This window comes from Euleptes europaea, chromosome 3, assembly GCF_029931775.1.
Source record: "Euleptes europaea isolate rEulEur1 chromosome 3, rEulEur1.hap1, whole genome shotgun sequence".
NCBI lineage: Eukaryota > Metazoa > Chordata > Lepidosauria > Squamata > Sphaerodactylidae > Euleptes > Euleptes europaea.
In genome coordinates this window covers 96,944,105-97,082,878 of record NC_079314.1, presented here as the reverse complement: position 1 = coordinate 97,082,878, position 138,774 = coordinate 96,944,105, and the positions used below count along the sequence as shown (strand labels likewise).

Genomic DNA, 138,774 nt, shown 5'->3' with positions numbered 1-138,774 from the left:
ACACACACAGCCGGCTCCCTGCGACCGGGCTTCAGCCTTCCCACCTCTCCTCCCCCCACCCCCAAGTCCACAAAAGTCCTCCACCTGATCGGCTCCCACGCGGATGCTCCGGCCCCGGGAGGGAGCGATTGGCTTTTTCCTCTTCTTCCCCCCTCCCTCCCTCCCTCCGCGGCGGCCGAGAGAGGTTTCAACCCCTGTGCCGCGCGGCGTGCAGGGACGCTTCGCCTTCCTGGCTTGGGGGAAGCGTCTTCCTCCCTCCCGCCTCCCGCCTCCCGCCTCCTCTTGCCGATGGCGAGAGGGGGTTTAAAGGGGCCGCAGCGTTCCTGCACGCTGCGGCTTCAGAGAGGGCCGTGCTGCGCTGCGTTTCTCTGGCAGCTGCAGCGGAGCCCAGTCTGGGCCAGGAGCCTTCTTACTCCTCCTCCCAGAGGCTCCAGGGGCTGCTTGGGCGCAAGTCCCGCCGGCCGCCACCGCAGCACGCCCCCCCCCCCGCACGGGCCGCTCCCGCTCCCCGGCTCCGCTTCACAGGGCGCTCGGCTGGGCTGCGCGCTGGGCAGAACCGGGGCGGCGGCGGCGGCTCCTCTTGGCCGAGTGGGGGAGGCGCCGCAGGTGGCGGCCCGGCCTTCAGGGGCCTTTTGCAGCCGGCGGGCGGGCAGGCGGGCCCTGAGGGCGACCGCTCCCGGTTCGCCCGCTGTCCCTGCCCCCGTTCTGAAGCGCCTCCCAGTCCGACCTCAGGCGTGAGGAGCCAATCCGGAGTCGCTGCAGACCGCCCGTGGCGCGGGGCCAGGCAAAGCCGCGCCTCGACCCCTCGCCTCCAGCCCGGGAAGGGAAGGGGAAGGAAGGCTGCTTCCCCGGGGGCTGAGTGGAGGCGGCCGGGCGCGTGCCGGCAGAGAGGGCTACGCGTGCCAGAGTCGGCACGCGTGCCATAGGTTCGCCAACACGGCTTTAGACCATAAACGAAGCCTCACAAATTCTTGGTGATGATTTAAGATGCATGCCTACACAGGGCAACGACAATGGGACACATACAGCTCATAAAATATACCTTACCTCCTACTGGTCAAAGCATTCTGTGCTTCTAATCTTCTAGTCTTCTAATCTTAAAGGGGGAAAACATTTACAAAAGAATTTGATGGATGTTTACGTTAACATACAATTTTCTCTGCCCTTTTGTTCAGCAAGGGTGCCAGTGCTGGATACCCCATCCCTTTGCCCAGGGGTGCAACCCTGTGACCCCTGTGAAGAACAGACAGCAGCTCCTCCATCAGTGATTTCCAAAGGCTGATGTGATGCAGCTATTCTTAAGTAAGGGAAAGGATGATACTGCATCCGGAGCATCAATTATACTGCGCATGAACAGCCTACAATTCCCCACACCAACCATCCAGACCCATGAAGAGTTTGCTTTGGTGCCATGCACCTTGTGCTATATGAGATCCTTGAACGGTGACCTCCCACCCCCCAGAAAGGTGGGCATGTTCACAGAGCACATCATACAAATGCCATCTCTTACTCAAAGTTCCAGGGAAACCCAGCAAGGGTGTGTGTTTATTTTTAAAACAAATGGAAAAAGAACAAAAGGAGCCCCATTTGTAATTGTTATAAATAAAAACAAATGAGGAAGAACAAAACAAATGATAAATCAATGCAAGATCTTATTCATTTCATTGTCCATCCATTTTTCCATTCCTTTGCATTACAGTGCAAAGCAATGGCATGGAGGCGTTTTGCACTAGCTACACTGGCTGGAAGAGCATGCAGCGTTCACAGAAAAAGGAACAGGGGGTAATTGGCTTGAAGACTCTCCAACTTGCCGCAAGGAAACCTCTGAGCAATGGAGAACCTGTGAGATGTACACCTCCTTTATTTGCCTCTAAAATTGGCAGCCCTTTTCTCGTGTCCCCCTGAAATCTGGCAAGCCTGATGCTTTGAAGAAGTAGTAGAATCCCTGAAAACAAACATTTGGCCTCTTGGCCCAGAAGAGCTGGGTGTAACTTGAAACCTTTGAAGCTGTTCTGCCTCTACTGCACTTGACCAGGACTCCCCAGCATGTCCTCAGCAATTTCCCTTTAGCTTTCAAAACTTTTTTAAAAATTGTAACATTTTAGGCATCATTTGATTGGTCCTATAATTAAAAAAAAAAGATTATGTGGATTGTATTCGAAGTTTTGTTTTTGGATTTTACTTGTGGGCCAGAATGGCTGCTAACAACTTCTTTCTATGAAAATATTGAACATTTTGTGCGCAGAATGCTGATTTATTTATTTATTTTTAGGATACAAAATTAAAAAGGGAGCGGGGAGGGGTAAAGTTAAGTTTCCATGCCCAAGTCTAGTCAGTAAATTCATTACATGTCTCAGAACAATTTGTCATACTATACTATGCACCTGATCAATATTCTAGTGTTAAAATGCAGCATTAAAACATGTAACAATTTTTCTGATAGTCATTACCTATAGCAGTAGGAATGTTAACTCTCGCAATGTCGGATATGAAATTTTCTTACATTAAAACTATTCTTTAATATTTCTAATACTTAGTTTATGATCTATTGATACAATTAACTGTGGACAATCAATGTGCACATTTATCATAAAAAGGTTGCCATTTGCGCCAAAAGTCATCTAATGGCTGTTTTTTTATCAAACAGGTTAGTTTTGACATCAAAATGAAATCAAATAGTTCAGAATGCTAATGTTAAACGGCCTGGGTCTCCCACTGAAATAAGCGGGAAACAAAAACAAATAGCAATAACAAAAGGAAGGACTAAGTCACTAATGGTAAGTGAAGCAAATGCAATTAAAAAATGAATGAAAACTGAAATTAATAAGGTCTTCAAAATACATGCAAACAGAGAAATGAAATAATTATTTTCTCCTTTGCACACCCTTAATCCCTCAGTGTTGTTGCTTGTTGAAGCAGAAAGCATGTGAACTCCGGAAATCCACCATGTTACAAGAGGGAAAGATCAAATCAGATAAGCTGATGAAGGAGTGGTATATGGAGACAGAGGTTGATTTTACAAGACAGAGACAGCTGACTCAGCAGAAACAAGTGGTCCAATTTTTTCCTGGGAGGAAAATTTAGCCTGTACATAGAAGGTGTTACACATTTGAATGCTTCCTCTTGCAGATTTCCTCAAAGTTTTTCTTTTCTTTTCTAAATAGCATATCATGGGAAATTTTTGGCTGAACCTTTTTCTCTGACATAGTTGTTTTGTTTAGGCATCAACTATGACAAGACCCAGGAGCACTCAAGCAAGCAACTCCCCACCACGGCCTGATGTGGTACAATCCATGAAAAACTATTACAACTTATAACCCTTCATTATTTGGAAAGCAGTTCGGAGGCAAGATCTGACACATTATCAGTAGACTTGCACATTGGAATTTGTTTAGCTTCTTTTGTTTTTGACACTAATTCCAAGAGGGACCATTTCATTATAGGGTTTTTTTTGTAGGGTTTTGTTTCATTATTGTTTCTTTTATTATTGTTGTTTCATTTACGTCATTCTATTTCATTATTATTTCACATTGGTTGCAATGGAAGACCCCTTCCTTTCTTTTGCCTGTACCCTCAGGGTTTTCCATCCCAACCGAACAAAACTCAAGGTGATTGTAGTATTCCCTGAAGACTCCCACAATGCCACATTTCGGGCAGATAGAATAAAGGGACCTCTTTTTTGAGCCAATGAAGTGCACCCATGTTTATCATTAAAGTCTATGGGAGAATTGATAGGAATGATTCCTAACAGTAACATGGACAGCACTACAACCCCTCAGCTTGACAAAGGAAGGAAGAAGCAAAATGACAAGACAAGGGCATTTGGTGGCACAAGAAGGGTAAGGCATCTGCGCAGGCAGGCAGCAGGAGGAAGACCTTATAGTAGATATGCTTGGACAGGGGGACAAGGTTTGTAGAGAAGCAGGGAAGTACAGACTGCAAGGGAAAATTTGGGAAATCAGGGAAGGCAATGGAAGGACAGGGGAAGGCAAAATCTCACCCCATATCCTTGAAGATTAGAATACCTCATACATTTATATAATCATGTTGATCACAGTTTGAAGTCAATCAAAAAAGCCAAGAGCCCCAAAGAACACTGCACGCTCTCTCCATGCCTGTATTAGGAAAATGCTAGCTGCCTTGTAAAAATGAAACCAATAGAGGCAGAGGCTGCAATAACAAAGCAATCCAGAACAAAACCATGGTGGGGTTTTTTCCATTATAGGATGTTTAGATGGCAAATTTGTTTTGTTCTCCTATTAATTACAATAATTGTGAAATATTCTATTTTTGAAATTATTACAATTAATAATGAACGAAACACACAAGTCTAATGATCAAAGAAAAGGATAGATTCAGCTTTCCAACTTGACAGTTTTCTTAAGAATACCCCCTTTACCCTTCCCCAAGCAAAATGGCTGCAAAAAAAGTGTTACATTTGATGACATTATACCGGGGGCAAAGCTTACCCACTACCTGTCTACTGGGGCAGCTTAGCTACAGTGGGTGCACAGGGCCCAAAGGGCTTCCATGAGGGTCTGGAATATGCAAGCCCTCCTGCCATACATACCTAAATGTTAGGCATTTCAGAGACTAAACACGAGAATTAGCCCATCGTGAAGTTCTTTTTGTGCGTCAACAGAAAAGGTACTTGGGACTGTATATAGAGCTAAATTTGCTTATATGTTGCATTTGATATGTTTTTTCCTAATTATGAAGTAAAGAGTATTCTTACGATAATGCTATCTCTCTTCTTTAAAAGAAAAAAAGTTATAATAACATAACTTAAGGAAGTCTTTGAAGATTTGGCATGAATAGACCAAGAACAAGAATCAGGAATGTATCACCTCAGGATTACCAGAAATATGAAGAGTGTTTAGTAACCAATCTTGCAGGACTATAAATAATTCTACACCAGCTTGCCTATATTATTTAACGTTGAATGATTTCATACATGAAATGAAACCACTGGGAAAATCATGCTGAGCTTGTCTGTTAAAACAAACCCTTGCATAATTTTATAGCACACTGCTGGTAAAATGCATAGGAGCCACTCAAAGATACAGTTTTTAAAAGTACCTTTAGGTGCAGTCTTGGTCTTACTGGAAGCCTTGGTAGCAGTATCAGCTGGTAGACCAACATACACACCCCCATAATTCCTTAAGGGAAATCATAAACATGAAACATGGAATAAGGGCTTGCCTCTTGATCATATACAAAGTACATATGTTCGGGCAGTGCCTTCAGATGGCATGGTCTCAAGGGATTGACTACCAAAGACAATGAGGGCCTCCAGTTTAGATTGCTTGATAAAAGCACTATACAGATTCACATATGATAGTTCTAAATGTATGGAGGACAATTAATATGGGTTTTTTTCCACAAAAGTTTAACATAATTTTAGAAGAACAATTAGAAGAATAAAAGCAAAACCCACATCAAGATCTAAACAAACATCATGAAGCAAAACAACAGAGAAAGCACCATATGAGTTTCTCAGGGGAGGTATCATTCCATAGAGTTTCCGTCACTTCCTAGAGCTACCTATGTCACTTCCTTTTTTAAAAAATCAGGAAGTAATGTGATGCCACAGATGGCATCGTGGCCCCCCACATCTCCCCACACACAGCCCTCGTGCCAGACTGATAACCCTAGCGTATTTCTGCATTCACCAAAGCGGTAGTGACAAAGAATGCAAAAAACAGAATTCTTGCCATGTGGATTCAGCTATACCTAAAAACCTGGGATGCTCCACCATAGTAAACAATCCAATGCACAGCTATTGATATGGGCTAATAACCCAATCTATTCCTGTTTTTCTTTCCCTATGAAAGGTTGATCCGTTTTGGGGATGAATAACTTCAGTCCAATCCACTACAGCGTACCTCCGTTTTTCGTCTTCTGACACTGATTCTTCTGTTCTGCAAAGAGAGAAAAAAGCTTGCAAGCAACAAGACTTTGACAAGTTTTCGTATTCTTTTTGTTTACATTAGATCTACTTAGCTTTAGCACAGGCCTCCAACCATATCCTCAACACTCATGTAATATATGTTTGCCAATATAACTCATGACTCGTTCTTCTACTTCACAGATTCTGAAGGAAGTAGAGAGAGGAAGAAGTAGTAGCTTAAAATGATAGTCTGCCATTGATTTCAGAGCTGGTAGAACATAGCGGTTGCAAGTGGTAACATAAGAACTGATCAGATCCCCACAGTGATTTTTAAAACTACATTGCCAAAATGCATGAGGAAGCCACATCCCCCATGCTGCTATTGGCTTTGGAATAGATAAAAGATAGGCACCATTTTTTAAAAAAAATAAAGAATTCGAATAAATAAGTGAATAAATATATAATCTGGACAGTAGATGGTGCTAAATTCTAGAGCATTCTAGAACAGGTACAGGGTAAAGCTTTGGGACCACGTCTGATCTCCATGTAATTTTGAGGGCTCTGAGTCAGACAGTGGCCCCTTCCTGTTTCCAACAGCAAACTGTCGATGTGGACACAGTGGGAACCATTTTCCAACTTGGAGTCCTCAAAAGCAGGCACACACCCTCTCTCCCACTCTTAATGACATTCAGCCCTCAAGCTTGATTAACTGTTTTGGGGAGCATTAGCCCACTAAACAATGCTGCAGTGTCGTCGATCAATGTTCCTATCTGCTGTTTAGCTGCTAAAAAAGCTCCCAGGGGCTATAACTGCTCACCACTGCTCTGGAACCTCTAGGCAAGATAGGTGTTTTTACAGCCAAGCTTAAATCTCTTTCAGTGAAATAAGTGGGACTTAACTTCAGCTGGCCTATGCTGTCTCGGTCAAATACAACATATAAATGCTTGCTTCGCCTTAGATACTCACATGTGCCAGGTTACGTCTGTCCTGTTTTTAAAAGTGCTCCTGATAAAAAGATCTTCCCCATCACCTCCTTCTGTTATTGCCTGACTTATGGCAATCTTGCTGTTGGAGTTTTACGTTTTTTAAACAGTTTTACTATATTGCCTTTTCTGCTGATGGGTAAGCTGTTTTAGAGCTTGTGTTGGAAGAAAATAAAAATGCAAATTAGCCTTGGGAGTGGACATATACCTTCTCTTCCTTGCAGGATAGCTATATTAAGAGTCTGATTCAAGATGCACTTTTCAGTTCCTTACAAACCACAGTGTTAGATAGATAAGCAGTGCTCCTGTGGTTAAAGATTATGTAAACACACCTCATGTGGTGTGACCACAAAGTGCATGCTGTGATTACAAATCGGGTTCAAGGATGTCCCTACGTGCCCTCAGTACAATCTCTGATTTTTTTCTATCTTGGGATGCCCTGATGTGATGTTTCTCATTTCTCAAACTGAGCAATTAGAATTGTATGAAATTATCTGCAGGCTAATTCTATGCATGATTAGTCAGGAGATAAATCCTACTGCTTGTCATATGACTTGCTCTCAAACACGTTTTAGGACCACAGTCTATACAATTGCTAGTCCTAATGATTTAGCAAATTGTAAGTGTATTTTTAATTTGGCTGTCTTTTTCCAGTCACCCCAGTGCTCACGGGTAGGGGAAATTACTCTAGATTTTCACAGAGCAGTTGGCTAACATGCCCATTACCTGATCAGAACTTTGTCACATTTTTCATGTATTTGGTGAATACGTGCAAAACAAAAGTTGGATCCCATGCTGGACTGAATCTGAGAAACTTTCTGAAAGTAGCAAAAGCTTGGGTTTACTTTATTGAAGAGGGAATACTTTAACCTTTTGAGAACAGTTAAGGGCACAATCCTCCTTGAGTCTCAGTGAGAAAGGCTGACGCTCAAATTAAGAAATTTTTAACTGCAGTGGGAGAGTTAGGATAGAACAAAGAAGCAGGGATTCCAGGGCAGGGGGATGACTGGTGAAGAATGGGGGACTAGCAAGAACAGGTGCTTACCCCCCCACACACACACACCAAAGTATCTCTGCAGATCTCCCCACTCCCTCCCCTCTAGCTATTTCCCCCCCAGACATGCTTGCTTCTGGTTTGGAGTCCAGCTGAGGGGAAATTATTAAAAGCAGTTGCATGGGAAAATCATCCAGCAGAAGAAAACCTTAAATATTCCCTTCTACCAGCTATTCTCTATTGCAGTGCCCCCTCCCACATTGGTGTTATATGGTAAGAGCATAATTGAAAACATGTACTTGAGCTTTTAAACATGTGTTTTGTTCTTTTCTGTGGAATTAATGGTACGTGCTGCCCGACAGTATGTCTACTCATAAATAAGCACTGTGGTGCTCATCCGGGCCAAGAAAGCATGCATGTACTTCAGCAGACATCTTTTAGGAGAAATTTGCCCTGTTGACCCTTGCTTGGTGTAGTTGTTAAGATGTCGGACTAGGACTTGAGAAAACCAGGTTCAAATCCCCCACGTGCGTCATGGAAACTTACTGGGTGACTTTGGCCCACTCACACACTTTTAGCCCTGACCCTGGCTAGTATTTGGATGGGAGGCCTCCGAGGAATACCAGGGGCATGATACAGAGGCAGGCAATGGCAAACTACAGTTCTTCAGTGGTTCCGGTCCTACCTAGAGGGTAGGTTTCAGAAGGTGGTGCTGGGGGATTGCTGTTCAGCCCATAGAATCAAAGAATCATAGAGTTAGAAGGGACCAACTTTGGCCTTTGGAATCCTGAAGTGTTCCATATTGTCCCCTGTGCTCTTTAACTTCTACATGAAACTTCTGGGTGAGGTCATCTCGCGATCTGGGCTGAGCTTTCACCAATATGCAGATGACACTCGGCATTATCTTGCACTTCCAGCTGATCCTAGGGATGCCATAGATGCACTGAACCAGTGCCTGGAGGTAGTTTTGTAGCAGATGTGGGCTAATAAACCGAAGCTTAATCCCAAGACAGAAATGCTACTAGTAGGTGGAAGGTCTGACCTGGAAATTAAGGTATCGCCCATTAGGGATGGGGTTGCACTCCCCTTGAAAGAACAGGTCTGTAGCCTGGAGGTGCTCTTGGACCCAAGACTACTGCTGGATAAGTGGGTGGCAGCTGTGGCCAGGAGTACCTTTGACCAGCTTTGACTGGTTAGCCAGCGGTGGCCTATCCTGGGCAGAAAAGAGCTGGCCACTGTGGTGAATGCCCTGGTTACATCTACATTATATTACTACGTGGGCTGCTCTTGAGAAGTGTTCAGAAACTTCAACTGGTACAGGACGCTGCAGCCAGGACGCTGACTGGAGCGGGCCATAGGGACCATATCACTCCAGTTTTGGCCCATCTACATGGGCTCCCAATTTGTTTCCAGGCACAATTCAAGATGCTGGTCTTGACCTTCAAAACCCTATACAGTTTGGGGCCAACATACCTGAACGATCACTTAACGCGTTATGAACCTGCCCAACTACTGCAATCATCTTCGAAGGTCCTGTTTTGGGTGCCCCCACCTTCTGAGATTAGGTGGGTGGCAACCCGGGAGATGGCCATCTTGGTCACGGCTAGAGATGGGAAGGCCTGGAAAAAACGGAAAAATTGGGGGGGAAACAGGGTTTTTTTCCAAAGCCGTTTCCCCCCGAAAAAAACCGCCTTTGGAAAAAAACCTGTTTTTTCCCGGTTTTCCCCCAGGCCTTCCCATCTCTAGCCATGGCACCAAAGCTCTGGAACTCTCTCCCCCAGGAGATTTGTCTGTCCCTTTTTGTTGCCATCTTCTGTCAGTAATCGAATACTTTTTTTCCCCCATTGGGAATTCCCTCAATAAACTCTCCTTCCTAATCAATGCTTTTATGTTTTGTATTTTAACACTGTTTTTAAAATTGTTTTAATTATATGTGTCTGGGTGGGGAGTTTGTGAGGCAGATCTTAAGTGATGGGCCAAGCAGTAGGGGGGGACGGGGGACCTTCAACTTTAAAAGGTAAGAAACCAGCACTCTGAACTGTACCCTAAAATAAAGAGGCAGCCAGTGCAGATCTTTCAACACTGGGGTGATATGAGCCCCTGTATCTCGCCTCTGACAATTGCCTGACTGCTGCATTTTGGATGAGATGAAGTTTCTGGATCATTTTCAAAGGCAGCCCTATGTCAAGCATATTACAGTAATCTAACCTGGGTGTAACCAGAGCATGGATCACTGTGGCCAGATCACGCTTTTCAAGGAATGACCATAGCTGATAAAAGGCACTATGTGCCACAAAGATGATCTGGGCCTCCAACTGTATACCAGGATCCGGCAGTACCTTCAGTGTCTGATGCTTTTCCTTCAGGGGAAGGGCTACCCCCTCCAGGACAGGCTGACAGCTCAGTCCTTGAGCAGCTTTGTCATTGACCAGCTCCACCTCAGTCTTGTCTGGATTGGACTCATCTATTCCAATAGATGAGCCAGCGTGGTGCAGTGGTTAAGAGTGGCGGTTTGGAGCGGCGGACTCAATTCTGGAGAACCGGGTTTGATTCCCAGCTCCTCCACATGAGCGGCAGAGGCTAATCTGGTGAACTGGATTTGTTTCCCCAGGTCTAAAATAAAGCCAGCTGGGTGTCCTTGGGCTAGTCACTGCTCTCTTAGAGCTCTCTCAGCCTCACCTACCTCACAGGGTGTCTGTTGTGGGGAAGGGAAGGTGATTGTAAGCCGGTTTGATTCTTCCTTAAGTGGTAGAGAAAGTTGGCATACAAAAACCAGGACTTCAATACCCTCTCCAGGATCCAGGACTTCCACAGACCCACCTGGCTCACCTGCTATGGAGAAGTAGAGCTGGGTGTCATCTGCATATTGATGGCACCTGACTCCAAATCCCCTGATGATCTTTCCCACGTTTACATGTAAATGTTAAACACCAAGGAGGACAAGGTGGAACCCTACTAGACCCCTTGGAGCCAAGAATGCCATGGGGCCAAGAAGCAGTCTCCCAGCACCACCTTCTGGATCTTACGTTGGAATAAAAATGTGTTGGTCTTTAATGTACCACAAGACTCCTGTTCATTTGGGCTATGACAGACTATCATGGCAACCTTTTTGTAAAAATGGATCTGCTTGTTCTAGCATTGCCATACTGACTTTCTACCTTTACCTCATTCCTCCACTCGGGACCTGTGCTTTCATTTCACTTTGTGAACAGTGCCCAAGGAGGTGTGGCTCAGTAGCAGAGCATCTGCTTTGCGTGCAGAAGGTCCCAGGTTCAATTACCAGCATCCTCACCTGAAAGTATCAGATAGGAGATAATGTGGAATACCTCTACCTGAAACCCTAGAGAGAGGCTGCCGGTCAGACAAGACAATGACAACATTGATAGACCAATTGTTTGACTCAGTACCAGGATGCTTCGTGTGTGTTCATGTGCCTAGTTAGTGCAGAGATACGCCTGAAATAGTTAGTAATTGCGGTTAATTATTGCCTATTGCTAGATGACTGGGAAGTGTTTCTCATTAGCTGCTGCCCAGTTGCCCAGCGGGCTGATGCAGCGAGAACTATATTTGGTTTTGCGTTCCACAAAGCACCATTTTATTCTTACTATATCCCTGTGAGGCAGGTTGGGCTGAGAGAAAGTCACTGGCCCAAGGCCATCCAGAGAGCTTCATGGCTATGCAAGGATCTGAATCTAGGTCTTTCCAGTCGGACTCTAAAACCACTGCTACACATTTGTCAGAATTTTCCCCCAATCTTCTTTTTTTCTTCAGTTAGAAGCCCTTGTTATCCCTAAATAGAAGTTACTGCTACGAAGGATTAGACTGCTATGTGAAAAGAGTGCTTTGGAAGGGGAGAACAACCTAAAGACAAGCAGTTTAGGCTTCTTCCCTCTCCTCCCAGATCCTGTTACCCAGTTCTGTCATCTTCTCCCCACCCCCATGTGCTGTTTATTTCCTACTGGGGTTTCTTGATTCAAGGGGAGGAAGGTGAGAGAAGTCCCAGGTGTCTCATCCTAATTCAGCAGTTCATATGTATATGTAAATACTTACCCATCTTTGGCGGTCCCTGCAGTCCCTAGAATGAAAAGAAAATGTGAAGATCGATTGCTAGATTGATAAGCAGAACAAGCAACACCAGCATACCATTTTGCTCTCCTCCGTCTAAGACCCAGGCAGTGCGGGGATGAACAGGGTTGCCCTATCCCCACTACCACCACCAGCTTCCCCCACGACCAGAGTTCCATGCCAGGATTAGCTTACCTGTTCAATTTGCGCCTGTCATGCAGCAGTTAAAGGTTACAGAGCCAAGGGGGGAGAGAGATGACAGCCCTGTCTACGGTCAACCTAATTTCTCATTCTGATGAAAGCTGCTGTACCTGCAGTTGTGGCAAGACCCAAACAATTTAGAATTATGTTCTGGCATTTGGATATCTGCACAACAGCTCTCCCCCTTTCAACACCATAATTTTTTCATTGTTTTGAGTCACGAGGGAAAGGGCTGGGAACAACAGTGTGTGTGTGGGAGGGGGGAAGGAGCACCTTCTCTACCTGAATTTAAGTTCCTTTCTGAGCCAGTGTGGCAATGGATCTGCTTGCTTTTAACCTTGCAAAGACGCTGTTTTTATTGAGGTTTCCCCCCCAGTCCATTATAACCTTGGCCCTGTGCTTTTAATTATGGTACCATTTTTAATGCCATATATTTAGAAAATAACTATCATGAACAAGTTCTTCATAGGAAAGACATATAAGTCAGTGAGAATCCTTCAGTTTTGCTAAACAAAAAACAAAATAAATCATGTTACTCTGTCATACTTGCAGCTATCTTTTCATGACTCACTCAGACACTAAGTGGAAGGAAGTGGAATCGATTAAAGCTGACCTGTTTCGTTCACCCACGTCCAAAAAAACCTCCCAACAAATTGCTTTCACTGAATCAGCCCAGAAGTTACTTAGGCATTACCAACTTCTTTGGTTGAGGGGCAAAACAACAACAACAACAACTTTAATAGTTTATTCAATCATAACTGAAGTTTGGTACGAAGCTGAACAATTTTCATTCTGAGCTAAAAATTCCATACATCGGCCATGTGACCATGTGTAGCGGCTCTGTAATTCACATTGAAATGAATGGGCCTTGCTTGCAGTTTCATGCTGGTAGGTTTGTGGTGGTGGTGGAAAGGGCTGTCAAATCACACCCAACTTATGGCAACCCTGGTAGGGTTTTCAAGGCAATAGGCTTTCAAAGGTGGCTTGTCATTGCCTGCCTCTGTGTAGTTACCCTGGACTTCTTTGGTGGTCCCCCATCCAACTAGCTTAGCTTCCGAGATCTGATGGGATCAGGCTAGCCTGGACCATCCAGGTCAGGGCAATGGTTTGTAGATATCAAAAAGAAATAAGCATTTCAATACAGTTCCCCTCTAATGAGGAGAAGAATCAGAGTCTCTGGAATTTAGCAAACGTACAAAAGAGATTTCTCCTTTGCTGGTGGTTAACACACTGATTTACTGAATCCATTTTTAGTTGAAATGACCCCAACAGCTAATTGGCATCACTTTTGAAAGGTTATGTCACCAAGGAATGGAGAAGATTGCAGAGCAAATAAAATCCAAGCAGCAGGCACGGGAATACTCTAAATGGCCAGCCTTCATTAATTAGAACTTGATTTTTAATCTTCAACCAACAGTGCCATCCTAAGCAGGGTTAGATCCTTCTAAGTCAATTCATGTCAGTGGGCTTTAAAGGGAATAATTCTATTTAGGATGGCTCTGTGAGCCCCTAGTTGCTTTAATCACTACGATCAAGCAAACCAGATTCTTGAGGCAATTTTGCTGCAACAGACTTAATAGGACTAACCCAAGTTTATTTATTTAAAATTTCTCTATCATGCTCATTTGTTGTGTTTGACATATCATGGAGTTTGTTCCCCTAAGTAACAAGTATACTCATTTAAGAAATTATTTCAAGTTATTTTCAGTATACAAATTGCATATCAGTGCTTATTCTTGTGTATATTCGATGCTTCTTTATTTAAAATAATTCTAGACCAGAATAACCCAAATTTGATGGTCACAATAAATTAAGTATCCCATTAAGCATTTAGTATATTTAAAATAGTTATACCCTGCCTTTTCATCCTGGGGCCTGGCAAGATAGTTCCAACAGCAATATTAAAAATACATTTCAAAATAGGAAGAAAAAACACAACAAACTTGCATAGGGACAAGCAATTATGTACTACCCCAAATGCCTTGTAAAACAGAAGATTCTTAATCTTACAGGTGAATCTACATTGGGATGCAATGAACCACAGTTCAGGTGCTACCACTGAAAAGGCCTTATGTTGCATTGCAACACACTGTACTTCAAATGGGGTAGGTTGGTATAGATCAGGACTTCAGAAGACTATTTAAGGGAGAATGTAGGTTCAGAGTCTTTTCAGTTGTAACACTTTAAGCTGAATTCATGGCAAGGTATAAAGAATTGTCAAATGTGATGAGGCATCCTCTTCTGACCAATCCATAGCTCCTATTGCCGTCTCAGATTTCAAAAGCTGTGGTCCTTGTGTGTACAAACTGATCTCCACAAGCCCTGAAGACCTTTCTGAGAACCTGGAAAGCCAAACTGCCAGTCAGAGTAGGTAGTACTGAGCTAGGTATGAGTCAGCTTCATGTATGTACCTCCCATGAGTAAAGTTCATGTTTGTACAAAGCCAGGAGCTGCTTGACCATTCCTCTTCCTGTGAGAACTGCTTGTCCATCATCATGTGGGAAAGCAACATAAAACACTTGAGTCCTCATCACTCTACAGTATGATTCACCAATTGATGGGTGGCTCCCATGCTAAATATGTCCCCTTGAAAGGCACTACCTCACTCCTCATTCAACTAAGTTCTCATTTAAATCTGCAAAATGTTCCCAAACAACCACTTCATGCAACATGAGAGAACAAATGAAAAGGAGAAGACAAGAAGATGAGGCCGCTTTCATGGTCTAGGATCTTCAGGCTGCCTGGGTATGTGCCTGACACAGAAACCAGAGAGAGAAACATGCAGACAGGGCCTCTCAGTTTAGACCGGCCGTCTTTAATCAAAACTGCAGAGAAAAACAATGGATAACATTCCCATACTCCTGCCACCAGTTTGCATCCTGGTTTGGGCGACAGGTTATACGAGTTTGCAGGAAACAACCAACCCGGATAACAGTTATTAGAAAATAATCTTGATTGATTAGAGTGTTCTCGAATACAAAAAGCACATGTTGCATTAACCAAATTATCTTTGAACGAACAATAAAGAGTACAAAACTTTAAAAGCCTGTTTCTCCACAGGCTTAACCCTACCAGTAAGAATTCTAGGTTTAGTAGACTTTCCAGAAATTTCACAACCAACAATTCCATCATCTATTTGTCTATCTAGCCAGCCTTAGGTGCCATAACTTAGTAGCAGAGTATATGAGTGCTAGTTAATGGTTCCTCATCCACTTGGAGAGAAGTGACTAGTGGAGTTTCTCAGGGATCTGTGCTGGGCCCTGTGTTGTTCAACATCTTTATAAATGATTTGGATGAAGGAATAGAGGGGATGCTTATTAAATTTGCAGATGATACTAAATTGGGAGGGGTAGGAAATACGGTAGAAGACAGAGCTAAGATGCAGGATGATCTTGACAGGCTGGAGAAGTGGGCTAGAACTAATAAAATGCACTTCAACAAAGACAAGTGTAAAGTTCTGCATTTAGGTAGGAAAAAATCAAATGCATAATTATAGGATGGGGGAGACTTGTCTGAGCAGTAGTGTGTGTGAAAAGGATCTTGGGGTCTTAGTAGACCAAACACTGAACATGAGTCAGCAGTGTGATGCGGTAGCTAAAAAGGCAAATGCAGTCTTGGGCTGCATCAACAGAAGTATAGTGTCCAGATCACGCAAAGTGATGGTATCGCTTTACTCTGCTCTGGTTAGACCTCAACTAGAGTACTTTGTTCAGTTTGGGGCACCACAATTTAAAAAAGATGTAGACAAGCTGGAACGTGTCCAGAGGAGGGCAACAAAGATGGTGAGGGGTCTGGAGACCAAATCCTATAAGGTTGAAGGAGCTGGGTATATTTAGCCTGAAGAGGAGAAGACTGAGAGGGGATATGATAACCATGTTCAAGTACTTGAGGGGCTGTCATATTGAGGATGGTGCCGAGTTATTTTCTGTTGCCCAAGAAGGTTGGACGAGAACCAACGGGTTGAAATTAAATTAAAAGAGTTTCTGTCTAGACATTAGGAAGAATTTTCTAACAGTTAGAGCGGTTCCTCAGTGGAACAGGCTTCCTCAGGAGGTGGAAAGCTCTCCTTCCCTGGAGGTTTTTAAGAAGAGGTTAGATGGCCATCTGTCAGCAATGCTGATACTGTGACCTTAGGCAGATGATGAGAGGGAGGGCATCTTGGCCATCTTCTGGTCACTAGGTGTGGGGGGTGGTAGTTGTGAATTTCCTGCATTGTGCAGGGGATTGGACTTGATGACCCTGGTGGTCTCTTCCAACACTATGATTCTATGATTTGCCTGCAGTATGTCCTAGGTTCATTACTTGGTGCCTCTAGTTGTAAGCATTCTCTAGTGGGTGGGAGTGAACTTAACCTGTCCTGCTTCAGTTCATCCTTCAGTCCTGCTCTGTAGCCAGAACACAGGAGACTCTAGCAGCTTCAACAACAGACCTCTTTATTGCTTCCAGCTGGGAAATACCGTACATATAGATACACACACACAAACTGCAACCAAGAGTAAGACCTAAGTGAGGCTCCTCTCAAACAGATCTTCAGGAGAGAACAGAAACTAGTGTTTGAGGGCTCGCTTAAAGGCATACCCACATGCATAACATACATGACTGTTTAAAGGATCTCAAACAGCAAGTGCTGGAAAAACATGTTGGCTGCTTGAGACCCTAGAGAGCGGCTGCTATTCAGATTATACAGTGCTGGAGGGACCAATGGTCTGATTCCATATGTTCAGTAAGGGCAATGGTGTTCAGTAAGGGCAGTGGTGTTCCTGAGAAGCCCGTGGATAATCCCTTTTTAGCAAACCATCTTGAGTTAAAGAGACCACTAGTCATTGCCTACTGACAGAAAGTTCCAGTGTACTGTAAGACTTTCCTGAAATGACTGTGATAGCTTTTAGGTTTTGGTCAGGCTAGCCAGATCAAAGGTTTAAATATCACCGGAACAGCTAGAAAATTGATACTGATCCAGAGCCAGGCTCTAGAAAGCCCTGCTCATCTGTGTTTCTAGCTCCTTCTTTTTCATGCTCACAACCTCCCTCTTTCTCCTACCCTCCTTACTGCCCTGAAGCAGCTGCATCCATGCAACAGAGAAGAGAGGAATGACAAATTCTCAGAGCTTGCCTAAGGCAATTACTGTGCAAGGCTTACAGGCCCTTTTCTCCGGACCTCTTACTATAATCATTAAGAAGGAGGAGGAGAAAACTTGAAGTGGGAACAGGATAGTAGTGACTCCAGGGAATGGGAGGTAGAGACTTACTAGCAGGTTGCTTGGGGGGGGGAGCCTCTAGCCCCAATGCCTGCTCCAAGAGGCCCTCCAGAAAAAACTAGAGCTCTGAAATTTCTGCTCCCCCACCAGTTGCCATTTTCACAACTGCCAATTTGCCCCCCAAAGCCATCAGTAACCAATGCTTAGAGCCATCGAAGAAGCTTTACAGCTTATGTTGCCTATGAGTAAAGAGCATTCACGGAACTTGGCTCCATTACGAGTAGGAGAAACAATACCTCTCTGTGTGAAGTCTACATATTTAAACAACCATGATCCTGCATGGGAGCCATGGCTGCATGCTAGTCCAAAATAAAACAACTCTTATATAGTCTTTGCATAGATGTGGAAGAATAAACAGGGGTTTTACCCCTGGAAATAAAAGGGAGCATTCAGACAAATCTACTACACAGGAATAGCTATGAATACAATGTTTTCTCCAGAATCTACTTGTTTACTGCAATAATAAACTGACATTTGTTAGCCCTGCTGACAGTTGCCAATGCACTCAGAACAGAAAACAGTGTTTAAAATCCTCCAGAGCTGTGATGCTTATTTATCTGAGCTAAAGAAATACACAATAATGATACCAGAGAAAAATGTGAAAAGTACAAAAGGCAACAGTACAATTCTAAGCAGTGGTATACATCTTTCTAAGCCCACTGAAGTCAATAGGCTTCAAAAGGTGTAACTCTGTTTAGGATTGCATGGAATATGTCTAAAATAAATACATTAATATTAAAACACATACATCATCATTATTTTTACTAAGACTGTATGTAGTACTGAGGCTATCATGCTTTGGTTGCATTATGAGAAGCCAAGAGTCACTGGAAAAGACAATAACGCTAGGAAAAGTTGAAGACAGCAGGAAAAGAGGAAGATCCAACATGAGATGGATTGACTCTATAAAGGAAGCCATGACCTGAGCAAGGCTGTTAATGATAGGGTGTTTTGGAGGACATTGATTCATAGGGTTGTCATGAGTGAGAAGCGACTTGATGGCACTTAACGCACACCCACACCCACATATGTAATACTCACATGGATGAACTCTACACCAATTACAAACCAGGTCCCTGGGTGGCAGCTGTCTCTACGTGGGGCTCCCCAGGTGTTCACAAAATATGCCTTTCTTTTTTGGGAGGAAGGGCTTCTTTTTCTGTTAGTTAATTTACAATCTGTGGAAAACTAAATAAACTCCAGGTGACAAGTAACATTAAAAGCAACTGAGAATCAATTACAGGCGGAAAAAAGATGAATAAAATTAGGTTTTTCTTTTAAAGATTTTTCCAATAAAATGGCCAAGGTGGTTAACAGTAATAAAATTACACTACAATAAAACAATACTTTAAGTAAGCCACCTTGAACCACAAGGAAAGGTGGGGTATGAAAGTTTTAATTAATTCATTAATAAGTACTATCGATCTCTACCCCCATAAATATTAAAATGAAGTTTTCTCAATTGAATCCAAGCTAAACAAGCACCAACTCTGCCAAGTGCTGGAGAGACAGAAGAAATTGCCCCAGGAGGACCTCTTAAGGAAAACTATTCCATCATTGTGCACCACCATTGAGAAGCTGCCAGGGTGCCCATCCACCTCCATTCAGTTGGCAGGGGCACTGAGCCAGCCTTCAATGAACATCCTGAGAGGTTATAGAATCCTACAGGAGAAGATGGGAGGAATTCCAAACTGTTCCTTCCTCCCTCAATTATTTTGTGATGCCTGGATATATGAAGGCCTGTGCAAAACCAGGAGAAATTTTTCCCACAGGATGCTTCTCATTTTCCAGTGAAAAAAAATGGGAAAGTCTGGAGAGCACTGAAAAAAATACCTATTTTTAAAAAATAAAAACAGTAATAAACCTTTCCCCCAGATCAAATAAATATGTTAATCATACATTAATCATGCTGGCGTGATTCTGAAATTGTTGATAATCCCTTAAAAGTAATCTTGGACTTTTTGAATTCCTGATAAATAAATTTAAGACATAGGTACCCAAGAGGCAGGTCATACCAGCCATATTTTCAACAGGCTGGATCCAAATGCATCCGTGCCCTCAGGGGACGAGTCTTCCACTCTGGAAGTGTTCCCTCTGTATACACATGCACCTTTTGATACAATCCAGTTTGTTTTCTGACATAAAAGCAAGACTTCAATGACATAGTATTTTGCAAACCAAAGTAGTGGGAATAGAAGGAAGATGGACTTCTAATAACTGATGCCTTGATCCCTGAAGGCCAATAACCTTTTGCAATTGTTACCAGAATTCCTAAGAGAGCTATTATTACGGTATACTTGCTAAGCAGATGCTTTAAAGTACAGCTGCTCATTCCTAAGCAAAATTCCTAATGACCTTGGTGTAGGGTTGCCAAAATGGTCTGCCTTGACTTTGTGTCCATAACAGCGCTTGATCTGCAGAAATCAGCAAATGAAAGGGCTTTCTTTCCTCCAGTGCACGAAGATATAAAACAGGGTGGTGTAGTGGTTAAGAGTGACATATTCTAATCTAGATAACCACGTTTGGTTCCCCACTCCTCCACAGGAGTGGCAGACTCTAATCTGGTGAACCAGGTTGGTTTCCTCACCCCTACCCATGAAGCCATCTGGGTACCTTGGGCTAGACACAGTTCTCTTCGAGCTCTCTTCCTCACAAGGTGTCTGTTGTGGGGAGAGGAAGGGACGGAGATTGTAAACTGGTTTGATTCTCCTTACAAGGTAAAGAAAGTCAGCATATAAAAACTAACTCTTCTTCTTAATTTACCAATGCCTGCTGTTGAAAGCATAGGAGCAAGGGCCAGTAAAGCCACCGTGAGAAGTCTGCTTAGAAATGGAATTCATGTGGAAGTCCAAATGTGTCCTTTTGAGAAATTCACCACTGATATCAGACAGAACCTGTATTAAAAAGGTAAAGGTCCCCTGTGCAAGCACAGGGTCATTCCTGACCTATGGGGTGACGTCACATCCCAACGTTTCCAAGGCAGACATTGTTTGCGGGGTGATTTGCCAGCGCCTTCCCCAGTCATCTTCCCTTTACCCCCAGCAAGCTGGGTACTCATTTGACCGACCTCGGAAGGATGGAAGGCTGAGTCAACCTTGAGCCGTCTACCTGAAACTGACTTCAGTCGTGATCAAATTCAGGTGATGAGCAGAGCTTTTGACTGCAGTACTGAAGCTTAACACTCTGTGCCACGGGGCTCCTCGTGTTAGAAAATATTATTTGCATGGTATTTCATGCTAGTTGATTTAGGGAACAAACCTACTGAGAAGTAAGTCTCATGTTATTCAATGGGACTTACTTCCAGGAAAGTGTCCTTAGGACTGCAGCCTTACAGTGCAATCACACCTCTCCCAACTATAGCTTAGTCATTAACTGTTCTTTTAAAATTAAGTGGACTGGTATGTCAGGAAATGTAGCACTGCTGGTAAATAATGCTGGAAAAAGAACAGAAATACCCCATTTTCCCTACCAAGTCATTCTGGGGAAAACGGAGAATGGAAAAGATATAGCTTTTCTGATGCCTTGCAATGAAGCAGCTCAGCCATCCTCTCCGTCTCGACTCTTCAATCCACAAAAGAAAAAACGGAGAAGAAGCAGGGAGGTTTCAAACTCTCTAGCATAATTTTTTGCTCTGGTTCTCATTCATTCCATTCACAACATGGCATGTGACAGGTGCTCCCTAAGTGGGCAGGTCTTCTAGCGTACAAATGACAGATGAAAAACTGTAGGAGACTGCCACAGAGGAGCTCAACCATCACGTACCTCTTCCATTAAGCCTTCATAATGCTGATACTTAACCTTCAAACTGAGTTACATTAGGGGTTATTAATATATGTTCCTTTCTATAAAGGACACATTTTTAACTTTAGCATAGCCTTTAAATCAGGGCTGGGCAGCATCTGTATCCAGGGGCCAATCTATCTGTTTGAGCAGCAGTGTAGCTAGGTCACCATGCTAACTGCCCCCTCCGGTATTACAAATGGTCAGGGTCTGTAACAAAACTGGTGGCATCCAGAAGCAAGAGTTTCACTAATATGGACCACAAAATCTTTAAAAAATAAAAAGATATAGCAGTGAAACAAGGGATCTCCCTACTTTCAGCTGCTTGGAAGTGTTTGAGTGAAACTGTGAGTGTGCTATTTACTGTGAAAGGCTGGGTAAAATTGCTCAGTAGTTTCGAATCAGGTCTCAGGTCAACATTTATGAATCTCTGCTTTAAAGAGTCTGAATTTGTTTTTAAGTTTTCAAAGGAAACTACATCATAAAACTAAAATGAAGCTAATTTTCACCAGTGGGTTTATTTGCTCTGTTATGTAACATAAGCCAATGGCAATTTTTCTTAAGGTGATGAACAAATCAGTGTGACAAATCTGTCATTTTGAGTACGACCTGGATGACAATTTTCAATATCGTTAGACTGTAACTGTTGACTAACAAGGGCAAATTATATAACATGTTTGCAAATCCACATCTGCAAGTATAACCTTTTTATAAACAATTTTCTAAAGATAAATGGCCTTCCTAGAAATGAGGTTCATGTAATGTCCATTACATTAATGTCATGTAATGTATCACGTATTTAGCTTACCCAAGTCAGCAAAAACCTTCTGGCCTCGGCAAACAGCAAATTTATGTTTGCAAAGAAGTGTTTCTATCTAATTTAGTCACTGTCCTAATGGGATCAGAGTCCATGTGGTAATTGTCTTCTTTCCAGATGAGTGTTATAAAGGCAAGGTGAGTGAATGTCACTCTGAGTCTCTTTTTTCAATTGACGTAGTAGCTGCACAGGAGTCTTCTCACACAGGTAAAGAGCTGGGAGGCCTTCCCTGTCCTGCACAGATTCAAATGACTCAGGACCAGCATATTCTTGCTATTACTTGCAGAACTCAGATGTCAGGGAGCTAAAATCTAGATACAGCTCTGGAGTTGCCCAGCTGATCTAGCTGTAGCCCCACAGCTATCTGGCCTTGCAATAAGGACGGAGTTGAACTGTGGGATCCTTTAATTCCCCCAAGCTCTCTTTCTACCCTGTGCTCCTGTATGAAATTAATGGTGTACAGCCTCAGCAAAGATTGAAATGTGAAAAAAAAATGCAATTAGAGATCCACCCGTCCCCCATTTTAGGCCTCATTCAGATATCTTACTTAACGCCGAAGGGGTTTCAAGGTGGTTTGCCATTGCCTGCCTGTTCATAGTGACCCTGGATGTCCTTAGTGGTCTCCCATCCAAGTACTAACCAGGCCCAACGCTGCTTACCTTCCAAGATCTGACGAAATCAAGCTAGCCTGGGCCATCCAGGTCAACATCTTACTCAACTACAGCAACGTAAAAATCGGCACAAATCCAGCTTTGTTAGCAGGCTTGCACACTGTACTTCACTTCTATTTTTGGAAAGATACTTGCGATTAAAAACTAGCCAGCTACCTGCAACATATCTGTGTAGGCACATTGGTTAGTTATTCCTCCCTTACTAACCAGGATTAAACTCTGGTTTAGGAATCAGTTGGGGTGGGGTTCAGAAACTTACTCTGGTTAACTTGTGTGCCTGTATTAATAACATCCTGGGTAACTGGATTTAGTTTTAAACCACAATTCTCGGGTGCAAAAGGAGGGGCAATGGATGCACTTATTTTCCTTAACCATCTCCTGAATGCAGTCTTACTTTCTAAAGTAAGTACTTACTGACTTACTAAAAAAGGAGGAATATGTATCTCTAACACCAGTTCCTCTCAAATGGGACACTTCTTGAAGACTTCCTGTGTAAATTTTTCCTCACAGGAGCCGGAAAAGTGCACAGGTTGATCCTTCAAAAGTCACGCTTCTATCCTTCTCAAATAGATTTATTTCAAATGGGAAAGATTAACAGGAAACTTGGAAAGTTTATTCAGGAGTAATTCCTTCTGCAGCACTGGAAACAGCTGTTCTGTAGTACTAATTAAGTTTATTTTATCTTAATCTAGCCACAAGTGCTACCCTGCATCACAAAATTAGCCCAGAATAATTCAACATATAAGAAAAATTCACTTGCGAGGAGTGAATGCTTTTCTTCTTCTTTTTTAAGATCCGGCACATTGTTCTTTTATCACATTTTCCTCGGGTGGAAAATGATTAAAGTAGAAAAGGTTGACAAATAGATCTAGTCCATGCCAGAAACACAAATCAACCAACCAAATAAATAAAAAATTGTTCTTAATAGATACATACGGTAATATCCCCAGTACTAATTAAATTTATTAAGTGCTACTTTACATCACAAATCTGAACTAAGTAAATCTCAGTACCGAGCTCCTTCAGGGACTATGTCATAAATGTTATTTCATAAATGTTAACATGTTGAGTGTTAAAGTTTTGTAATAGCAGTTTGCAGTGCAATCCTGAACAGAGTTACATCCTTCAAAGCACGGATTTAGAATGGTGGCACAGAGGGTAATGCTGCAGTACTGCAGTCAAAAGCTCTGCTCACGACCTGAGTTCGATCCCGACAGAAGTTGGTTTCAGGTAGCCGGCTCAAGGTTGTCTCAGCCTTCCATCCTTCCGAGGTCGGTCAAATGAGTACCCAGCTTGCTGGGGGTAAAGGGAAGATGACTGGGGAAGGCACTGGAAAACCACCCTGTAAACAAAGTCTGCCTAGGAAACGTCGGGATGTGACATCACCCCATAGGTCAGGAATGACCCAGTGCTTGCACAGGGGACCTTTACCTTTTTTTTTTAACTCTGTTGACTGGTTACTGATAAGCAAGCCAGCATAAAAACCAGCATGGTGCAGTTGTGTCAGACTAGGATCTAGGAGACCCTGGTTCAAATCCTCACTCTGTGGGGGAATGTGCATGCATATGAAAGGGCTTGCCCCAACTGCCCCCTCCCTTCCTGCCACCTCTCAAACTGTGCCCTTCCTTTTTCTACTTTTGGCTTGAGGCACAGATAGGTGTATTTGGGTGTTTGATTGTGCATACTCTCTCAAACTCCCCTCCCCCTGGCCGGCTGACTGTCTGTAGCCCAGTCAGGAGTTGTACAGAATGAGCAATCAGGCACATAGGTGAGATTTTTGACTGTAGCCTGAGACCTTCAAAAAGGAAACAATCTTTATTAACTAAAACAGACTCCAATTCACCGGAGCAGAAGGAATTGGAAATGTATATCAAAACACTACAGAGTATTACAGGCTAAGAAAAAACATAAAACTTATGAGGCTAACTAAGTTGCACAATCACTGGTGTAACCTTGGCATTCTCTTCCTTGGATGGACACAAGCCCCACAGAAACTTTGAAGATACAGGCTGGTCAAGACAGACTTCACTACATTTGCTCTCTTTGTTCTCTGGACCTTTGCTTGCATACTGCTGACAGGGTGGTCAGACCTTTTAACCCTTCCTGTCTCAGCTGGGCAGGTTTCACCCGAAATTTGGAATAGGGCCCATGAGTAACATCCTGCACCCCCTTTCGCCAATTAAATTAAGGTGCATGTCCCAAGCGTTTTATGACCTCATTCACTATATGCAAATAACCATCTACACTTTGCTCCTTCCTGGCAGGTAGGCAAATGGTTATCCACATCCTACCCATTTGTTTCCATAAATAAAACTTATCAGCTGGCAATTTGAGACATTTTCAGTTCCTTTTCCAGAGAAAGAATGTTTTCTCTGAGATCAGGGCACCCTTGAGTATTAATCAAGTCATCCTGCATCTCCCTATTACAACATTGGGCTAGTCTCTCTGTCAACCTTTCCTACCTCATAGGATTGTTGTTGTTGTTGTAAATATAAAATGGAGGAGGGGAGAATGATGTAAGCTGCTTTGGGTCCCTATTGGGGAGAAAAGTGGGGTATAAATATCTAAATATAATAAATAATCCTTACAGCTGGATTCTTGACTAACTCCTAGAAATCACTTCAGGAGAGACTCTGTCTATGGCTATACAATGTTGATTCAAACCTAGTCTTTATAAAGTGGATATTAGGTCACATTTCTTTGTTAGACACATCGAAAAACAATCTTCTTAATTTCTTTCCACTGATTTGAATCATGAGGATTACAAGGATAAACTCAAATATCATCCAAAACAAAGTTCTCATACAAAACAAGTACTTTACTGTAAAAGCAATTATTTCTGCCTTGAACTATCGGCATTCTAAGTGGCTGAAAAGAAAAGGGCTTTTGTACTGGGGAGAGGAAGGAATTATTCAAGGGTCAGTCATGAAGTATAAAAATAGTTTTTGAAAAGATAAGTAATAAGTCAGCTGTATGAACAGCATATTTCCAATCGGCCTCTTCTTTTCCTAGTCTTGTTCACATTACTAGTAAATACAGAACTATTTACTACAGCACAACAGCCAACAGAGGAATAACTATCCTCTGCATCACTTTATAGGATATACAGATTTTTAAGAGATGGGCCAGGCTAGCTTGATCTCGTCAGATCTCAGAAGCTAAGCAGGGTCAGCCCTGGTTAGTATTTGGATGGGAGACCACCAAAGAATAGCAGAGTTGCTGTGCAGAGGAAGGCACTGGCAAACCACCTCTGTTTAGTCTCTTGCCATGAAAACCCCAAAAGGGGTTGCCATAAGTCAGCTGCGACTTGAAGGCACTTTACACACACACACAATCTAAACTGACAAGGAATTCCAGAAAACTCAAAAGCTTGCTCTCTGGTTTGTGAAATCTTGGCCCTAACCAAAGGTATTGCACAGATGTGAGGGATTTGCTCAGTTTCCAGCCGTGGAATCAGGAGAGACAAAAGAACTTAACACATTTTGTGGGTTTCCTCTCCAGGCCAAAGGGGGAAGATGTCACCGTGCCTGTATCCTCCTGGACAGTTCACCGAACAGAGTTCCTGGCTGGGCGAAATGAAGTTTCCATCCAGTTCCAGAAGCACGCTGCCTGCCCCCAAAGCAGAGCATCTTCTCACTCCTGGAGGCTAGACCTCAAAGCAGCTTCTCTTGAGCTCATGTCCCCTTCCCAGCCCTTACCGCCAGCACTTCTCCGACTTTCCCTTCCCTCCTCAAGTACTGCATCCCCCCAGCTCGCCCTTCCTAGCCATTCCCTGCAAGCTCCTTTCTTGCCCCCCTCCCCCAAGCCTTCTTCTTTCTCCAGCTTTTCTTTCCTCCAGCAGTTTGTCCCTTACCTCTGCTGCTGCCGTCGGAGGCGGTGGAGTTCCCGCAGCCCATCTCCCGGGCAGAGATGGCCCGCCGAGGCTCTGGGCAAGAGGAGCTGCCTCCCTCTACAAGCCCCGGGAAAGGATGCAGCAGCAGCAGCCTTGGAGGCTGCTGGAGGAGGGAGGGCGGAGGAAGCCCGCAGGGGACCCCTCCTCCCTCCCCACCCGTCGCCTTGGCAACCGCGGGAGCCAATCCGCGCCTCGCGCATCTTAACCCCAGCCGCCCCACTGGATGGTGATGAAGCGCGCGCGGTTTTCGTATGGGGGAAAGGATGGAGGTGGGCTCCGACACCCTTGGAGGTTTTGCCTTGGATTTGCCGCTCTCCAGATGCGCATTTTGGTCCCATCCAAATTCTCAAAACGCAGCCCCCGTGCAGACTTTTGAGAATTCTGATGGGGGAAATGTGCATCTAGAGCAGTGGTTCCCAACCTTTTTTTGGCCAGGGACCACTAGGACTTTTTTGTTCGGTGCAGGGACCCCAAGGTTCAAAATAAAAATTCTGAGAATTTGAAAATAAACTTTAATCATAACTGTTAGTTAAACATTAAACTTAGAATAATATTTGAATATATATTTTTATAATAGAGAACTTTTAATTGAAAATATTAATTTATTATGGGTTTATAACTTTGTTTCGCGGACCTTAATTTAGTTCTCGCGGACCCCTGGGGGTCCATGGACCCCTGGTTGGGAACCAGTGATCTAGAGAGAAGCAAATCCAAGGCAAAACCTCACATGCATAAATGGCCAGGTTGAATATGTCTGCATACGAGGGTGCAGGGCACTTTTCTCTGTCTTTGTGGTAGGGACCTGTATAGCTCGGGTGGAAGAGGCATCCGTGCTGAGTATGAAAACTGTTACAGATTCAAGAAACTGACAAGTAAGTTATTTCAAAAGGTAGCATTTTGAATACTGCTGTGTATGTATTTGGAAAATCAAAAACGTTGTTAATTAGATTTTTACCCTATCTGTGTCTATGCGGCTCAGGATTTTGTCCAAGGTTCTCCTTTCCTCCTGCATTTTTATCTTCACAACAACCCCGGGAGGTAGGTTAGGCTGAGAGAGAATAGCTTGGCCCAAATGAGTTTCAGGATGAGCAGGGATTTGAACCTGGATCTCCCCAGCCCACCATTTCTCCACCGCACTGACTTTGTTTGTTTATTTATTATTTTAGTGTAGTTCTACGGCTTCAAGTCTATATATAGAGTTAAATATACTGGGGCTTAGGGTTGCCAGGTCCCTCTTCACCACTGGCAGGAGATTTTTTGGGGTGGAGCCTGAGAAGGGTGGGGTTTGGGGAGGGACTTCAGTGCCATAAAGTTCTATTACCAAAGCAGCCATTTTCTCCAGGTGAACTGATCTCTGTTGGTTGAAGGTCAGTTGTAATAGCAGGAGATCTCCAGCTAGTACCTGGAGGTTGGCAACCCTATGGACCTGCTTCCTGCGTTGCCTGCATTGGACCATCTCTGTAAAAGAAGCAGTTACAGGGAACTTTTGCCCAGCAGTTACAGAGAAATTTTAAGCCCATATTGGTTATTTTGTTGGGTTTTAAATTAGCATGAAAAATGCTTCAAAACAGGCAAGAAAACCACCCTTTACCTAATTTCAAAAATAACTACCCTACTTCCAGCAAATATAAATGTGTCTGCATTTCTTACATACAGTTTTGTGTCATTTTGGTTAGCCTTAATATGTGAATTTTTCTTCGAACCAAAGCGGCTACCTACACCCCTGTAAGTCGTACTGTGTCATTCAACTATCTTCTCATCATCTTACAAAAGCACAATTACCAGCACGGCTGCAGATTTTTAAAAGGAAAGGGGATACAGGCACACAAAAGAAAAAGGGGGAACTAAGCACACACACATGTGCACGAACAAGCACAGGAAAAGTTTTAACAACTGCGGTTGATGCTGGAAGAGCTGTGTTTGAATTTCCAGCATATTTTTTTTAAGTAAACAACAGCTGAAGGGAGCCCTGGCTTGGATCCGGGTAATGGCATTCAGAAAGTGGGTAAACACTTTCCTCCCAAGCAAATATCCATGTTGGCTATGTTGTGCTTGTATAGTTCCTCCAACAGGGCAAACAGTAGCTCTGAGAGCCCATTTAAGGCTGCCAAAATGGTGCAAAGGAGGGAGAGGATAAACTGGCTGTGCTGAGACAGTGATTACCCGAACTGGGCTTTTGCATGTGCACTTTAAAACAGCGCACAGCTGAGCCACCCGATCTTTCAGTACTTCGTGTCGTTTCACATCTAACAGTCAAGTGTTTAACTGAAGCTTCCTAAAGCTGGATTCCAGAGTTTTTCTTAAGTTTGTAATTGTCTAATTTATAAGATCCCACTGTGACGGGCAGGGAGGCTCCCTGGCTAATGAATGTGCAACCGCCAGTCATTTGTGAGAGTCTGAGGTGACGGGGATGCTGTTCTAAAGTCTACTTTTTAGAGTAGGGTTGCCAGGTCCCTCTTTGCCACCGGTGGGAGGTTTTTGGGGCGAAGCCTGTGAAGGGCGGGGTTTGGGGAGGGGAGGGACTTCAATGCCATAGAGTCCAATTGCCAAAATGGCCATTTTCTCCAGGCGAACTGATCTCTATCAGCTGGAGATCAGTTGTAATCGCGGGAGATCTCCAGATAGTACTGAAGTGACTGTGTCATGGTCTTAAGTCCCAAAAACCATAACACAGGAAGAGGTTGATGATTCAAAGCAGTTTGTTTATTAAGCTTAATAATACATACCGGGTGGGAGCTTCCCAAAAGCGCAGGACAGCTCGCACACCAGAACAAAGGATTGCTACAACATATATAACCTCTGGTCAGGGGTGTTACAACATACGTAATATAGTGCATAGATACACAAAGACCCAATGATGGACACCTTTGGATTAGCATAGGCCTATCAGTGGCAGTTGAGGCGGCACCTTAGCTGGTTACATGATCTGGGGCAGGGAACATTCCTTAGGCCATAGGTAATTCTGGGCCGTGTCTTGGTGGATGGCTGCATCAGGCACCGACAGCCTGATTCCCTGACTCCTGGCTCTTGGTTGCCACCCTCCCAAAGCCCCCATGTGTGTGTGCCCATGAATGCATAGTATCTCAAACCTGCTTTTATACTTTAGGCCTAGCTTTTCCAGAAGAGCAATTATGCAAACTGAACACATAAGCATACAATAATGATTACAGGCATTACAGTACCTGGAGGTTGGCAACCCTACTTTTAGAGAGAGTTTGAATGTGGGGTGTGTGTGCGCAGCGGTGGACAGTTCCAAGTCTGCCTCAGGATGAGAGCACAGGTGTTGGAGGTCAGCTCTGCCTCAGGAGTGCAGAGGCAAGGTTAGATTTACCTCAGGAGCAGACCTGTAAAAGGGGGTAGGCTGGAGGGATTACAACCCCTCTGTGTGAGGGGGTCTTGTCCAGCGTTAAGGCTGAGGAAGCCTGACAGACACCTGAAGCCTCTCTCTCTCAGGAAAGGCTTTGAGTGATATCAGGATGCCAAGCAAAAGGGTCTGGTGGTGCTTCTGCTGGCGTGCATGCTGGGGATTGCCTACCCCTGATGGACCAACACGGCTACATACAATCCTTATACATTATTTGAACAGTCCATACAACGATCTTCTAAAGCAATATTATTATCTCCATATTTGAAAGGGGAGAGCACTGAGGCAGAAACTGTCAAGACTGTGGATGAGTGACTGTCTGGCTCACATTCTTATAAAATATCAGCTATTAAATCTGTTTTCCGTCTTAGTTTTTTAAAAGCTTATCTAGCCTTCCGCAGCCTGAATTCTAAAGATATTGATATTATACGTGTATATGAGGTGGAGGGAGGAAAACCTGGATTTTTTTCCCAGTTCCTGTTAGAATGTTTAAGTACCTTGAGTGGTGTTTCTTCAAAACTAGTAGAACCGGTCATGTCAAATAAAAGCGCAGGACAGATTATAGCTGGCACAACAGGCTTCTAGACATGGATCACAGATGAAACAATACCACACAAAAGCAGGACCTTTTAGGCAGCCATAGAATATAAAAGATGAGAAATAAAATTGATGGGTGTTGGCTTGGTTTACAAAAATTGCTTTGCAATGGGAAGGATATGCCAAGGGCATCCTGATCTTTAAGCATCCTGAAACTATTTATGAGATAATATACTGCAATGACAGTGAAAACCTCTGGTCCATGATCATTATATATAAATTTAAATATATGCACATTACAAACAGCCAGTGTAGCGCACTGATTAAATGTCAGGCTAGGATCTGGGAGACCCAGGTTCAAATCTCCATTAGGCCATGGAAGCTTGCCCGTTATCTTGGGCCAGTCGCTCTCTCTCAGCCTAACCTATCTCATATGAGTGTTGTAAGCCACTGTGGGTCCCCATTGGGCAGAAAAACAAGGTATAATTATCCAAATAAATAAAACATAGGGTAAATTATTCAGTTCTAGCTCCAGTTGAACACTCAGCATGGTATCATGGTTAAGGTGTTGGACTAGGATCTGGGAAACCCAGATTCGAATCGCCACTCTGCCATGGAAACTTGCTGGGTGACCTTGGGCTAGTCACACACTGTCAGCCCTGATAAGTGTTTGGATGGGAGAACTCCAAGGAATACCAGGGGTGTGATGCAGAGGCAGGCGATGGCAAACCAATTCTGAAAGTCTCTTGCCTTGAAAACCCTATGGGGTCGCCATAAATCAGTGACAGACCCCTCCCAAAAGACCGAGTTATTATGGGGCATCATTAAAAGGCCATCAGTGAACACCCCCCCCCCCACACACACACACACACTTTATCTGACCAATAATTTGCAATAGACATCCCTCATCTTACAGATTCATGCCAGGGAGAGGGTCAATCTTCAAGCTTCTCTGTCTCCAACTCCTGCCCCCGCCCCATTTCAGATGGAGTCCAAAGGGACCATTCTCTAACAATAAACATAATCTGCCATCAATGTTTAGAAGCAGATGGTTTTTATGGTTGAAAGAAAAGGAAACCTACCTAATTTGATAGTTCCTTTCTCAGTAATTATGTGTTCGTGTTACTCCCCACCCGCTCCTGCTTATCCTAAAATCCTCTGGAATGTAATTTCGCATTTAAAATCCATTTTGGTGTTGTTATTTTAGAGTGCCTGATATATTAAATGAGTCTTGTTCCCAATAGTTTATGGAAAACGAACTGCCTGGCTTTGTTCTCTCATAGAGTCTCTCTTCCTGAGAAAAAAAGAGAGGTGAGGGGCAACAATCTTGTTTATGTATCTTAATGAAGTGACTGGAACAGAGCGTTCAAATTCAGCTCTGGCGGAGCAGCACCTTGCCAGGGCGCTAGCTTGGCACACGGTTAAAGGGTCACATCCCAAACTTCATATGCAATATCAATCAAAGTCAAAGCTATAGAAACCCCAAAATGACATTCTTTAGCTAGCAACACTGTAGTTGGGTTGCAATTAGTGACCCGGCATTGCCGGGGAGGGGTGGGATACAAATCAAATCAATAAATAAATGTCATTGTTTCCCTGCCTGCATATCACAGGTGTTATTGGAGAGTTCCCTCATGGGGAGCCAGCGTGGTATAGTGGTTAAGAATGGCGGTTTGGAGCGGTGGACTCTGATCTGGAGAATTGGGTTTGATTCCCCATTCCTCCACATGAGCGGCGGAGGCTAATCTGGTGAACTGGATTTGTTTCCCCACTCCTACACATGAAGTCAGCTGGGTGACCTTGGGCTAGTCACAACTCTCTTAGAGCTCTCTCAGCCTCACCTACCTCACAGGGTGTCTGTTGCGGGGAAGGGAAGGTGATTGTAAGCCAGTTTGATTCTTCCTTCAGTGGTAGAAAAAGTCAGCTTATAGAAACCAATTCTTCTTCATTATTGCCTGCATAGTTAAATTGTGGAACTCCCTGCCCCAGGATTTGGTGATGGCTGCCAACTTGGAAGGCTTTAAGAGGGGAGTGGACATGTTCATGGAGGAGAGGGGTGTCCATGGCTACTAGTAAAAATGGATACACATCATGATGTGTACCTATTCTCTCCAGGATCAGATGAGCATGCCTATTATATTAGGTGCTTTGGAACACAGGCAAGGCAATGCTGCTGCAGTTGTCTTGTTTGTGGGCTTCCTAGAAGCACCTGGTTGGCCAGTGTGTGAACAGTCTGCTGGACCTGAAGGACCTTGGTCTGATCCAGCATGGCCTTTCTTATATACTTATGTTTTGTTGTAAAATTTAGAGAAATTTTGTAGTAGAGTCCAGACAGCTGCAATGTGGGTAGGAAAATTGGGATTCTCCCACCCACATGATTGCCATTTTCCTGGGCACTGTCCCTGTGGTGGCCATTTCCTTCCATCTGCCACCAGGAGATGTGTTTTTTTAATTGGCAATTGAATATAATTATAGCTCCACTGCTGGGGGACTGGGGTAGGGAAACTCCCATGTGGAAGCCTCATTCCCACTGTGCCATATTGGCAGCCACACCAGCAGTGGGGAACCACCCAAGCCTGTCCCCGTGTGCCAGTCACCTTAATTACATTACCTGGGCTGTCTGACCTATTTATGGAGAATGCTAATGCAAGCATAACTGTTTACTGACATGAATGCTAATACAGCAGGATGCTTTGTGGCTAACCATACTTGGATTCATCACTTGAGAAGCTCTGAGTAATGGTTTGATGGCCCGCTACAGGGGGAGGGGGTTGCATTCTCTCTGCACCCGTTCTTTCCCAGTACAATCTTATTTGATGTGGTATGACCCTGTTCCTTTTGCTGGCCCTTGGAGACAGCCTTTACTGTGCAATCCTAAACAGAGTTGGACCCTTCTAAGAACATGGACTCAGAACAGTGTTTTTTGGGCACCTTGGGTTGCCCAAACTTGAGAGGAAAGGCAGCATAAAAATGTTTTAAATAAAGAAGTAAAATATTTCCACCTTGCTCATTCACCAGCAATCCCCTGCATGCTCTGTAAATACTCTGCTGAGATCAAGAGACCCTCATGAGCAAAATTCATGAAGCTGGGAAGGGGGAAATTTCATCCATTTCCTCCTCTTTGTTGCAACCTCCTGTACTACCTCCGGTAGAAAGATTAAACATGGCACCTGAATATAATGATTTTTTAATCATTGCCTACTTCTAAATGTGGGTTTTGCTAATCCAAGAGCAATGCTAGGTTTATGGCTGATTAAAAATACAGCAATGAAATTGCAGGGAATGCAAGAGAGTCCCACATCACTTTGAAAGACAACGGATTTACTGTGGCACACAAACGTTTGTGGATAAAAAGAGCCAGCATGGTATAGTGGTTAAGAGCAGTGATTTGGAGCGGTGAACTCTCTTAGAGCTCTCTCAGCTCTACCTACCTCACAGGGTGTCTGTTGTGGGGAGCGGAAGAAAAGATGTTTGTAAACTGGTTTGATTCTTCCTTAAGTGGCAGAGAAAGTTGGCATATAAAAACCGACTCCTCTTATTTTTCTTACAGTGACTATTCACTTTCAGTGGTGGCGAACCTATGGCACGCGTGCCAGAGGGGGCACTCAGAGCTCTTTCTGTGGCAACGGCTGCCGTCGCCCCAGCACAGAGTTTGCCTGAGTTCGTTACTAGAAAGACAGAGGGACGTGGGGCCGGGTTGCTCCCCTCCCCCTCTCCACGCGCTCCTGAGGGCATTTCTCACATCACCCGCCCCTCTGTCCAGCAGCCCAATGGGAGCACTTCCGACCTCCCCTGTCACATACAGCAGGGCGGCTCACATGTGGATTGAGGGTGAGGCGAAGGTGATTCCCATGGTGGGGTTGGAGAGGAGCTAGGTTGGAGGGGAGCATAGCTCACAGCGTGGCATAGCTGGAGGGGAGCAGAGCGCTCGAGCCACAGCGCAGGCTTTGCGGTGCCTCCCACCTTTCAGTGAAATCCCCTACTAAAAGACCAGCATGTAATTTAAAAAGTTCGTCTGTAAAAGTTGCTTGTATCATTGAAAGCTCTGTTATTGTGTTTTTCTTTTAAGACAAAAGATGTTAATGTATGAGTTGTTTTTTCTAAACTAAAACCTCAGTTTTCAGGTTAAATTGCCGTGTTGGCACTTGGCGATAAATAAGTGGGTTTTGGGTTGCAGTTGGGCACTCGGTCTCTAAAAGGTTCACCATCACTGACTTAGATCATCATCATCGGGTGCCCTATTCCAGGTGCCTCATGGATCAAAGGGCCTTTTCTATGTTGAGACAGTTCTATGGAACACTCTTCCCAGAGATCTCCCAGAGTTCTCTGCCCACAGTTACCTCTTATGTTCCAAGACTATCTTATTTTTCTGGACTTTTACCTGGACATCATGATTTGCTAATCTTATTTCTGTTGGTTTTATACTTGATTTAAACACTGCATTTACTTTGTTTTTAATTGGTTTTTTTTTAATTGTCATGGTTTCTTTTTAAACATTTGTATTAAGGGTTCCAGGTGTGGAAATAAAGGGCCTGTTCCTTTAATAGAGGTTTACTGGGAATTATTTATCAGGTGACGTCCCTTATTAGGTCAGCTGCCCCTTAAGTCTTTACTAAATGGACAGGATATTTTCTTCGGGCCTCTTGGCAACCTGAAATCTAGGCCAAGACCCCTGGACCCCCAGTAAAGTATACCCATTTCCTTTTCCCCATACCTTGGGTCTGTCACACACTCTCAATCTAACCTACCTCACAGGGTTGTTGTGAGGATAAAACGGAGGCGAAGAGAACGATGTAAGTTGCTTTGGATCCCCATTGGGGATAAGGTAGGGATGCCACCCTCCAGGTGGGACCTGGAGAATTACAGCTGATCTCCAGACTACAGAGATCAGTCCCCCTAGAAAAAATGTCTACTTTGGAGGATGGATTCTATGGCATTATATCCCACTGAGGTCCCTGACCTCCCTAGGCTCCATTTCAAAATCTTCAGGAGTTTCCTGACCTAGATCTGGCAACCCTACCCGTCCCCCATCTCCTGCTGGTGGCTTGGGGGGACCTGGCAACCCTAGGATAAGGTGGGGTACAAATTAATTAAATGAATTAATTAAACTGAGTCCATCCTTCAAAGCAGCCATTTTTTCCAGGGGAACTGACCTCTGTAGGTGGGAGATCACTTGTAATTCCAGATCTTCAGGCCCCACCTGGAGGTTGGCAACTAGAGACTGGAGATTTTCATTGGCAGCACCTACTCTGTGACATGCCCTTCCTCTGGAAGCTGGTTTGAATCCTCTCCAACTGTCTTTCAGGCACTAAGCCAAAACATTTCTTTTAAATATTTAAAAAAGGCAAGCATCGGGTCATTCCTGACCCATGGGGTGACCTCACATCCAACGTTTACTAGGCAGGCTAAGTTTAGGAGGTGGTTTGCCAGTGCCTTCCCCAGTCATCTACACTTTACCCCCAGCAAGCTGGGTACTTGATTCACCGACCTTGGAAACCGACTTCCGTCGGGATTGAACTCAAGTCTGAGCAGAGCGTTGACTGTAATACTGCAGTTTACCACTCTGTGCCATGGTGTCAGGCTTCAGTACCTCGTTGCCGCCATGGTGTCAGTCCAAGGCACTTGGTATTGAGCAAAAGTAGCCTCCTGCCCCTTTCCCTTAGTTTTGAGCAGGTCAGTGATCGGTAAGGCTATCTTGGCAAAGTCTTGGATAAAACCTCTATAAAAATTAACGAACCCCAAGAACTGCTGAACCTGCTTGCGAGTTCTGGGGGGTTCCCACTCCCAGACCGCCTGAACCTTCCCGAGGTCCATAGTCAAACCCTGGGGGGATACAATGTATCCGAGAAAAGACAACTGGTTCTGGTTGAACACACACTTTGACAGTTTGGCATACAAATGGTTGTCCCTTAAGTTACGCAAAACCTCCCGCACCAACTCCCGGTGTTCCTCGGGGTCCCTAGAGTAGATCAGAATGTCATCTAGATAAACAATTACTCCTTTAAACAGTAGATCATAGGATCTCATTAATTAATTGCATGAAGCACGACGATGCCCCAGATAGACCGAACGGCATGACCAAAAACTCAAACAAACCAAACAACAAGAAAATGCCGTCTTTGCTTCATCCCCCTCCTTAATCCAGACCCGGTAGTAAGTTTCAGCCAGGTCAAGTTTCGAGAACACGCAGCCCTCCTGGAGAGCACTCAGGAGGTCCGGGATTAAAGGAATGGGGTAGGCGTTAGTCTCAGTAATTGCGTTAAGCCCCCTATAGTCCACGCACAGTCTGAGATCAGAGGTTCACTTTTTCTTCACAAAGAAGCAGGGAGAAGAGAACGCTGCCTTGGACGGCCGTATAAACCCCCGCTCCAAGTTCTTGTCAAGGAATTCCAGCAGCACCGCTTTCTCTTGGGGGCTCATCGGATAAACTCGGGCTTTGGACGGCTTGATGTCCTTAACCAGTTCTATGGCACAGTCTGTCATGCGGTGAGGGGGTAACAAGTCAGTCCGTCCCCTCAAACACATCCGCAAAGTCGCTAAATTCCAGGGGGAGCGGGTGCACCTCAATCGTAGAAGCATCCCCCCCTTCGCCCCCGGGCATGTGATCCTGGCCGTGTCTCTCGCACTGGGGAGCCCCAAACACAACCCGCCTCTGTTCCTAGTTGATGCTCGGGTTGTGTCCCGCCAGCCAGTTGCTACTGAGAACCACCGGGTAGGAGATCTTAGGCACTACCGTGAAGTGGATCTGTTCCCAGTGGTCCCCCACCCCCAACAACACCTTGCGAGAGAGCAAATGGACCGCCGCCCCCCCCCACAGATCACTCCCATCCATTTGATGGAAATGCAAGGGCTGGTCCAGTTCTCGAGTCCCGACCTTCAGGCGTTCTATTACAGCCTGATCAACCAGAGTCCGGGAACACCCGGAGTCCAGGATAGCCACGACAGCCACAGGTTCCCCTCCCTGAGGGTTCCATAATACAACGGGTAGCAGCAGTGTTTCCCCCTGGTCACTCACTCTACTCGGAGCCGGTTTGGTTTCTTCCGAGGGTGCTCCCCATGCCGGCTCTCTCACAGAAGGCAGTTCTCGTTTTTTGCCGGCGAGGGATCTCTGGAGCGATCCTGAGGGCTAAGGTTGTTTGGAACAAATGCCGGTTCTGCTTGTAGGGCCGCTGTCCCGCGCCAGCTGACCGTCCCCTCTGCTTTCTTGCGATCCAGAGTTTGGAGTGGTGTAGATTCCCACTCTCGGGCCGCTCGGTTGTTCGACGCTTCTGCCGATGCTTTGGGGCATTTCGCCGCGAAATGGCCGATCCTCCCTCAGCGGAGACATGCTCCGTCTCGGAAACGCTGCGCCCTGTCCAGGTTGAAGGTCCCTTGGTTCCTTCCTTCACGCCGCAGTTCCGCTGCATCACCCCCTTGGGTGGGAGCCGCGGGGGGCACCTTTGACGGGCAATCCTTGGAGAACTGGAGGGTTAGCTTGTGATTCTCCACCAAGGCTGCCAATTTAATCCAGTCCTCTACCGACTCTGGGTCTCCCAGGGTCAAACAGCCTTCCAGCACTTCCCAACGCAGTCCTTCGCGGAAGTGCTGGACCTTGGTGGCCTCACTCCATTCCCTTATCTTGCAGGATAGGGATAGAAAGTCCTGGGCGTACTCACTTAACTCAGTGGGCCCCCTGTTTCAAACGACGCATGACAATCTTTGCCTTCTCCCCACTGTGGGGGTCCTCAAAACGGCATTGCAGCGCAGACATAAATTCCGTCAGGGATTTCAAGACCCTGGGCATGGTCTCTGCCACCTTTACTGCCCATTCTACTGCGTCCTTCTCCAGTAGGCTGATCTCGTACCTAACCTGGGCTTCTTCCGAAGGAAAGGTCTCCCCTTGATCCTTCATGAACCCGGACACTTGGAGTAAGAAGTGGGGTAGTTGAGTGCTGGATCCGTCGAAGGACACCTTTAGATCTCTGGCGGTAGGGTGCCTGGGTGTGGGTGCCTCTCTGCAGACGGGTGGTTCCGCGGTGGACAGCAAGCCCGCCCGGGGCTGCTGCGAGGGCTGTCTGAGCTCCCTCACCGTCCCCAAAACTGCAGCCAAGTCCCTCTGCAGAGCATCCAGTTGTGCCTGCATGTCCCAGTTCTGTAGAGCCAACGCCTGGTTCTGTCCGCGTAGCAGGGCAACTTCCTCCGAGGCAATGACGGCTGGAATCACCGGAGTGCGGGTGAGCAAGGGTCCCTCTAACTTTTCCCCAGGGACGACCTCCCGGCTTCGCCCTTCTCCTTCTCCGTACCAAGCGGCTAGCGGTCCCCGGTAGAATCCACCACATGGTTCTGAAGCCGCCCATTCGTTGGTCCCGATTCTCCGACGCTGCTCGAGTTGCGTTGGCAAGGAGGTCCACGTCGGCATCTCAGGAAAATCGGTAAACCCAAGTGGGCGCTGTTCCGGGGTCGCTGCTTCCAGGTTAAAATCCATAAGGGAGGTTTCCCCCCGTTATTTGCTCTGGCGGAGGTCCTCCCCTGTTTTGAGCGGGTGTGTGGATTGCGCAGACATGCTAACACTAACTATTACTAACACAGAAAATAAATTAAAAATAAGAATAAAAAGGAAGGCTAAGATTCCAACCTACTGTCAGGCTTCAGTACCTCGTTGCATTTCAGCAATAGTGAACTTCACTCCAGACGTTGCAGAGAGTTTAAAATTTTTATTAAGAAAGTAAACGGGTTCAGAACATCTAACAAACTTCAGGTTGGAATAAAGACGGGGAAGCTACAGGTCATCTTTATAGGGGACACACTAGAATTGATTACACGTAATGGCTTTGAAATGCAAAACATCAGAGTTCTTTCGAGCTTCAAGAGATGCCAGGGTTCCGGCAGAGTAACACCTTGAGAACAGAGAGCAGATTTACAATAGGCAGGCTCGCTTTGAAGTAGAAGCATCTGTGCCTCCGGCCTTAACACCTTCCTACCAAACTGAAGAGACTTTCCCATGAGACCGGGGGGGGGGGAGAACACAGTGCGTGCTATCCGGGGCTCGACTGGATGCCCTCGCTGACACATGGGGCTCTTTTAAATAAAGGCCTTTATCTTATTAGTTGTTTATGATCTTAGGTCAGTTGTATGGATATCTTTATGCTATTTTTATGTCTCTGAATTGTTTTTTATTGTTGACTTATTGTGATGTTACGGTGCTTTTATCTGAGCTACCACGAGCAGGATTCTGGAAAAGGATTATAAAATTTTCTTAAGACACTGGTAAAATAACATTGGCATTCATGCACGGGAAGTTTTGCCTTGGATTTACCACTCTTTCGGTGCACATTTTCCCCATCCAAATTCTCAAAATTCAACAATAAGCCCCCATGCAGAGTTTTGGTAATTTGAATGGGGAAAATGTGCATCTAGAGAGCGGCAGATCCAAGGCAAACTTCCCGTGCAAAAATAGCCATTACCAACGCAAACCCCTGGTCTATTATCTAATTTTACAGCGAAATATTCCCAAAACACCGGAGATGATGCTGTTAAGTATGATACCAGAACAAATTTTGACACAAAGAACTTTTCTGATATATGCCACCACTGCTGCAAGATTGGTCTATGCAGCTTAACGGAAAATGTCTGATACCAGACAAGAATGACTGGATAAATAAAATGTTTGAACGAGCAGAAATGGCTAAACTTACTGGTTTAGTAAATCAAAAAGACAATGAAGAATATGTGAGAGAATGGGAGGCATGGATAACATATTGTGAAAACGAATTAAATATGGGAAATGTTAAAGGCTACGATTTAATCTAATTCAATTGATCAATGTTGAAAGGATGAAGTATTAAATAATTAAAGTATATAGGATGATAATATGTAGTTTATAGAACTGATATAATGAATTATAATGAATCAGAAAACAAATATAGAGGGGATTATATAGATATTAATTTGATAAGAGGAGGGGAGAGGGGAAGTCAGAAAAGTCAATACTGATTAGGCTGATTAGTTTGAAATTGTTTTATTTCATGTAACTCTGAAGATGATAATATTGAAATTGAATGTGACTTAATAAGAAAATAAAAAAATCTTAAAAAACAAAACCCTGGTCTATTATTATGCATAACTAGTACCGACGCCAAATGCAATCCCAATGGCTCTTGGTCGTCTGCTGGGAGCCTTACAGCCCCGTCTTCCACCCAACCCGCCCAATTCTCCCCTCGCCCCCTCCCGCCGGGTCTTGCTCGGTAATCTGCAAGGAAGAGTTAATCCAAGGAGGAACGTCCGCCGCGCCACACTTCCTGCGCAAGATGCTGCCTCTTGCCACTAGTTGTTCCACTTCCTCCCCGAGACAGGAACCCTGCGGGAGCGGTCCTCCGGCCAGCCTGCGGACGGGGCTTGCAACAGGCGGCTGCAACCTGTTTACACCTTGGCTGCCCGGTGAGCCCGCTGCCTTCCTCCCCAGTGCAGGGGGAGGCGAGCGAGAGAGGCAGGGGAAGCGCCGGTTCTCCCCTGGCCGCCCTTGACGACAAGCGGCGCTGCATCAAAACAAGACGTGTCGCAGGGAAAAGCGCGGCGGCTGCAGCTCTTGCAACAGGACGGATCCCGAGCTCAGTTATTCCCGACCGCCTGGGCGCCCTTCTCGCAATGCCGGCCGTCGACAAACTTCGCCTGGACGAGGCTTTGCAGGATAGTCCGCAGGTACCGGGGCGAGATCGAGTGGGATCTCCAGCGGGAGGGGGAGGACGGGGGTTGGCAAGGAGGTCGTAGCCCCGGAGGATTGCGTGCTCAGGCCATCTGCGACGCCGTTGCGGGAAGCAGAGCTGAAGCGGGGCTGGCCTAAGAAGGCGTGCAGCCGAGGCCGACGTGTCTTTGGATCTTTTTACGGGTCTAGTTTTAGGGTTGCATCCAAGCGACCTAGATATTTTATTTTATTTTTGCTTGTTCGATTAAGGTTAGTTGAGCCATGGCTCCTGGTATGAACTGGCTGCAGGATCGAAATCCAGCCCCCCGCCCACCATGAAGAGGCCTTTTGAAGGGGGAGGGGTGTTGGTGCTATAGCGCTTGACGGAGTTTAGGAAGAAGGGGAGGGGTAGCCGTAATATTTTATAGGTCAGTGCTCTGAGAACCAGTAGGGAATCTGGCTCGGCAAAAAAAAAGCAAGAAAGGTTACTGTAGCAATAGCAAAATAACCACTTGTGCGGTGCTACTCGGAAACGTTGAGCAACTGCATTTCCCGAAGAGGCATGGCATAGTCCCGTTGTACAGGTTGGGGAGCGAGCAGCGAGAAACTAAAGCGGTGGCTCTAATGGCGAGTATTGTGTACATATGAATGAGCTTGAAGGGGGATGGGCGGCGACAGAAGCTGGCTGCTCCTTAGCGAGGCGTAGCTCCACTAGGACGAATCGAGGTCACTTTAACTTGTTAACGAGCCATACCGAGGACGAGGTTCCTGTCTTTGAAACTTTATTTGCTTGCATCTTCCATCTGACTGCTTAGGCTCCAGGGGGTTAACAGTTCTTTAAAACACAAACCAAGAACAGCTATTTCACGAACAGTGCTGGATAATTAAGATACGCCGTTGGTTAAAACCTCACCGTTAATACCCTGTAAGTATGTATGCTTCCCCCAACCTTGTGGCATTTGGGGGGATCTGTAATTCTTTGCCAAGGGGCTGCGTCTGTTGCGGGCTCTTTGTCTCCCTTCCCCTTTGCTAGGGGCAAAGAAGAGGTGTTAGGGATTAACAAGTCCGTACTGTGAAGCGAGTCTTTTCCCGTCTTTGTCCTGTCATTTTTTGGGGATCTATCCCAGGGAAAGGCCTGGCTGCGAAACAGGTTTTCTCCTGCTCTTATGGAGAAGGTGCAAGCATCAGGTGACTCATCTCGATAGGAACCAGTATATCACTAGCCTGACTACTAATTTTGTGCGACATGGGAGGCGTGATTAGCGGCTGCCCAGCACATCAAAGCATGGCCTGTACTCTCTGCTGCGGCTTCTTTCTTTCTTTCTTTTTTTTTTTTGTAGCGCTTGTAAGGTCATGGGACTAATTGCTGAAATTCTAGCATTCTTCCCTGGCGTAAAAGATGCGAAACTGTTCGCCCAGGTTTCCCAAAACGTCCTGGAACATGGGATGTACATGCGTACACATCCAGTTTTCCCACAGGAAATGCTGTTCCTGCAAAAATTCAGAACTGCTGTCTTTCTCGCAGTCATTCCAGCAAACCAAATGGGAATTTCTTTTCTAATTGGTAAGGGGTGACCCCCTTGACGTAAGAGAGAGCCTAAAGGCAATAATGGGGCTAAAAAGCATGTTTATGAAGTTAGCCATCTTAACCTAATAACCCCCAAAGGCCACACTTGGGTATCACTGTGAGGGTCAGTTGATTTATCAAGTTAAGTAATTTTTCTTGAACTACTACTTCAGGCTACAGGTGGGGCATCTCTTGTTTGCATATGCCCCCACCTGGCTGTCAATACATTTTTAATTCTGTCTTTCCTTCAAGAAGCGGAGGCCAGCTTGCATGGTTTCTGAATATAGAAAACTAGCATATCAGGAAAATAAGTGTTTGGTTGACCCTGTCCTGGACATGTTGATTTGCTATTTACAGGATATTTTTAAAGCCTTTTAGAAGAAGAAGAGTTGGTTTTTATACCCCAATTTTCTCTACCTTTAAGGAGTCTCAAACCAGCTTACAATCAATTGCTTTCCCTTCCTTTCCCCATGACAGACACCTTGTGAGGTAGATGGGGCTAGGAGAGTTCAGAGAGAACTGTGATTAGCCCAAGGTCAGCCAGCAGGCTTCATGTGTAGGAGTGGGGGAAACAACCTGGTTCACTAGATTGGAGTCTGCCGCTCACGTGGAGGAGTGGGGAATCAAACCTGATTCTCTAGATTCTTAACCACTACACCATGCTGGTTGATGGGGGAGAGACTGGCTGATAAAACTGTAAGCATCATCCATCAAAATCTTTCTTTGCCACCATGTTGGATTCAGATGTTCTTTAAATTGCCTCAGGATTAATGGTTATTTTGGTAAATATGTGTAAGCCACTCAGAGGTTTTGGGACAAGTGTAAGGTAGTCATGGTATAAATAATAATTTGGAGTTTTCAACCACAACTCCTTACCAACCCTATTTCACAATCCCAGGCCGGCAGCACATACATTGGAGCTCCCCTGAGGCCCTGGTGAACCACCATACATGGCTAGTAGTTTGGGTTGCCAACCTCCCAAGTAGCCCAGAGATCTCCCAGAATTTACAACTGATCTCCAGACTACAGTGATCAGTCCCCCTGGAGAAAATGACTGCTTTGGAGGGTGGACTCTGTGGTATTATATCATGCCATTAGGGTTGCCAACCTCCAAATGGGGCCCAGAGATCCCCCAGAATTACAACTGATCTCCAGACTACATACGGTAGTTTATTTATTATTTAGAACATGTTATTCAAACATGCAACCCTTACATCCTACTATGGTACGGTCGAGGAGAATGACATACCCTTTGATTCTCTTTAATGCATAAACGGGCCTAGAGATGTATTAATTTGGAGAAAGTGATGGGGTTGAGTCTTAGTTCTAAAACTTATTTTGTCATATCAACTTAATTACCTGCTTCCCAGCCTTTGGAATGGGGCAGACAAAAAGAACCAAAATGAATGAAATCACACTGAAGACTATTTCCATTAGACTTCCAGTAAGGGCAAATATCTATTTCTGGACACTGATCGATGTTTTCATTATCCGCTGTTGTAATTTCAATTTCAGGAGTTAGAACTGGGGGAAACTTTTTTCTCTTCTGTTTTTTAGTTTCACATGGAGTTCAGTTTGTAAGACTAATTTTCTTCAGGATGAATGCTGTGTTTAATCCACATCTGTGTTGCTTAGTGTTGTTCTTGAAAAGCTTAATTAGCCTTTTCCATCAAGAGGATTCAAGTAGGATTTTCCATGTCCCCTTCCCCCTCAACTCCTGTCAGCCCTCTACCATGAAAGGCTGTGGGACTGATCCTGTCAAAGTAAAGCACTTTTAACACCCTTAGCTTTCCCAGTGGGTCTTAAATATGATCATAACTTTGGATGCATTGTAGTTTCTGCATTCAGAATCTGATTCCTACCTCATTAGGTGGAAAAAATGGGATTATTGGTAACAGCAGTTCATTCTTGAACTTCTCGATTGTGTTTTCCTACAAAATAACACCTCACATGAATTGCTTAAATCTTGATTATGTTGCCCCAGAGGAGTACAAAGTAGCAATACATTATAACAAAAATGTCAGTAGATTTTAAGATATAATTTTGGGTCTTTGTATTCCTTTCTCCAGTATCCTCAGCATTGCTGTTAAAAGGGATTGCAGGATCCTCTTCTGAAAAGAAGGATTTTAGACTAAAACCGCTTGATGCATGGACGCTGATCTGGAAGTTAGTTCAGCTGAATTTAGTGAGACCTATCACCAAGTCATGGATAAGGGAGAAATTTCATTCTTTTTCTGGTTTGCAAAGTTGGCGCAAAGATAACAAAAAAAAGAGAGCGAAGGTGATTAGCAGTGCAGTCCTAAATTAACTTAGTTTAATCACTCCCCGTTTGTTTCTTGCTGGCTCTCCTCCCAAAGCCACGTTATCAAAGTGGAAATGTGCACAGTTTTAAGCGTACGCTACGTTTGTTAGTATTTGATATTTCTTGGGGGGAAAATAACTATGTACCCCAATACTGTTAAAATCCTGGCAGATGTGTTGCGGAATTGAAGCTGCTTGAGCGCCCAGAGCTCGTTCCACCATCTCCCCCTCGCCTGGCTACCGTTGGCTTCTCCCTCCCCTCGCTCACCCCTGTTTATGTGTGTGTTGAAGTGGGGCATTCCCCGCCAGGCCACTAGCATGGCCCGGTGAGTGCATGTGTGAAAGTATGGAAGAGGGGGGAGCCAAACAGCTTCCCCTAATCGCGTGTGGAGTGGGGGGAGAGCCGAGAAGGTTTCCCCGCCGGGCCGCTAGCGAGGCCCTGTGAGTGGGTATGTGAAAGTGGGGAGAGGGGTGGAAGCTGAGAGAAGGCTTCCCCAGTTGTGTGTGTGTGTTTGAAAATGGGGAAGGGGTGGGAAGCGTGTGTGAAAGTGGAGAGGGGGGAGAAGCCAAGAAGGCTTCCCCCAATCGCGTGTGTTCATGTGTGTGTGTGTGGGAAGCCTCCGTCCCTTTCCTTCCTTCCTTTCCTTCCCTCTCTCCCTCCTCTGGATAGCCTCTCCTAGGGTTCATAGACTCATAGAGTTGGAAGGGACCACCAGGGTCATCTAGTCCAACCCCCTGCACAATGCAGGAAATTAACTACCTCCCCCCACATCCCCAGTGACCCCAACCCTCCCCCCGCCATGCAGGATCCCACAATCAAAGCACTCCCGACAGATGGCCATCTAGCCTCTGCTTAAAGACCTCCAAAGACGGGGACTTCACCACCCTCCATGTGGTGGCTGGAGACCTGGCAACCCTAGCCTTCCTTCCTTACCTCCTCTGCATAGCCTCTCCTAGAGTTGCCAACCTGCAGGTGATGGCTGGAGACCTGGCAACCCTGGCCTCTCCTCCTCCCCCCCCCCGCCAGGAGATCTACACCTGGTATGGCCCCTGAATGATGTTATAAATGGGCAAATGGCCCTTGGCAGGAAAAAGGTTCCCCACCCCTGGTGTAGAAGGTCTTGTTATGGGTATACCAATGGCTCCTTTTGGTAGCAGCTGAAAAAATTAAAACAGAAAGGGGAAGAAAAAACATCAGCCCAGAGGCAGGTAACCAGGCAGACTGACAAAAGGCCCAATGACTGAATGAATACTAATGAGTTACATATAGTAAATTACCCAAAATTTTAATACATGACAAATAGTTAATATATATATTAACTATTTAAAACCAAACTATATTAAAACCAAAAGCTTTTCGGCCAGAAGGCCTTCCTCAGTGGTACAAATTGTTAAAATATACAGCATAAAGTAAAATATCCAAAGCATGCCATTTCTGACGGAAGTTTTAAAACACACGAAAGAAGTAGGGCCAGTTCATAAACTAGATACTTCCCCCTTCATTGCTGGAACCAGCTAGGACGTCCAAAAATCATTTTTCAAAAAGTTGTTGTTCTTGGTCCAAATATCTCTGTAAGCAAGGTCAGAATGATTCATAGCTCTATGGTGTGTGTATATAAGTTGTATTTTGCTTCCTGACTGTGAATATACACACTCGGACCTTGCTTACAGAGATATTTGGACCAAGAATAACATTCTGAAAAATGATTTTTGGTGGTCTTTATTAGTTCCAACAGTGAAGCGGGAATTATCTAGTTTATGAACTGGCCCTACTTTGTGTGTTTTAAAGCTTTGGTCAGAAACGGCATATTTTGAATATTTTACTTCATGGTGTGTATTTTAACCATTTGTGCCATTGACAATTTGTGCCATTCGGCCTTGTGGCCGAAACACATTTAGTTTTAATTTTTTTTTTTTAACTGTGTGTTATATATTAAAGTCTTGGATAATTTATCCTATGTGGCCCATTAGTATTCATTCTGTCATGAAGCACCTGGGAAATGACAGATTCATACAACCTGCAAGAGCAAGCTTGTGGCAATCAGAAAAAAACACAAGCAAATAGAAATGAGAAATAAATAATAATCAGGAAGTGATCACATGAATATTGCCTTCAGCCTGTAGATCCTTTGAGTCTCCTCCTAGGCCAGGGCTTTGTTTTGAAACTACTCAAGTCATCCTTGTCCCAGCATTTCCTGTGTAATCAATAAATGATTGTCTTAAATTATACTGTATTTACATAATTGGGTATCATTCTGCTTGGAGCAGCTCTTTAAATGAGGGAGCCGGCTGCTGTTAACGTTCCACACAGGGTTACAGGCTGAGAACTCTCCCTGAGGGCTTCTTCACTCCCTACAAAATTAGCAGTTTATTCTCCATGTCCTTTGTTAGAGAGGGATCTTGTCTTTTTAGATGGAATTTACTTGATGTGACTGGTCCTTCTGTCTTTGAGGTGCACACAGTTTTGTTTTGTTTTTGAGGGGGGAGAGAGGGATTCTCTTTTGTCATGGTACATAATATGCTAGAGGTACCGGTGGAATCGCTATTTTGTAATATGTAAAGTCTGAGAGTGTGCCGTGGCTGATCTTGCCCATAAAACAATATGAAGGAAATTCCAAGGGGAAGGAGCATTTTCCTGGCTCCAGCCTCCATCTTCGTGTAGTATTAACAAGAGTAAGTGAGCTGTAATCCACATCAAAGATAGGACATTTTGGAGGACTTTCATTCATAGGGTCGCCATGAGTCGGAAGCGACTTGACGGCACTTAACACACACACACAATCCACATCGGTTTTATTTTGGTCAGGTGCCATAAATGTCTAAACTTGCCTCTGGACTGTGAATTGCCCTATGCCACTGGGTCAGCCCATTCTGTCCCATCACCCCCACCCCCCGGTTATGTTTTCTAATCTAGACAGAGAATCTTACCTTTTCCTCCACAGTTGAATTTAAGTCTAGGATTACACTACGATCGTCAAGAATAGATAGGTTAATCTGAATGTTGTTGAGTAAGTGCACAGACAGCTATTATACTGATGACTCCTTCACTCGTATTCTGGTACTAAACTACCAACTGAAACGTGTTAGGCCTGTTTGGGGCTACATCCATCAAGATGTGCCGAATGTCTGTTGGGCTGCAGTGGGCAGAGAAATAAAAAGCTGCATAATCCTCTACTCCCCCTACATTTATCCGTTAACATTCTTTCGTGGTGACTATGGATGGGTTCCCTTGGCGCAGAGGGGTAAGCTGCAGTACTGCAAGTTCTGCTCACGACCTGAGTTCGATCCCGACGAAAGTTGGTTTCAGGTAGCCGGCTCAAGGTTGACTCAGGCTTCCATCCTTCTGAGGTCGGTGAAACGAGTACCCAGCTTGCTGGGGGTAAAGGGAAGATGACTGGGGAAGGCACTGGCAAACTACCCCACAGACAAAGTCTGCCTAGTAAATGCTGGGATGTGACGTCACCCCATGGGTCAGGAATGACCCGGTGCTTGCACGGGGGACCTTTACCTTTTACCTTTTTATGGATGGCTTCAGAGAAACAATCAGTGTGTGTGAAGTCACCATGTGTTGGGAACTGAATGAAACACAGTTCATCTAAAAGGGGCTAGGCATGCACTGGACAGTACAACAACCACTCAACCAAACTAGATGTGAGTGGAATAGTGTGTGTGGAGGGTGGATCTACATATATTTATTCATTTATCTGCATGTTCATGTATGTATGAGGCATGTGTTTCTGTTTTTAAGAGAAAATAGATACTTTATTTAAAAGACTTATAAGCTCGTTTTTCTCCTGACCTACTCCGAACCAGTGGCAGGTAACAGTAAAATAAAACCTTATGAAATCACTTAGGGTTGGATACAGCCAGCGTTTTTGCTCAGTATCTCCCAATTTCTCTCCTTACTGCAACGCCCCTCCCACATGGCTTTTGTCCATTCATGTCCCATGATCTCAGCATAGTCTTTTCGGTGATCAAAGGGGACTCCCTCCTTTTTTCACCAGTGGAAAAGCTGGTGACTGGATCCAACACATAATTACGAACATTAAAAAACACACACATTTAAAGCAACATTAAAAACCACCACTTTAAAAATGCAGCCCTTCGTACATATTCCCAGTAGCCCAGATTCATATCTCTTGGGGTGCTCTGTGGAATAGTTGAGTTATACAGCCTTGACGGGATGCCAGGAGGGTAGAAGCCACCCTGAGTTCTGCCAGGAGGATGTTCTGCAGGCATGATGCATTTGCTGAAAATGTTTAGTCTGTTACCAAGCACATCCTAGACAGAGTGGGCACACCAATAGGCCCTGCTAGGAAGAATGAAGCTGCTCCATGGGAGCATTTGTTTACTTCACCTATACCCTGCCTTTCTCCCCAGTAGGGACATTTTGGAGGATGTTGATTCATAGGGTCGCCATGTGTCGGAAGCGACTTGACAGCACTTAACACACACACACACACACACACACACACACACTTTCATGAGCCGCAGCTCACTTCTTCAGTATCTGATGATATCTGAAGAAGCGAGCTGAGGCTCACGAAAACTCATACCCTGCCAGAAATTGTGTTCGTCTTTAAGGTGCTACGGGACTCTTGCTCTTTTCTACTGCTAGTGACAGACTAACACGGCTACCCATCATGCTCTATGTGGCAATTGTGTTCTATGTGGCTATTTTGAAGGTTAATGAGGGGAAGGACTGAGGAAGCTCAGCCTGAGCTTTGGGCACCGAGTTGTATGTTAAATTAAATAATAAATGCTGAGAAGCCAGTTGTTTGGGAAATTTTGGCTGTAGTCAGACGACACACTTGTGCAAGCCTCTTCTTCCCTGTTACACACTTCCTTTCATCATGAGAGGTTCACATTATGGTGCTGAAGCCTGAGAAAGCATCTCTTTCTATATGTGGTTCTTATACATGTTAGTAGTGGCTGTTTTTACTACGCTACATCTTTGTTTTCAGGGGTAATTTTTCTCTCTCTTCCATTTGAGTGCTGAACTGCTAATCCTCTTTTGTCAGACTCGCTCGTTGCTGAGTGTGTTTGAAGAAGATGCAGGAACACTTACAGACTACACCAACCAGTTGCTTCAAGCAATGCAGCGGGTTTATGGGGCTCAGGTAAGTAATTTTGTCTTTTTCCCTTCCAAAGTATTGGAGGCAAACCTGTGACATGGATTGACACTAGATTGATTACCCCTTCTTTTGTGTAGCACTGGTGCTGGCATCTCTTAAGCCTTACTGGGTTCATTGTGTTAGCATTATGTCCATACTGGACATGCCCCATCCTTTGCAATGGGATAATTTCTCCTGCTATTGTATATCAATTTTGGAAGGCTGTGCTCAGGAGGATCATTGTTGAGACCACTGGAGCTGTACCTAAGCTCTGTGCACATGACATATCGATTCACAGGTAGAGGGAGAACAGATGTGCTGGCTCTCACATCCTTGAACACATGAAGCTGCCTTCTATTGACTCAGACCCTTGGTCCATCAAAGTCAGTATTGTCTACTCAGATGGGCAGCGGCTCTCCAGGGTCTCAGGCTGAGGTCTTTCCCATCACCTACCTGCCTAGTCCCTTTAACTGGAGATGCCGGGGATTGAACCGGAGACATTCTGCATACCAAGCAGATGCTCTACCACTGAGCCACAGCCCCTCCCCTTCTGTGCACAGTTGGTACTTAACAGGCACAGAACCTTAGTATGTACAAATTATAGGCTGTGCCCCCATATTGGTGAATGTGCAAAGCAGGAGGGTAGGCTAGCTCAGCTGTCAGTGGGCAGTGGGACCAGCTTGTTCCTGCTCTCCATGTTACATCCGTTGGCCTTGTACATTAATAGCCATTGTAAGGGATTTCAAGCTGCTGGGAGCTGCTACAGCACAAAGCTGTAGTAACACACTTTCATTGAATAGAACACTTCCCTTTTGTTTGGTCCAGGATCATGTGTGCCTCACAGTGAGACCCAGCCTTGCAGAGTGTTTTGATTTGCATTGTATGTTATGCTACTTTAACTAGGTTGCTGAGTCAACTCCTATGAATGCCAGGTGGGATGTCTGGAGCTCAGCACTTCATGTGGCACGCCTTTTAGGCCGTAAAGCATTCTTGTTTGTTCCTGCACTTATTCCAAAAGTTGTAGTAGTACCATATTTGTTGGAACAACTGTCTGCTTGCATAATGGGAATTATAGATGGGATTTGGAGGTGGCTTCAAGTTCAGTGTAACTTCCTTAATATTATGATAAGTGGAGAAGACAAATTGTTTTCATAGTGTAGACTCACATTGTGGGGTACCTTTTGTGTGTGCGTGTGTTATGTGCCGTTAAGTTGTTTCTGACTCATGGTGACCCTATCAATTAGTGTCTTCCAAATTGTCCATTAACCGCCTTGCTCAGGTCTTGTAAACTGAGGGCCGTGGCTTCCTTTATAGAGTCAATTCATTTCATGTTGGGTCTTCCTCTTTTGCTGCTGCCGTTTACCAGTTGTCAAAACCATGGCGTGAAGTTTTTAATTTGCCTGTATGGTCTACATCGTTCAGAATAGAAAAGAAACCAACGATGCTGAAATAACCGTCAAGTAGACATTAGACAGGGCTGGGTGGGGAGCAGTGAGGAATTGTGGGAAGGGCAGGAGCAATTTGCAACTGTTACCACACCCCTTAATCTCCCTTTTCAGAGTTATTTTCTCTCCTCCTTTTTCCGCTTTGACTGACATCAATGTCTCTCAACATTCTGTGTTCTTATAGCATACTATGTCTTCATCAAGCCATTGTGTATGAGGAAATATTCACTTATTATTAATGTACAAAGTCAGTTTATACCTAGGATGTCCTTTGAGTATATAGAAGCCTGGCCTTGGCTGTGATAGAGGGCAGGATATAAATCCAATAAATAAATAAAACTTCTATTTTGCCTGTGGGTGGCCTGCGTTTGTTATCTTCATATAGTCCCACCAGTGTACTATTAGACACCAATGAAATGATGGTGTGGGTTTATAGCTAACGTGGTTTTCATTCTTATCTGTTATCTTGTGTACAAGGATACCAGCAGCCCTGTCTCATTTAAAACTGAGAACCTGGGCTTACTGACCATATTACTGAGCATGGAATTGATTAAATGAAAGTGGTGTTGAGAGATGTTGGAGGTATCTTAAGGAAACCAAATAACTATTTGGGGCTTCTGCAGGTGAGTTGGAGTCAGGAAAAGGTGGTTTTAAAAGAGTTAAACAAAGCAAGGTTACAAAATCCATTTGGGTAGCTCTGTAAGTTTGGTACAGAGAACACCAGAAAAGGAGTAAAGTGGTAACTTAAGGACTACTGTAATTATTGAAGAATAAGCTTTTGTTGGCTAGAGTACACTTCATCAGGTGTTCAATTTGTTTTTTTCTTTGTCCAGTTGTTGAAAGAGTCTTAACCTCTTGCTTCCCGCTCTCACGTTCATTGCAGTCCTAAACAGAGTGACTTCTAAGTCCACTGATTTCAGTAGGCTCAGAAGGTGTAACTCTGTTTGGGATTGCACCATTATGCTGTTATAGTGATACATAAATTAAAATTAGCAATGACCAAAGCTGGGAGGGGGGGAGGATGGGTGGTGGGAAAGAACCAGCTTGGAAACAGTTTCCCTGCAGCGTGATTTTCCTGCTTCAGTCTTGTTTGTGGTTTGGCTTTACACCCACAATGCAAACAACTGCTAATAAAAACAAATAATATCAAGGGCACCATTTCAGATTTACTGGGTGCGGGTGGAGCAAGTCCTGTTCTTGGATATATACAAGGTTCCATTTCAAAGAAAATAGATTGTGATTGTATGAAATGAGATATTAAAAGCAAGATTTGTGCTTTTTCTGATCTTCACCCACATACATATCCTTCTCGTCACTCAGTATATAGAATAAGCAAGCTAGAAGAGGGTCTGGTCTATCTGGTGCCGTTGAGGAATAATTGCACGTGATCCTAAACAGGGAATGGGGGGAATGCCTGGCCTCCTTAGTGCTGCTCTTGATGGCTACAACAAATAAGGGGATTAGTCTAATTGTCTGTGTGATCCTCAGTAACAAGACCTTTTCTCGTTTGTAGAATGAAATGTGTCTGGCAACACAACAACTCTCCAAGCAGCTTCTAGCCTATGAAAAACAGGTACGTGTCATGTTGTGTCTGCAACCTGAGCAATGGGCCTGGTGGTATAGTGGTTAAGAGTGGTGGTTTAGAGGGGCGAAAGCTAATCTGGTGAACTGGGTTGGTTTCCCCACTCCTCCACATGAAGCCAGCTGGGTGACCTGGGGCTTATCACAGTTCTCTTAAGAGCTCTCTCATCCCCACCTAGCTCAAAGGGTGTCTGTTGTGGGGAGGGGAAGGGAAGGAGATTGTAAGCCAGTTTGATTCTCCTTAAAGGTAGAGAAAGTCGTCATATAAAAACCTCCTCCTGCTGCTGCTGTGCCCAACAGCCTTGGGCACCTGTAGTTATACAGAGTTGTCAGTGGGAAAACATGAGTCGAATTTTTTACATTGTTAAGATTGCACGAATAAGTATCTTTTCTGCTGTTTCGAGGTATTGCACCTTGTTAATTCCTGAAAATTCAAGACAACATGGTGCATTTGGTAGTTTCTTTTTGTCTTACAGGGGTCTGATGAAGTCTTACAGTGCTGTCTTATTCTTCAACTGTGAATGTTGTGTGGGTGGAGGGCTCTCCTAGGTGCATTGCTTTGCTTTTCCTCCTCTGAGTGTATGTCAGCCATTTACTTGTATGGAAGAAACAAGGGACTTGGAGGTACAGCAGATGCTTGCAAAAAGCCCTGCGTTCAGTCTCTGGAATCTTTAGTCAGAGGACCTCAGACTGCAGATATTGGGAAGGGCTTTTGTCTGTTTGAGAGCTTGGACTGGCTGGTGCTAATCGGAGTAGACAGTACTGAACTGGAGGGACAAATGGGACTCCATATAAAGGAAGCTTTGTATTTTCATGCACACACATACACACACACAAATGCATTTTCAAGACAACAGGCACACTTGGGATGGAGGCTGAACGTGCTTTCTGTAATTCCAGGACTCTTACAACACATTAAGGACTATCTCCCACTTCGTTGGATGCATGTAGTGGGTCCTCACTAGGTAGATATATGTGAGGTTATTAAGGAAGGGGCAATACACAGAAACTAGTGGGAGAACATTTCAGTGTCTCAAGACTCACTGTTGCTGATAGAACTTCAGAGGGAGACTCCAGCATGAAACTGCAGAATTAGAATTAGTTAAGAAGTATGATACCATCTCCCGATGACTTAACAAGGGCTTTGCCAGTACAAGCGTTAATGCAATTTCCCTAAACTTGCTAAGCTAGCTCTCATCAGTTACTGCTGTTGTGAATGCTCTCTTTATCTCTTCATTACATTTGAATTTTTATCTAATTACATTTGATGTTGTACTTCCTTCATTTCATGAGCCTTTAACTTGCCTGTTTACAACTTTCCCTCTTCCTAACCCTGTCTATTTATGTAATCTGATGAGTGAGGACTTCAGTACATGCATCTCAGTAAGTGTGCTCTTGACCAGTGATTTTCAACCTATGGGTTTGGGATCCTTGAGTGGCTTGCAGATCTGAGTTGTGAGCTTTTCTACGATTGCCATTTTTTGCTATCATTTGAAAGGACCTGATGCCATTGTGCATGCATAAGGAGTAGGAGTGCTGTTCTTTCTGCCTCAGAACTCTCTCAGAACCACCTACCTCACAGAGCTGCCCTGCAATTGCCAAGATGTGTATCAGATGCTATGATCCGTTCAGAAACTGGCATGGTGAAGGTTGAGGCAAGGGTTGTCTTGTCCTCGCTTTATCTCTGGCTAAAAATTAATTTTAACCCTAAGGGTCTTCTTCCACTGATTCTTTGTGATACCTTTAGGTCAAAGTGGATAATTGCCATTGAAGACAAACTAAATAACCTGGGTTTTACCCCCCTAGCACTACTTCAGTTAGGGTGGGATCAAGCTAAGTCAACTATAAATCAAAGGGTTAAAGATAAGCAGATTTTGCAAGAGTGCCTCTATTTATGGCTCCCCCCCACTCCAAACTTAGTCTTGCACCAGCAGCCTATCTCCGTTACTTAGAGATAAACAAATATAGGAGGGCTTTTACCTTGGCTAGGTGCGCAGCCTTACCCTCTGCTATGTTAGAGGGGAAATTTAAGAAGATACCCAGGGCGGAGAGACTGCCCCTGTAAATCCGGGGATTTAGGGACCACTGAACATGTTCTCCTGAATTGTAACTTCTACACAATACCTCGTTCTAAGTTTATTGAGCCCCTCATACTGAGAATGGGACCTGACAGGGAAAGAGAAAAGATCAAAAAGCTCCTACAAGGAGATAATCCTTCAATCACCTCTCAGGTAGCAAAAATTTGTACGGCAGCAATAAAAATGCGTTGCCATAGAGTAGTCTCTATGGCAGATGTAACTTAGATGTTATTTGTTTTACTATTTTTTATTTTTTTTTTAAGTGATTTAAGACTCGGACTGTAAACCTTTGTCTGTAAAACTATTTTAGTCCATGTATTTTGTTTTATCTGTCCAAGGGCCGTGAATAAACTATCTATCACCTACCTCACAGGTGCCTGTTTTGGGGGGGAAGGCGATTGTAAGCCACTTTGAGAATACTTATGGTAGAGAAAAGTGGGCTATAAAAAACAACTCATCTTCTCTCTCTTCTTCTCCATTTCCTCCTGCTCACACGCACACAGAAAGGAGAGACAGGCTGGCAGAGTGAGGGTATTTCCTCCATGCCTCTAATTCTTGATTTTTTCCTCACTGAGGTGCATCACCTGGTGTTTGGCGTGTGTTTCCTGTGCTGTTTCCTTGGTCGCTGCCTACTTTCTTAACAATTGTAACTCTTCCTGCCCCTCCCGTCTCATGACTCCAATGTCACATGTTTGCAGCTCAGTTGGAGACCACTGCTCTAGTCAATGAAAACTTAGCTGAAAAGCAAAATTTGTTCTTCTTGAAAGTGCCACAAGACTCCTGTTTATTTTTTGCTGCAGCAAACTAATATGGCTGCTTTGCTGAAATTCTGGTGCCTTGTTATGAGGGGAAGTCTCTGCCTTCCTTAACTGTGTTTGATATTACAACTTATTTTACACCGTCCCTTAGAATTTAGTGGGAGCCGCTGAAAACTAATATTAGTTTAATAATAATATCTCTTGTTTGCCATACAGAATTTTGCCCTGGGTAAAGGAGATGAAGAAATGATCTCTACTCTTCAGTACTTCTCAAAAGTTGTGGATGAGGTAATCGAAGTGGCCAGAAACAGCTTTCTTACTTTCTCGTTCTACACGCTTACCTCATTGAAACTAGCCTGTTTTGGACATAGGGAGAAGCTGGAGCTGTGAGTGGGTTAATGGAAAAGGGCTGCAGTTACTGCTCTGCTGAAATGAAGGGTCAAAACAAGTCTGTTTTGAAATGAGTTTAGGAGTAACTAATAGAGCATTCCCTCTCCTTTTTTTATTTCTCATTTTTATCTTGCACAATTTCAAATAATTCATGCGTGTTTTAAAATAACTCCACAAGCACATGGCAATAAACCTTATGTTGGATCCCAGTTGTGGAGATGCTTTAAAGATACCCTTCCGCTCACCGATCCAACCCTGTCGTTTGGATTCCACTGAAGATTTAAAATTTATGGAATGGAAAACGTGTTCTTTGGACAATTGTGCTTATTTTTCCTTTTAGGCTTAAATCTAACTTTGTACTTCAGTAAGGCATGATTTCACCATGGCTCTGGCTAAGACAGAAGCATCCAAAAGCAATCTTTGTTAAAGGGTTGCTGTCTGTGCCAAGCAGCTTGGTGTACTGTGTAGCTGCTCTGCATGGAGAGGGGTCATGGCTCAGTGGTAGAGCATCTGCTTGGCATGCAGAAGGGCCCAGGTTCAGTCCCCGGCATTTCCAGTTAAAGGGAGTAGGCAAGTAGGTGATATGAAAGACCTCTGCCTGAGACCCTGGAGAGCCGCTGCCGGTCTGAGTAGACAATACTGACTTTGATGGACTGAGGGTCTGATTCAATATAAGGCAGCTTCATGTGTTCCATGTGCATGGGTAGCAGCCCAGGGCCAAACTAGATGGATGGGGTTTTAAAGAGTTGGGTCCAGGGAACTCAGGTTCCCTCTAGCAGCTGTGGGGAATGGCTATTAAAAATAAAGGATCAGTTTGTCACCACAAGGGGATGAAGGGCTCCCTCCCCTGATGTTTTTCTGCACCCAAATTGCACTGTGAGGTAGTTATTTCTCCATTTTTGCTGCTCCGTGTGGGGGAGGCATGGAAGCAGTCCAGTTCTGTATGGAGGGGGGGGGGGCGTATAGAAGCAGTCCAATCTCTTTCTGTTGTGCCCTTCCCTCCCTGCCCTGCATCCAACTCTATTCCTGTGCCTCTGGAGCAGCTTTGGAGAGGGGATAAAATGAGGACAAGGGGAGGTGGCAGCCATCTGTTGTGTGAGTGGAGTTCCGCTTGTTGTCCTTTGAAACCAAGCTGAAGGGTTCATGTTCTGACCTTAGAGAACTGAGATGCTTTCACACATGCCAAATAATGCACTTTCAATCCACTTTAACGATCATTTGCAAGTGGATTTTCACACAGTAAAATCCAGCTGCAAAGTGCATTGAAAGTGCATTATTCAGCATCTGTGAAAGCACCCTTTTTTGTCTTCTAAACTGAAACATCTCCTGTCTTTCAGCTTAACGTTCTGCATACTGAATTGGCCAAACAGCTTGCAGACACCATGGTTCTCCCAATCATCCAGTTTCGGGAAAAAGATCTTACAGGTAAATATTGTTCAAGCTCTTCTAGTTTTTTGTTTCTTTTGATCTTTTGTTATGTGATTTTCATCGGGAAACTGCCGGCGAGAATCAAAGCAAGAAAGGGGCTGTATTCTTTAATTCACTGTACATAATCTCAAGGAAGTCTGATGTACATGGCCAAATTGCAGGAGGCAAGAAGAAAATTGTAGACACCGCTGAAACCAGGATGCTATAAGACTAGTACCTGTTTATTGCCAGATGACAAATGTGTCCTTTGAGCTGGCAAATACTTGAGCTTGCATGAAATCAGGCCAGTGCAATATTATGACCGGGTTATAGAAGAATTGCTCCAGGATTTGGGGCAACATGGCTTGCTTACTGCTGCACCAGAATCACACCAATCTGTGTTTCTTTTTAAACATTTAATTCATTTTTATCCCACCTTTCTTCCCAGTGGGAACTCAAAGTGGCTTAATCGTTCTCCTCGCCTCCCTTTTCGCCTCACGACAACCCTGTGAGGTAGGTTAGGCTGAGAGAGTGTGACCGGCCCACGGCAAGCTTCCATGGCACAAGTGGGGATTCATACCTGGGTCTCCCAGATACTAGTCTGCCACTCTTAACCACTATACCACATTGGCTCTTGTTCCATATATGGTAACCGTCTTTCTGGCTCACAGCATCTCTTTAACAGGCTCAGCTTTGTATCAATTTGAAGCCAAACTTTGTATATTAAGTCCCCCTCCCCTTTTACTTCTCTGCAGTTCAGCTAGCACAAGTATTAAACGTTGTTTTTTAAAGAATGCAGAAAAAAGGTCTTGAAACTGATGTAATATATTCTTGAAAAACTTGTTTCCAGGATCATGGAGAATGGATCAGCACTTCTTGACCAGGAACTGTCATTGCAATCCTAAACAGATCCAGACCCTTTCTAAGTCCATTGAAATCTTAACATTCATGTTCCAGGCTGACAGTGTCCGCAGGATTGCATTAACTAGAAAGTTAGGTTAGAAAGGGCTCCTGTGGTGCTTTGGGTACCACATGTAGATAGTGATCGGGCTGGTGAAGCCAGGTTCTTGCTGAGCCAATAGCCAGACCAGCCCACTATCCCCTCTCTCTTGCTCAGTTCTTGCTTTTAATGCATTGGTGATGCGCTTTGTGTAGTACCACAGAGAACATGCCCCCTCCCATAAGAGAGGCTGCATCTAGACATCGTGTTAAACATCAAACAGTTCAGAAAACAGGAGATGTCAAAGAGAGCGGCAATTATTGGACCATGGCATTAATTTTTCACCCAAGGAATGTGATACTCAAAATCTTAAAACAAAGACTGTCACCATGTATGGAACGAGAAATGCCAGATGTTCAAGCTGGATTAAAGAAAGGATAATGCACTAGCGATGATATTGCAAACTTATATTGGTTACTGGAGCATACGAGAGAATATTAGAAAAAATCAGCTTATGTTTCATAGGTTACAGCAAAGCTTTCAGCTGTTGTGGATCATGAAAAGCTGTGTGTGTGTTTGTTTTAAAGGTATGCTACAGCATCTGATTGTTTTGATGTGCAACCTGTACTCTGGACACGAGGCTACTGTTAGGACAGAATATTAGCGACCAAGATCAAGATAATTCATACTACAGTATTCCCCATTACTATGTATGGGTGTGGAAGTTGGACAGTGAGGAAAGCTGATTCATTTGAAATGTGGTGTTGGAGGAGAGTTTTACTGATGCTGTGGACTGTCAAAAAGACAAATAAGTGGGTTCCAGATAAAATCAAGCCTGAACTCTCCCTAGAAGCTAAAATGACCAAACTGAGGTTATCGTACTTTGGTCACATTATGAAAATTCAACACTCATTCACTGGAAAAGACAATAATGCTAGGAAAAGTTGAAGGCGGTAGGAAAAGAGGAAGACCCAACATGTGATGGATTGACTCAGTCAAGGAAGCCATGACCCACAGTTTGCAAAACCTGGGCAAGGCTGTTAATGATAGGATGGTTTGGAGGACCTTAATTCATAGGGTCACCATAAGTTGGAAGTGAATTGACGGCACTTAACACACATTAACCATCTATTTAAACCGATGTATTCAGTTATGAACCTATGCATACAGTGCAATTCTCTGCAGATTTATTCCAGCCTAAGCAATTAGTGCAAACTGTGGCTAGCAAACTAGCAACAAACCTTAGTTTGCAATCCGTGTTTGGTGCTAATTGTGAGCTCTTGACCCAAAGAACCAGAAATCACCACAGAGACACTTAGAATCCAAGCAGATGGCTTTTACTGGTCAAATAGGCAATACAGTGCATTGAGAATAAGATGACAGCTATGAGTGACTTGCTCGTTAGTGGGAAATATAAAGCTTGAAAACGGCGGGAGATTACAAAGCACACAAAGCATAAACAGAGCACACTTTCCCAGGAGTAGCGTTCCCAGGCTTTGGTATGTGGAGCCGTCCTTGAAGTCTGGACGGTTCGGCAGAGGAACAGAGGCAACATAGAAACCGAGATAACAGCCTGAATAAATCCTGGTTTGTTGGACTATGAGCAATCAGACATTGCAGCTAACTGGGGTTTAATCAAACTGGTTTATAAGGGTTATCACGATGTCCAAATGCAGCTGTAACATAATATGTAAGATGAGACTCTCAAGGTAGGAGAATCATGTGGATCATAGCCTCCTGCCTTGTGTTATCTATAGGGTGAAAGGAGGTATTTTGACTGCTCTTTCACTGTGTGAAAGGGGTCACCAGTCCAGTAAGTGTATAAAACAGACCCCTTTCTCTGTCTGGCTAATTCTGTGATTCTGTTAATCACATTTCTGCCACTGCTTTTAAAAACACACTGGCATGAACTAGTTCTTTGTTGGACTGATTAAGAAGCAGATTTGATGAAAAGTTATACAAAGAAATCTCTTACACATAAAATAAAACGTTCGTATTGGAATTTGAAAATACGGGTGTTGTGAGTGTTAATGAAAAGCTTCACCAGCACATGTCACATGTGTTGTGAATGTCTTTCATACTACGTCTTTACTGTAATGCAGGAACTTACTGTTTTTTGTTCTTTTTCTAGAAGTAAGCACTCTGAAGGATCTCTTTGGCCTTGCTAGCAATGGTATGTTCCACAGTTTCTTTTGTTCAAATAAATTTTGTTGATTGTATCACAGCAGACGTGTTGTACAGTGCACACCTGCTTGTGTTGTGGTGCTCAAATGTGCCTTTGCTTTGCAGAGCATGATGTCTCCATGGCGAAGTACAGCAGATTACCAAAAAAGAGAGAAAACGAGAAGGTAAAATAAATGTATTCATTTAATTATTTGTAGCCCGACTTTCTCACTGAGACTCAAGACGGTTTATACAGTGTAAAACAACACAATCAAATGGCATGATGGTGTGAGATACATAATAGGATTATGTTTACAAAAATTAGAAACAATGCAAAAATTTACTTGACATCATTTCTATTTTCCGTAGGGAACACTTCCCAATTAGCATTTAGAGCTGACGAGAATCCCCCTGTAGGGTGGCCCAAAACTCCCTTGGGTTGGAGCCATACTAAATTTTCTTAATGGCAAAACGAAACTTTCCTCCCCCGGCCCTTGCAGCCCCCTGATCTCCACAAAATTCTGCCCCAGTAGGACCAGCGACCCTGAGGAATGAGGGTAGTCTGCAGTGAGAAGGATGAAACACTGTGGGTGTTTGTGTCAAGACCACTGATGCTTTAGTGCAGCCCCAGCCAAGGGGCTTAGGGGTGTGACTCTTGCTGTAACAGGTGTATGAGTTCAAGTCCCAGACAAGCTAGCGTAACCAGGAGAAAGGAAGGAGAAAGGTGGTCAGAACACCTGGTTGGTGATAGGCTTTGTCCCTTTTGAAAAAATGACCTGACGTGGCCTTTAAAAAGGCAATCAAGAGTGGATTATAGAAACACAGAGTTGGAAGGGACCACCAGGGTCATCTAGCCCAACCCCCCTGCACTATACAGGAAATTCACAACTACCTCCCCCCGGAACACACCCAGTGCCCCCTACTCCACACCTAGAAGATGCCCCCTCCCAAAAAAATAAACCTCTCCTGGATCCCTGGCCAATTTAGCTTGGATGAAAATTGCTTCCTGGCCCCAAAGTGGCGATCGGCACTATCCTGGGCATGCAAGAAAGGGCCATGAGAGCCAAACACTGATGCAACCCTTCCTGCCCTCCCTAAGGTCATAGGATCAAAGTGATTGACTTATTACCCATGATATAAATAGATGGTGCTCCCATGCTCAGAGGCAGTGCACCTCTGAGTTACCAGGTGCTTGGGGCAGGGAAGATCATCGCTGTCACGCCTCATCTGAGAGTTTCCCAGGAGCATACGGTTGGCCACTGTTGGAAACGGAACACTCAACGAGATAGCCTTGGTCCAATCCAGCAAGTCAGCACTTGCTTACTAATGTACTAATTATGCACTAATGTACACTTGTGTACTTAAAAGGAGGCTTCAGCTTTCCCCTTTTGTCTTTTTATGGGAATTTGGCACCGGATAATCTGTATGCAGCTTTACTTCTTCCTTGCCCTCCAGTGAAGGTAAATACCATAGGATCCAGGCTAAATTTTCTGCTAATAAAAGGCACTTCTAGCAGCAGAACAGAACTTTATGCCCTCTCCTCCCCCAGTCTGCCCGAAATGCTGCTCCATGGGAACAGAGGCCCTCCAGAAGGGCATGAGGGGCAAATCAGGGTTCTGCAGCAGGAAGGGAGCATTGGTGGAAATTACCCTTTCCCTTCTGTTAGCAGAAAATTTAGTCTGGATCCAAAGCAAATGCAAAGAGAGAGACCTTTGTGGAGATGGGCCCATTCAGATTGATTTGTTTAGCCATTATAATATAACATTATCCTGCATGCTTCAAAGGAGGTAAAATATTTAAGAGAGACAACTATGCAGCTAAAATAATATCCTTATTTCTGTTGATTGCTAAATAAAGATGGCTTTTCCTTGACTTCATCAGAGAGGAACCTCCCAATGAGTGTAAAAGTGCCTGGTTTTATAGAAATCCAAATCTCCCCCCCAAAATCAGGTACTCTTAGGACTGTTGTCCTGTGGAGTTTAGTTTCTGGTCCTGGCAGCAGACTGTCTTGAGGTTGAGGACATAACAGGAGGGGAGAGGATGTGGCTTGGATCTAGTGGATTGTTTTCACAGATGGAAGGATTTCCGCCCATAGACCATGACTTCTTGCTACTCAATGCAGCCCCCAAATGCCCCATGAAATGTTGCTTCTGTGAGAAAGGGGACCTTTTGGGAGGCAAATTTGGGCTGCAGCTGGAACAGGGAAGCAAGAAAGTTGTGCTCTGCAGGCAGGAATCCTTCTGCCCATAGATACGCTCCATTGGATCCAAGCCTCCGCTTGAGCAGCCTTGATCTGGGTTAACTTGCTTGACTTCTTTTCTGAAGCCTCTAATTATTAATATTGTGGCACGGCTTCCCTGAACTAAAGGCGTTAGCTGAATGCTAACATTTCTGAAGTAATCAGAATGTGACATGACCCTCCCGATTCAACCAACAACCTTAAAATTACTTTCTCCCTATAGCTTTCTCCATGTTTCGCTCTCAAAGCTTTTTCTCCTTATAGCAGGGGTGTCAAACATAAGGCCCGCGGGCCAGATCTGGCCCCTGGGGGCGCTTATCCAGCCAGCCAAGGCAGCCACCCCTCCCACTCTTGATCTGGGCTGGTGAAGCATGGACCGGCTTGGCCAAGTGACATTTATCTCATATCCAGCCCTCGTAACAATTGAGTTCGACGCCCCTGCCCTATAGCTTTCTCCACGTTTGTATCTCAAAGCTTTTTCCTTATTCTCCCAGCATTAAATTTCATAGCTAGCACTTACATTTGATAATACTACAGAATTGCAGACTGTTCTTATATTGCGTTGGGGAGGGGGAAGCAGGAGGAAAGCTGTTTAACACACCCAGGTAAACACAGTGTTTTTGTGGGCAAATTATTTTGCTGGGTGCGCATTCAGCTCCTTGGCATTTTGGTGGCATTTAGCAGTCATTCTGTGCCTGTGGATAGACTCTGTTTTGAAGGGAACTATCTGCTGATGCGTGGCTGTTCGTCACAAACATTTGTATTGTTCAGCTGAAGGCGGAAGTTGCCAAAGAAGTGGCCAGTGCCCGGAGGAAGCAGCATCTCTCATCACTGCAGTATTATTGCGCCCTGAATGCTTTACAGTACCGCAAAAGAGTAGCCATGATGGAGCCCATGCTGGGGTATACACGCTCACAGGTATGTCCCATACGCTGCAGTCTCGTGAGAAGCAAAAGCATTCCGTCAGGCACACTCTGTCATTGCAGGGAGCTGTGCTTAAGTCCGCAGATCTCAAGTAGCCATAGGATGGGGACCCCATGGAAAACACATATGCAACTGGTATTGAGTACTGGGTCGGGTTCAAGGCTTTGGTGTTGACCTTTAAAGCCCTAAACAGTCCGAGGCCATCGTGCCTGTGGGAACATCTCTCCCAATATACCTCCCCCCACCAGAGAACATTACGTTCAACTGGGAACAACTTGCTGATGTTCTTGGGCCCAAAGAGTGTCCGGCTGTCCTCAGCCAGAGCCTTATCGGCGAGTCTTGATGCAATTTCGCAGGGCCTGCAAGACCGAGATGTTCCGCCAGGCCTACGGCTGAGGACAGCGATGGTTTCCATCTTGACTGGCCTCCCTCCCTCTGTTTCCCATCCTCCTCCTTCAGTTTGTTGTGTAATTGAATTCCTATACCTTCCTCTTATGAAATTGTTGTTCCCTTTCCTTTATTCCTTCCCCTTTGGTTTAGCCCCACTACTGTGATGCTTCAAGGACACCACTTTTAATAGATGCTGGAGAATTTTATTTCTAATTTATTATGTTTTAATTGTTTGGAATATGTTGTTAGCCACCCTGAGCTTGGGGAGGGGCAGGATAGAAGCCGAATAAATAAACAAACTGGCTTCTGCATCTCCTAATACTATCTAGGCTAATTATTACTTTTGTCATTTTCAATCCCTGATTTGAAAATGATGGTGGCTGTGGCAGTATCTCATGAATCGTTCTTATTGTGAGTTCGTGTTATGTCGTCTCATGTTTCACAACTGCATTCTGTCTGTATTTTAGCTTTATATGAAGCCGCTTTCATTCTCATGAATGAAATGCTCATTTGCATGTATATTTCACTGTTTATACAGTCTCAAGGCTACGTAAACATTGAAGCAGTTTTAACTGTGGGCAGAACACAGTGCATGAAAATATCCAGGGCTCTTAACTGAAGTGAGCAATACCAAAGAAATGGTGTGGAAATAACTGAAATTCAAATATTGATTTCCATAGAAGTCCACTGTATGGAGTTATGAAAACAGAACTGACAAACGTTTCTGTTAGATATGCGTATGAATAAAGTTTTACATATTTCGGCTATCTTTTTTACTTGAATTATTAGGAAACCAGCTGGTTATAATTGACAGTGAGTTAGAGAGAAAATTGATGTGCATAGACAATGGCTTCTTTACTTGTTCCGTGCCCCCTTACCTTGCCTCTGTGCTGTTTCTGAGCATCGTGGAGGAAAGGCTGTTCTATATGCTCCTGTCTTAGACAATTATCTAGCTACTCCAGGTGTAAGGCTTTTAAGATGTTTCAAAACTTGCTTGTTTTACTTTCTAAAGTATATATCTTGCAAAATATTGTCGAAGGCTTTCACGGTCAGAGTTCATTGGTTCTTGTAGGTTATCCGAGCTGTGTAACCGTGGTCTTGGAATTTTCTTTCCTGACGTTTCGCCAGCAACTGTGGCAGGCATCTTCAGAGGATTAACACTGAAGGACAGTGTCTGAGACACTGTCCTTCAGTGTTAATCCTCTGAAGATGCCTGCCACAGTTGCTGGCGAAACGTCAGGAAAGAAAATTCCAAGACCACGGTTACACAGCCTGGATAACCTACAAGAACCAATATATATCTTGCAGCTCTGTGGTTTTTAGTTCTAGACATTATTTAGAGAGCCAGTGTGGTGTAGTGATTAAGAGCGGTGGTTTGGTGCGTTGGGCTCTGTTCTGGAGAACCGGGTTTGATTCCCCACTCCTCCACATGAGCGGCGGAGGCTAATCTAGTGAACTGGATTTGTTTCCCCACTCCTCCAAACGAAGCCAGCTGGGTGACCTTGAGCAAATCACATTCTCTCAGCTTCACCTACCTCACAGGGTGTCTGTTGTGGGGAGGGGAAGGGAAGGTGATTGTAAGCCGGTTTGATTCTCCCTTAAGTGGCAGAGAAAGTCAGTATATAAAAATTAACTCTTATTCTTATTCTTATTTCTCACCAGGTAACAGCAATTTTAGGGCCACCCCACCCAATTACTATAAACTGCTTAATTTGCAAAGTTAAGAGTTTAATTTTGGGAATCCCATTTTTTTATTTTTCAGATTAAATTTTTTAAGAAGGGAGCAGAGATGTTTTCCAAAAAAATGGACAGCTTTTTATCGTCTGTTTCAAACATGATTCACAGGTAACGATAGATTCTCTGTGTGTGCGTGCGCACATGCACATTGGTTTGCTCTGCTTCTCTTTGCTTTCTTGTTATGTGGATATGCATGAATGAAAGAGCCCGGTCATGGGAAGCAGCCATACTGCTGCCACCAACCTGCCTGCATTTTGCCAACTATGGAAATGGAGGACTGTGGTTAGTGGATGCCATTTGATTCTTCTGTCTTAGTGCCTCTGATGCAGCAGCAAGAGTAAGAAGGAATGACATGAGGATAGTAAGAGGAGGAAGGAATAACATGAGTAGGAAGGAATAACATGAGGATAGTAAGAGGGACAGAAGGCAACAACACAGTCATTCTGTTCTTATTTGCTTGGCTGATGTAATTCAGATGTGGCCCAGTGTACAACCTTTTTTCCATGGTGGATTTCCATCCCTTGCTCCCTAGTGTTTGTACAATGGGCGGCAGTCCACTATCTGAGTGGAGTCTGACTTGTGTGGTCCCAGTCTGTATGATTCTTCCCTCCCTCGTGGACTTATATATGTTGGGCTCTGCAGATAGACCTCTGTTTGACTGCAATTTCCAATGACTGGCATTGAGCAGACATGTTCTGGTGGGGTGGGGTGAGGTCCAGCTCCATCATTGTGTCATGCAGCATTAGAGCCTCATCTGAATAGTACTACTACTGCCGCTTCTGCCTTCCTCGGAAAATAGGTACAGCAGCATTTGCAAAATGTTGGGTGGGCCCACATGGCTTATTACCTAGTAAATGTGCTTGGCTGTTCAGGAGGCCAGTGTTTGCCTGGGTCCCAGCTTCTGGGGAACGGGGAAGAGTCTGATCCCTGGGGCTTCCTGTCCATGGTGCCTCATTTGGCACCTAGGGTTCCTGCTTGTTTCATATGATGGATGGAATAGAATGGTAAAGCGAGTCTTTGCGCATCTCTGAAGTAGCCAGAGATGTTGATGCTGGACAAATATATGTTGAGAAACTGAAGTTTATCCTTATGGCAAACTGCTATATGATGCCACAGAGAAGGGAAGGGTTGGATCCAGTGACTGGAGGAATATGTCTCGTTGGGTAGCCGTGTTAGTCTGTCAATAGCAGTAGAAAAGAGCAAGAGTTCCGTAGCACCTAAAAGACTAACAAAATTTCTGGCCGGGTGTGAGCTTTCGTGAGCTGCAGCTCACTTCTTCAGATTCAGCCAGAATGTGATTCCATCTATCCTTAAGTAGAGAAGAGTGAATTAGACATGCAATGTAAATGTCAACAGCCAATAAATGACATTAGCAGGTGTGATCGGATTAGGTGTGATACGCAGAGGGGTCGTAGGCATGGAGAATACGTAGCAGACAGGAGTCATGGATCTAGCTTAGTGGAAGGGAATTGTGGGATCCAAGCTTCTGAAAGCAGCTGTTTCCCGTTGAGGCGCAGTAGTTTGCACAAGTGTGCATTGCATCTCCACGCAGCTAAAAATTGACCTTAATAAGCCCAGAAAGTAATGAGGACTCTGCGTCCTACTAGAAAACCAAGCTGCTTCCAGGACTTGGAATAGCCACGCAGAGAAGTGCACTCGCATGCTGCCATCCTGCCTTGTTGACTTCATCAAGTTCTTAACTGTTCGTGCAAGTAAGCTGTTAACAGAGAAGTGGTTGGGCTTCTATTTTTCTCCAGCGTTCAGGAAGAATTGGATACTGAGGCCGAAGCTATGCGGGTATCTCAGCAAGACCTCCTTTCCGGGAACGAATCGGTTTACACGCCTGATTTTGACGTGGCCTCTCCTGTCATTAACAGAAACCTTATTCAGAAGGCAGGCTACCTTAACCTTAGAAAGTAAGGAGGGCATTGTGGGAGGAAGTGAGTGGGGGAGGGCCTTGCACTTGATCTTGTCTAATGCTGAACTGGTACGTCAGATGGTTCTTTGGCTTTGAATTTTCAAAGCTGATATGACTTTTCCTCTTCTGCGGAATAATGAAAAACACATGAGTGTTCACAAGACTGTGGCCAGAATAGCAGCAGCTCTGTGTGTAAGCAGAAGGGACTTCCATGCATGTGTATTGGCCTTTTTCTTTTTTCTTTTGTAGATTCTCTTCTCCTCTTTTCCCATTTCCCTGTGTTGCATTGTGTGCTGCTCTGGAGGGTGCCCTGACTCTCAGGAATGGGTTTTGAGGGGCGGTGAAGGTCTGGGACAGGAGGGAGAGGTTGGAGGGAGGGGGATTAGTGGATGTGCCCCAGTGTACCGACCCCCCTGGATCTTTTCATTGATGAAGGTGACTGCCCGTGGGCTACTTAAAGGCATGTTCGTGGGGAAGGGCTTTCCCAGTTTGTCCCTGTTAAATGTGAGTTCTTCTAAACAAATGACATATTGAAACCATGTGTCCCGTACAGTAAAACAGGCTTGGTGACTACAACGTGGGACAGATTGTACTTCTTCACTCAAGGTGGAAACCTGATGTGTCAGCCTAGGGGAGCTGTTGCGGGAGGACTGATCCAAGATCTGGACAACTGCTCCGTCATGGCAGTCGACTGTGAAGACCGGCGATACTGTTTTCAGATCACCACTCCCACAGGAAAACCGTACGGCTTTGGGGGCTCTGTGTTGTCCGTTCTCCCATTTGGATGGGAATTGCATGGCGTGACTTCAAATGTCAGCCCAGCTGCTACCTGGGCTGATGGGAACAATTCTTTGTCCTTTGAAGAGGTTTCCAAATATGTAAAGCAAAAGTCTCCTGACTTCATAAACAATTAACACTCAGGCATTTGGTTGTAATGGGTTTTCCATGCTATTCTGTAGTTGGCAATCCAGAAATTAAGACCCAGCCCAGAGCTGCTTAGGGAGGGGAGGGGTCATACTGACCACTTTCACTACTGCATTACAAGTCATACTCCTAGGTAAATAGGGATATTTCTACACCATTCTAATCAATGTATGTTTCCTTTTCACTCCTGCATGGCACTTGACAACTTCTTTTACACACCTTCTATAGGTACTGGATGCCTGTTGTCTTGTATCTGGGTACCCTGAAATAAGGAAGTGTTACCTACATGGTAGAGAATGGCCATCTTTCCAAAATTAGTGCTTTTGTTCTTTAAAAAAAAAACACCTATGTAGAAGACAGCATTTGGTAGGGGCCAGTTCACCATGCTACAATTCTGCATGGGTATGAAAAGCCAGATATAAACCTGTACTCAAAAGTTAGCAGGGAAGGGTGGTTCAGTCGATGTCCTGCTGCATCTAATGGGCAACTGTGAGGAACAGGATGCTAAACTAGAAGGATCTTGGTTTGATGCAGAAGAGCTTTTCTTATATACTTAAATCCAGGGCAATAGTAATTTTCTACCCAGTGTTCATCCCATACAGGGGGGAAAAATTAGACACATCACCCAAAAGACGAAAACTTGGGATCCTTCATTTTAAAGATTTACATAAGCATATGGGGAATAATCACAAAAGCAACAAAAATGCCAAAAGCTTGTTGATAGTTTGGAAGCATTTGGCTAGCTGCTGTTTGAGACTCCTCAGCCAGAGGTCTTTTGGTTTTGCAGTCTTATGTTCACCCCATGGTTATCCCAAACCCTTATGCTTTGTTGATTTTGAATGTGTGTGACAAGTAGAGGTTCTCTTTAGATGTGATGGGATTTGCTGGATCTTCAGACACACGTCCTTGCATGCTCCCTCTGTAGAAGAACTGAATGTGTGCATCATAATTGTGGTCCAAGGAAAGAATGTAACTTCCAATGTATTTCCTTTTAGAGGCATAACCCTTCAGGCAGAGAGCAAGAAAGAATATGAGGAGGTAAAAAAAATCACTTTGTAATGGTTTTTCTTTTTGCATGGAATCAAAAGCTCAGGATCTTCACTTTTCTTTCCTTTCTTGCTGTTATAGTGGATATGTGCAATCAACAACATCTCGCGACAGATCTATCTTACCGACAATCCTGAAGTGAGCAGGTTTTTTGTTCTTAAAATAGTCCTCTGTATTTTCTTAGTATCTTAATTCACCCCTACTGACTTCAGGCAACATCTTTTTCTTTAGGCAGTGGCCATCAAATTGAACCAGACAGCATTACAGGCCGTGACCCCAATCACAAGCTTTGGGAAAAAACAGGAACATCTATGTCCCAGGTAACTTTTATGTTTGGGATAGCTGTTGCAGCTATTCAGCTGGAAGGACGGACCAAATATAAGGCAGCAGCCGCACATCGTTGGATGTTGCGCTGTTGTTGCATCGTGTTGTGATCATTCACAACTGCAGTCCTTTTTAGGCATTACATCCCCTGCGTACCAGGAGTCTGCCAGTGGGAGTGCTTGCTGCCCAAGAGGTTGATGATGCGCATGATCCCTATTTGTGTGAACAGGGCAAGGTGCAAATTTGTTCCATGAGAACAAGGGTATAGAAAAATCCTTGAGTTGCCCTGTTCACATGAAATGGTGACTGTGTGTATTGGGAGCATCATGCGTAGTGTGTGCTTCTGTTGGTGGCTTCTCAGTACATGTGGTTGTAATGTCCAGAAAGGACTCGTATGGCACAATGATAGCACCGTATCCAGTGATCCAGGCTATAAGACAACTTTGTGTATTTCAGTCTTTTACAGATGTACAAGTGGTAGCATTTGTCATTTTTTTCTGTTGAACCTACATGTAAACCAATACTTTGATTTGTGGGGGATGCTGTTGGTGTGTATCAGTCTTAAAGTAAAGTTCAACATTTAGAAATACTATGTGATAGAGGAATGCATCCCTTTCAGACTAGAGTTGGGGGATTGTATGTTTGGGTGCTTTTCGAACATCAAAAATAGAAGAAAAACCAGGGACATGATCTTCAGCATGCACTAGTTATGAGGCAATTTGTTGATGGGTGGAGATTCAAAGATGTGATTCCCCCTCCCACCATGTTTTGAAGGATCATAGTCCTTGCAGGACTGTACCATGTGATTATTTCAGAATGCATATTTTGGTTTGTAAATGTTTAATGTGTGTGTGAGACTGATCTTACCACCTGTATCATGATATGGCATGTAAATAGCATGGAAAGGGGCTGTGGCTCACTGTAAAGCATTTGATTGGTGTGAAGAAGGTCCAGGTTCAATTCCTGGCATTTCCATTTCAAAGGACCAGGCAGCAGGTAATGCTAAAGATCTCTGCTTGAGACCCTGGCAAGCTGTTTCCAGTCTGAGTTGACAATTTGGCCTTGATGAACCAAAGGTCTGATTCAGTATAAGGCAGCTGAGTGTGTTTAAATACTGAATTTTGCTAGGCTGACCAGCTTCCTGTGAGTGAACACATGCACATACATGTTTACTTGGGATTCCAGCTAATAAAGGAAAGATCTACCTGTATTTTCTCATCCCATTCTTATATATTTAACCTACTGGAACATATGCGACATGAAAATATGGATTAGTTAAGCCTTTAGCCATCTAAATGCTGTTACATTTTTAAGAAGAAGAGTTGGTTTTTATATGCCGACTTTCTCTACCACTTAAGGAAGAATCAAACCAGCTTACCATCACCTGCCTTCCCCCTCCCCACAACAGACACAGGGTGGATGGGGCTGAGAGAGTATGACTAACACAGGGTCACCCAGCTGGCTTCATGTGTAGGAGTGGGGAAACCAACCTGGTTCACTGGATTAGCCTCTGCCGCTCATGTGGAGGAGTGGGGAATCAAACCCGGTTCTCCAGATCAGAGTCCACCGCTCGAAATCACTGCTCTTAACCACTACACCATGCTGGCTTATAGACATTGTCTTTGCCTGCCTGGTTCTCAGTTTACTGCAGCCACTCTTTCAGGAATCTGACATAATTGTTTTTGTCATACGGAAGCAATCTGTTGTCTCTTGTTTTAGCCAGGATGTGAAGAATGTGGAGATACAGAATGCCCAGGTGGTCCCTAATGAGCCTGCCAGTGTTCCAGACTCAGCTGAGCTAATTGCACCTGGGACACCAATCCAGTTTGACATTGTGCTTCCTGCCATGGAGTTCCTGGATCAGAACAGGGGCGGCAGGTACAGTCGCTGGCAAAGCACTCCCTTTCTCTTACTGAGCCTTTTCACATATGAAAAGGTGCTCGTATAACAACAGCTGCTCATCTTCTGCACTGCAGGCGCACAAACCCTTTTGGAGAGTCTGAAGATGGCCAGAAGGAGAATGAGGAAGGTAAGGACCATTAGAGCTATTTGTAAACAATAGAGTAGGGTTAGACAATGTGGGATAATACCCTCCTGCCCATCCAGCAGTACCTCCAGGCGGCTTAGCAGGCAAACTAAGTTATAAAAACCGGTCACTTGTCAGCTTGACCTGAAGGGAAGCTTTCCCTATCTCAAATTCTGGCCCAGTTTTATTCAACAGTTTCAGAGGGTAGCTGTGTTGGTTGCAGGAGAACAGCTAGATTTGAGTCCTGTAGCCCTTCAGAGACCAACGAGACTTTTGGGTGCACTAAATCTTCTAGGTCTCTATGGGGCTACTGGACTTGAATCTAGCTGTTTATTGAACAAAGTGGCTGTTTGTTCATCGCTAAGAATGCAAGAACTGTCGGTGGAACAGACCAGGTAAAGGTAGTCCCCTGTGCAAGCACCGGGTCATTACTGACCCATGCAGTGACGTCACATCCCAACATTTACTAGGCAGACTTTGTTACGGGATGGTTTGCCATTGCCTTCCCCAGTCATCTACACTTTACCCCCAGCAAGCTGGGTACTCATTTTACTGACCTCGGAAGGATGCAAGGCTGAGTCAACCTTGAGCCGGCTACCTGAAACCGACTTCCATCGGGATCGAACTCAGGTCGTGAGCAGAGCTTTTGACTGCAGTACTGCAGTTTACCATTCTGTGCCACGATCTGTCTAATCCAGCATTTTGGTTCCAACAGCAACCAGCTAGATGCCCTCCAGAAGCTCAAAGGCAAGGAATGGAGGCAGTAGCTTCCTGCTTGTGTTTCCCTGAATCTGGCATTCAGAAGAATGATTGCTTCTGTATATAACAGTGTAGGAAGGATTTGGTTGGGAGTGGGAAATTAAGTTACTTGATCAGCATCCTCAGAATATGTTGCCTAGTATGGTGCAGAAGACAAACCTATGTGTGATTCTGGAAGTTCATGACTACAAAACCAACGTCTTTTTTTGTAAAAAGCAGACTGTATAGTGTCGTTTTGGAAGGTGCTTGGGGGAGGTTACACTGTCTCCTTTCTATATTGTTTTTCTTTAAATGACCGATAATGCAGTACTTCCAGATGGCTTAGGAGGCAAATCAAGTTACAAAAACAGGTCACTCATCAGCTTGATCTGGAGGAAAGCTTTCTCCATCTCAAGTGCTGGAAACCCATAGGATTCCTGACATTCTAAACAGGTTTGGTGGCCTTTCAGCTCAGTTCTGATGGGCTTATAGTCCATATTTGTCAGTGACTTCCAGACTGGGCTATCGTAACACGCTCTCTGTGGGGGGCTGCCTTTGAAAAGTTATCAAAACGTGACTGTCTGCTTGTTAAGAGGAGAGAAGCCCAGTGGGCAGATTGCACCTCTTCTGAAGCACCCTTGTTAGGTTTCTGCTTGCTTCTGAAGGGCCCAGTCTGGTAGTTGGTTGACTTCCGAAGCTTTAAATAGTTTGGCTCCAGTTTCCCCAAATGCTTCTTCTCAACACAAGACCACCTGAGGAAACTCAGCTCTGAGTTCCTCATCTATTGCATAGTAGACTGTTGGTTACACAGCACCAGGCTTGCTCAATTGTATTTTGGAGACAGGAGAACTTTCCTCTTAAGGCTCATCCAGCATCATCCCAGTTCAGATTCAGAACAATCGTCAAGCATGTTCTTTCTGCCGCCTACTTTAGGTAAATTGCTGTCGCTCTCATTTTAATCAATTATGGATGAGGATTCTCTTATATGAACACACAAAACTGCCTTATACTGAATCGGACCCTTGGTCCATCAAAGTCAGTATTGTCTCCTCAGACTGGCAGTGGCTCTCTAGGGTCTCAGGCAGGGGTCTTTCACATCACCTACTTGCCTAGTCCCTTTAACTGGAGATGCCGGGGATTGAACTGGGGACCTTCTGCATGCCAAGCAGATGCTCTACCACTGAGCCACAGCCCCTCCCCTCTCCTCTACCTGTTACGGGTTTGTTGATTTCACTTTTTTTAATGGGATTTTTTTTTGGTTCCTTTGTCCTAGTGATGCAATATTTTGAATTATGAATATAAGTGTTTCAATAATGAAAAGCGCCGTCTGAGGTGAAGTTACAGTCTTTTTACGATACATGAGAATGCATTCATATATACTAGTCAATGCTGCAACATGCCAACTGACCCAACAGTCACTTACACTGAAGAAAATACTTCTCTTAGAACAGAATGGCAGTAGCTGCCATCTTGGAGAAGGAATTAAAATCAACATAGGGAAAAGATGCTCCTTTCTTTTCTTTTCCAGATTCACTCTTGCAGCAGATGTTTGTAGTTCGCTTTCTAGGGTCTATGGCTGTCAACTCAGATCATACCACTGAAGTGATCTATGAAGCAATGAGGCAGGTGCTGGCAGCTCGGGCCATTCACAACATCTTCCGTATGACAGAATCCCACCTCTTGGTCACCAGCTACGACCTGAAGTAAGTCCAAACTTTCTGCCTGGATACTTCACCATTTTTTATTTTCCCTCTCTTCTCTTTGCCGCCCTCTTTATCCAACCTGTCAATAGCATTCTTGAGGTGACATTTAGCTAGGCTGTTGGACTTTATATGGAAGACCCAGATTCAAATCTCCACTCTGCTAGGGAAGCTGTCTAGTGTCCTTTGGCCAGTCACACACACTCAACCTAACGTAACCTACCTCACAGGATTGTCATGATAATGAAATGGGAGGAGGGTCAGCAATATTGTAAGAAGGACCTGGTTAAGTCTGTAGCCTTATCTAGTACTGTAGTGAAAAACTGTCACACCTTCCTCACATGCCTTTCATTGAATGTGAAATCCACTGCTTCTGGCAGCAGTCCACACACAAAGAACAGATCCACTGTGCACATGTATATGTAAACTTGGAAGATCTGTTTCCTGTATTAAAATACACAAGAGTTTATGGACTAGTAGTACAAGTAGTCTGGAGATCCAGTTTGTGGCTCTAACCCAGATCCAACCTAGTTATGACTAAAATCACATTGACCACTTTAGTCACAAGTAAACCCATTCCTTGGTTTCAGTAGGGAAGTAGCTACTTTACTTTGAGCTAGCATGACTATTAAAAAAAAAGTATATGTAAGTTGCTTGTCTCTAATCAGGCTCAAGGCAGTATATGTTAACTTATGCCAGGCACACAGCAAAAGAACTACAGTAAAAAGCAACAACAGTACAATCTTAGATACCCTTCTAAATCAATCGCTTAGAAGAGTGTAAACTGTTTAGAATTGCTCTGAAAACTGTACATCACAATTGCTTACCAAGAATTACATCTTGGTATATGGCCAAGATTACCTCACCCAATCAGGGCATCTGTTCTTTCTGTGCTCTTAAATCATGGGAAAAACCTAATATGAATTATTTTTCTTTTTTTTAAAAACATTTTATTTTAACTGCAGATTAATAGATCCTCAAACCCAAGTTACAAGAACAAGTGTAAGTAGATTCTTCCCCGCACTATTAATACTGAAACAATACCTTTCAAAAGCTAAGCTTTTCTTGTGGGATAAGCATCTGCTCATCTAAATTCTTAAACCTGCTTTTCCAGTTTGAACTTGCCAGTGTGACACAGTTTGCTGCCCATCAAGATAACAAGCGGCTTCTTGGGTTTGTGGTTTGTGATGCCGAATCTCCAGGTGAAAATTCCAAGAGCGCATATGTCTTTGAGAGCAACACAGAAGCCGAAAAGGTCTGGAGATGGCTTTGATCTTAATGTCTTAAAAAAAAAAATTCCAGCTGTAATCATCTGTAGCAATTTAGTGAGTTGGGATAACATGTACCCTGCCCAGATTGCTAACAAACAAGTTCCAAGATTGCTGTTCTTAGCAATTACCTTGATTTATAGCTTCCTCAACTTGAACATTTGCCATTTGAAGAGTATATTCCAGTTCTGCTGAATAAGATGGTGAAGGAGTGGCACAAAATGCCTCTGTTTATGGCAGTGGCTCCTCAGCTTCGTAGGACCTACTTGGAAAATAGTTCTTGTGGCCAGTCTGTTCGTTTCTGGCCAAGGCCTGGAAGTAAAACATTATCCTCTTGTGCTGTATAGTTTCATTGTGTGCATCATTGGCAAGTGTTTGCAAAGGTTCTACAGAAAAGGGGGCAAAGCGTTCAACCTGAAGTCCATATCTAGTTCTCTGCCTGCTATTGAGAGCCCTCAAAAGGGGGCAGAGATCCAGATGTGGCCCTCTCTTGCACCATGTAGCTCATAGAGTTATTATTCAGCCCTTTGGGGAGCATTGGCGCAAGGAGCCCATGCTGGCAAATCAAAATGCTCATGAGCCAAATGTAAATATGTAGACGAGAGGTGAGAAATTATGGACTGTGAGGCTACAGGCTGTAGTTGCCCACCGCTGTTCTACATCCTACTCATTACTCCCAGCATAGTGTTTGAGAATGTCTCCTGCTTCTTTCTTTTATAAGCATACAAACCACCTGCCACATAATTGGCAGTGTGGGGTGGGGAAGAGTATTGCAAGGGAATGGGACAGTGTCAGTGAGTTAACAGAGCCTCTCTTTTTTGTTGCTGAGTGGCATTACTCAGCCTGATCCTGGGGTAGCAGAGCAAGGTTTCAGAAACAGTCGTATGGCTGCATCTTGTCTGAATGTGTCCTTTGGTTGCATCTCGTCTGAATGTGTTCAAACAGCTATCTGTCCATAGGATGGTGGACAGGGAAGACATTTTTGCAAGTCGTTCTTAAGGCAATTTCTTCTTCCTCTGCAGATTTGCTATGCAATAGGCCTAGGAAAGGAAATCATTGAGGCACGTAAGGTAACATCATGCTCTTGTTAATTCCATATCCCTTCATCTCCGCTTTTTGGGCAGGACTGTAACTTTGGGGCCTTTACGTTGCTACATGATCTCCAGCCCAAACAGTTCTTGGTCACTCTGATACTACGTCAATTTGATCAAAGGATGAATCACATTCCTAGATTAATTCAATACAGAAATTGGCTACCTAGTCAGATTGTTATTGAACATTCATATAGTGGCCATGATCTGATGACACTGTCTGGGTATGAACCAATAATGGAAACTATCTTCTTTAGTTACACAGATTTCAGCAGAAGGAACAAGCATATATGTAATTAGCTCCCACTCAACTCAGTGGGCTTTCCTTTAGCCAGTTTTGTATAGTGACTAGAGTATTGGACTAGGACAGTGATGGCGAACCTTTTAGAGACTGAGTGCCCAAACTGCAACCGAAAACCCACATATTTATTGCCGAGTGCCAATGCGGCAATTTAACCGGAATACCACCCCCAGAGGGGGCCCAGAGGGAGAGGCTAGGGTTGCCAAGTTCCTCTTCGCCATGAATGGGAGGTTTTTGGGGTGGTGCCTGAGGAGGGCGGGGTTTGGGAAAGGACTTCAGTGCCATAGAGTCCAATTGCCAAAGTGGCAATTTTTTCCAGGGGAACAGATCTCTATTGGTTGGAGATCACCCGGGGTGGGCAGAGCCGGAAAGACCAGCGGCTTGGAGGAACCGTGCGTGCCGGCAGAGAGGGCTACGCGTGCCATAGGTTCGCCAACACGGGACTAGGATCTAGGAGGCCAAGGTTTGAACCCCCTCTGCCATGGAAACTTGGTGGCCTTGGGCCAATCATTCTTATTTCAGCTTAACCTGCCTTTACAGGATGGTTGTGAGGATAAAATGGAAGAGGGGAGACTGATATGAGCTGCTTTGGATCCCCATTGAGGAGAAAAGTGGGATATGAATATCTAAATAGAAATAAATAAAGGAAATGAATGTGGAAACAACACTCATCCAAGTGGACTTCCTCAAAAATGCCACTTTAGGAATGCCTGAACTATTAGAAATTAATCAAGTGATCACTGTGGAGAGTCAGGACTTAGGGGTGGGGAAATGAAAAAGGAAGAACAGATAAAATGAGCGTAGTTCTTTAGAAGGTAAATCTGACGGAACGGTTTTCCTTCCAACATTGTTCATTGCGAATCCATTCCCAGTGTTTCTCTCTGCACTAAGAATTGTTGCTCAAATACTAAACATTTACATCAACATAGCCTTTGGAAATGCACAGATGTTCTGCAGATTTAGCAGCTAGGATTTTGTGGAGGTTTGCTTAATGGAGCATTGTTAATCAGGAAGCACTAACAATGTGGGAGACAATTTACAAATACCAATTTGGTTGGGACCTGGACTGGATGGGATCTAGGGATGCACGAGAGGAGTTCTGCTCACACTGTGGGGTTTTCCTGCTTTATCTTTCCTTTTTGCAGCCCCTCTGTGCCCCACCCCAAAAGCTCTCTTAAGATCAATTAATCCTCAAAGACTGCAGTGAGGGTGTGGAACTGGGGGTATCACTTGCATGAGCAGAAGCCCCTTCTTGTACCAGAAGTCCATCCTTTGAAAATTACCCAAAATTTCAGTAGAGTTTCTCCTACGCTTCATCTATTATGTCTAACAGGACAAGCATACAGTGGGAATTAAGCTGAAGAGTCTTGGATGATGTTAGTGTGATACAACCTGTATTAACTACGTTTTTGCCAGTTTACCTAGTTTGTATGTCATATTGTAAGGCAATAGTTAGTATTTTAAAATGTGCAGTGCACAAGGTTATGAGCTGAAATCCCATGGTGTTCACTAACTTCATTCCATTACTGTTTTATTGTATTATCTCCCTGTTAGGATCCAGAAGCACTGGCTCAATTAATGTCATCCATGCCCTTTACCAATGATGGGAAATTCATGCTACTGAATGACCAGTCGGAAAAAGAAGCTGCTGAGCTTGGAGATGGGCAGGAAGAGTCTGAAGCATAAGTTGTAATTTAGGGGATTTGATGTTGCACATAACAGGTCAAATTCTGTGCTCTCAGTTGTGATCCAACACAAGTGAGGTTCCTCTTGGTGATAGGAGGAGAACTGGGCATGGATTTTTGGTGTGGTGACAATCTTTGAAGTTCCTCCAGCAATCAGCACCAAGTCACCTGCTGCTAGCATTTAGGACAGCTTGGTGGCTTACCAGCAACATTTTTAATGCAAGACATACATACTTTGTGGGGGTGTTCTTGAGATGCTGGACCACCGTGTTGCCCTGTTTTATTCCATTAGGAATCAGACCTGAAAATCCGGCCACTTTGAGTTTCCTACTGTAATCAGGACTATGTGCACTGCTTGAATTGATTGTATTCAGACAGCATAATTTTGCAATCTGTGTAAGGTAGGTAAATGTACATTTCTGCTTATGGTAGTCAAGGAAGGGTCAAACTTCGCCCCTCCCACACACCATAGTTTGTAAGATTTGACCAAACATTGCACCCAGCTATTCAGTCTCATCTTCTTACCCACAAGGAAAAGAGATTGGAGGGTCTCAGGAGGCTGACTGCAGCACTCAATAGCATACCTGGAATATACACAGCTTGAAGAAATCTTTTATTTTCCACAGTCTAGTCCTGTATTTTAACAGTTTAAAAGAAAGGCATTGTTTAATTCCACGTGAAGTTGTTTTAGGCGCTGGTGTACTTTTAAAAGTATAACACTTTTGTGCTAGGCTGTTTACAAAACTATTTGATAAACACTTTTCCTAATAATATCTATTTTTATACTGTAGCTGGAGTAAGCTTTTAATATTATTCTAAGTGCCTTCCATTTTTGTGGGGACCATATTTGTACATTCAGTGAAGCAGGCACTTGAGCTCTGAAAGTTAACAAGTGGACCAGATGCTGTCCCTTGTCCTATGAACAGGCTTTGGTAGTTGCTCCCCAGGTATGAGAGAGAGGTGGCAGCAAACAGCTGGTCAGAACCAGAAGTGTGTGTGTGTGGGGGGGGGGGGTTCAGTAACAAATATTCCTCCCCCAATTTAACCTGAAACGTTGAAGTAAACAGCATTTATGCACTGCGGCAGCAAAGCAAGGTCTAGGGAAAGCTGTTTCTTCAGAAGACAAAACTTATAATCTTGTGTGCAATTTTAACATTGATGCTCATGGATCAGCACAGAATTGGGAAGCAACAGAACTGAAACAACTTCTAGTCATTAAGTGCAAGTAATGTGCAAGAACAGAGCTAGATCTAATAAGGAAATTCACATTCTTTTCTCTGTGGACGTTTTATAAGTAAATGTTTTAATGTTAAGCAAAGCCTACATCTTGCAATACAAATGTTTAGCGATAATGCTAGATTAAAATCTTATTTGAACTATCTTGGGTGGTGTGAATGTTTCATTATCATCGAAGTCCTGGCTACAGTGGTACTGTATGCAATCCTGAAGCAAATACTCTTAGAAGGGTTTTTGGACAAGTGCTTTGAAAAAAAGATGCTTGTTAAACCAAAAATTCAGTGATCTCTGACTAGCATTGTTGTGCCTGTAACCCAGTGGTTAAGGTCCTGCATTCTCTTTTTAAAATAAATCCCAGGAAGCAAGGCTACAAGAAACCCCTACTAGGGAACAAGTAGTCCAACCTGCTGAAATGTACCTTCATGTGTAAAACACATACTTCCATTTTATGATATTGCCAATGAGTCATTTCAATTCATATTATACACTTAAAGCTAAATGGAACTGATACCATGCTGAAGTATTGTCAGGTCTGTATCAACTACAAAATACTTCAAACCAGAGTCCATCCTTGTCTCTTACTTGCATTATCTTCAATCTAACAAAGTACAGAAATTTCAGCTGCCTGTCTGTCTGTTCCCATAATCCAGGCAGCCTCTGTCCAATATAAACAGACATACTAGACTGTATAATTTAGTGGTGTTTGCTCTTTCAACTACAAGCTAATGGCTCCCTTTCTGAAGCAAGAGCACCATATAAGAAATAACAGTTTTAAGGTAGGTCTCCAGAATACACTGATCCCAGTGCTCTGTTCTGGATACCATTGAGTACATACCAATACCAAAGTATAGTTCTTTCCCTAAGCAGTCCCAGAACTCCTCGCTGAGGACTGGGAGACACACTGCAGCAATTGGGTAAAAACCACTGCTTTTGCTTCCTTTTGAGGCCTATAGCAGCAGAGAGGGAGAAAGGCTATTTTGCCTTATTATCATCATTGTATTTTACTGGCAAGGCTCTCCCACTCCTCAGAGGAATTTCAGGACAAGCAGCAGGGAACAATCTACCTCTGCCAACTACCTCTGATCTGCTGGAACCATTGCTCTATGGTGTAGGCGGCTGCTGTCTGTGGATGCAGCCTTCAGAAACTACAATCCAGCCTCAGACCATGACTTGGAAAAAAAAGCAAAGTGAATTCAGTTTCTAACATTACATTTATTAACATTACAGATTATTTAACAGGACAAAAAAAAACCAGTGAGATAACAAAATACCTTTTAATGAAATTAGTTAGACTAAGGTGTTATATTTGGTCCCCTTCATTCCTGAGAATTTGAACATAAACCACTGTTCAGGTGAACTGGTCAATTTTAACCTCAAAAGCTGCATTTTGGTCAGAAGCTCAAGTGTACAGTCAAAGTGCTTTGGTGTCTTTGCTGTTTTGACCCTCTCTCCCAACGCTGCAAAAGCTCTTTGAGACCATATAGCAGCTGAGGGCACCCTTCTAGGGTTAATCCTCTTCCACTTGGACTTCTGTTATGAGAACTGAGCGGGTAGATTTATGTTCTGTTATATATATGTCCCCAAAAAACCTGGCAAGAATTAGTCAAGAGTGCATAAAGTCTGGATGTGAGGGGAAAGTCTCCCTTTATTTCTGCTTTTATAAAACCCCATGGAAAATGACTGTAATTGGTGCTTTCATGCCTGAAAACAGACAGGCGAGGGGAGAAGGGAGAACAGTACTGCCACATCTTAAATATGCTGGCTTTTATCATTTGCGTTAAATGGCTGCCGAAGTTCCCCCCACCCCCTCAGGATCACACACCTACACACCGCAGGTGCAAGGACAATTGTCTGTTTGAAGCCCCGCAAAATAAATAAAAGGGTTCTTCTGTAGTTCCCACAGCATGGCGCTAGTAGGAATGTTATCACTAGCAGCTGCAGGAACATAAAACTGGAAACAGTTCCCCTAATAACTTGTTATATTGGAAGCAGCTTCTCCCATTGGTTATACTGCATGTAGAGAAGTCCAGAGCGTAATGACTACCATCCTATATTCACAAAGAGAATAGAATGTACATATGTATATATTCACAGAAACAGAGCATATGCAGGGATGTAAACCTAGCTGAAGACTGAAGTCGTTTATTTTTAAGAATGTATCATCAAGACCATATTAGTTTGGTTAGCACTGTGCATTTCAGGCCATATGATACTCTTAAAAGCCAAAGAGAGAAATGGGAGTATAGCGTCAGTCTCTGAAGGGCTGGTGCTGACCTAAGCTGGCAGGTTCTCTGGATTCCAACGGTCTGCTCTATGACAGAAGACTTAAGAAGGACATAAGAAAATACAGAAAGAAATGAACAAATGGCAGTGCCGAAGATGTTAATTTCATATCTCTCCAACTCATCAGCATTTTAAAAAAACGAAGTCATGAAATTGTATCAAAACAGCACATTTAAAAATCATAAATTAGGCCACACAGCAGATTCAAGGAATACTTGAACAGAAAGGATGACAAAATGCAGATCTAAATCAAGCAATTAAGGATTACTGTACACTTGGATGGCGCTGCTGGGTCGCTTTCAGATTCAGATGGAGAAAAATTCTATGCCAGTTTGGTCCCATCAATTTCAAAAAAGCATCACTGCTTTAGATTTCTATTCAACAGAGCAAGAAATACAAGTCAAAGATGCATTTTATACTTCCCAGCATATACATTTTTATCCTGTAAAGAGCTCCGGATGATATACATGGTTCTCCATTCCTCCATTGCATCCTAACATTTGTGAGGAAGATTATGCTGCGTTTTTGTGACTGGCGCAAGGTCAACCAGAAGTTTCATGGCAGAGGGGGGGAAGTAAATCTGTGTTTCCCACAGCTCACTGACTGTTCTATGTCAATTTAGATGTAAACATATCCATCAAGTTCTTATAGAAGTAATAACTGTTCTTGCTGATCACATCAACTTCCTCTGCTATAAAAGATGGTGAACACGAAGATAATCTTTACAAATTGGAAAGAAAAATAGTTCCATAACCGTTAGCTACATTTTTGTAGGGTTGTGCCAAATATTTGCCAGTTAAGAGTATCAATTAAAACTGACCATCTCAGTGGGGTAGGCAGCTTTCCCCTAACATCCACTTTGGACTGCTACAGCAGTCTTTTTTCTTTTTTTTAATCCTGCTAATTCTCTACCCCTTTTTTTCCTGGCAGCTGCTGCTGCTTCCTTTCTAGGTTCATCACAGCAGTCACCCCAGCCAATCAGTGATCACACAGTGAATAGAGTGTCGCAACACTACATAGCAATGAAGTTTGCAAACATGATACCATCACTTAGGAAGACAATTAAAACCAGTAAGCAGAAATAATAAAAGGCTTTACAGAAAGAAAACTGGGTGTAACCCTCTCCCCCACCCCCAAAAAAAGTTAGGAGCAACGTCTGCACACACTGGGAAAAGGGAAGAGTTTAGATGTTACTTAGCCATCACTGGAAGGGTGTGTGTGTTTAAAAACAGGAGTCAGAGATAATGGGGAGAGGATCAAGTCAGAAGGGGAAGGAAAGGAAACAGAATTGGGGGGGGGACAAAGAACAGTAGAACCCTGCATAGTGGGAAACAGTGTGACAGAAGAATCACCACGGGGGGAGGGGGGAGAGAGGGACAAACAAGAAACTAAAACAGCAGGGCCAGTCAGCAAATTTGAGAACAGCAAGAGCTAGGAAAAGAACAGACACAGTAAGGGGCAGTGGGGGGTGAATTTGTTACGTTCTCTCTTGTGAGTCCTCATGGGCCCCCACTTATAGTTTCTGAACCTGAAATGTAGTTACTGTTCAGGGGGAAAGCCCTGTGCCATATATCATACCATCTAAATAAATGCATACCAGAGCTCTCATTTCACAACAGGATCCGCAGAAGAAGAGTTAGACAACTCTCCGTTGCTTGTTTTTGCCGATTCTTCTACAAAAGAAAAGGGGGTAAAGCCTCTGAAAAATGTACTCTCTGTACTGTTATGTTTAAATGAGTCCTAAATCTTACACAAAGAGCCCCGTGGTGCAGAGTGGTAATCTGCAGTACTGCAGTCCAAGTTCTGCTCACGACCTGAGTTCGATCCCAACGGAAGTCAGTTTCAGGTAGCTGGCTCAAGGTTGACCCAGACTTCCAAGGTTGATAAAATGAGTACCAGCTCGCTGGGGGTAAAGTGTATATGCCTGGGGAAGGCAATGGTATAAAACCACCGCATAAACATAGTCTGTCTAGTAAACATCACGATGTAACATGACCCCATGGGCCAGTAATGACCCGTCGCTTGCACAGGGGACTGCCGTTACCTTTTTAATTCTTATATAAATACCATAATACTAACCAGCTGATTGTTAACACTCACTACTCTCTCAGAAGAATTGGATTAAAATATAAAGGCACTAAACCGGGTATACTTTGCAACAAAAACCTGCATCATTACTCACAATGATCATCATTAAAAGTGCATGTATATTTAATGGCACAGACTACAGAACCTTCAGGTGACAGTCCACCCAGTACTTGGACACCCTGCAACAATGGCCACTACTGGCTGCTCCACTGCCTGCCATGCATTCCTACTTTTCAGCTAGGGTTCACTATATACATTACATATCATTACAAATCTCTGCAAATAACCAGTTCCTCTGAACACATGCTTTGGGCATGCATTCAGGGATTGCTTCAACAAAGCACCTCAGGGGTGCCAATGAGTGCATTAGCAGTGGCCATTAAAAGAAAACGGATGTCCGCTATTTCTCATCAAGTTGGAATTACTCTGAACATGTCCTTTGGGCATGCATTCGGGGATTGATTCAACAAAGCACCTCAGGGGTGCCAATGAGTGCATTAGCAGTGGCCATTAACAGAAAACGGATGTCCGCTATTTCTCATCAAGTTGGAATTAATCTACAAAAAGAAAAAATCAGCCATCAACTGCCTTGTTCCCAGTTGACCAAGCTGAATTTTGCATAGAAGGGTTCGCAGTGCTTTAAGAATGCGGTCTTCCATTTGGAAACAAGCAACCCCCTCTGATTTCAGTGGAACCCTTCCCAGCAGCTGGATGACATCCTTAGTCAATTAATATCTTTCAGTCCTCAATTTGTCCTCCATCTGAAAGCTGTTGTGCTATTATACATCACTGTTGAATTCTATCACCGAACTTTGAAATGTTATCCTAAACCAGTAATTAAAATTAGGTTTGTAGGAGAATCAAAAACTGTTTTCCTAAGAACAAGAATGGGCCACAAGACTTCATCACTCTTGAAAATAACAGTTCTGGTGGCACGGTTCCTTAGAAGCCGCAACACTTCACTAACCTTCTCTCTCTTTTTTCTCTTGAATCTCTTCTGCTGCAGTTTTATCTGCTCTAAAAAAGATTCTTGCACTGCTTAGTGAGAAATACAGCAATTCAAATTCCTATGGTGGGAAAAAACAGACAAGAAAGATATCCTTAGCAAGCGTTAATGTGCCAAAGAATGAGAATATTTACAGTATCTGCTTGAAGTATACAAACACCAGAAACTCCCCAATTACTTATATTACTGCTGAATAATTGATAACAAAGTGATCAATTGCACTTGCTATAACCTATAAAGGAGACATGGCAGACCGAAGAAAAACATTCCTCAGGGAAATTTATATTTCAGGCATGTTTATGTTTTATTTGTCGTTTGGCTCACCATGGAACAGTTTAGGGATATTTGATACTAATGAAGAACATGACTTTCGTTCACTGTTGAGCAACTGCAGCCAATTCTCATACAATCTTTTAAATGAACAAACACACATACGGTAAAGGTGTTGGGGAGGGCAATGAGATGGCTCTCATACCGGTCTGAATGCCACTACCTCTCTTTTTCAAGCAGAGTTGTCCCATTCTTGTCCCCCACACATACCATTTGATAACCAAGAATCAAGCCTATCCCTCACTAGGGATGCTCAAACACTTGCCAATTCGGCATGCACCCTGTTCACCAGGTTGTGAACAGAGACCTGATTTTTCACCTATCAGTTCAACAGTTCCATCAGTTTGTGAGTGTTCGGCAGGTTATTTCTTTGTAATCTTTCCTAACTGTGCAGTACAGCACAATTGGCTTTTAGCGCATGCACACTTTCACATAGTCCAATTGAGGTTTATTACCTCCCCATCCTTGCTGCATAACTGCTCTGCTCAGCAGGCAATTGTTTAAATAGACAATTAGATAACTCACAAATCATACAAGTCAGTCATCAATAAATGTTGTGTTTCAGTAAAATTCTACTCTTCATTGTTCCATTGATGCTAATGGCTGCTGATAAGTCTGAATCAGCAGTATCTTTGAGCATGCAGTTTTGTAAAAACCCAATGCAAACCAGTTCAGAGCACTCACCAATCATACAAATCATCCATCAATAAATGCTGTGTTTCAATAAAATCCTACCCTTTGGTGTTCAAGTAGTCCTTAGTGATGCTAATGGATGCCAATCAGTTTGAATCAGCAACATCTTTGCACGCGCACAGTTCTGGAAAAACCCAATTGTAATGTTTCGCGACATATTTCTGAAAATTAATGTGGGTTTTAAGTATGTTTACTGTGGCTCAAAATGCAGGCTTCTAAGGTAAGAAAGAGTGGGGACTGGATGGGTGAGTGAAGTATGTTATGATTGGATGGTAGCTGTACACTAGGAGGCAGAGTTGACTGGGTTTGAAGGTTTTGGGAGAAAGGAGAATTTAAGATTGAATGAAGTGTGGTGAATTGAAGGAAATCTGCGTTTTTTGGGTGGAGGTATTCGCCTAAGTGACAAAAGGTTAAAATAAGTCTTTGTGACGAGGTCTATTTATAGAACTTTAAAAAAAAAGACCACCTGCACCTGTCCTGCAACCAGGAAGCTAGGAGTCTTAATGAAACCATTACACTTTTGAACCACACTGAAATCATTAAACTTCTATACTTCTTAATAAACTATATTTCTATTTAAGTAAAAAGAGCTATTTTATTTAAAATAAAGGATCTACTTTTAATTCATAGCCGCTCCTGTGCGTTGATTGTTCTGTAATTTTACCAAAGATAATGAAGCCATGCTGTTTTGGTGGCAGCAGAAATCACAAGGGAACCCAAGGTCAATTCCCCACAAAAGCTAAAATTATACAGAATCTCAGTATCTTTAGCCTTCCACCAAGTGTAAAAAAAAAACCCTTTTTTGTAAAATTACATTGATACACATGGGGATAGGAAAGATCCTTGTAAATGTGTGACATCCCCATGTGTACAAGTGTAATTTTACAAAAAAGATTTGTTTGTTTTTTTACACTAGGGGAAGGTACCTATATATGTAACTAAAGTTGATGGACATACACAGTTTTTAATATTTACAAATGTGATCAAAGATTCTTTGATTCAATATAATTTTAACTTTTTGGGAATTTACCTTGATAGTTCTACATTCAGTGTTTTCCCTCTTTTTTCAACCTCTTTGGTTACCTCATGTCAGAGAGGTGCCGTTACACTCAGGTCTTACATACCAGGGGGTTTCAGAAAGGGGCCGAACACTACACTAATTAAACTGGTTCGGCAGGCATTCACTGCTGCTTGTCACCAACTGAACAGACCGAGTGACTGGCTTGCACCTGATTGCCATCTTTGAACCTGCTAAGTTCGACCACTGAACACACTTGCAGCAAAATTCGCAGCATCCCTGTTTCTCACCACACAAAACAGCTGCCCCTGTTCCTCTTAAAGAGGTGGCTCTGGCTGCTTCTATTCATGCGTCTTAATTCCAAAGCAAAGAGAAGGTTAAATTGGTGGGGTGCAGATAGCAGACACCTGGAGATGCAGGCAATTCAGATTGAACTTGAACGTTGTTCCCATTTAGAGTGCTCCCCTACTCGAAATATTACCATAAATAAGGAGCACTCTTAAAAACTTACAAAGGTTAATTGATTAATTACAAGCTTAATTGGTGATGAATTAAACTTACAATGATTAATTAATTATTACAGGCCACTTGCAGAAATAATGCACATGTGAGAAGCAGGGAGCACACTTTAGAAGGAATTTTTGGAGCACCTGTGTCTGTGAGTTTTTAAAGCTACGCACCCTCGCTGTCATCATTAATGCCAAAACGACAAACTTAAATTTTAAGCTTTTACAGGTACACCTCAGAAGTCTACCGAATGCTTTAGATAGCTACAGGCTGGCAACAGTAAAAAAAAAAAAAAATTAATCATGCGAGTGACAGTAAATGATACCTGCAAACAAACATCCAGTCGCTTGTGAGTAAGATTCATAGTCTGTAGCAGCTTTTCATCTTGACTACTTGACTGAATATTCTGCTGCTTTGCTACTGCTCTGATCTCTTTCACATACTTCTCTCGGACAGACTGGAACCAGTGGAGGGAGTCAAATTCTTGGTACTGATCCAAAAGCTTCAGAATGTAAGCTACACCTGGAAGAATTAAAAGTCCATTTGATCAAGGCTAAAACAATTAGAATATTAGCATTCTCTCATCTTTCAACTTGTGGGCAGATGTAGGGTTTAGGGAAATTCAGAAGAGAAACATCCAGTATGCCAAAAGCATACCTGATACACTTCATTAGCAGCAAACTAGATACATGACCACATAAGAAGATGCCTCACTCCAGTTCAGACCAGTGCTGTTTGCTCTGATTAGCAGGGGCTCTATGTGGTCTGAGGCAGAGGTTTTGCCCAGCTCTGGTACCCAAAGATCCTTTTGCTAGAGAAGCCCGTTATAGAACTTAGGACACTATTCATATGCAACCATGCACTGTATGACTGAGCTATGGCACCTCCCTTTTCAAGCCTCAAATTTTCTGTACCATGATAATCCATACTATCTTTTAAAGAAGAACATAACACTAAACAGCATCTGTGACTTTTCAGGAAGGATTGTTTAAAAAAAAAAGTGTGCAGGAAGGCTGACCCAGGTTCCTAAACTCACCCATGGCAAAACCATCATCAGTGAAGGCTGCCCCAGCTTTGTTCTTTTTATTCAGTTTTTCCTTGCAGCTGATTGAGTGTTCTATGAAGTTGAGAGCCTAAAACGAAGAGACACAGAGGTGATGCCATTTGGGAACAGGAGCCAGCGTGGTGTAGCAGTTAAGAGCGGTGGACTCTAATCTGGAGAACCGGTTTCGAGTCCCCACTCCTCCACATGAAGTCTGCTGGGTGACCTTGGGCTACAGTAGTCACAGTCCTCTCAGAACTCTCTTAGCCTCACCCACCTCACAAGGTGTCTGTTGTGGGAAGAGGAAGGGAAGGAGATTGTAAGCTGCCTTGAGACTCCTTATGGTAGAGAAAAGCGGGGTATAAAAGCCAACTCTTCTTCTTCTAAGTGACAGAAGACTAGCCAAAAGCCAGGAAGGCTTCATGCATCAGACCAGCTCTAGTTGAAAATGTACCTTTGGTGCTGTTAACAACCCTTCTAACTTTCCTTTTCTTCTGGAGAGTCTTGGCTGAGATTTTAAATATATTTCGTTAGAGGAAATATCAGTCATACCAGCATTTCACCTAGCCAGTTGTGCATGACAGCAGTCTTTAAGTTCTCAGTCAGCCCTGCTAGTTGTAACCCTTTTTTATAAGGCAAGTTGGTGACTGAGACCAGGGCCTGCAGATGCAATGTATGGGGCTCTCTGGCTAAGCTATACCACATTAGCACTGCAAATACAACATTCACAGAGATAGATGCCCATAGCCCAGCTCAAGTATCAAAGGAAGATCTAACGTGCTTACACAGCCTGATTCTATGCATGTATACTTGGAAGGAAAGCTCTGTTTAAATTAGTGGGACTATTTCCAAATAAATATGCGTAGGACTGAACACTTGATGTGTAAAATTAAAATATTTTAAAATTCTAGTTGTTTCAGAAATCACACTCTTGAAGGTGTACATAAACCACTTCTGTCATGTAATAGATCTAGTAAGAAAGTAACTAACCAGTGGGGGAACAATTATATAAAAATTACGCAGATGCATGTTCTTCGGACTGCGAAATTCAGGAGCAAACACGTCCACAAGCATTTTGAAGTACTCTGTGCCTTCAGCAGAGTTACGTGTGAGATCACTAAGTACGAAATCCAGTTGCCTGTGAAGTAAAGGTATACATGAAGTCCAATGTGAAATTTTTGCAACCAATACTTCATGTTAAAGTTATCTGTGCCTTAGACAAAATATTTGCCAGCAAGTAAAATCCAAACAGTTGCTCCACGATATACTTATGCTCCACTTTATACAATCACTTAACAACCTCCCCTTCAAGATTCATACTAGAACTTCCCTTTTAAGCTTCCATACATCTACAGTTCTAGTACAAACTCAGTGTGTATGTGTAAAGTGCCATCCAGGCGCAACCAACTTATGGTGAATCCAGCAAGGGACGTTCAAGGCAAGTGAGAAGCATAGGTGGTTTGCCCCTTGCCTTTCTCTGCAGAATCTTCCTTGGGGGTTCCCCACCCAAGTACTGACCATGCTTATCTTCTGAGATCAGGCGAGATTGGGCTATACCACGTAGTCACAAAAGTGACTGATAACACTTTTTTAATACTATAGGGCAACAGTAAAATAACAATTTTACCAATTAAAAAAATGAATGGATTACAAATTTTCTTGCATTGCCATAAATAATATATTATGGAACTCCCCATCCTGATGCTCTTTATGTTCTAACATATTCAGCATCACATTTTTGAAGGTGTTTAAAAAAAAAAAAGAATGGGGCAGACAAGAATAAAAGTTTGGGAGGTTTTCTGTAGTTGCATCAAGCTAGGCTACCTGGCTGCTTTTTGTGTTTCTTCTGAGAGGCCTTCTTCTTTCACAAGTTCTTCAAAGTTAACGATATCTTCAAGATCGGGAACAAACCTACAAAGTTCACATCAGGTTCACTAACAATTAGGTTATCATTTCTGTTTATGTCTCATTACCCTCTTGCTCACAGTCTGCTATGAAACTGTAATATTCTGTAATATTCCTCCACTGGGCTAGCACTGCTTTTCTTAATTCTGGCACATAAATTCCTCAAATTAGCTTTCTAACCTGGCCTCAGTAAACAAAAGGCACCAGTTCTTTAACAGAGCTCTGTATCTTACCACTCTGCTCAACAAGGTTTGATGAAGTCTTACTTCAGTATAAGGTACCTTCCTCCAACTTAAGCACCTCTTTAAAATTTTGCTGACACAGTGGTGGCATACGGGCGAGTAACTTTTGGGACAAGGGAATCCTAGGAGCAGAATTTTGGCAGGAAAGAAGAAGGGGGAGGAAAGAAAGTTGTGCTCCCTGGGCAGAAATCCTCTCACTCCCAGAAGGTGCAATCCCTTCAAGGCAGCAAGATTGCAGAGCGGACAGCCTCACACAATGCTCAAATGGTAGCACTGTTACTTCATGGAGACAGGGATTATGTCCATACTGTCTGTCTTGAGATTTCAAGGAGGAGCTGTGCCCTGTTGCAGATTTCTGGCTTTGGCTGGGGAGGGTGGGATAGAAATGTGAAGTATAAATAAATAAAAATAAAATCATTCTATTACATATCACATTTGCAGATGTCGTCTATAAGAATGCTGTAGTACTGGGGGATCAAAGCTCCTGTGCTTTCTATCAAAAAAACTCCTCTGCATTTTCCAGTATTTCCAGTATTGACCCCTGGTTGAGCCTTACATTGTTGAGCCTCTCCTTCCGGCTATTATATTGCTCCTTATCATATTGCTCTACATTTTACAAAAGGTCAAATATCTTGTTGAAATTTATATAAATCATTGACAACAAAAGGTAAGAAGTAGAAATGCATTTGAGACATACCTGATCGCACTGCTACAGCAGTGAAGTCCACCTGATCTTATCATGCGTACATAGCCCATGGCATTCCCTTTAAAAACAGAAAAAGAAACAAGAAAATTTAGACGAGAATTTAGAGAGATAAATAAGCAGCCAAGCAGTTAGAATTCAAATTACAAATTACATGTATATGCTGGGGGCATCTAATAAAGCTGTGTTCTCCTGGTCAATAAAATTTAACCTTGAAATAGAAACATCACACTTAGTGAAAGATATGCAGGTAATAGCAAGTATGATATTTTGTAGGAGCCATGAGAATATAAAGATTAACATGCATACATTATCACAGACACAAGCATAATCCAGCCAATATGCTTGACTCTTGGTTGTTCAAGTACAATATTTTAAGCTGATATAAAATTAGCTAAAATCAAGCAAAAACTGGAAATCAAGCAATCTGAAATTCCACTGATTGAGCTTCTTAACTCTCCCACTGGCACAACAATATAAGAAATTACATTCTGAAGCTTAAAAAGCAAAAAACAAGAGCATAAAGTTGATGTTTTTCAATATACTTTCATACCTATTTGGCTTATTAACTGTCTGAACTGGTCAAGGTAACTTTGTCCATCAGGTGTAACTCCAAGCTTTCTGATCCCCCGGTTGAACTTTTCTGCTCTCTCAAAAGGGTACTAAAGAAATTATTTTGATATAAATAAATAACGAACACTGGCCTTCATGTACTTAATATCAGTCCCATTTTTGCTTTCGCACATTATTTGTCTTCTATATTAATAACTGGCCATACAAACTGAAAGATGCATCTTCTCTATAAACTATATATCAGTCTGGTGATGACCATTTTCTTGTAACAGCCCTTATTATTAGGGTTGCCGATTTCCAGGTGGTGGCTGGAGATCTCCCCCTATTACAACTGATCGCCAGGTGACAAATATCAGTTCACCTGGAGAAAATGGCTGCTTTGGAAGGCGAACTCTATGGCATTATACCACATTTAAATCCCTCTCCTCTCCATATCCCACCCTCCTCAGGCTACACCCCCAAAATCTCCAGGTATTTCCCAACCTGAAGCTGACAACCCTACTTATCATACAAAGACTTTCAGAAAACTTAACTGCACATTTCACTGCCTTTTACATTATAAAAATTACATCAACACCTATAGGTCTCTCTGGCTTACTCTTTCAGAAGGCATTTAAGTGCAAACACAGCCCAATGCTATCCCACATGGAAAGTAGCGTATAAATTATGAAATTTTTATTTGAAATGCCATCTTTTAAAAGTAGCCTTTTCTGAATCTGTGATGGAAGTATCCTATAGTGGATGATACTTACCAGATGGTCAGACTTACGTTTTTGTGGGTGGTAAGATCTTTGCGCCATTGTGGTCTGATTGGCTGAGAGTTATGAATCATATCCAGGTAAAATATGTTAATATTGTTTGAACCTGCCCTGGGATTTGGTGATAGCTGCCAACTTGGAAAGCTTTAAGAGGGGAGTGGACATGTTCATGGAGGAGAGGGCGATCCATGGCTACTGTGTGTGTAAAGTGCCGTCAAGTCGCAGCCGACTTATGGCGACCCCTTTTTGGGGTTTTCATGGCAAGAGACTAACAGAGGTTGTTTACCAGTGCCTTCCTCTGCACAGCAACCCTGGTATTCCTTGGTGGTCTCCCATCCAAATACTAACCAGGGCTGACCCTGCTTAGCTTCTGAGATCTGACGAGATCAGGCTAGCCTGGGCCATCCAGGTCAGGGCCCATGGCTACTAGTCATGATGCATACCTATTCTCTCCAGGATCAGAGGAGCATGCCTATTATATTAGGTTTTGAATATATTTTAATATGTTAAACATACAGGCTACAGTTGGACTAGCTTTTAATTCTACTAAGCTTTACCTGTTTTTGTGCTGTTCGTGGACTGTAATAAAGTTTTAATGCTTAAAATTATACTAAGCTTTATGAAATGCTTGATTAGACCAAACATCAATTGGAAATGTATTGGTAATTGTCAAAGTAATCTTAGTGACACAATGGAAATCCTCAAACCTAACAAAGCTGCCTTATACTGAGTAAGATCATCAGTCAGTCCATCTCAACATTACCTACTCTCGCTGGAAATGGGTCCTCAAGCAGAGAAAGGTCTTCTCCATCTCTTGCCACCCAAGATTCCCTTGACTGCAGATACCAGGGACTGAACATGGGAACTTCTGCATAAAAAGCAGGTGCTCTACCTCTGAGCCATGGCCCCTCCACAAAGTAACTAAGAGAGCAATCCTACTCAAGCCTGTTCAAAATCCTATTCTGGTCTTTTCAAAAGGAGTTACACTTAGCCAGTTCATGCTCTTAGGACTGAACTGTGAAAAAAGTACTGGCTGTAAGTGAAAATGCATAAGATAACAGTTCTGGTGCATCTGTAAGAGGGAATCAGAAACTCTGTACTTAACCAAGTTTTTGCCATTGAATCTTTCTGCCCTTATCACATACTAATTGGCAAGGACACATTAGAATCAACTAATTTGAGATGATGCGTGCTTCAGGTATCGTCCCTCATGGGAATATGCAGCATTTCACCTCACCCCTCCATCATCCTAACTTCTCTTCCCTGCCATTCATTTTTTTCTACTGCATAGCAGTGGATACATCTGCACCACCCCTGTATCAGTACCCATATCACGCTAAACATGCCTAAGATGCAGTTTCTGTGCATGAAGATTCTATTTAGCTGTTGTGGTTAATATATATGATAGATCTAGCCTTTCCCCCTCAGAATGAAATGTTGAATGGATAAGGGAATGGATGGGTGGCAAGAGGTATTATGAACTCACGAAGACTTTACATACAACATCATACCTTGTGATCATTTTGATCCTTAACCTCTCTGAAGAATCTGATATCTTTGATCAGCCGGGATTTGATGTGCTCATCATACATGAACTGGCTAAATATATAAAATTTCTTTCTCAGGAACTGGTATGTGAAATTTACCTGAGGAAAAGTGTAAGAAACTCAGTATGAGAAAAGCTATCAGTATGGCAGGGGAGGTTAAAATAACATTTGTTCTTTCACTATTTTTTCTCAAGTGTACGAGAACTCAGTTTCTCTCAGGGCATTTCAATTACTTCCCATATATTCAGATAGTTTCCTTGCATCACTTGCTCTGCACTGTTTTACAACACAGTCTTAAATATTTGAAATTTCTGAAACATGGTAATACTTACTGTTGTGTTCATGATCCCTGTGCCATGCGTTCGAATTGAGTTTGCAATGTGCCTTATATTTATAGTGTTCAAATGCTTGTTATTGCTGATTCTCTCAACAAAGATCTGCAATTAAACAGTGGCTTATTTATATAATTATCATAGCTCTACACTAGAAATCAGTCACCAGCTAGGAATCACAAGTGCCAACTCCCACGCTCACCTGGTTATTGAGATTGTAGAGGTAACGAGACACAAACACATGAATGTTCCTCATAATTTCCAGAACGTCAAGGCCCTGAAACAACAGTAATTTTTAGGCAAGTTTAAAACCACCTCTTGGAAATAACCCAAGTAATTACTGCTGTGACAAATCATAAAGGGATCAGTAATTAACACAATTCAGCTGTTTAAGGGGAGAACTTTCAGGAGATGGAAATGAAGAAGTGTAGCTCTACTTTCAATGTCACAAGTTTTGTTATTCTCACTTTCAAGATCTAGATCTGCTTTTTTTCCAAAACATGCATTAATTTTGGGGCCAAAAGGATGATCTGTAAACTGTTTTTGAGCTCGTAATGGCTTATGTGAAGGACCACATCGACCCATATACTCCTGGCTTTACTCTGAGATCAGTTGAGGGGCCATGTTGCAGACATCTGCTTCATTACTTGCGTCTAGTGGAGATCTGGTGAGAAGAGCTTCTCAGCAGCCACTCGTACGCTGTGAAACAACTGTGCCCAGGAACACCATTTAGCCCACTCACAACAGGCCTTCCAGTTCCATCTAAAGACTGACTTGTTCCAAAAGGGCCTTCAGTGTAGTAGTTTTAGCTCTGGCCTTTATCATGTTTTTGGAGTGATGTTGGTTCTATATTCTGTCACTTTTGTTATAATTTCATTTCATTAGCCCACCCTGGGTGTATTTATTTTGGAAAGGTGCTCTGTACTTTGGCTAAATAAATAATGCAATTTTAAAAAGACAAAACTCTCAAAACAATTCAAAATAAAAGCTTTAAAACAATACATCAGAACAATTAAACTACTCAGACAGTAGAAACACAACAAAGGACCCGCAAGGATACTTGGAAGAGGGCAAATCCCATTTTCCTCGTTTTTGTTGCTCTCTGCCCTTCTCCCCATCAGCAGCTCCCCCCCTTCATTGCTGGCTCCAGCTCACCCCCCCCACCTGCTCACTGACCCTTTCCCCCCCTAAATGGGGGGAAGGAGAAGGCAAGCCAGAACTAGTTCCAGCTTCCCTTTTCAACTGCTCCTGATGGCTGCAGCTGTATTTTCACACTCCACTGAAACTGCTGTGCCAACCCAAAATGCTTCTCAAACTCTGAATGTGTTTGTTTTTGGTGAGGTCTGTAGATTTCACTATCAACTTTGTATCAGCAAACCAGTTTGTTTTTTTAACTATTTTTTTTCCTGCAAGCCTATGGGTTTCCCCTAATGACATACCATAACTGTGGGATGGGCATGCTCCAAAGTCCACAGGGCTCTGTTGCAGATCAGGAATATCAGCATGGGTTCATTTCCTTTCATACTGGGGTTGCTCTGTATAAGAGGGAATCCATATTGCATGCACGGATCATTCCCTAGTTCTTAACAGAGAACAGGGCAACCTTTACATGAATGGCTCTGCTTGCACACCAGAGGCGATGGATTGTGGTGCAAAATAAATATCTGAAGAGTTCTTAAGCACTGAACTCCAGGCCAGTGAGAGTAAGACACTGAAGATATTTTTTAAATGCCGAGAGGCTGCAGTCAAAAATCAGTACAGAAATGACGTACCTGTTCTAGAGTCTGACTAGGGAGATGTGCTTCTGTCATTATTAAGCCATAGCGCTGAGTTGCTAAATTTCTCATTTCGCTATACGTAGCCCAGTCGTGCAGAGCCACTGTGGTTAGATTGTAGAAAGTCTTGTCTAGGTAGTGCGTCACATGGGCTGTAAAAACAGAAATAGTACAAATTAACAGCTACTTCATAGGTAGCAACCGAGGGCTTGGTACAAAACAAGGGAACAAAAATCTTCACAGCGCAACAGAGTATCACTTAGAACTGGGTAATCTGAGAAATATGCATAGCATTAAATATGGGATGCAGAGAGAGGGAGCAGAAAGGAACAGGAGGAATGGATTTTAAGCACCTCTTAAGGGCCTGTAAAACAGAGGTATTCCACCAGGCTTATGGTTGAGGCCAGCTACGGTTTCAAATATATGACTGCTGGCCTCCCCAACCCTCACCGTCACAGTATTTAAATTCCATCTGCTTGCCTAGTTAAACCTTTTTACAATTAGAGGTGCCAAAGTAGTTTTAGGATTGGTTTTAGACTTTTAGGGCTATTTTAAAAGGTTTTATCGTTTAAATGCTGTTTTAAAAGGTTTTATCGATTAAATGGGTTTTATTCCCCTGTAAGCCGCTCTGAACCCAGGCTTGGCCGGGAAGAGCAGGGTATTAAATTGAAACAATAAATAAATAATAAATAAATTTTACAGTCTAGAAAAGTATTTTCAGTAAAGATACAAGACATACCTTTGATATCTATAAACCGATTGAAAAAGCGGATGGGGTTCAAGGAGAAAAAGTGGGCAAGATCCTTCATTCCAACTTTGAATGGATTTCTGTCATCCAGCTTTAAATGGGTATGCACCGAGAGACGCAGGTCCTTTTCTATTTCCTTACATAATTTGTCCAGAAGGTGCTGCACAAAAAAAAGCATGTTTAATGGGATGGAACACCAAAAGCCACTGAGGCCAACAACAAAAATTCAAACAGCTTTTGAAATAATAAAAAGAATGGTTATTTTAACTAACTTATCAGTGCATTATACTGCTTAGTTGTTCATAGCTTGCCATTTAAGTTCAGAAATAGAAATACAAGTTAAAAACTTACCACTGCAAGTGAAATTTTGAAAATTTAATCTAGAAAAGAAATGTATGACCAGGAATAACTGTATTCTGCAGCCCACCGTTCAGGCATTCTGGCAGTTTGGAAACGTCTAAGAAGGCCAAACCATAGCATAATGGAATGGCATTGTTTACTAGTGTTGATTAAATAAGATTTTAGAACATCCAATTGATTAAAATTGCAATTACCGCCCACTATAGCCCCCCAAAGTATGTTTTCCCCCTACTGCATACTTTTACATAAAATAAAACATATTAGAAGTGACCTGTCACATTTGTACAACGGGAAAAATGTGTCTTTTTACTGAGAATTCATATAGATTGCTTCCCTAATTGTTTTAGTGTACCCATTTGTTGAACTTTCCCCTACAAATTCACAATAAAGTGCACTGTGAAGGAGCAGTTCCTTACACACAGCAATAGGTTCCGTACTAAGGCATCTATATACATGTTCATAAGTCTTTCAACAGCAGTAGATTTTATTACACATTCTCAAATTGTTGCTTCCAACTTTCATGCAAAGTAAACACAATAGTTGCATTACCACCTTATTTAAAACATCCATGATTTCTTTGTCATAGCTCTCCAGAAGCATCTCATAGGATTCCAAATGCCTTGAGTGCATCATAGCTGGTACACAATCCCGCAATGCACTGAACATGTACTGTAGAAAAAGCTCCAAATTAATACAGAAGCCAAGAACTGTATGATCTAAAAACAGGTTTCCTGAGCAAACAGTCTATTGAAATACAAAAAGCTAAAAAGTCATGCATCATTGGATCAGTGATGAGTAATCAAAATCCATTGTTCTGTTTTGTGCAACATTGTTCTCTTTTGTGCAACATTGTGGCTCAATTCAGATATCATTACAAATCATGCTCAGATTTTAAAATCCAAATCATAGTTTAAGCATCCAAATGTACAAGGCAAACTGTGGCCTAGAAAGTTCCATATATTGGAATATTTTGGAATTTTTGCATATACATAATGAGATATCTTGCGGATGGGACTCAAATTCATTTATGTTTTATATACAGTTTACACACATAACATAAATGAAATTTTAAACAATATTTTAAATAATTTTGTGTACACTGAACCATCAGAAAGCAAAGGTGTAACTATCTCACCAGAATACCTGTATCAGCTGTTAAACTAGAGCAACAACAAACAACAAAAAACTAACAATGGCAGGCTTTCAGTCTCCACCTACGATGCAGTGTACACTGTATTTTATTTTTTGAGGAAACACTGAAAGTAGGCAGCATGGATCTGTCTGCATGCCAGCTTAAAGTGTCCAGTTTTCGGATCAATCCAGATATGGGATGTCCGGATAAGGGATACTCAACCTGTAGTACTTATTTCTGAGTAAGCATTTATAGGATTGCATTGTAAATCATAGTCAAGCTACCATAACAGTGCAATCCTTTCATATCTATGCGGAAGATAAGTCCAAAAGAGACTCGTCAGATTTACCCCCCAAATAACAGTCTGCAGGGATTTCAGCCTTGGTTTTCTAAAATGCAGATGACCTTGAGCTACAGTTCAAGTGATTAATGGGTAGACTAAGACACAGACTGAGAGCGAAACAAATCTCAGTGATCTGCTGAAAACAAACTTTTAAAATAGTTTTAGCTTCAAGGTCTACCAAATAGGTTTAGTTTTGCCACAGATTTCTCTGAAAATCTCAGCAATGGGCATTTCGCCATAAAATAACTGGCCACAGAAAAGATTTCCTTCAGATTTTTTTTTTAACTTACGTGTAACCTGGCAGCATCTACTGCATTTTCATAGACGTCATCCAGATAAATCGGAAACACAGTTCTATGCCAGTACAAGAAGCAACAGTCACATTGTGTTCGGACTCTAGGGGGAAAAATTGAATTCATTTTTAAAAAAAATTGATCTAATTGAAAGCAAACCTGTAGCACTGATTGCAATGGTTCATTTACTTGCCTTTCTACTTTCTAATATTTCAAATGTAAACAAGATTAAGTTATGTTCTTCCCCGTCCCTTCCACCCTACCTTTGCACCTTCTGAAATTTCGGCACACATTGCTTAGCTCTTTTCAAACCTGTGTTCACCACAAGAAGAGCAAGAAACTTCTTTAAAAATAGTCAGAATCTGAGATTCTCAGTATTCTGAATTTTGGGTCCAAAACAAAAGTTTGCACCAATACATACAATGTTGGCTATGATCTGTATGACATCACACTCTACAAGAGTCGATGTGGTCTCCTCTAAGACATCTCATATTTATTTTTCATTTATTTTTACCCCACTTTTCTCCCCAAAGTGGCCTACATTTTCTTCTTCCCCATTTTATAACATTTATACTGTACTAATTTCACTTTACTGTACTATTTTCACTTTACCTTTCTTGAAGTTCACTGATTAAGGCCAGCTTTTTCATAACTACTTGAAGAGGAAGGAGTTCTTCATCTTTAAATGTTCTCTGAAAAGTAAAAAACCCAGAAAGACACACTGTAGTGTCAACCCAATGCTTCCATATGAATTACACCACAGTCACTGACCACATAACTTCCCATGTTTATCACTGCTAACGGAAGTGTATAATATATTGTGGAAAAAAACTTTCACACTTACCATTTGTGTGCCAACACTGAGAGCGAGGGAAATGATCAGTCGCCTCTGTTTTGTGCTAGGACCATTGAGGGTGTTTTCAGCCAATACAAGAGCAGAGAGTACATCAAGGCGTTGCTCACTGTATTTTTTGTCAGAAATTACTCTTTTCTTTATTTAAAAAAAGCAAGCACAGAAACAGCATTTTGGATTTCACATTGAGGACTCAGCTGCAGATCAATTGTACACATAAGCCTGCTACATTTAATTTGGATTTTCATCCTAAGAACTCAAGCTAGAAGAGATTTAAAACCTCAAACCCATTATTAGCAATTCAACATTACATACATGCCCCCCGAAATGATCTAACTCCTGATAAGAAATTCATAAGCTTCTAGGTGAAGTTTAGCTTTCCATATGTTCACCATATGCAACAATGCTAAAAGTCCTGGGAAACATCGTTTCCTTTTTCAAATGTAACATTTAAAAATTCAGAACGAGATTTAGAAGCATTGCAAGAGGAATTCATGAACAGAAGATACAGTTCCCCTGTGCACATGTTCAACTTAGGTTCAGCACAATACTATTAAGAATTAAAGTTATCATTTTTTGTGTCAACAAGTCACAGCTGACTTACTGTGACCCCACAGGGTTTTCAAGGCAAAAGACGTTTGGAGGTGGTTTGCCATTGCCTGCCTCCGCGTCACGACCCTGGCGTTCCTTGGAGGTCATCCATCCAAATACTCACCAGGGCCAACCTGCATCGTGCAGGGAGTTGGACTAGATGACCCTGGTGGTCCCTTCCAACTCTATGATTCTATGACCCTGCTTATCTTCTGAGATGTGACGAGATCAGGCTAGCCTGGGACTATCCAGGTCAGGGTTAAAGTTATAATATAGTAAGGCAAAACAACCATAAAGTGGAGCAAAGTCTATAAAGCAATATTTGTTGCAATTTGAGAAAATATGACATTTCAAAGTAAATCTTCATATATAGATTTCTTACCTAGAATAAAAACACAAATGCAGGCAAAACAAACATGTCACTGCAATTGTAAAGAGACGTGTTTTGAAGTTGTGGCAAAGGATAAAGAACACACTCAGAGTTGGAAAGGAAGAGCCAATGCCCTGTTTTGTTGGCTCTCCAGGGGGACTGGTTGGCTCCTGTGTGAAACAGGATGCAGGACTAGATGGACCACTGTCTGATCCAGCAGGGCTCTTCTTAAGTTAATTCACTGGGGACTTCTCTAGCACAAACCCCGCTGAACTGAAATGAATGACAATGCATGTTCTGTCCAAGTCCAATTTCAAAAGAGTGTCTGTGTTTTGCAATGTATACAATGTATATTATCTGTGTTTTGCAATGTATACAATCTATTAATACTGAATGTGGACACAAAGATATACAAGTACTTACTAAAGCTTTTGGTTACATACCTTGGCTACAGAAATAGCATTAAGAGCCTGATGCTGAAGATGCTGAATTATATGTGTGACTGAATCAGCAACGATCATACTTCTTCTGTAAAACATATGCTCTATTGCCTGCAGTTAGCCACATTTTGGAAAGAGTTAGCATCACAAATCTGCTCCTGTGATCAGAATCAATTTTTTCCTCTACCAATTGCCTTCTCCATATGGTAAACTATTTCCCCCCAAACCTTCAACAGCTCCAGTCATTATGCAAGACTTTTAGAAATTCTGACTCTCTCCCACTACAAAACTAAGCCACGTGAATTTGGTAGTTAAGTTGCACTGATATCAATGTATCACTATATGTGAATGCACACTTCAGAGGAACCATACATGGCTATATTGCTGTGCTAGCTAACCGTGTTGAAATTTTAGGACTAAGCTCTAAGATCACAGGCCTAGATACATTTCGCAAACGGAGCCTTTCAGTGCCAATAAACTATGCTGGCATAAGTGCAATTAGGACTCAAACTTAAATGCTAATGTAGGACTCCAACTCAGGCATCATATTTCAAGTACCTGACCTAAAGGTGGTTCACCTTTACACAGCATGTATTCTTTGTCCAGAAAACAGGATGCAGTTAAAAAAAAAAAACACCCTACAGACACAACAGACACAGTTGTGGTGATCCATTTAGATAGACAGGTTTTATCTGAATTTTTTCTTTGTTACTATGCTGTTCTGACTCTTTCCACTTTGTAATTTAACATCAGGTGCATCTCCTAGTGCATGAACTAAGCTGCAAAACAACTGCTGCAGGTTTTAGGGGTAATAAGAAGCACCACAGCATTGCCACTCACTTTAAGAAGTTCCACAAGCCTGCACAACGCTTTAACTGAAGTTTTAGTCATTGGCTTCTGCATTGACATGTGTAGATTCATTGTGGTTTTAATGATGTTACTAAGGCTGTAAGCATACAGAAAACCCTAGAAATAAATTGGAAGGAAAGGTAAATCACCACAAACTACATCTCTGTTACAATAACAAGAACAAATTATTCACTAAAAAGCTGGTTCTTCCAAACACAAAATAAAACAGTCCAGGACACAAGAACATTTGCTTTAATGGAATAGATGTATCAATAGAAAAGAGCAAGAGTCCAGTAGCACCTTAAAGACTAATGTTAAACTTTAAGGTGCTACTGGACTCTTGCTCTTTTCTACTGCTACAGACTAACATGATCTATCTAGATCGATCAAGCTATTAATAATTACAAAGATGGTATCTGACAAAGTATCTGACAAACAGAGTTTATATCACAAAATTCTTGTTGGTCTCTAAGGTGCTCCTGGACTCGAATCTAACTTTTCTACTGCAGACCAACACGGCTACCCTCTGAAATTAGACAAGATCTATGGCTCTTAATTACACAAAGCAATGTATCTCATTTATATTAATTTACCAGTTTCCTTGTAGGTAACTGGAGTCTCAGGAGCGAAAAACTACCTAGCTATACAGTAAGTAGCATTTTCTAACCATGTGATTTTAGACTAGAAGAAGAAGAGTTGGTTTTTATATGCCGACTTTCTCTGCCACTTAAGGGAGAATCAAACCAGCTTACAATCACCTTCCCTTCCCCTCCCCACAACAGACACCCTGTGAGGTAGGTGAGGCTGAGAGAGTGCAACTCGCCCAAGGTCACCCAGCTGGCTTTGTGTGTAACACTCACCTGTATAAAAATGTTGCATCTGTTGGTGAGATCTTCAGCAAACTTATCCATTCGTTGTTCCTTGGACAAAATAGATTCCATTTTCATCATCCATGAGCTCACAAACACATAGTATGACTGCATTTCTCTGGAGAGAAAATCATAAGGTTACTCAATGGCTTTATCAGACATCACTCCAAATCATGTTTGAGCATGATGTCTGAATTTATAACCCAAGGCTTGCAATCAAGTAGCAAACCAGAATCAGAAACTGTGGTCTGATGTATGTTGCCAAGATTTATGCCAACAATGGTTTGACATGATATCCAAATTATGGAAAAAAGATCACAAGGAACCATGAAAAATAGCCAATACAATTTATCATAAGAAGTTAGATCAAATTTCAAAATTCTATAGAGATACTTTAGCTATAATTTGTTAAGAAAGACTGGAGTTTGATTTCAGCTCTGAAAGGCTGGATGTGGCCTTCAAACTTTGACTACATAAATTGAATTGCAATTATAAATAACGCTGAAGAAGCTGAACTTCAACAGAGCATCTGTTTCCCCCCCCCCTCTAATTTGCAATGTCCAAATTGATAGATCATATTTATGACAACCTATTTATGACAACCACTCTGCTCCATAGTGGCAACTGAAAACAAAACCAAGTGCTGAGAACTGAATGGGGGTGGGGGGGAAGCAGACAAGCAGTTCTAAAACACAACTACATTTCTAAACTACTACTAATACAAACCACAGCTGGACTTGTCTGAACTGAGCCAACCTAAGAGTGGCTATTAATATCTCAGTAACAACAACAGAATATTCTTCAATGAAAACAAAATCAGGACCGCATGTGAAAAATGCAGAGTCAGATTAAAGTCCCACAGAAAATGAACGCTAACCCTTTTCTAAACACATTTCTTTGCATGCAAAGACCACTTCACATTCATATGACCAGGCTGTTTATGCACAATACAAAAGGGGAAATGCCTTCACATAGCAATACAAATGTCCCAGAAAAGCCTCCGATTCACATGGCAAGAAGCACGTGGTATGTGAAGACAGCTGCCACGAGGAAGCATTTGAAAATACTTCCATACAACAGCAGTTTCATGGGCTCCAGGCCCTCAGCCAATTTGTTTCAACTGAAAAACCACCGAAGCAGTTTGGGAACACAATGTAAACAAATTGCAATTGCATACATGGCTGGTACATTAGTAATAATAACATTACTAAAAGAGCACTGAAAGTACAAAAGGAAACATTTCCCTTTTTGGGACTGCCATACAATCATAAATAGGTTTGCCTCAAACTAAGTTCCTTTAGAATCATAGAATAGATTCATTGAGTTGGAAGGGATCATTATGGTCATCTAGTCCAACCCCCTGCACAATGCAGGAAACTCACAGCTACCTCACCCACACACACCCTGTGACCCCTACTCCATGCCCAGAAGATGGCCAAGATGTCCTCCCTCCCATAAACTGCCTAAGGTCATAGAATCAGCATTGCTGACAGATGGCCATCTAACCATTTTAATTTCAAAAGAATCTTCCACAGATTGAGTATAAGATCAGGGTATTGGGTACCTACATAGTTTGCATTTTACATTTTTTTTTCAAACGTACAGACTAAGAACCCTGCAGGGTAAAAAGTTTTGTTTTAAAAACCTACTTGGTAAGTGACTGAGCCTTGTGTTGTAGAAAACTTTCCCTGTGTGCTTTAATGGCAAGAAGGCTTTTCCTGTCTAGAAGCTTGGCAGCAGCTGGCACCTTCTGGATCAGAAAGTTATCAGCGAACCAAATTATATTAGCTGTAAGTGTGATAGCTGGCACCTGTCACATCAATGATAAAAACAGACAAAAAAGGTCACCTTAGAGTTACTGTTTTTATATTTAAAAGCTATTCAGATACACAGGGGGAAAACACACTCACTTTATCACCTCCAAATATGTAGAACTGTCCTATACCTTGCTGTGTTATGGTACTATATTAAGTACTCTACATAATACATACATAAACCACTCTAAACATATTTCTTAGAAGTAAAGCCCCACTTCATCTTCCACATTATATTTCAGGCTCTGCTTCTGAGTCTATTCTCTGCTGCATCAATGTAGAATAGGAACACCACAAAATGATTTAGGAAATGGGCAGAGTAATCCTGAAGGGGGGAAAAAGGGATTTGGAGCCATTGTGACCCCTGCGCTGGTATTAGTGCCACTGGCGCCGGCTAAGTGGGCACTAACGCCAGCACAGGGCCACTAATGGTGGTGCTGGGGCCCCCACGCAGCACCACACAGGGGACCAATACGGCAACGTTTCTCAGGCTCAACAGCTTGCACCAGCACCAAAGGGAGCATTTCCGGGGGCGGGATTGACTTTAGTCAGCTCCCTGAGCCCTTTTGCCCCAAGAACACCCCTTTTTGTCAGCAGAAAGGGAAGCGCAGCCCCGTGAAAATGAAAGGAGCAGTTTCGTGGAGTTTGGGGGGAAAATACATTTTTGGCTAGCTGTGCCAAGGCAGCAAGCTGCTCAGGAGGTGGCATGGCTGTGCCATGCCCGAGCCCTCCACAATTACCCCCCACCTTAGAATTGTGCTGTAAGACTGGGGGGAGTGAAAGGATCAGCTAAACTAGCCACAGCCGACAACTGTGGGACAGGACCCATCAATCTAGTGCCAGTTTATTTAAGCAAAGAACTGTAATGAGAAGGGTTGAAAGGGTTCAAGAACAGGTATGAGAACTCTATGCCTATCTTTTTTTTAAAATACAGGATGTCACTTCAACTACTGGAGGAGCTTGTCAAGAAGTCTGCACTACCATTGCTAAACCTCTGGACTGGGCAGGTCATAATCTGCAAATCACCAAACATTTACATTATTGCTGTGTCATGAGCACATATTCTATTGAACACACATAGAAAAGAAATGCTTCCCTATATTACATTTAGGAAGCTATCCTCAGCATGCTTATGTTGAATTAATTCTCACAAAATAAACGAGACTTACTTTTGAGCAGACATAGTAATGATAGGACAGTTAATATTATAGCAGACTGAATCAAAGACAGTAAATAACTAATTACATGTTTTGTATGAGCATGGAAGTAGCAGGCTATTTCCCCAACGAGTGAATAGTAGCAAGATTTCTTGCTTATGCCTAAGACATCAACTTTTGTTGTTCAGGGAGAATTGCAACAATTTCAAACAATGCAGTCAGTACACTAATAGCTATAAATATTTAAAAAGTCATTAGTTAGAGATTACTGAATAATAGCTAGTGAATTTTGTGCATTCTCATGCTTAAGGCCCTAAACTAAGCGACATTTTAATAAGTTATGTTCACAATGTTTGTGAAATTTTTAACTTTTAGAGGAAAGTTACAAACAGCAAAAACGTCACCTTTTTGCAAATGTCCAGTAACGATTTGTAAAATTTCTTGTCTACCGTCCGAAAAATCTGAAAATGTAGTACAAACAGCCCACAAATTCCTACGTACTTATCTCTCTGGTCAATTTCTGAGGGTTCACCTTGTACAAATACACACAGAAAAGAATATTTTTGAAGTTTGACACTAGACAAACAATATAACAACTTTTACAAACAATAATGCCAATGTGTAAACAGTACATCTTGCATTACCAAGCTTAGCTTCAACATTTGCAAAAATTGTGCGAATACTATGTGCAAACTCCTCCGCAAAAGAACTGTTCTTCGACACTGACACGCCGCCATTGAGACAATCAAACTGCTGTTCTATACAAGCCTGGAAGAGGACAAAGAGAACAGTAATTGACATCATCAGTATCAAGTGGAATTTCCTAACAACAATACTGCAAACAAATAATAAGTACAACTTAGAGTTTACAAGTTCTCCCTTGTTTGGGGGGGGTCTTGGTTAATTGAATTAATTTTGAGAGGGTGATTAAAAGGGAATTAATACTGAATTTAGTGGTTGATAACTGTTGGTTCAGCATCTTTGCTCATTTCAGTAGTTTAATTCCACAAGACACTTTTTAAAACATTAACATATTACAAACTTATTACAAATAAGTTTTAAAACATTTGGTAATGTCAACTAGCACTTTGATGTTAATGTTAAATAATTAAATACATTGTAAAAGCAGTACAGGAATATATAGTTACTTATACTACAAGCTATAATAATGCTCCAACTATGTCTTGTGTGAAACAAGACAGAAGTGCTGGATTGTCCATTGCACCAATTTGCCCGGTAGAGTCTTCATAACAATCCTGCCATACACACTGCATGCTCTCCAGGCAAATTAAGATGTCTTAGACCTCAAGAATTTGGGGAGAGGCTGTGGCTCAGTGGAAGAGCCTCTGATTTGTATGCAGAAGGTCCCAGGTTCAATCCCTGACATCTCCAGTTAAAAGGACCAGAAAATAGGTGATGTGAAAGACCTCTACCTGAGACCCTGGAGAGCTGCTGCTAGTCTGAATAGATTGACCTTGATGAACGAAGCAGCTGATTCAGTACAAGGCAACTTCATATACGTGTGTTCATGTGTATAAATTTGCTCTTAGATTTCAGTAAGTCTTAGGAAAACAGGCCTTCAAGAATTCTCTCATAAATCCTAATTGTGTGTGCATGCACACCCACATACTTTTTTTGAACACTCACACGGCCTTTATACTTACATACTTCTTATACACATGCATTTAAAATATGCAAGTTGCTCTGATCAATTTTTAATTCCCAAAGAGAAAAGTGTCTTGATCTACCTTGAACTGCACAAGCTGGTAAAAAAACAAAACAAAAACCCTCTGTCCTTTGAATCCCAGATTTTTTGGCACAAACTGTGGGTGGTAATCGGTGCGGAAAATACATCCAATATTTCTAGCTTGAATCCTGGCCTCTGAGCAGGTATTCAATTTTATGAGAAGATAAGAAGCCACTGAATTCAATACAGATTGCTTGGAGAGACACTCGCTATTCTACTACTGAAAACCACTACGTTTCTTCACTTAGGTCCCCAAATGTACTAAACACACTCTGAAAAAAGGAAACATTCAGGAGGGATGGCCATAGTGGCAAGCAAGCCAACTACATGCAAAATTCTTAAGTTAGGTAAGAAGTTTGAAAAGAACACACAGGGCACAATCTAAAGAATGAGTCCCGCATGCCCTTGAGGAGAGGCAAACAGCTGCTCTTAATACCACTTGGAATATCTAAGCCAGTGGATACACCTAAAGTAGTTGTTAGGCTACAAGCTAGAAAACATCAGAAACATGACTCAGGAAAGATATAAAATTTAAAATTCAATCATTACCAATTTAACCACCATGATTTCAGAAAATAAGCAAACTCTTTAGGGTTTTACCACATATTTTAACTGCACTGAAAACATGTTGCTCAGTATTCACTATGTTACCTGGAATATCATCCCATCCAATAACTGGCTTTCCAGTTTTAATAGCAGCTTTTCAAATGGCTTCAGTTTATCCTCCTGGACACCAAATTTGGAAGGATTGTGATGTACAGACTTTAACAACCTGGCAAAGCAAAATAATAACAATCCACTCAAAGCGAACTCAACATACACATGAGTTGTACCTTTGGCACTGCCTGAAGCCGGAATTCATTTAACATAGCCAAGGCAATTTCCATGGCTTCATTCTTCCTAACAGTGAGTGTAATAGTTCCACATCTCTCAGTAAGGCAGTGATACAGAGCCATACACAAAGTAGGTGTTACTGCATACTTATAGAATCGTAGAATTGGAAGGGACCACCATGGTCGTCTAGTCCAACCCCTGCACAATGCAGGATATTCACCACTACCTGCCCCCCACACCCCCAGTCACCCCTACTCCATGCCCAGAAGATAGCCAAGATGCCCTCCCTCTCATGATCTGCCTAAGGCCATAGAATCAGCATTGCAGACAGATGGCCATCTAGTCTCTGCTTAAAAACCTCCAGGGAAGGAGAGCTTACCACCTCCCGAGGAAGCCTGTTCCACTGAGGAACCGCTCTGTTAGAAAATTCTTCCTAATGGCTAGACGGAAACTCTTTCAATATAATTTCAACCTGTTGGTTCTGGAACTTAAAGGAGGGGGGTCCCAATGAGGTCTCAGCATGCTCATAGAAGGCAAGAGAGGAAAATTTAAAAGAAAAAAAATATAAAAGAAAGATTAGGGGACAAAGAGAATTGGCCTGATCAAATAACTAACAGCTTAAAGCAGATATGGGTCAAGGAATCTACACTATAGCACTTCCTATCCATAAGTCCTCCCTCCAATTTTGGGCTCTGATTCCTTCGAAAGGAAGGACAAGATTTGTTATGCTAGAACTGCCAAGGGGCAGGACCCCTGGACACTTTATATTACCTTGGAATGGCATGCATATGTGTGAAATTTATGCCCCCCAGATAAATATACACAGTGCAGGAAAGAAGAGGGTAAAAATACCTGCTTCAACACTAACGGCAAATGTTCAGGGCTACATGAACAGCTTCCTGCTCAGGGGTCAATATTTTATGGCACTCTTGATGCATTGCAACCCTTGAGTTTTAGGACTAGGTGAACAGAAAGTCTCAGAAATCAGTAGCCCTACTGCACAGTAGGGAGAAGAACTGGGAAATCTGTGATTTGATGTGAATCCCTCCATTTGTTCAAAGTTCATCTTGGAAAAGAAAAGCCCCAAGCTCCCAACTTATGCACTACATTACTATACAAATGAAAATCCTGTGAAGACTCACACTAGTCCAATACCTTTCAAAAAAGTGTTCCTAACATGGCTGGCAAGGGGGTGGGGGAGACAGTGAGACCGTGCTGGCAGCAGGACATCAGCAGCTGGGTTCCATCTGGGCTAAGTTCATCTTTATCTCCTTGCAGGTAACTATAAACACGTGGCAGAGGCTCTTACCTCGAGCCACAGTCACGACCAGGGGACTGTAGTTCCTCCCAGGAAATGGGTAGGCCACAGCCGGAACGGCATGCTCCAGGCCCACAGCCATATGGCCGGGCGTTCCTGCCCACCCCACTGGTAAGCAGCCAGTCGTTGGCTGAGGAAGGCTGCTGCGGAGGCGGGGATTGGTGCCTGGTGACGACATGTGCACGCCGGCATCTCCCTGCCCCTAGACAGCTATAAATATGTCCCCGTCACCTGGGCATTAGGCCTTGCCTTCTCTGGAGCAGACTCACCCTCCCTCCCTTCAATTTGGTCTGTTAAATTTCTTTTGTCACAGCTTGGCGGTTTTGGCATTGGGCCGGACCCAATTTGAGGAAGATGCACCTGAGTGCCCACCTTCTGTTCTGTTTTTATTTCTGTTGTGATTTCCGAGGCAGAACCGCTTATGCCCCTAGGACCCCAAAGCTTGTACATGATCAGAGGCATGAGCCAAAGGGTTCTAGCTTGGTGCCTTGGATGAAGTTTCTGTTGAATCTTGGCCAACCCAAGACAATATTTGTATATCTGTGTATTTAATATTATATTTTTTTCTTTTGCTGTTGTAAGCCACTTGTGGCTCCTTTGGGGGGGTAGGACAGGTTAGAAACATTCTAAATAGAGAGAAATGCCTGCTGGAAAGAAAATGAAGGCTACACTTCCATCACATGAGCAATTAAAAACAGTTCACCTCAGTTGGTCATTGTAGCAATAATTACCTCTGCACAATAAAAAGTTTAGCACTTCCCCTGTTTAAGTCACTGATGAAGCACATAGGGCCAAAAAGTAGTTGAGTATGAATACTAACACTCAAAGTCTTGTTGGGCACAAGCCAGAAGAAACTCCTAAGCAAGCCCCCAATTACATGAATGGGAACAGTGAAGCATCACAGTGGTTGGGGGACTGGATCCCCTCAATGCACTTTGGCAATTTTATTTTTCCTAAAAAAAACTCTTTTACCAACCCACCTTTTGTACATGGTCCAGTGATCCTTCAGCACAGTGTGATTGTCTACTATTTCGTCCAGTGTGAGTAAAACAGTCAGCAGCTCCCCCAGATGTTCATACATAGCCTGTTGGAATATACATATTTCAACATAGACAATTATTAAATAATGTACACTTGTTTGAGATAAAAGCAGGTCTCATTGCATGTATGATTCTTGCCATTACAGAAAGAAATAGTATAAAATCCCAGCCACAACTGAAAGTTCCAGTTTCACATTTCCAGAGTAGCAGGAAAAGGTATCAAACTCAAGCTCCAGACTAAGAACTTGCATAGTTTTATGACTCACTACATCAACTTCTGCAAATAATACTCACTTGAAAATGAACTCCTGATGTCTCTATAACTTTAGGTGTATTCCTGAAAAACAAAACAATACATTTTACATCACATAATCAAGGGATTTTTTCCAGCTTTCTTCAATAAATCACAGTAATTGACAATAATTGAGAAAACAATTCTCCAAATGCAGGAGGCCCAAGACTTGAGAACTAGAAAAACTTAACTGGGTGGTAACATAATAGAGAACGTGCCATGTCTAATTCTACACAACTTGTGACTCATCAAACTGAGCACAACACAGGACTCATGTACTGTGCCTGCCAGGAACCCAACAGCCCGTTTCGGCAGTTCCAAGGAGGCTTAGCAAGTCCCTGGTACTTCGCAACAAATGGCTGGTGGGTTGTGTTCAGCTTGGCACAGGCCTGGTGGGGCTGTTAGACTTAATAACAGTACTTTGTATGTCACTGGCCGTGCTTATATAGCACCTTGGAATGACTGCTGTGAATACCTTGATATAAATAAGGATTACATACAACAGCTTCATCCATTGAGAAAATGAGTCACGCTGCTGGGCTGCCAAATATTATTACAAAGAAATCCAGGAGGAAACTAACACCTGCTAAAAGAGCTGAGGGAACACTGACAAGAGAATACTGGGACTATTTCCAAAAGACTGACATTAACATCCGTAAAGCATCATGGGATTTATCAGTGATCCCAAACTCCCTGAACAGACTAAAAACTACACTTTAAAAGGGGCTTATTTTTTCAGAAGCGAACACTCACAGCAGCTTCAGATAGAACTTCACACCTGGAAATCTCCCTTCTGGTCTTTTCTAACAACAAATATGATGCACGCTAATACTTATCACACAACTCCAACTTTAAAGACCAACTAGAAATTATAATATAAAAAACTGCACACAAACATCTGACAACATTAATATGCCAATATTAACACAACCCTTTGACCTCCAAAACAAAGATATCACATTTTAATAACACCCAGTCTCACACTTATTATTAAGTGGACCTGCCAAGAAATTTTGTTTTTGTGAGGACTAGTCTCAGAATTTGGTTTCTAAGAATTTTGTGTTGTATACCCTTGATGGTGTGAATCTATCTTTGAGTCAGTCAAGAATTTGGGTGCCTTGTTAGATGGGAATGGCAGCCAAGAGCAATAGGGAGGTGGTTAGCTCCCCCACTCTGGCAATCTTCAAGCAGCAGCTGGACGAACACTTGTCAGGGAGGCTCTGGGCTGATCCTGCATGGCCCTTCCAACTCTATAATTCAATGTTTCAGCTTCAACAACTATGGAGATTGATTTCTTATTTAGATTTAGCCTACACACCCATGGTACATTAACCTCAAAGCTAGACTATTGCTCTACATGGTCCTCCCTTGAAACTTGGAAACTTCAGATGGAGCAAAATGGAGCAAAATGCAATGACTATTATTAGGAGAAAATCATTAGTCACATATCACACCTATCTGCAGAATTCTTAATTGGCACCTGTTTATATCTGAGTTTAAGGTGCTGATTCTTTCTTTTAAAGCCCTTCACAGCCTAGGACCTCTCCCAATACAATATCATGTGGCACCCTTGCTATGGATTGGGTATACTTTTTGATATGACCACTAAGTGGTCAATTCTAATCTAATTTTAGCCATTTTGAGTCCCACATGGGGAAAAGGCAGGCTATAAATATTATAAGCACAAATGTATAGAAGGGATCCACCTATCAATTTCAATTCCAGACTTGGAAGCAAAATGCCCAAAACTGTTTGCACTGATTTGTCAGACACACCCCAGGGCAGGGCTTCCTGATCCATTTACTGATCACTTGGTGCAAAACAATCCATATGCCCACAACTGGATTAGCGTAATATGTATATTAAGTCATACAAATTTTGTTTCTAATAATGATGAATGTGTTCAAACAAACTTAAAAACAATTCTATTTGTGAAAATAACACTTGCGCAGACAGTTCAGAATGCAGGTAGAGCACATGATTAAAGATGCAGGTTCAGTCCCTGGCATCTCTTAACAATGCAGTCCTAAGGGGGGGATGAAAGTCCTTTGGAGGTGGCGTGACCCCTGCAGCAGCGTAAATGCCACTTGCACCATCCACATGGGCTCATGCTGGTGCCAGGCCATGTACACTGGCACCGGGGAGTGGCGCAGCAGCGCGAGGCACAGGCAACAGCGTAGTCTCGGTGACAGAGCTTCTCTGGTGCAGGGGCTCACACCAGCGCCAAAGGGGCATTCTCGTGGGTGGGTGGACTTTAGTCAGCTCCCTAAGCCCTTTCGCCCCAGAAATGCTTATTTTTGCTGGCGTGAATTTACACCAGCAAAAATGGTGGCATAGCTCCACGGGGCTTTGGGGTAGTTTCCTTTGTGGCATGCATGCCTCGACACAGCAAACCACTCAGGAGCTTCTCAGATAGCAAGTGCTGGGAAAGACCTTTTCTGGAAAAACACGCCAGGTAGATCAAACACCAGTAAGCTAAATGACACCAAGTCATTTTATGAATGTATACAGTATTTTAGACACATATTCCATGGCCCTTCCCCACATGTCCCCAGCTTCTCAAATGCACATAATTTAGGAAGCACATCAACATGCTATATTTTCATCTGGTATTCAAAGAACATCATTTCTGTCAGTACTTACTTGTTACTAGTATAGAGGACAGCCAGCTGATGCACTACATTCATCACTACTTCATAGCACCGTGTCACAAAACAAGACAGTTCCTGACATGACAAATTTCACACAGATTTTTATTAGAACCATTTCCTCATGAAACAAGAACATTTATCCATAGATTTAGAAACAATGCACCCTTTCTCACTTGAAAAATAATGAGCAGTCACCCCTTGTAAAGGTGAAAGCCCTAAATAAAATGTCTATTTAAAATCTAGTTTGAAAATCAGATTGACACTTAACTAGTATATTTTACAGCATTTGTTAAGATATCCAGTATGGTCAAATCCAATACAGCCACAAACAAACATGAGAAAAATTTCAGAGTGTTCTGCTCATACGGGTCCAATCCCAAATACCATTAAACACTTAATGTTAGCAGTTTAATACTTGTAACTTTTTAAATTAACACTGCCTGTACATTCTCAATGATTTCACATCCATTTAGAATCTCCAGAGATTAATAGCTGAAACTGTGAAGTTCCTAGGACACAGCCATTAATGGTTATGTTAACAGCTGTAACATAACAGTATTTACTGTGTACTGAATCTCTAGCAGGAAATTGACTAAATTAGGCCTCCACCTAGAGACTGCATATGTCAACATTTCCTATCCTCTGGAAAGTGCTAACGGACTCATGCATTAAAAAGACGCAAAGATAAAAGAGTGGGAAATGAAAAATCGAAACCATCTGGAAATTCTCCATGCAATGTCTTATGATACTACAGTTATCCACTGGATCAAGGAATGCACGACAGACAAAACTGAACAGATCACATATCTGTCACATGACCTCATATCAACTGTGTCAAAAGAACTTCAAAATATGCTGGCTGCCAATTCTTCCTAAGACTTCTCCAGATTAATTTCCCAACCCCATTTTAAAACAAGTACATGAGCATGTCCGAGACAGCCCAATCCCATGCCATTGAAATTATGCCAGATTTTAAAAAGAACAATTTGTAGAAAAAGCAGAGGGAATTGAGCAACTCAGATCCTGCTTTCATTTAAGAATAACAAGCAAGAAGTCTTGTGGCAATCGTTTCTTGGGAAATCAAACTGTCATTTCTTTGTAGTAATACTTTAAATTAAATACTCCTTTTAAAAATCAGGGCTTCAATGTCTTTACTTTGTTTTATTGAAACAACTGAATTTACTCTGTGTTGGTCAAGCTTGTTGAGTCAGTTCGTTGTTTCTGACAGCTTTTATCCTTGAAGGAAAGGCATCTTGCAGGAGGTTAAAAATCTGAGAAAGGGCCAGCAAAAAAGGGGGGGGGGCTAGTTAATCCCCTGCTCAGAATTCCCCACATCCAGCTGCTTTTCTCTCTCCGAGAAGATATACAAGAGCTGCATTCCCCCAACACACTTGAAAAGCTGTTTCCATGTGCAAAGCCCCCCAAAAAAGTGTGAGTAAACCTTTTCAATGAAGGTTATTATCTTGTAGCAAGCAACAATTATAAAGGTACCTTTTACCTGTAAAAATGAAATAAATCTTCCCATCTGTATTTGACTATCTCCTTCCACCTTACTGGAATCCAAAGCTGGAAAAGCAAAAATGGAAGTTGTTCTGGTTTTAGAAAATGCATCATCCCCAGTATTAATTATTCTGAAGATGTCATAACCAGTGTCATGTGTGAACTACAATTTAATCATCTCAAATGGATTCCAAAGTAAAAGTTCATTAAAATAAATTTTAAAACTTTTAACGCTGCCTAATTCCTAAGACTACCTAATCCATGAAAAAACAGCCAAGTAGAAAATACCTCTGCTCTCTGCTACAAAGTATGTTTCGTGCAAAGGGAATAATATTGTAGGCGATACCATTCTTTATTATTGCATTGTTTTTTACTTTTTAATTTTTTTGCACTGTCTGACATATCATTTTTGATACCTTTTTGCATTGCTTCTAATTTTTATAATTATTGTGCCGTTTAATGGATGTCCCATGCTATTCAATCACATTGTTTTACAGCATGTCATCTACCCTGAGTCTCAGTAAGAAAGGTGGCCTATAAATAAAGTAAATCAGTAAATAAAATCTAGTTGCTTGATATTAATCAACTGTATATGCCAACTGCTGAAATCCTTGATTATAACTATGGGCTATTTAGCAAAAGACAGTTTTTGGATTGGTATTAGTTTTACTCAGAAAACTGCAAATAGACCATCATTATGTGTACGCCATCAGGCATAATAAGCAGACATAAAAAACCCATCATATGTTCAAAAGTAAAATACACATGCACTTATCACATGTGGACTGTGCACATGGGCAATTGCTAAAATGGAAGTGAAAGCTATGAAACTTTTCCCATCACTTCAGCTCAAGAAAGGAGCAAACATATTTGACAAAAACTCGCCCAAAGCACAAGTTACAAAGTCACCCAGTACGGTACTGAATTTGCCTACTCTGTTTAAATTGCTTAGTCCATACACAGACAGGAAGAAACCATTAATTTTTTTTAGAAGTGTGAATCTTGCAGCTGCTAGAGCTCTCTACTTCCTGCCAATGAGGCAGAAAAATCAAAGGAAGTGCCTTGTTTCAACTTTGGCAACACATCACTATATCTTTCACAAGGGATTTTAATAAAATGCAGCATACGGTAAAACATTCATCTTAAAGTTACTAATTTTTGAAGCAACGTTGCATTGCCTGAATGCCTTTTTCTGAATAACACATCTAAGAAGAACATTTCTCTAGTGCATGCTATCAACTAAATAAGAATTAATATACTGCATTTCTACATCAAATGCTGTCCTAGGATCTCACAAGGCCTCTGCATCCTTTAAGGCATGAATGAATTAAACAACAAAAAATTGTCCTATTCTGAAAGCAATGTGATCCCATTCATTGTTAAGATGTGAGAAGGGAGGCAGAGAGACCTGCCCTTTAGCCACAATACTGCGCAGAAGGGTCCAATTCAGTAGGTTCATTTCATAATTTAAAGCCAGGGTGGTATAAGCCTAGAGAGACCCAGGTTCAAATCCTCACTTGTCATGAAAAAGTCATTGGGTGACCTTGGCCTACCATTTTCTCTCAGGCATAACCTACCTCACAAGGTTGCTGTGAGGATAAAATGGAGGAGGGAAGAAACATGTGTACCATTGTCAAAACCTTGTGTGGGTGATTTTAACCACCCTGTCTCATTCCTGGACCCTGGAATTCAATCCCCATTTAAGGTAGCTGTGGCCAAGTCTGGGTTGGACCCTTGCAACAGCAAAACACCTGTAAAGGCTTTAGACTTTATTTCACTATAAAACAAAAGGTTCAGGTACAAGCAGTATTCAAGTAAGTTGGTGCAGTAAACATACCAAAATCTAACTCCTAATACTCACATACATGAAGATAAGCATAAGTAAAGTCACAGGAGGTTCCATGGCTTAAGTGTGAGCAAGTGTGCACGTGTGTGTTGAGTGAGCAAGAGCTGCCTTCTTTGTTAACTCTGCCTGTCTTATAGAAACGAGTTCCCCCCACCCTTGCCGTTTGATCCAGGATGTTAACACTCAGGCCAGATTTCGTTGTGCAAAGGGATCTTGCAGGCTTTGAAGTAGATTGAGGCTCTCCTCACATTCAACAGGATGTTTCGTCAAGTTTTATGATTTGACCAAATGCTCGGTGTTAACGTTTGATCTGTTTAGATTGATTCATGTCTCTCTCTTGACAGCCATACGTGCAGAACATGAATATATAACAAAGTATAGAAACCAGTTTTGCCAACTACACGCTCCTTAGAGGAGACGGGGGAGGGATTTGGGGCTTGGTATTTTATCTTTGGTTCTAGCTGGGTATGTTTTAACTATTATTTTAAGTTGCCTTTAACCAAGAAGAAAGACATTTTCATAATACTAAAAAGACAGGATCAGAATGTAATAAGGAAATAAAGAAATTTAGGCAATAATATTCTTCCCAACATCAACCAAGGTGCCTCGTCAATTACAATCTTCACACCAGCTCTTCTTTCCATCCCTTCCTACAGGAGGAAGAGAACTGCGGCGGCCCGTCCCAGGGTTTACTCAGAGACAGGCTATTAGAAACCCAGACAATATTATCAATTACTGTTTTTCACAGGTTGTGTAAAAAGTTCCTATTTAAAAGAATTTTCAATCTAAATTGACTGTATTCTTCTTAAAACCTTAACAAATAACCAGCACCCTCAAAAAAAGAACAAATCGCTCCCGGCTGCCGCAAATCTCCCCCCAGCCCCTCAAAATTAGGCTGCCCCATACCAGAATTTTCACATTAGAATAACTAAAGAAGCACTTACCTCCTTCTCCATAAAACAAGAGGCCATTGTAAAATTTTGTTTCTGCCTAGGAACAAAGATAGAAATTTTTTCCTTGAATTATAACTATACAAGGGATTAATGCAGAAAACACATGGCTATGTATCTAAATGGTAAAACATGAATATGTCCCAAAGTCTAGACACCAGTTTTGCCAACTACAAACTTGTGTTATAAAAAAATGTTACCTCATACTTTAGTTTCTTGATTTCACAGCAAAGGGCTGCATACACAGTGATGACTTTGTTTAGAACCTGGTAAATAAGACAGAAAAAAACAAGCTCTCATATATGCATAGCATAAATGAGAACTGTTTTTCACAAATGTTCAAATGAATTAAAAAGTGACAATATAGCATTTACCATCATTTATGCAATTTAAAAGAATATTTGACACTTGAGAACTTTACCTTGTTTTCCGTCTTTATGAGTTCAAGTAAGGAAGACTGTTCATAAGGCAGAAGCTAAAATTAAGCAAAAGCAGGAGCTTACTTAGAAAAGCTGGAAAGCCTGATACATGACAGACTAGACTAAATCAACATCACAGTAACATTATTTTGAGTTCCCAAATGCAATAATATGAAGGGAAATGCACTTTTGATGTTGCTTGCAGGCAATTCTCTATGAGATTATTTATTCTCATATATATTTTTGAAAGGACACAAAAAGAAAACACATTTAAGCCATGAGATTTCTTTGGGGGGGGAATCATTCAAAAAAATCAAATGCTAAGTAAAAGATGGCTTATCACATGGGAAAGACCAACTGAGCAGTATCTTTCAATTCTGTACTTCTCTACTTGTACTCCTGCCAAAAATTAGCTGTGCAGGATTTATCACTAGGCTCATAGCTAGGTATTACTACCGGAAAGAAGCAATTTTGCTCGCCTTCAGAAGATTCTGTGGACCGCTAAATATTTTCACTGCAGACCACACATACAATAACATCTAGCTTATAGCATGACCCATTTATCCCTCAATGAAGATAAATTCTGAAAGAATACCATGTTAGGATACTATAATCAAGGCCTCCTCTACTAGTGTGTGAATGACAAATCTTTGATCAAAATAGTAACTAAGAGGGAGAAGAAAGTCTTGGGTCTTAAAGCAAGCTTTTTTTCAGGGAAAAAGGAAGCAATGGTGGGAACACAGTCCCCTTGGCCTCTCAAATCCCACTTTAAATCCAAGTTGAACACATTTCCAATTGTGTTTGTTCTTTATTCTTTATGAATATTCCATAGTTCATCAGCTTTTACCACACAGGTTTCTCATAATTACATTTTATTTTTATGTCACACACTTTTTAAAAAGGCATGCCAGAGACCTCCTGTTCTGGGAGTCCAACTGAACCAGCCCCTCCTTCATTGCCTGTGGGGCCCCAAAGATCTGTTTTTTCTGATGAAAAGGCCAAAGAAGTATCACCCAAGGAAAGAAGATCTAATTAGTATTTTTTATAATGTATGTGTCTTTTCATTATAAAAGAAAGAACATTACTGCAATGCACTGTATATGGGGCTGTCCTTGAAAAGTGTTTAGAAACTTCAACTGCTGCAAATGGTGCAGCCAGGATGCTGACTGGAGTGGGTCATAAGGACCATATCATTCTAGTCTTCACCCATCTATACTGGCTCCCAATCTGTTTCTGGGCACAATTCAAGGTTCTGGTCTTGACTTTTAAAACCCTGAACTGCTTGGGACCAGCATACCTGAAGGACCACCTACTCCCTTATGAATCTACCTGACCTCTGCTATCATCTACCAAGGCCCTGCTTCAGGTGCCCCTGCCTTCTGAGATCAGGTGGGTAGCAACCTGGGAGAGAGCCTTCTTGGACATGGCACTTAAACTCTGGAACTCTCTGCCCCAAAAGACTCGCCTGTCCCCTTCTGTTGCCATCTTCTGCCAGCAGGTGAAGAGAAGACCTTGTTGTTTTGTCTGCTGCTCTGTCAGCAATCCCTCATTCCTGCCCTGACTTTCAACAAATTCCCACATGTGCATTAATAACTGAACAGAATTAAGTGTAAAACATATATGCACATTAAAAACAAGCATACGTTTAATTTAATGGGATCAAGATTAAAGTCCCAAACATCTCCCACAGAGTCATCCAGCGCATCTTCAATTCTCTTCAGTTGGGAAGTGTATGCCTCAAGGAATTTCCCATAATTCTTCAATTGCACTTCAGCATGGATTTCTAAGAATAAACAGTATTATTTTCATTGTGACAGATTACTGGTACAACAACCACTAGACTCTATCTTTTAAATTTTTGATAACATAAAAGGTCTAGATTACTTTGTTGCTCTGTAGCTATGTTCTTTTTTTCTCACAAGGAACATTTTTATTCTTAAAGGGAAAACAATCTTTACTTTACAATGCTGTTATATGCAAAGTCATCTCTCTACAACTGATCTATTGGCCCCAAACAGAGTGTAGCTAATCATTTAGACCATAAGCTTTTTCACATATTCCATAGCTTTTAAACAAGATAAAAATAAAGCATATTATAAAAATGTTCAGATGGTAAAATAGCATCAACATTCACCATTCCTACACTTTCCTGTTGTCTTGACTAATATATTATACAGTGGAAATTATATGTTAATTACTCTCTCTACTAAAGTAGTATTTTAATGCACTTTTGTCAAATGCAAATTATTTGTGTTCATATCAAATTGAAAGTTATGAGTGAAAAATTCAGAAGCTCTTCCCATCCACAAAAGCAGAATTTATAACTCAAATGTGAAATTTTCAACCTTCTAAAAAAATACGTCACTAAAATTAGTCTCCTTTCCATAAGGCTGGAAGGTAGCCAATATAATATGAATGATTAAAAAGAAATCCTGCAGGAAACCAAGAAAAGTCTGAAGGGTTCTGAATTCTTCAGTTGAGAAGATGATGGAGGAACATGAAACTGGTTATTTTATAAACTGAGGGTCACTCTATAAAATTGATTAGCAGTAAATTTGAGACAGAAACAAGGAAATTTCTTCTTGTAGATAAGTCATAGAATTGGTTGAAGAATGCTAACATAGGTAATTAGCAAATTTATTGAGGATGGAGCAATACAGAATCTTCCAATTCGGAGGTGTACCTCTGAATTCCAAATACTACAGGGCAAATATTGAATGAGAGATGTTGCTGTCGTTCTCTACCTTTGGTTTTTGCTAGCCTCTGCTGAAATGAAGATCTTGGACCAGATTGACCCTTAGAATGATCCAGCAGGATTCTTATTTGCCATTACTAAACATCTATAACTGAAAAGAACTTTTTAACCAGGTTGACGCAGCCTGCTTTCATTTTACATTGGACAGGAACTGTACCCAGTTAGGCAATCTGCAAGGTGATTTGAAAAGAACAGATTGCCCCATCACTATTTTTGAAGTTTCAATTTTCTGCTGTTACTACATTATAACTATATTATTATTATTAGCAGCAGCTTATATTACCGTAGCTTGAACTTACAAAACTGAATTTGGGGAAGTGATACACATGCCAAAATGGGAAGACATGCAGAGCATTATGATGAAAAAGTTAATGTGCTCTCTCAAAAACTAATGATATACCACAGATCACTACTGTGCAAAATTAACAGTTCATGAAATGTTTTGAATAATTATTGTGTAAAGTATTCAGCATGGCAATTCATTCCATATTATGCACACAGTGGGACACACGCATGCATTCTGTTTAACAGTATAGAATGTCTCATAAAACAGTTTAGGTAAGCATTAATATTTGATACAATGAAGGCACTGCCACAAGAAGTTGAGTTTTAAATGGTCATGAAAGCACAAGTGGAAGAGATTATCCAGTGTCCATTCCTTCAAAACAAGCTGCAAAAAGAGAAACCTATACACCACACAACTAAATTATTCCAATGTGACAAGTTTGCTGGCTGAAGGGAGAGAAGCTACAATAAAACCTAACTGTATCTAAAGGGAAGTACTTGCTTAACAAGAAAGAACAAATGTTGGTACTTCATAGAAAAAGCAAACAATTAAGAGAAGGCAATGCATTGTTCTAAGAAGAATGAAGATTGTCAACTGAAACAAATTCACATAAGGAAGACCAAGGGAAAGGAATGTATTAACAGAAAAAAAGCTTGCCCAAAAGAGAGGAAGGAAGGAAGCCCAATATGGAGGGGGAAGGGCATTTAGTGGCACTATGCTCTGTCCCAACACTGTTACAGCCAGATGATGGACCTGTGGTGCAACAATAAATGGTTTTCTTATGGGGCATTCAAATGAGATTTAAATTTGCATCCAAATGGCAACTTTTGTTCCAACATTTGGGGCACAGATTCAAGACCTCCTTTTTTAATTCTGTACTCATCCAGACTAGCTACCATTTCCCTGCTTCCGTGCTCACAATCACGAAGAATGGATTTGAACCCCCATCACCCTGCAAAAATGCAATGAAAGAATGAAAGAGAGTTATCATTACTGAATATCGCTGTGAGCAAACAAGTAGATAAAGCATATCCAGAGGCGCATCTCAGTGACACCTGCAATCTTGGAATACAGGTCTGCATTAAGTGGCACACATTTTCCTTCCAGATTAAATCAAAACTACCATCACTCCCTTGTTCCATACTCACAAATAATATACAGGACCAGTATCCTCATTCCATTCATAGGAAGCATACTAGATATTCTTGCAAATATCTATATTTTAATACTTTAAACACTTCACAATCATGTAGGCTGAAGAATAGTTTTTAAAGGATTTTTTTTAAACATCCTTTAAATTGCACAGTTATGGAGGATGCAAGAACTCTATCCTGCGTTGCCCTGTCAGATTATGGAACCCAAAAAAGTAGTTATCTCAAATAAATTAATCCAGAAAAAGATGCAACTATTTAGACGATATTGTACAAAAAGACAATCTTGAGAGAATTATAATTAACTATTGCCCAGATCAAACTACCGTAGGTATTTGAAGAAACACCACCCAGCACCACTCATTTGAAAAAATTGGAACATGGTAGTACAATTGATCAATTATGTGACAATTCCAAACAAGGGCCATTTTTCCTAATTATTGGAATCAGCTCGTAAGACATTTTTGTGATTCCCCCCCACCCCGTTTCATAACAAGAGAGTCTTGGATCTTCTTATCTTGTTTCCTCCTAAACGTCCCTAAATTTTAAATTAATCCTACTTTGCCTATGTAACAACCGTTAGGAATGGTCTTCACTCACTCTGGGGGTTGCCGCACTTGTATTCCCAGCGATGTATTAGGAGTTTGAAAATGTTATAAAACATACTGTTCGCACTTTGTTTGGCCCCTTTAGCTGTGAAGACGTCTTCCAACCATTTACAAGCCATGGTATCCAAAAACCCTTTTAAAGCAATGTTTTTTACAACATTTTCAAACTCTTAATACATCGCTGGTAATACGAAGTGCGGTAACCCCCCTCTGAGTGAACAGATTTACTCTGCTGTCTTGATTTTAAATCAGCCCCTCTTTGTGACATCTTCCTGCACCAATCTATTGTTAATATAAATACATCATTCTTACAGCTGTACACTTCATGCATCTGATGAAGCCACCTCCAATTCACAAAAAATTATGCTGTAATAAATTATTAGTCTATAATGGGCCACTGGACTCCATGCTTTCTGCAGTTAGTTTTGCTACTACAAACTAACAGGACAATCCATATAAAAAGAGCCTTGTAGCTAGCATAAGCAACAAATGTGTCAGTCTTCAAGCAGCCAAAAGGCACGTGGGGGTGCTTTTTAATTTTTTGGCAATAAGCAACTACCTCTCTAGAATCTGTATGATAGGGCTGCACACCTCCAGGTAGTAGCTGAGATCTCCTTCTATTACAATGGATCGCCAGCTGATAGAGATCAGTTCACCTGGAGAAAATGGCCACTTTGGCAATTGAACTGTATGGCATCGAAGTCCCTCCCCTCCCCAGGCTCTGCCCCAAAAAACTTCCCACTGGTAGCAAAGAGGGACCTGGTAACCCTATTGTATGAGGATAATCCCAAATTAGACTGTAACTTTCCTTTTATCCCTTAGAAGCTCCTTGATCCATTGATCTTGAGCAGCATATATCTAGTGTTTGAGGGATATAAGGACTGAAACAAATCTTGCCACTGACAATGTAGCGTTGGGATCCGTTAGACTGTAACAGCAGAATAAAACAGAAGTCCTGTGGCACTTAAAAGACTAACAACATTTACTATAGTAGAAAAGGGCAAGAGTCCAGTAGCACCTTAAAGACTAACAAAAATATTTTCTGGTAGGGTATGAGCTGTGGCTCACGAAAGCTCATACCCTGCCAGAAAATATTTTTGTTAGTCTTTAAGGTGCTACTGGACTCTTGCCCTTTTCTACTACTTGTTAGGTTATATTAATTCATTGTGCTGATGTTATTGTATTTGAATTGGATGTGAACTACCTTGGACGGTTAATTCTGCAAAGGCAAGACAAACGTGTGTGTGTGTTTTAAGTACATAAATGCACAACAGTTTAGGATGGATGCAAAAGTAAAGGCTTAGGTGGGGTTTTCTTCCCAGTTTGCACAGTGCTCCTTTATGTGGCGGCAAGGAGAGACGCCTGCAAGGTTATTATCCCTTTCTTTTCGGCACGGGTAGAAAAGGGCAAGAGTCCAGTAGCACCTTAAAGACTAACAAAAATATTTTCTGGTAGGGTATGAGCTTTCGTGAGCCACAGCTCACTTCTTCAGATAGTAGAAAAGAGCAAGAGTCCAGTAGCACCTTAAAGACTAACAAGAATATTTTCTGGCAGGGTATGAGCTTTCGTGAGCCATAGCTCACTTCTTCAGATAGTAGAAAAGAGTAAGAGTCCAGTAGCACCTTAAAGACTAACAAAAATATTTTCTGGTAGGGTATGAGCTTTCGTGAGCCATAGCTCACTTCTTCAGATAGTAGAAAAGAGCAAGAGTCCAGTAGCACCTTAAAGACTAACAAGAATATTTTCTGGCAGGGTATGAGCTTTCGTGAGCCACAGCTCACTTCTTCAGATAGTAGAAAAGAGCAAGAGTCCAGTAGCACCTTCAAGACTAACAAAAATCTTTTCTGGCTGGGTATGAGCTGAGCTGTGGCTCACGAAAGCTCACACCCTGCCAGAAAATATTTTTGTTAGTCTTTAAGGTGCTACTGGACTCTTGCCCTTTTCTACTTCTGCAGACAGACTAACACGGCTACCCACTGTGAATTATCAACATTGACTATTGCAGTGACGCCAAAATAAATGTGGCCAGTCTTTAAGGAGGAACATTAATAATTTGAGATATGATGATGACACTACATTATTGGCAGAAAATAGTGAAGATTTGAAACAACTATTGCTGAAAGTTAAAAGAGAAAGTGCCAAAGCAGGACTACAGCTGAACATCAAGAAAACAAAAGTAATGACTACAGGAGAATTACACAACTTTAAGGTTGACAATGAGGAAATTGAAATTGTTCAAGACTTTCTATTCCTTGGCTCCACCATCAACCAAAAGGGAGACTGCAGCCAAGAAATTAGAAGGAGATTGAGACTGGGAAGGACAGCCATGAAGGAGCTAGAAAAGATTTTGACGTGTAAGGATGTGACTCTGGCCACCAAGACTAGATTAATTCATGCCATCATATTCCCTATTACTATGTATGGGTGTGAAAGCTGGACAGTGAAGAAAGCTGATAGGAAGAAAATAGATTCCTTTGAAATGTGGTGTTGGAGGAGAGTGTTACGGATTCTGTGGACTGCCAAAAAAACAAATCAGTGGGTTATAGATCAAATCAAGCCTGAACTGACCCTACAAGCTAAAATGACTAAACTGAGGCTGTCGTATTTTGGTCACGTCATGAGACGGCAAGAGTCACTGGAAAAGACCGTCATGATAGGAAAAGTTGAGGGCAGCGGGAAAAGAGGAAGACCCAACAAGAGATGGATGGACTCAATAAAGGAAGCCACAGCCTTCAATTTGCAGGATCTGAGCAAGGCTGTCAAAGACAGGACATTTTGGAGGACTTTCATTCATAGGGTCGCCATGAGTCGGAAGCGACTTGACGGCACTTAACACACACAGTCTTTTAAACGCCACCAGATTCCCGTTTCAGGAAGTGAATTTTTGTGAGCTCTTTTTTTCTTTCCCCCCCGTGCCAGGGATGACTGGACGGGTTTGCTGCACGTCTCTTAACCGCACGCCTTGTTTTTAAACGGAGGGGGGCGGGCCAAGGAGGCAGGAATGCTCTTGGGAAGCACCCACGTGACCCTTCAGCCACCTCGGCCGAAAGAATGGCTGGAGAGTGGCCGGGGACTGCCCCAGCCCCGCGGCCCTCAGACGCCCCAGCCCATGGGGACAGTCGAAAGGCCTCCCTCGAGGAGGGAGGGAGGGAGAGGGAGAGAGAGAGAGTATTAGGAGGGGGAGGGGAAAGAGCCAGTTGGTCCCATTTCACAGGCTCAGCGACTCCCCTCAAGTGTCAGAGACAACCCGCCAACAAACCCCCCTCCCCCATCTCCATCTTAGTCCCCTAACGGACGGCCGCGCGCTCCCCGCCTCGTCCTTTCCCCGCTCTTACTCTGAGAACCGTCGTCGACGCGATCAAACTCCCAGTCCGGGGAGAGCGTCTCCAGCGCCATGACAGGCCCCCGAAACTCGGCAGCCACGGCGACCGGGGCCCCTCGCCTCACGGGACTTCCTGCCGCGCCCGCGAGGCACGCTGGGAAATGTAGTCTCTCGATCGAGCGGAGTCGGGAAACCAGCGGCGTTTGCGCTCGGGCGGGCAAGCGAAGGGGAGCTCAACAGCGACCCCCTTCGGGCCGCGCGATGGTAGCCGAATCTGAGGGAAATAAAAGTGTAGCGGGGCTGTGCAGTTAGGGACGCGTCAGATCTCAGAAGCTAAGCAGGGTCAGCCCTGGTTAGTACTTGGATGGGAGACCACCAAGGAAGTCCAGGGTTGCTGTGCAGAGGAAGGCACTGGCAAACCACCTCTGTTAGTCTCTTGCCTTGAAAACCCCAAAAGGGGTTGCCATAAGTCGGCTGCAACTTGACGGCACTGTACACACACTATGGTTCCAGTCCTGATCTGGATAGCCCCAGGCTAGCCTGATCTCCTCAGATTTCAGAAGCTAAGCAGGGAGGGACCTGGTTAAAATTTGGAAGGGCGACTACCAAGGACTACCAGGGTCGTGACGTGAAGGCAGGCAATGGAAAACCACCTTTGAACCTAAGTCTCTTGCCTTAACCCTACTAGGTCGCCATAAGTCAGCTGTGATTTGACTAGGGTTGCCAACCTCCAGGTGGTGGCTGGAGATCTCTGCTATTACAATTGATCTCCAGGTGACCTAATCAGTTCACCTGGGGAGAAATGGCTGCTTTGGAAAGTGGAATCTATGGCATTGAAGTCTCTCTCCTCCCCAAACTCGCTCCTCCTCTGGCTCCACTCTAAAACCTCCAGGTATTTCCCAGTCCAGAGCTGGCAATCCTGCAGCATACATACACACACTATGGAGCAACCTTAAAGTGGTTAAGTCGTTGTGACATTTTGGCCATCACTGTGACTTGACGGCACTTCACACACACACTCAAGGATTGCTGGGGACTGTATCCCGTGACAGGGCAATCTGTCAGTCACAGCAGAAAAATATGATTCCGGGAAAGCTAAAAATAAACACTGATCTGGTTATGGTATTTATATATCACCTCTCTAAATTTGTTTGAACCGGTTTCCAGTAAAACACATAAGTTTGCACATCAATAAAGCAATTTAAAATATCTATATTGATCTCTGCATATGGCTATAGAAATGAATTAGGTTTAGATGTGTGACCAGCACACATATTTCGCTCCTAAAGGGCAGCTTCACAGTTGTGTTGCACTTCAATAATTTCTAAGGACATCAGCTGTAGCAAACTGTAAAGCTGTTAAGATTAGGAAGAGCGTCATGAGTTGTGAGAAAACAATATTCAGTGCTAGAATAAGAAATACTTCTTGCTACAATGTATTACATGGAATCACAAATTATTCTTGCTAATTCAAATACTGTGGGAACAGTAAATATTCCACTGGGGAGTCTCTGTTTGCCCAAATAGGAGCCTTACTGTGTAGCCCATTGGTACACACAAATTTCCCCAATGAGGTACATAGTGGCTCCCTAGGGCCATTTCAGGTAGGGAAAATGGTGTGGTGAGGGGGGATGCTTAAGCCTCCCAGTGTCTCATGGTCTGGATTAGAATTGGGCCCCTGGATGCATGCAAATTAAATTAAATTCTAAGGATGGAACTCCCAACACACATCTGGTCAACAGGACTGGGCAGACATGGAAGGGACCATGCTGTAGGTAGTGTGCTTTTCTCACAGAAATGATCCCTGCAAGGTACAGTGGGCTACTGATCATAGCAGATAGCTGCTCTAAGAATGCATCATGTGGGTTTTTCAGAAGACCTCAGCGCAACCAACTGCCTCCTTCCTGATTCTGCTAGATTAAAGTGAAATGGTAGGTATGATGTTCTTGATTTAGAGAGAGTTTTGAAGAGACCCCCCCACAAGCATCTTGTGGCATTTGGATATCCTATAGTTTCACACATGTGAGATTTAAATGTCAGGTGGCATTTATTTCAAGAGACCACTCTTGTTTCACAGGGTCATCCCCCTTCTGTCTGTAGTACGTCACAGCTAGTTGGTTTTTAAACTGAGTGTTTCAGGGAATTCCTTGAAGGCTTATTGGGAGTCAATCAATGAGAAAAGAAGCAAGTTTCTAGTCCTTATGGTTAAGAAAGTTTGTTATCAATGCTTGTTACAACCTTAGAAGGCGAGAGTTACAGGATTGTGACTATAAGATTTCTGAGGGGGCAGGGATTCAGTATCTTCCATAGTTCCTGGACCCAGTAACTAGTAAAACCATAATACATTATGCAATAAAATAAAATAATAGAAGCTATGCACATTTTGAGGCACTTTAAAGATTTTTATTCTAGCTTTTATGGTCTAGAAGCCATGTCATCAGATTCATGAGATAGATACACAGCTGGCAGAAGAGGTATGGATTTATCTGCTCCATTTATACCATACTTTTCTCCCCAATGGTTCAGCCAAGAGCATATGACTGGCCCAAGGTCACCCAGCAAGGTTCCATGGCAGATTGGGGATTGAAACCAGTCTCTCCCAAATCCTAGTTCAATATTCTAAACGGTACATCCAGTCTGATACTCTTAACTACGGTGTCCCTCTCTGTCTCTCTCTATATATATACCGTTAGGAAGAAAAAGCTGTACGTAGCTAAGTCAAAAGGCCATGAAAAGCAAAAAATACAGGGTGTGTTATCAACAATTACTATTATTTTGAACAGTCACTATACTTTTCATGATTACATCTGATTTTGACATCATAAGGCCACACCCTGTTCTGCTCAATAACCTTGTGTATGTCTGCCAACTCCTGCATAAGGAAGTGGGCTCTAGTCTGTGGAGGCTTATACTAGAATAAACATTTGCTCATTTATAAGGTGCCACAAGATCCCTCCTTACTTCCCTCCCCCATTCAGAATCGGGCTCTGCCTAGAGTATATTTCTACTGCCCTCTCTTACCAAGAACTTGTGAATATGGGTGGCAGGAGTGGAGCTGCATTGTGCATCTTGGAGTATTTCAGTTCCAGCAGACCTAGCTCAGATTGTTCTGATTCCTGTCACAACAAACAGCAACCCCAATTGCTGCTGCCTGTTCCTTCAAAGAATCCCAAGTGGTGGGAACAACCTAACTGCTTAGCCCTGGGACACATGAAGTTGTACTAAGGATAAAAAAATGTGCAGGGGATACAGTGCAGTGGGTATGGTCCAGAGGTTAATTTGGGAAATCCTGGTTCAGATCTCCACTCTGCCATGGAAGCTTGTTGGGTGATCTCAGCCTAACCTATCTCACAGGGCAGAATAAACTGGGGAAGAGAGAATAGCGTACAGTACCCCTGGGCAGCTGCTTAAAGAAAGGCTAGGAAGATAGGTGATTGAAATGTTTTTAACAGCATGGATTTTGTACTTCTTTTAGTGATCTGGCTTGTATGCTAGTTTTTTAACTGGAGTCAGTGCTTTTTATTCCAATCACTACTGCTTGATTTAAATCTTGGGTCTTTTAGCCAATGTAGTGAAGAGGTAAGAATCATAGAATGGGGCCACACAGGCCATCTAGTCAAATTTGCTGCTTAATGAAGGATCAGCCTAGAGCAGTGATGGCGAACCTTTTAGAGACCAAGTGCCCAAACTGCAACCCAAAACCCACTTATTTATCGCAAAGTGCCAACACGGCAATTTGCCCCCGCTGTGTTGGCGTATGTTAGAAAGTGTTGCAGCTCTACAGGCGAGTAAGCACAGAAGACTCAGCACGTAGTACAAAAGTGCTTTTTTATTCACAGTGACAGAATGCTCCGCTTGGTCATCAACTCTCCACAACCCACAACCCAATACATATATAACACACCTATATACATATCTGGCATAGTCTCTCAGCCAATCACCTGTTGGCTGCCTTGTCTCCAGGACTATCTAGCTCAGTCCAGTACAAGCCAGTTTTTCTGCTCAGTCATTGAGCTGTCATGTGACACCACCAATCACCTGGCTGTCACATAGATCTTTTACATCTGCTTGCCATGTGCAGTCTCATATTCCAACACTCCTCCTAGACTGGCATTGCAAGCCCCAATTTGCTTCTAAACAGTTCAAACTTTTCTGTAGGCAAACACTTGGTAAAAACGTCAGCAATATTTACATTTGAAGCACAATGTTTCAGAACCATTAAACCATTGTTTACCGCTTCCCTGACATTTTGGTATCTTATTGTGATGTGTTTACTTCTTGTTCTAATACCTTGATACCCAGTCAATTGCTGTGCTGCAGTATTATCACAGTAAACACTTACAGGCATTTCACATTCAAGATTTAGGTCTTTAGCCAGTTGACACAGCCATTCCAGCTGAATCTCACTGTCGCTTAATGCAGAATATTCTGCCTCACATGTGCTGGTAGCTACATGAGTCTGTTTTAAAGACTTCCACATAACCAGTGCCCCATGTAAAAATAACACATACCCAGTGGTAGACTTTCCTTCTTCTCTCTCTCCCCAACTGGAGTCACTATACACTGTGATTGTTTCCTCTGCATCAGCCTTTAAACACAACCTGGCTGAAGCTGAGCCTTTTAAGTATCGCAGCACCCTTTTTGCTGCATTCCAGTCTTTCATGTATGGACATGCACATTTCTGGCAAAGCAAATGTACTGCCATACAAATGTCTGGTCTTGTCCAACATGACAGATATAACAATGAACCCACCAACGATTGGTATTGATTTTTGTCATGGAATACCTTATCATCCACCTCTTTCACATACCCTGTTGTCATGGGAGTCTCAGTGCTTTTTGCCTCTGTCATTTTAAATTTTTCTAGGAGCTGTTCAATCTTTTTCTCCTGGCACAATTCAAAATATCCTTCTGGGTTCCTGGTAATTTCTACCCCCAGATAATTTTGAATGTCACCAAGATGCTTCATTTTAAACAGTTTTCCAGTTGCCTCCTTAAACCAGTTTAGTTGTTCCTTTGTATGACACAACAAACAAAGATCATCAACATATAAAAATACAACACAGTCAGAGCCCTTTACACATTTGGTAAACATACAGGGATCAGCAACACCTTGCTTAAACCCAAGATTTGCCAATGCTTCACTAATGCATTGGGACCATGCACGTGCACTCTGCTTTAATCCATACAGAGCCTTATGCAATTTTAATACTCCTTGTTTACCCTTGCATTCAAACCCAGGGATCTGCTCCATATATATCTCTTCACTTATTGTTGCATTCAGATATGCAGTGGTGAAGTCAAAATGGTGCACTAACATGTTATCTCTGACAGCTTTACACAATGCAGCTCTTATAGTATCAGCCTTCACAGTGGGAGCAAATAATTCATCAAAGTCTTGCCCTTCAACTTGGGAATAACCCTTAGCCACAAGCCTGGCCTTACGGAGTATCTTCCCTTCTGGACACTGTTTGACTTTGTAAAGCCATCTGCACCCTATGGCTTTTCTCTGAGCTGGCAGTTTTGTTACAGAGAATACCTTATTCTCTTTCAGGGAATCAAACTCAGTTTGCATGGCTTCTAGCCAGGCCTCCTTTTCCCTGCTTTCCAAAGCCATTACCTCCTGAAAACTCTTTGGTTCTTTGACCTGTACATGATTGACATCAGTGGTCTCAAAACCATACCTCTCTGGGGGAATTCCTTTAGTGCTCCTGCTTGACACCCTAGGAATCTGCCTCCCCTCTTCAGCCCTTGGTGATGAAGCCCTCTGAGGAGATCCCTCCGGCTTCACCCCATCTGCATCCTGTGAGAGATCTGTCAATGGTAGCCCAATTTCTTTTGGCTCCTCCTGTCCATGAATTCTGGCCCAGTTATTTCCCTCACAAAAATTCGCAGCTGTGCTGTAGCTGAGAGAATTATGCTCATCAGCAAACCTGTATGATTTCATGCCAGACTGATACCCAAGGAAGGTTAGTTTTTTAGCTCTCGCTCCTCCTTTCCTTCTCTTGGATATTGGCACATCAACCCAGGCTTTTGTACCAAACACTCTGAGGTAACCTAAGCTAGGATCCCTCTGGTACAAAACCCTATAAGGTATGTCTTGTATGGACCTGGTCCAGATCCTGTTGGAAACATAAGCGGCGGCCTTGATTGCCTCTGCCCAGTATGTCATTGGCAACCCTGCATCCTGCAACATGGAATACATTTTTGTTTGTAGCATTCCCCCATGTCGCTCAGCAACACCATTTTCTGCTGGCACCGCCACGTTGGCAACTCTGTGCCTCACACCTTGCACCTGTAACCATTTCTTAAACTCATTTGACATGAATTCTCCCCCAAAATCTGTTTGGAGAGAATCCAAGGTACATTTAAGTTGTTTCTGCACTCTTTTGGCCCAATACTTAAATGTTTCAAACACCTGTGACTTCTTTTTCAAAGGATACACCCATGAGAATCTGGTGCAATCATCCACCAGAATCAACGCGTAATGGTTACCTGAGTGACTCTCCCTGTAGGGGCCTATTACATCTGTATGCACTACCTTTAATGCAGTGTCTGAGAGTCTCTCACTATGCTTAGCCACTGGGTAAGCCTTAGATTTGGAACTTTTGCATACCTCACAATCCAGGTAGTTCCCACACTCTTTAACTTTTTCCTTCCCCAGTAAGGCTAGCGTTTTCTTTATGGTCTCATAATTTGCATGAGCCAACCTTCTATGTAGCAGATGTATGCAATTGTCATGGGGGCTCTTATTAGTTATCATCTTTGCCTCCACATGCCTATTTTCTACCACATACACATTATTACACATTTTCCCTGTAAGAAGCACTTTCCCACCTTTGGATATCTTACAAGCCTTGTCTGTAAATGTTACAGTATATCCAGCCCTGTCAAGGGCACTTACACTTAACAGATTGTTCTCTAGTTCAGGGACACATAGCACCTTTTTAAATGTATAGTTCAAAGCTGGGAACCACACACTCCCCTCACGTGTCACCTCAGAATTCCTTCCATCAGAGAGGCTTACATGCGGCAAACTTGAGTCCCGTGTGTCTTTTAAAAGTTCCTGATGCCGGCAAATGGTCTGTGACGCACCAGAGTCTAAAATCCAGACACCGGCTGTGTCACTGTGCTCAGTCAGCACCAATGATGCCTTCTGACCGCTCACAAACTCACGTGACGACTGGTCCCTTCGGCTTTTCTTCCTTGCTTCTGGGCAGTCGCGCTTTAAGTGATTTGTTGCCTTGCAGATGTAGCAACGTCTGACCCTCAGAGCCACGTGCTGCTGTAAATCACCCGGCTTTCTCTGCTCCGCATTCCTCTCTCCGCCGGCAAACCTCCGCGTCTCCCGGCTTGGCAGGTTTCCCTCCGGCTTGGCAGGCTTCTCAGGATTTGTTGCAAGCAATCTCTTTTCATGGTCCAAAATTCTTCCAACAACATATTGTAGAGTCAGTTTATCAATTTCAACCGACTCCAGAGCAGTAACTAACATATTATACTGCTCAGACAGAGAGCTCAGGAGTATATAAACTTTATCATCCTCCTGTAGAGTCTTCCCCCTCTGCTCCAGCATTTGGAAACATTCAGTCAGTTCATTTATATGGTTTCTCACAGGAACTGACGGCAAAAGAAAAGTTCTGTACAAACGTCTCGATATGGCTATCAAAGAGCCAGCTGTTTTTTGTACGTAGACCTGAGATAATGAGTTCCAGGCTGCTTTCGCTTTTAAAGCTCCCGTCACATGGACAAGCTGGTCGTCAGCCACGCTCAGCACTATGCTTGCCAGTGCCTTCTCATCTTTCACCACGTCCTGCGGCGTCTCAGGATCCGGGGGGTTGGAGACATAAATCCACAGTGCCTCTCTTTTAAGGTAGTGTTGCATACGTAACGCCCACACATTGTAGTTGGTAGAAGTGAGCTTCTCCACAAGCAAGGACATTGCAGCTTGAGCCATAATTTCTCCCGCTCCCTGCTGCTCCTGCTCCGTGTCGCTCTCCTCCTCCGCCTCAGACGCACTGCTGCTGACAGACCTGCTGGGCACCTCCTCTGCTCCGTCTGACTCAACCTCAGACATTCACTCGCCTTCTGCTCACTACAGCCCTTGTTCCACAGATAGTACCTCTGCTCAGAACCTCCAGGATGTAGCGCAGTTGAGCTGTTCTGGGCCCATAGCCCTGTTAGCGTATGTTAGAAAGCGTTGCAGCTCTACAGGCGAGTAAGCACAGAAGACTCAGCACGTAGTACAAAAGTGCTTTTTTATTCACAGTGACAGAATGCTCCGCTTGGTCATCAACTCTCCACAACCCACAACCCAATACATATATAACACACCTATATACATATCTGGCATAGTCTCTCAGCCAATCACCTGTTGGCTGCCTTGTCTCCAGGACTATCTAGCTCAGTCCAGTACAAGCCAGTTTTTCTGCTCAGTCATTGAGCTGTCATGTGACACCACCAATCACCTGGCTGTCACATAGATCTTTTACATCTGCTTGCCATGTGCAGTCTCATATTCCAACACGCTGCCCAGCTGGGCGGCGCAGAGTCGGGGGAAGGGGGGGGGGCTTTGAACTGCTCCACGCAGAGATCTCCTACTATTATTACCTGGAGGTTGGCAACCCTAAGCATATAACAACCGTGCAATACCCAACAATGTGGGGCTGCTGCTCTGCTTTATCCAAGTATAGCACACCCTCAAGTTAGTGTGTGCCCTAGAATTGCACTTAAAACGCCATGGTAGGGTTGCCAACCTCCAGGTGGCAAGTCTAGGAAATAAATGGAAAAGAACATCTATGCTGCAAAAATGTGTGTCACAACCCAAGATACACAAGGCTCTACTGCTTACAGCAACTGTGAACACAAGTATAAATACCAAAAAAGCTTGCACTTGTTTCAAATAGTATTTTTAGTAACAATATACACTTTTCAGTACATGAATTACAATGGCAATAAATATTCCTATGTCAATATAATATTATTACAATACAAAGCCACAATACATGAACAACTTAGAATTAAATAGAACAGCTAAAGTAAATGTGTCTGTATCCCATGCAAGTGTATTAAAGTCTCCCAACAGAATTAATCCAGCAATAGCAGCCTAAGATGGTAACAGGCATACACAAAAAGCAATAAGCACAATTAAATACGCAATATCAGCCAAGATAGTTGAATAACAAGCATGCACAAGAAGCAGTAAGCACAAGGTTAGAAGGAGGGGGGGGAGGGAAACAGGAGCTCCCTTTCTGTGCTTGCAAGTAATGAGCCAAACGGTTCTGTAGATGTTAAATCCTCTCTGTGACGAACACACTGAAGCCTGTGTCAGTCTAGGGGCGGTGGGAAGGCAGCAAGGTCTCAACGGAAATTAATAATGAGGGAACACTTACTAGTCCTGCTGAATTAAAAAAATAAATGTGAGTGCTCTGTGCACGCTGTAGACGCGCGCTCCGTTTCGCCTGCTGTGGAGCAGGGAGAAGGAAGTATGTGATGACGTCAGCGACAGGACGAAGAGATCTCCCGCAAAGTAATTTGCAATGAGACAATAGCTAGCAAAGCTGCAGCTGGCCATAAAGATTGTAAAGTTAATGATGGCAATTAAGCTGAAAAGGGAAGAAGGCACCTTCAAAGGAAGGTAGAAACGCCTGGAGGAAGCAGCTACTCATCCGAAGGCAGCCTGCCAGTAAAGATGAATAACAATCCCGGTGTGGCCGGGAGCCCCAGGAGTCCGGGGAAGGGGAGGCTTTGAACTGCTCCGGACAGCGCTGAGTAGTTCAAAGCTCCCGCGGCCCAGCTGGGCGGCGCAGAGTCCGGGGAAGGAGGGGCTTTGAACTGCTCGGGGCAGCACGGAGCAGTTCAAAGCCCCGCCGAGCTGGGCGGTCCGGAGTTGGGGGAAGGGGGGAGGCTTCTCGACTTACCAGCGCGTGCCCACAGACAGGGCTCCGCGTGCCAAGTCCGGCACGCGTGCCATAGGTTCGCCAACACGGGCCTAGAGCATCCCTGACAAGTGTTTGTCCAGCCTCTGCTTAAAGACTGCCAGTGAAGGGGAGCTCACCACCTCCCTAGGCAGCTGATTCCACTGTCGAACAACTCTTAAGAGTAGAAAAGAGCAAGAGTCCAGCAGCACTTTAAAGACTAACAAAATTTCTGGCAGGGTATGAGCTTTCGTAGCTCCTAGCCTGCCAGAAATTTTGTTAGTCTTTAAGGTGCTACTGGACTCTTGCTCTTTTCTACTGCTAGTGACAGACTAACATGGCTACCCATCATGATCTAACTCTCAAGAGTGTCAGACTAGGATCTAAGAGACCTAAATTCTAATCCCTACTCTACCGTGGAAGCGTACTGGGTGCCCTTGGGCCAGTAACAAGCTCTCAGCCTAACCTACCTTACAGGGTTGTTGTGAGGATAAAATGGAGGGGAAGTAAGCTGCTTTGGGTCCCCACTGGGGTATAAATTAAGTATAAAAATAAACCATGTGTTGGACACAGCACCATAACTAGCTAATTTTGCATCCGAGTTAAGAATATAACATTGTGCCCCCTATAACATTGTGCCCCCCCTATACTATGAGTTGTTATTTTGGTAGAAAGGTAAATACAAAGATAAAAAGGTAGTTGTGAATTTCCTGCATTGTGCAGGGGGTTGGACTAGATGACCCTGGTCGACCCTTCCAACTCTATGATTCGATAAGAACATAATTCACAGTGGGTAGCCGTGTTAGTCTGTCTGCAGTAGTAGAAAAGGGCAAGAGTCCAGTAGCACCTTAAAGACAAAAATATTTTCTGGTAGGGTATGAGCTTTCATGAGCCACAGGGCAAGGTACTTCTGAAGAAGTGAGCTGTGGCTCACGATAGCTCATACCCTACCAGAAAATATTTTTGTTAGTCTTTAAGGTGCTTCTGGACTCTTGCCCTTTTCTACTATAAGAACATAAGAAAGGCCCTGCTGGATCAGACCAAGGCCCATCAAGTCCAGCAGTCTGTTCACACAGTGGCCAACCAGGTGCCTCTAGGAAGCCCCCAAACAACTGCAG

General features: G+C 42.9%; 2 protein-coding genes across 2 annotated transcripts; one reads left to right on the top strand and one right to left on the bottom strand.

The window, feature by feature from the left end:
- The first annotated feature begins 41,038 nt into the window (after nt 1-41,038).
- APPL2 (adaptor protein, phosphotyrosine interacting with PH domain and leucine zipper 2) lies at nt 41,039-79,230 on the top strand. Its single transcript, XM_056847546.1, has 21 exons — nt 41,039-41,128; nt 50,001-50,099; nt 53,052-53,111; nt 56,172-56,243; nt 57,683-57,770; nt 60,824-60,865; nt 60,982-61,040; nt 63,866-64,012; nt 66,171-66,253; nt 67,903-68,061; nt 68,617-68,805; nt 69,983-70,025; nt 70,116-70,172; nt 70,266-70,354; nt 72,078-72,236; nt 72,335-72,387; nt 74,651-74,825; nt 75,788-75,824; nt 75,937-76,077; nt 77,113-77,160; nt 79,037-79,230. Exons 1-21 carry the CDS (start codon nt 41,075-41,077, stop codon nt 79,166-79,168), a joined length of 1,986 nt encoding a protein of 661 aa, XP_056703524.1. The 5' UTR covers nt 41,039-41,074; the 3' UTR covers nt 79,169-79,230.
- Nucleotides 79,231-82,905: 3,675 nt separating this feature from the next.
- On the bottom strand, nt 82,906-127,820 carry WASHC4 (WASH complex subunit 4). Its single transcript, XM_056847545.1, has 34 exons — nt 127,757-127,820; nt 121,265-121,404; nt 119,624-119,677; nt 119,403-119,468; nt 119,197-119,242; nt 116,405-116,472; nt 114,899-114,981; nt 112,258-112,300; nt 111,904-112,007; nt 109,423-109,543; nt 107,669-107,792; nt 107,429-107,556; nt 105,703-105,863; nt 104,045-104,171; nt 103,176-103,301; nt 102,339-102,446; nt 100,926-101,072; nt 100,694-100,773; nt 100,079-100,184; nt 98,866-98,982; nt 97,945-98,113; nt 97,203-97,357; nt 95,633-95,707; nt 95,431-95,535; nt 95,063-95,197; nt 92,774-92,882; nt 92,215-92,281; nt 91,195-91,281; nt 90,361-90,508; nt 89,365-89,461; nt 88,654-88,850; nt 85,742-85,841; nt 84,265-84,359; nt 82,906-83,060 (listed from the first exon to the last, which is right to left on the bottom strand). The coding sequence occupies exons 1-33, from the start codon at nt 127,815-127,817 to the stop codon at nt 84,292-84,294; spliced, it is 3,522 nt and encodes a 1,173-aa protein (XP_056703523.1). The 5' UTR covers nt 127,818-127,820; the 3' UTR covers nt 82,906-83,060; nt 84,265-84,291.
- Nucleotides 127,821-138,774: the final 10,954 nt, after the last annotated feature.

Excerpts from the sequence above, each read along its gene's own strand:
- APPL2 (XM_056847546.1), top strand. The coding sequence starts at position 41,075 with ATGCCGGCCGTCGACAAACTTCGCCTGGACGAGGCTTTGCAGGATAGT. Across the intron at positions 53,112-56,171 it reads TTCTAGCCTATGAAAAACAG|AATTTTGCCCTGGGTAAAGG; the intron begins GTACGTGTCATG and ends TTTGCCATACAG. Across the intron at positions 56,244-57,682 it reads TCTCAAAAGTTGTGGATGAG|CTTAACGTTCTGCATACTGA; the intron begins GTAATCGAAGTG and ends CCTGTCTTTCAG.
- WASHC4 (XM_056847545.1), bottom strand. The coding sequence starts at position 127,817 with ATGGCGCTGGAGACGCTCTCCCCGGACTGGGAGTTTGATCGCGTCGAC. Across the intron at positions 100,185-100,693 it reads ATCAGTGAACTTCAAGAAAG|AGTCCGAACACAATGTGACT; the intron begins GTAAAGTGAAAA and ends TTTTCCCCCTAG. Across the intron at positions 98,983-100,078 it reads TAGATGCTGCCAGGTTACAC|TACATGTTCAGTGCATTGCG; the intron begins GTAAGTTAAAAA and ends CTTTTTCTACAG.